This window comes from Sapajus apella, unplaced genomic scaffold, assembly GCF_009761245.1.
Source record: "Sapajus apella isolate SASKATOON/1434 unplaced genomic scaffold, GSC_monkey_1.0 scaffold191, whole genome shotgun sequence".
NCBI lineage: Eukaryota > Metazoa > Chordata > Mammalia > Primates > Cebidae > Sapajus > Sapajus apella.
In genome coordinates, this window is record NW_022437131.1 from 746,175 (window position 1) to 890,353 (window position 144,179).

Below are 144,179 nucleotides of genomic sequence, written 5' to 3' on the forward strand. Positions count from 1 at the left end.
CCCAGTACTTTGGGAGGCTGAGGTGAGAGGATCACTTGAGGTCAGAAGTTCGAGACCAGCCTGGCCAACATGGTGAAACTCCATCTCTACTAAAAATACAAAAATTCACCAGGCTTGGGGGCACATGCCTGTAATCCCAACTACTCGGGAGGCTGAGACAGGAGAATTGCTTGAACCTGGGAGGTGGAGGTTGTAGTGGGCCAAGATTGTGCCACTGCACTCTGGCCTGAGTAACAGAACGAGACTCTGTCTCAAAAAAACAAAGAAAAAAAAACTATAAATTTAATATTAGATTGCTGAAATAAAGGTTAAGATTAAAGCAGTTACAATTTTGAGTACCATTTGCTTACATTAGTTTTGTTAACATTAATTTTCCGTCCTTCACATCACCTATCCCAGAGAAAATACCTGTTGCTCTGACTGAACCCCTCCCTATCTGTTGCCACCTTAAAAACCAGTCAGTTCACATAGTCCTCAAACCAAGGTCTGCTGGTCCTAGGGTGATGATTTCACTTCCCCCACCATTATCATGATCAACAACAGGATTATTAGATTAGCATCTATGCGGGTGTATAAAATGACTTGTCCCCAAGTCTTGGTGGTTAATCATCTATAGGAGAGGTCACTGGGTATGTAAAACATTTCTCAATCTTCTTGCAATACCACCTCCCTTAGAAGGATTTTTAGACATATTTTCCTTATCAACTACTTTCTGCCCAGATCATGAAATTTTAATACCATAGATGAAATATTAACTCCTTATACACTATGGACTTTTGTAGTACCAAAAATCATTATGAAGTCTATCATCCCTTTACCCTCAAAAGTCTATTTTCAGCCCCTTACTGGTAATATCACTCCTCTTGGGAATGCATAAAATACTGTTATGAAAGCAAAAGCTGGAACCCCATTGCTGCCCTTTATTTGATGCGTGACACTGGAATGCTTTTTCAGCATCTGTCAGCCTGCCCTTGCTTATTGGTAAAAGGGAACTCATGATGCCTTCCTTAGTAAACTGTTCTGTGGGAATAAATGAGAAATCCCACACAGAGTAGATGGCATCTAGTACGATTTCAATAGATGGTCATCCAGGTCCACTTTTCTCCTTTCTCCCAGAGAAGTGATGACTGTTATTTAAACCAAGCAGCATAACTGCCACAGAGACCACCTGGAAGTGGAGCAGGAAGATGGAGCATATGCTCACACTTACATCATACATGAACCTTTGGGGCCATTTCTGTGTTGCCGGATGGTTTGCTGATGTATTGGGGTGAGGTGAGAAGATTTGTCACTTCTGTCCCCTTCTTTGATCTTCTGGATTGATATTGGAAAAGCAGTTTCCTATTGAGTCTCAAATGAAGAGAGAGTGCAGATGAAGAGGTGGCAGGAGTCATAAGCCCTTGACCCTCATACCAGACCCATTACCACTTACATGACCTTGTGTTGGGATTTCATCTGCACTATCAGCTTCTTCAAAGAGAGAGAGGTTGTTGAATGAGTACCCATAAGGGCACAATCCTAGCAACATAAAAAACTACAAGTGTTTAAGTCCTAGATGGTCATCATCTATAAAAGCAGACCATGTGTTGTCCTTTGAGGAGACTAAGAGTTGCATCCCCACTCCTGATCATTACTAGATGCCTCTGCAAAATTGATTTGCCATCAGTGAATCTGAACTGGTCATCTGTAAACTGGAAATAATGATGCCTTCCTCACAGACTTGTTGTGAGAGATTTATGCAAAATATGTAATTGCACATTTTTGGCTGTATTTGTGCTATCTTAGAGTAAGTGCCCTTTTGCATCTTTTTGCTCCTGAAAATAGTGTTTCTGAGATTTCTCTAATAAGGTAACTTTGGGGATGTTTAGATATTATGAACCCTGACCATTTTTGTACCATTGCCCAAGCTGCTCGATTCTATCCCTGGCTCCATCAGTTTGTGTGGTGAGCAAATTCTTTGCCATCCAGCTCTGTGCTTAGCAGCAGGTACGTTGTAGTCATATACATCCATGAAGAGAGCATAATCATACCTCGCTAGTAGGGTTGTCATGAGGATTAAATTCAACCACTAAAGTGAAGAACATGGAGCTGGACCCTCTAAACAATGTACTTCATCAATATTAGTTCCCCTTCCTCTCTGGATCAGGAAACTAATATGGTTTGTAAGCTGACCCCTCAGGTAGGACCCCTTCACTTGCATGCATATCAGAATTAGCTTGGAGAGCCTTTTAAAAACTTTTAGCAGAAACTCACTTGTTGTTGGAAATAAGACTTCTATATCAAAGTCTATTCAAGTGATTAAGCCATAGTAAGGCGGACCTCAGAAAGTGCATATTGCATTTGACACCTGAAGTGTTATATGAAAGCCTATTTCCCCTTCATTTTACCAGTACCAGGTATGACCAGCTTTTGCCTTTACTGCCACTTTGCTCGTTCATTTCCTTAGACCTGCCTATTGGAAGCACTCTCTCAGATGATTGTTAACTTAGATTCACAGCTCTTGTTCCTCCATGGTGTCTCCTGTTACAAGAGCTCAACATGAAAATATGGCATGCTTCTATGATGTTAAGCCTGAAGGTAAAATGAGGGGACACAAAATAGCTTATTATCTGGAAATAGGATTTTGATTTTTATCCCTGACCCCAAACGTCATGAATGAGATGATGAGATGGCAAGTGACTGATGATGCTCTATTCTTCACAATGTGCCATCAGCTAGAGATGGAAGCCCCAGTGCGGGCTCCTGGGGCTGCCTCTACTTCTCTCACTCCCTGAATTATTCCCTGTGGACTAAGATTTGTGCTCCATTTGTGGCTCTGATGGTGTTGGTGTGTGTCTTCTGTGCAGGAATGGGGTGCAGGGAAGGGGAATGCTAGGGAGGTGTCGGCTGTTAGGGAAACCCTGAGAGGAGGGGATCCTGATGTAAGAAAGGAGTGAAAGCCATGGCCCTAAGTCAGGTTAGTCTGGCATGCACATGATGTCTGTTTTTAAATTTTTTTTAAAGAAATCATTTTTTCAAAAAAGAGACAAGGGCTCACTATGTTGCCCAGGCTGTTCTTTAATTCTTGGGCTCAAGTGCTCATCTTGTCCCTGCCTCCCAAAGTGCTGGGATTACAGGCGTAAGCCACCACACCCAGCCACATGTGATGTCTAATAATAGTATTACATTTCTCCTCCTCAGAGGCATCTGAATTTCCTGTCAGGGTATGACTCTGCCATGTTTGTGTGCCTTGTAAACCGGTTTCTGACTCTGTGAATAAGGACACCATTAGTGTTGTTCTCAGAAGGCGGGGTGGTGGCATGAGAATGGGAGTTGTGGAAGAGGATTGAATTTTTTGGAGGACACAGGTGATCAGAGCAACTTTCCAGACCCCACAAATGGGAAAAAGAATAGCCTTTTCCAGCTAAGAGGAGGGCAGGAGAGACAGCTAGGAGGGCAGCAGGGGCCTCTTAAAGCAGGAACCATACGGTGGTACATGAGGACCTGGACCACCAACTCTAAGTGAGATGCTGGCCTGAGATGTTAGAGCACTTTACATGCTTTCATGAGCTGAAGCTAGAACACGGGCCTGCTGATTCCCAACTCTCTACTCTCCTCATGAATTACTGCAAGCTGCCATTTCAAAGGAAAGGCAGACTTGTTTTTCGCCATACTGAAGACAGAATTCCTTCATCTCAAAAAAGAGGATTGACACCACTCTCTTAAAGAGTGGTCCTGAAGGTAAACTGACATCTTGTGTGTGCAGTAAATAAGCTCAGTGCAAATATAATCCCATTCACGTTAATGAGACCCTGGGGTGATTGGAAAATGGAGGGATCAGCCAACAGTGCAGTTAGGTCAGAGCACAGAGTGCTTGGCACACAGGACTAGAAATGTAGGCTGGGTCCATGGGGAAGGAGTTGTCCTTGGCAGGGAGAGAAGGTGGGCTGCTTTTGAGGATGTTTTGAAGGCATGATTATCTTTTTCCACTTTCCTAATAGCACCAACATTATTTGGAACCATTTTTTTCTTTCAAGGGCTATATTTGGCTCTGAGCCTCTGTTGCTATGCAACAGGCTCCTCTGAGCTCACAGCATGATTCAGAGATACTGATCTGGACAGCTGCATCCACAGAGTCCTGGAGAGGGCATGACAGAGAGTGGGTGGGAGAAGGTCTGGGAAGCCTATACAGGAATGAGGTCCAGGCTGTCTGGAACAGCCTGCTCTCTGGGAGGGGCCATCTCTACAGTGTAGGCAAGTCAGCCAACACTGATGAGGGACAGAGCAAGTAAACAAGATGGATTAAATGAACCAAATATATGGAGTTAACATAAAATGAAATTTATGTTTAGTCTTTTAATATACATAGGAATTTTCCAAACATAATTGGCAAAAGACTCTCCAAACTGTTTCGTGAATTGCTCTAAAGAATAACATGTTTTGTCATTTCTACAAGTAGAGACTTTAAAGCAATCGTAAGCAAACAGAACAAATCTGGAGGCATCACATTATTAGACTTCAAATTATGCTTCAAGGCTATAGTTACCAAAACAGCATGGTACAAAGTAGGCACAAAGACCAATGGAATAGAATAGAGAACCCAGAAATAAAGCTGAATACTTAACAGCCAACTGATCTTCAACAAAGCATACAAAAACGTAAATTGTTCTACTTAAATAGTGTGCAGTAGGATAAATTAAAAAAAAAACATAAATTGGAAAATGGACACCCTATTTAACAAATGGTTCTGGAAAAACTGGCAAGCCATGTGTAGAAGAATGAAACTGGATCTCTATCTCTCACTTTGTAGAAAAATTTACTCAGGATGGATAAAAGACTTAAATATAAAACTATGAAAATTCTAGAAGAAAACATTGAAAAAACTCTTATAGACATAGGCCTAGGCAAAGGATCTATGACTAAGACTCCAAAAGCAAATTTAAAAAAATAAACCAAAATAAGTAAATGGAGCCTAATTAAACTAAAAAGCTTCTGCACAGCAAAAGAAACAATCAGCATAGAAAACAACCCATAGAATGGAATAAAATATTTGTGAACTACACATCTGACAATGGACTAATATACAGAATCTACAAGGAATTCAAACAAATCATTGAGAACAAAAACGAAAGAATCTCATCAAAAAGTGAGCAAATGACATGAGTAGACATTTCTCAAAAGAAGTTATACAAATGGCTAATAGTCATATGAAAAATTCTCAACATCACTAATTATCAGGGAAATGCAAATGAAAACCACAGAGTACCACTTTACTTCTACAAGAATGGCCATAATTAAAAAGTCAAAAAACAATAGATGTTGGCATTGATATGTGGAAAAGGGAACGCTTATACACTGCCAGTGGGAATGTAAATTAATACAACCTCTGTGGAAAACAGTATGGAGAATCCTTAAAGAGTGAAAAGTAAATCTGCAATTAAACCCAGCAATCCTGCTACTGGGTACCTACTCAAAGGAAAAGAAGTCGTTATATTAAAAAGCCATTGCCTACATATGTTTATAGCAGCACTGTTCACAATTTCAAAGATGTGAAACCAACCTAAGTGACCATCAGTTAATGAGTGGATAATCTATCTGCACTTTGGTATAGGCATCTATAGTTGACGCTGTCCCTCACAGATTTTTGACCAATGTGGAGACCAGATACTGTGAAAACAAGGAATGAAAAGGCTTATGGAACCCTGCATTACCATCTCAAGGTGGCCAGCCAATTTAGGACCATCCCACTATCCGTGTTCTCTAGCCGAAAGATCACCAGGAGCACACCTGGTGCCAGTCCAAGTTGGGGTTTTACTTGTAAACCAAAAAGTGTCTGAGATAGGTCTCAATCATTTTAGAAGTATATTTTGTCAAGGTTAAGGACATGCCTGTGACACAACCTCAGGAGGTCCTAAGAACATGTGCCGAAGGTGGTCAGGCTACAGCTTGGTTTTATATATTTTAAGTAGACATAAGACTCCAATCAATACATGTAAGATGTACATTGGTTCAGTCCAGAAAAGTAGGACAACCTGAAGTTGAGGGTGTGGGGAGGTGGATGGGGATGTGGTTGGGGGAGTGGGGCTTCCAGGTCATTGGTGGATTCAAAGATTTTCTGATTGACAATTGGTTAAAAGAGTTTATCTGAAGACTTGGAATCAATAGATGGGAGTGTCTGGGATAGATGAGGAAGGGGTTGTGGAGACCAAGGTTCTTATTGTGCAGATGAAACCTCCAGGTAGCAGGCTTCAAAGATAATAGACTAAATGTTTCTTATCAGACTTAAAAATGGGCACTTGGGAGGCAGAGGCTGGTGGACCACCAGACCATCTGGCCAACATGGTGAAAATCCTGTCTCTACTAAAAACACAAAAATTAGCTGGGCATAATGGCGTGCACCTGTAGTCCCAGCTACTCAGGAGGCTGAGGCAGGAAAATCACTTGAACCTGGGAGGCAGAGGTTGCAGTGTGCCGAGATTACACCACTGCACTCCAGCCTGGTGACAGAGCAAGACTCCATTGCAAAAAAAAAAAAAAAAAAAAAAAGTTCCAGACTCTTAGTAAATTCTCTCTTGGATCAGGAAAAAGATCTGGAAAGAGAAGGAGATTCTCTACAGAATGTAGATATTCCCCAGAAGAGACAGTTGTGCAGGGCCATTTCAAAATGGCCATATGTAAAAGGAATATGTTTTGTAGTAAAATACTTTGATTTCTTTCAGGGCCTGCTATCTCTCATGCTGGTTTAGTAACTATAAGGGTTATTGCCGAGTTTAAAATGAGGAAACTGAGGCCAGTATAAGAAAATTAAATGCCAGTTTATTCAGCTCCTGGGTGAGGTTCTATGGTCCAGGGAAAGGGGGCCAGAGAAGTCACGCTGCTGAATTCCTGGGGCGGGGAGTTGCGGGGGGGAGTGAGTTTTATGGCTAGGAGGAACGAGCAACAGCTGGGTGCTCTGATTGGGTCTGGGGGAGCGGGATTGGGACGGGGCGGGCCACTATTGGTTGGCAAGATGTTGGGTGGGTTTTTCTAGCACAAGGGCCGGCCAGGGTTGCATCAGCCGGAGCCTTCCAGGGGAGCCATGGGGCAGAGCTAGGTGCAGAGTGCAGAGCCAGGTGCCAGCACAGAGTCAGGTGCTGAGTGCAGAGGTGGGTGTGTCCGGCCCCCGGCGAGGCAACCGGCCTTACAGTAACAACCCAACAGATTCACCTTGCCTATCGCCCAGATAGAGCCAAGTAAGGAGACAAGGAAATTGCAATGTGGAAAGAGAAATTTAGGCAGATCTGGCTGTGTGGGAGACTAGAGTTTTATTATTACTCAAACCAGTCTCCTTGAGTGTGAAAGATAGAAAAGCTCTTCAAAGTTTATATCTCAGACTACATTTTAAGGAGTTACGATCTCTTGCTCTATAGCAATTGTCCACTATTAGCATAAACATACACCCATGTATATATATTCTCTAAATCAGCTACATCTTAAATCAGCTACCTTGACTTGCTCCAGCATGTCTGAACAGAACTGGGCAAGCTCCAAACCCTGGTGCATGCCATTTCTTATTTGGAAACCCTCCTGACCTTCTCCTGTCTAGCTTCCTCTTCTTTCTCATCTTCTTTCTGCCTATCTGTTCAGCAAATTTCCAAGTTTTTAGCCAATCAGGTCAAGCATAGAATGTGAGGTCCCATTCCGGCCAATAGAAACTGGACACAGCAGTAGGGTTATTGTGTTAGGTTATGAAAGTTGTAAATGTCCCTGTCTCCCTTGTTCAGATGTGCTCTTATGGCAAGACCGCCGGCGGGTTGCACCATTCTCGCAGGAAGTAAACTAGCCTTGCTGAGTTATCCACTGTCTCGGTGTGGATTTTTCCCAATGTTATAAACCCGTTTCCAACACTGAGCATTTGGGGATCAGAGTTTTTAAGGATAATTTGGTTGGCAGTAGGCAGGGCAGTGAGTCATGAATGCTGATTGGTTGGATGGGAGATGAAATCATAGGGAGTCAAAGTTGTCCTTTTGTGCTAAGTCAGGAAATCCTGCATGGGGGCCACAAGATCAGAGAAGCCAATTTCTGAATCTGGGTGGTGCCAGCTGATCCATTGAGTGCAGGGTCTTCAAAATATCTCAAACATTAATCTTAGGTTTTACAACAGTTATTTTATACCTAGGAACAACTTGGGGATGAGAGTTCTTAAGGAGAACTTGGTGGGTAGGAGGAAACCAGAGAGCCGGGAGTTTCCTCCGGGTTGGGGGAAACCAGTGAGCGGATTGGTCAGGTCAGAGATGAAATCATAGGGAGTTGAAGCTGTCTTCTTGCACCGAGTCAGTTCTTGGGTTGGGGCCACAAGATCAGATGAACCAGTTTATCCATCTGGGTAATGCCAGCTGATCATCAAGTGCAGGGTCTACAAAATATCTCAAGCACTGGCCTTAGGTTTTACGATAGTGATTTTATCCCCAGAAGCATTTGTTTAATAAGAATATAAACAATGATGATATCTAACCAGTGGTTAATGGTATATTTGCTTGCTTCTTCAATTTGTCCTCTTTTTCAAATATATTTACATATTTTAAAAATACACTTAAAAGAATATTTCACTAAGTAAATTGTTTCAAACCTTCAAACCTGCAATTCTACCTCTAGAAGGTTCCTATGGACTTTATCATGCAAAACTATGTCTGCTAAAAAGAAGATATTGTCATTTTATTCCTCTCATGAGATCTTTTAGAGAAGGAAACATCTATCTCGTCTTCTTCAGTTTCAGTTTCAACGGCTTCTCATAAATACATGCTCACTTGTACTCTATGGAACAACTCTGTGTTTCCATTGCTTATCTGACTTATGTCCCAGGCATCTCCCTCAAAAACGGAAGAGGCAAATTCTAGGGCCAATCTTTAGATAAGACATTTAAAAGCTGTAGAGCCTTCAGTCCATTGTGGGAAGTAATAACCATGAGAAATTATGAACTCACACTCATTGGACCCGTTTCAAATGAAAAATTGTATCTGTGTTACTGGTCGAAGAGATCTGAGTTACCCTGAGTCACCAGCGGCATATCAATATGGGCCTGCAGCAACTTCAATTCTTGCCTCCTCAGAAAAAAGAATTCAACCGAGGGGCATAAGGCAGAAAAAGAGACTAAGGGAAGTTTTAGAGCAGGAGTAGAAGTTTATTTTAAGAGGCATTAGAACAAGAAAGAAAGCAAAGTTCACTTGGAAGTGATCCAAGAGGGTGTTAAAGTACAAAAAGAACATTTAACCTTGATCCTAGGACTTTATAGGTGCTCCTCTTTCCTTTGATTCTTCCCTTACGGTGGGCTTCCCTAAGGGAAACATGTGCAGTGCCTTTCTCACACTTGGGAACTAAGCACTCTCAGTGTGTTTAGGAAGTTGTATGCAAGCCCATTTGAGATTTTCTTCCCTTTTCCAACTGAGTGTCCCTGAGAGGTCATATGTCACCATTTGTTTCTTAATGTGCATGCCCAGGAATTTTCTTCTCCCTGGTATCTGGTTTCAATTAACACGTTAATGCTAATAGCTGTGTATCATCAAGAAATTGTCCGTCCCTGGTGCCCTGGCACCAGCTGCTGAATTATCATTTTTAGAGAGGCAGTGTGATACTTGTTGAACCATCACCTGACATTCCTAGTGAGTGGGGGGAGAGCCCTCTCCTGCCCTGCTCATGCCTATCTACCTGTAACATCTAGAAATGGTGACGCTGGTGGAGTTAGGTGGCTAATGATAATTAAAGCATTAGAGTACATTTGAGGAGACTTCTTACAGGAAGTGATGTTTAAGCAAAGACCTGAGGCTAGGGAATGCCAAATAAAAATTATAGGAGTTCATTGTTTTGGACAAACCTTTTGCACTAGGCCCCAACAGCATAGACTAAAAATCAAAATGGAGTCACCCGTGTTAAAATTCCTTTTTTTATTTTTCTTTTTTTTGAGATGGAGTCTGGCTCCGTCACCCAGGCTGGAGTGCAGTGGCACAATCTCAACTCACTGCAACCTCCACCTCCTTGAACCTCCTAGGTTCAAGTGATTCTCCTGCCTCAGCCTCCTGAGTAGCTGGGATTATAGGCGCCAGCCACCACACCCAGCTAGTTTTTGTATTATTAGTAGAGACGGGGTTCTGTCATGTTATCCAGGCTGGTCTCGAACTCCTGATCTCAGGTGGTCCACCCTTCTTTGCCTCCCAAAGTTCTGGGATTATAGGTGTGCGCCATCGTGCCAGATCTACCCATGCTAAAGTTCTATGTAACCAAACCCAAACTAAGTTGCTCTGTGACCTTCCAGAGAAAGAGATAACAGTCTATTTTACTACACACTAGTCCATTTTAAATCTTCAGTTGACATTATAATGAAGTTCCCTCTGCTTTAATTCTCACACAAAAAGGTAGCCTGAAGTTACCTGAGGTTAACTCATCAGTTGTTTTTCTACTGTTCTGCCTCTCTGTTCCTTCCTTATGAGAAAAGTATCTTTGAAATGCCTAACATGATCTTTGTTCTTTCTTTCTGCTTTCTTCAGCCTGTCTCTGTATATAAAGTTAACCTCTTCTGTTCAGCTCATGAGAGCACTTTCTGTATTTTACGGTATAACGTGTGACCAGATTCTAGAATGGCAAATAAAGCCAATTGAGATCTTTAAGCTAAATTTGTTGTAATTTTATCTTTTGACTGATCTGGCAATCATGAAGTGAACTGTCTTCCCCATGAAACCCTGAAAGTCTTGAGTAAGTCCCTCTCAGGTCTGAGCTCAGCTCTCTCTGGCACTTGAGATCCCTGATATTTTTATACCAAGGTTAGTTTGTGCTATGAGAAAGCATTTGACTTTGGAGTACATAGGGTTAGTTTGTTCTGTTGCAGAGCAGGGTTTGCAGTAGCTGACAAATTACTGGCGAGGACTGCAGTTTTTTGCTCTGTTTGGAGATGTTTCATGTGTTTTCTCAAGATTATGGTCATACAGAAATGTGGGTTGCACCACATTTGCAGCTAGAAAGGACTGCAGTTTTAAGGTAACTGACAGTAGTGGAAGTGAGTGGTTATTACTGCAGGGGAGTGATCTCCGGCTTTCGAAATTCACAGGTATGTGGGTTTTTTCTTCTGCATTTAGGTAAGGGAAGCCTCAGGTCTTAGGTAAGGGAAAGCCTTAGGTAAGGGAAGCCTTAGTAAGGGAACTGGGTCAGACAGAAACTATAAAATCATTGGCTAAGTTGGGCAAGAAGATCCTGTAGCCAAAGTCATCTTGGCTCTGAGAAACCCAAGATTCAACATAAAAATGGGATCCCTAATTTCTAAAGATCTGAGTAATTCACATTTCAGTAGACCTGCCTTAGTTATACATAAGATTTCTTATTTCAGGCAGGACTTGGTGGCTTATACTCATAATCTCAGCACTTTGTGAGGCTGAAGAGGGAGGATTGCTTGGGGTCAGGAGTTTGAGATGAGCTGTCTCTAAGACAAATAATAATAATAATAATAAATAAGCTGAACCTGGCAGCACATGCCTGTAGTCCTAGCTACTCGGGAGGCTGAAGCTGAAGGATTCCTTGAGCACAGGAGTTCAAGGCTGCAGTAAGCTATGATTGAACTACTGCCTTTAAGTCTAGGCAACAGAGTGACCCTCTATCTTAAAAAAAAGAAAAAAGAAAAAAAAATTCTGGCCCCAGAAGCAACAAATTTTTACAAAAGTGACAAAATTTTACTAAAGATAATGTAGTATTATGGTGGCCATTATGTGAAACATCATCTAAGAAAGTGTACTTGAATTCTTAGCCTCTTGAAGGCAGAGAAAATGGGATTCCTATTGGCATTTAGAAGCCTGGAGAAGAAAACAGGACTCTAAAATATTTTCTGAAAGATTCATTGTGAAAAGCTAGGAAAAAGCTAAAAACACAAGACATCCCCCATAAAAAGGATTGCAAAATTTACCTAATTCTTTGTGTTCTCCTTTAACTTATGTTGCCTGGAATATTCCCAGTGTACTAACTGTCTGAATTGCATTTCCTCTCTGAAAAAAAGGAAAGTTAAACAATTTCCTTATAAGGTAGAACCACCTCAGAATTCTGGAGATAGTCCCCTATTTGCTTATACTTTCTGGATAAAAAATGGAGGCCAGGGCCATAGTTTAAAATTTTCCTAAACCCAAAAGATCTTCAAAAGTTTTCTGAAGAATTCAGGCCAGAGTCTGAGAAAAAGTCTTGCTCAGCCACTCAGCATGCTAATGCTGAAGTACGATGGCCTGATTGTAGTTCACTGCAGCGTCAAACTCTTGGGCTCAATCAATCCTCCTGAGGTCACTGGATTACAGGCATGGGTCACTGTGCCTGACAAAACAAAATTCAAGGTCTTAATTGTAACTTTTTTTTTTTTTGAGATGAAATTTCGCTCTTGTTGCCCAGGCTGGAGTGCAGTGGTACTATCTTGGCTCACTCGCAACCTCCACCTCCTGGGTTCAAAAATTCTCCCTCAGCCTCCTGAGTAGCTGGAATTACAGGCATGAGCCACCATGCCCAGCTAATTTTTTATTTTTAGTAGAGATGGCGTTTCTCCATGTTGGCCAGGATGGTCTTGAACTCCCGACCTCAGGTGATCCACCAGCCTTGGCCTCCCAAAGTGCTGAGATTACATGTGTAAGTCACCACACCCAGCCAACAACTTTTTTTGTTTTTTAAACAGAGTCTCACTCCGTGACCAGGCTGAAGTGCAGTGGCACAATCTCAGCACACTGCAGCCTCTGTCTTCCAGGTTCTTCAAGGGATCCTTGTGCCTAAGCCTCCAGAGTAGCTGGGATTATAGGTGTGTGCCACCACACTCAGCTAATGTTTATATTTTTAGTAGAGAAGGGATTTCATGCCGGGCGTGGTGGCTCACGCCTGTAATCCCAGCACTTTGGGAGGCTGAGGTGGGTGGATCACCTGAGGTCAGGAGTTCGAGACCAGCCTGACCAATATGATGAAATCCCATCTTTAAAAAAAAAAAAAAAAAAAGACAGAGAGAGAGAAGAGGTTTCACCATGTTGGGCAGGCTGGTCTCAAACTCCTGACCTCAAGTGATCCACCTGCCTTGGCCTGCCATAGTGCGAGCATTACAGGCATGAGCCATCGTGGCCCTTAATTGTAACTTATGATCCTTTATAATAGTTGACCTCTACCACCTAATACAATTGGTGGGGTCTGGGGAGACCCAAAATGGATAAAAGAGGCAGAATTGTCTTCTCTTGAGAATGATATCTGTAAGACTTAAAGAAAGAGGAAAGAAACATGAAAAGTTTATTTTAGAGAAAACAAATCTGAGAAGGGTGTCTGGCCAATTTAGGTCAGAGGCACACTTTCTTACAGACTAAGAGTTTTTAAAGATTCAGGGTGGGAGAGTTTATCAGAGCCTTGGACTGCTTCTGCGTCTCTTTGTTGTGCTTATCTGAGAGGGAGACTTGTGTGTCTGTTCCCATACATCTTTCTGCAGCTGCAGGCATTACTGTCCCCCACCCCACTCTGCTTATAGTTTCCCTATCTTAGTGTACCCGAAGGGAAAGGAATGTGCTTATTAAGGCCCACTGGTTTACTGGGGCCCATCGTATGAGGGTGAAGTTTGGCAGTTACCCAAGGGACTTTTCTCCCACCTCCCTCTGTGCCTGAGCTGTTGTATCTGTGTTTTACTATCTGCTCTTTCTGGCTGCTTGTAGTTAGAAAAGAAGTGATTTTCTTGGAATGCTTGAGGCTGAGAAAGGGAGTTGGAACTTAAAGTGGCAGTGTTTGTCAGCGATGATGGTGCTCCTGCTCTGTCAATATCAAGAACCTGACAAACCCCATCTGGTCTACTTATGGTCCAGGCAAAGCGAGAAAGACTCAAATGACCTTTTGAAAGCCATTCCCAACCAATAAACTTGAATGACTTCTAGGCTTGTCCCAGAGCACTTCTCCAATAAGGGACCCCTAAAACAGTAGTTTCCAAAGTATTGTTGCCATTTGTGCAAACAACTAGGACATTGAAAAAGGGAATGCCCCCAAAGAGCTCCAAGAAAGCCCCCCAAAACAGGCTGCCCACCCCCTCTGATAGTAATCTTCATGTTAACACCAGGATTTATAGGCCCCCAAGGAATGCTCAGGTTGAGTTTTTCTTTGTCCTATTCATTAAAGGGCTCTTCCTCGAAGTCAGTAATCAAATTAACAAAACATCTAAATTGAAAAGACTAACTATGAAATGAAATCTTTACAACTAGTTGGGCTCAGTGGCTCATACCCATAATCCCAGTGCTTTGGGAGGCTGAGTTGGCAGGATTGCTTGAGGCCATGAGATCAAGGCCAGCCTGTGCAACATAGGGAGACTCCCTCCCTACAAAAAAAAAATTAGCCACACTTGGTAGCCTGCACCTGTAGTCCCAGTTGCTTGGGAGGCTGAGGTAGGAGGATTGCTTGAGCCCATGAGTTTGAGGCTGCAGTGAGCTTTGATGGTGATAGTATACTCCAGCCTGGGTGACAGAGAGAGAACCTGTTTCTAAAAATATATATAAAATAAAATACAACTTTATGACATTTAGTTGGCTATTTTGAAACTCTGTAAAATAAATTTACATCTGTAAAGGAAATCCCCGTTAGTAAGGTTGTCTCCCTTTCTGCACCTAAACCACTAGAAACTTTAACAATGGGAAAGATAGTGGCTTAGTTTACATAACAGCCTTACCGATGTTTAAGATGCTTTTTTCTAGCCATCTTGTCTTAACTGGAGCTTTACCTATGCCTTTTTTTTTTTGTGACAAATAATAGGATTTCTATTAATCCAAGATTCTATATTGTTCTAAGTATTGTAAATTGTCTTGTTTTATGTGAAAGTCATCATTTTTTTGGAAGCGCAAATTGTAGAGTTGCCTGATTAACAATTGCTTAGGGCATCGGAATGAGTGTTTGAAAGATTGATGTCTAAAGGGGGGAAAGTATTTCAAAATTGGCAGATGAAGAAGCTATAAAATCTGCTTCTGTTTTTTTCTACATGTCTATGTATGTTAATGCTTATATAATATTTCTCAACCAAAATGTGTAAGAGTCTGTAACTGATTGACTTAAAGTGCTTAAGTCAAATATTTTGTCAAAAAATTGAACTTAAATGCCTTTTAGCTTACGTGACTTGAGTACATTTTTGGTAAATAAGACTATTTGAGAAACAGTCGTGTCTTCTGATCAGCAAAAACACCCATGTATTTAACTTTTGGGGGTTTTTGTTTGTTTTTTGGAGACAAAGCCTTGCTCTGTCACCAGGCTAAAGTCCAGTGGCTCCATCTCTGCTCACTGCAACCTCTGACTCCCTGGTTCAAGTGATTCTCCTGCCTTAGCCTCCCATGTAGCTGGGATTACAGGCATGTGCCACCACGCCTGGATAATTTTTGTATTTTTAGTAGAGACAGGGTTTCACCATGTTGGCCAGGATGGTCTCTGTCTCCTGACCTGTGATCTGCACGCCTCGGCATCTCAAAGTGCTGGGATTACAGGCATGAGCCACTGCCACTCAGCTAGATTTTTTGTTAAATGGCTAATGCCTAACATTTTTATGCTGTAAAATTTATTAACAGGATAATTGGAGATAGTGGTTAGTTTTATTCAATGTCTCACAGAATTTTCATGATCTTGTGTCAGGTCAAATCAGCCTGGTTGTGCAAATTCCTATGTAGGTGGTGGGGGGAATGTTTCAAAATGACTCAGTGACCAATTAAATTCTTACAAATCCATACTTTACTCCAAGGCTTTCACACACCACCAATCATGCAAATACATTCAACAGACGCAGACTGTTAGAGACAGAGGGAAAGAACACAGCAAGTAGTTCAAGAGACCAGCATACTGACTGGGATTGGGTGGGGATGCTTCTCTTCTCTCAGCAGTGCTTCCAGTAACTGCAATAGATGGAAAAGAGGCCTCAGAGTTCTCACGGCCAGAGTTTCTGCAGGTGTCTCTGTCATGGTCAATTTCTTTGTGGTTTTTATGGTCCTCTGTAGGAGTGTCCAGTATCCATACCCATCATCTTTAGCTACCTTTTGGCTTCACTTTTTTGTCAGGTCTTGTGACAGTAAGTAGCTTGCCACTCATGAGCAGGGCAGGAGAGGGCTCCCCATCCCTGCACCACAAATGTCAGGCTGAAGTAGGTGCAGTTGCAGACAAACCTCTCGAACACGGAACTGGGAAGGAAGTGGTGTTTTATTTGGCCAGGAGCTGCAGTGGCATAGATGCCTAACAACCAAGCTCCCCAACAAAGAAAATCCTTGCCCTTTTAAAGGCTTACAACTCTAGAACTTACATGTGAAAGGGTCTTGAGCTTACAACTCCAGAAATTACATGTGAAAGGGTCTTGATCCATGAGGTAGGTGTGGGGGACGTGACTTAGGTGGGGGTCTGATCGTGTTTAGGTAAAAACAATGCCTTCTGGAAAGATTCCTCCATACCATATCCCTGATCTATAGATGGGATTGTGGTTAGCAGAAGGGGTCTTATCCTTGACCTGGCTTGCAGCACCAACTGGTCCCTCCTCTGTGTAACTTCTAACTTCTCCTTTTGAGATGCAATGTAGAAGCCTGAAGGGGAAATGGCCTTAGAAGCTGAAGAGAATTAAAGGTCTGCTTCGACCATCAGGTGATGGTTCAGCAGTTGTCACACTGCCTCTCTAAAAATGATAATTGGTCACAGGCACCAGGGAGAGGCAATTTCCAGATGATCCAGCAGTTGTCACATTAAAATGTAATTGGTTGCAGGTGCCAGAGAGAGGCCATTTCCCACTAGATTAAAACACTTGAAATTGGTAATCAGCAGCTTCCAATAAAATCTCAGATATTGGGCAAGTGAGCCTGGGCATGCACATTAAGTGACAAAAACGCAGAGTATGACCTTCTGGGGGCATTCCACTGGAAAAGGGAAGAAAGCCTCAGGTGAGCTTGTGTACAGCTCCAGCAAAGGCATTGTGCATGCTCACCTCCCAAGTGCAAGGAGGGCACTGTGCATGCGGGTAACCCAATCTAAAGGAAGAATAACGGGAAAGGGGTGCAAGACACCCAAAGTAGGCCAGCATATAAAACCCTAAGTCAAAAGGTCAAATGCTGCACTTGTTCTTCAAGTTGCCCATTGGGACCCCTTCCAGGTGTACTTTCTTTCATCCCTGCTCTAGAGATTTTTAATAAACTTTTACTCCCGCTCTAAAGCTTGTCTCGGTCTCTTCTTCTGCCTTATGCCCCGCAGTCAAATTCTTTCTTCTTAGTAGACAAGAACTGCAGTTGCTGCAGTCCTATATGGATTAGCTGTCAGTAACTTAAATATTCGCCAACCCAACAGTGTCTGGCCACAGCAAGTGTCATCACTTTATTCCACCATACATATGCTTATCAGTCTGAGAGCTCAGTAGTTTCACTATAAGCTGAGTCACTTGTCAAAAGTGGCTCCATTTTGAGAGATTTAGGATCACAAACATTATAGATCACAAGAAAGTTTACTAAATATGTAAGTTAGGCATAAATGTTTATAAATGAACCCTTCATAGTTTCAGAAATCTTTTTGGTAACTTAAATCCTTAAGTAATAAATACTCATTAAATGTTCAGGTTATTTCTAAATAAGTTGGAATACTAAAACATTAATTACTAATCATATACTTTGGTATCTTGTTTTTATATGGTATAAAGAAGCAAAATATATTTGGGTCTGCTAATAAACATTTAAAAATTTGTTCTGTGAGAAAGCATATGCTTCTAGAAATTATGAAATAAACTGTAGGGGCCAAAGGAAGACTTCTCCTCCACTCTGTGAAGGTTTGCCCAAAAATCAACTCATGAAAGGCAGATTAATAGCAGAAATGGCACACACATTCATTGACTTGCATGGAGAGAATCACAGAGTGATTTTCCCAAAGCCTCCCCAACCCATGGAGTACAGAAGCTTATATACTCTTTTGAGGTTACAGAAAAAATGGGGATTTGGAGCATGACCAAAAACTGGTTATGGTGATAAATCAGGTTATAGCTGCAAGACAGGTTATGGAAAGGAGAGAAGTAGAGGCCTGGCTGGCAAAGATTGTTTTACGTAGATGAAACATCACAGGTAGCAGCCATAAGAAACAATAGATGGTAAATACTTCTTATAGACTTTTAAGGTGTCAGACTCTCAGTTAATCTCACCTAGATGTAGACAAAGAAGGGCTTCAGAGAAACTTTGGCTGCATCAATGCAGATTCTTTATAGATGCAAATCTCCTACAAAAAAAATAGATTTGTGAGGTTTCTTCTGCTCATTGTGTTAATGGTGAAGGGTTTCCAGGTTCTGTGGGTCATGAACAAGAAATTAGAAGAAAACGCACTAACAAAGCAAGGAAGGAATGAAGGGTTTTATTGAGAATGAAAGTACACTCCACAGTGTGGGAGCAGGTCTGAGCATAGGGGCTCAAAGTCCCCTTTAACAGAATTTTTGGGACTTTGAATATCCTCTGGAGGATTCCATTGGTTACTTGTGGTATGCCCTATGTAAATGAAGAGGATGAAGTTAAGTTACAACGTCATTTACTTGGCCTACACCCTATGGAGAGGATATTTCCTGTCATAGCTGAAGCGTGAATCAGCCTCATGTTCCCTGACTGCAGATCCTATTTTCCTGCCTCAGTTGGCTGTCTGGACTGCCATCTCAAAATATGTCAAGTAAGTATATTTTGGGGTGAAATATTTTTATTCTCTTCAGTATATTCATTAAATATTGGCATGTGACACAGTTCAAACTGTCTACTTCCCACATTTTCACAAGAAAATAAGGTTACTAAGAATTTAAAATTTTAATTAATATATATAATTAAAACTACTAGAAATAAGAAAAGCAATTTATTTATGCAAAGTGTACAAGGAAAGTAAGGTGTGTTTTGGCAAGAGAAATTGTAAAAAGACATGATAATATATTTTTGTTAAAAGAGCAAATTTCATCTAATTTGGAGATTTTTTAAAGAATATTTCAAAGTATAGCTTTAGGAAGCATCGACAAAGAGTCAAACTCTGTAAAATATTTAAAGAGATTTATTCTGAGCCAAATATGAGCAACCATGGCCCTTAACACAGCCCTCAGGAGGTCCTGAGAACATGTGCTCAAGGAGATCAGGGTGCAGCTTGGTTTTATACACTTTAGCAGGACATGAGATATCAATCAAATACATTTAAGAAATAAATTGGTTTGGTCCAGAAAGGCGGGACAATTCCAAGGGGGTCTTCCAGGCTATTGGTAAATTTAAGGTAAATTTAAACATTTTCTGATTGACAATTGGTTGAGTTTGTCTAAAGACCTGTGATCAATAGAAAGGAATGTCTGCGTTGTGATAAGAGATTGTTGAGGCCAAAGTTTTGCTATGCAGATAAAGCTTTTAGCTAGCAGGCTTCAGAGAGAATAGGTTGTAAAATATTTCTTGTCAGACTTAAAGTCTATGTTGATGTTAATGCTGGAGAGGTATAATGAAGTCATTCAACCCCTACTTCCCATCATGACCTAAAACAGTCTCTCAGGTTAAATTTTAAGAGCTCTCGCTGAGGAAAAAGTCCATTCAAATGGTTGAGGGGCCTCAGAATTTTATTGTTGGTTTACAGAAGGGAATTAAAACAAGGCAGGAAAGAACCAGTAAGTAAAAGAGATGCCAAAAAAAAAAAAAAGGTTTTAAGTATGAAGATGCAGTTTTGGTAATGAAAGATGAAAAAACTAATTGTTTCTTTTGCTTAAGAGAACTTTGTGTAGTCAAAATGATATAGGGAGAAGGAAAGTAAATTTTACAAATTATAGAAAGTTCATGGAATGTAAATCTCATGACAGAAATTTTATGTGTCATCAAGTTGCCTAAAATTAGAAGCTAATTATAAATAATATAAAGTTTTGCAAAAAAATTAAGCATTAATACAAAAATGCATTATGAAGGCAAGGTTTTGGGCCCCTGTGTTGGAATAATTGGGTTTTCTCAGAACATTGAGCTGTTTTTAAAAGAAAATTGTGAGAGATTTTTCTTACCTTTTAGGTAACTGGCGTAGGGAACAGAGATTCTGTGTTTAATCAAAATAATTTCTTGTGCTTTGTGTCTATGAAATTTTTTGTCACTTTCATTTTATTTCATAATGACTGTGTTCCTATTTTAATCAATATTCTAGACCTTTGATAGTTGACAAACTTCTCAAATATCAAAATTAAGTCTTTTTGACCTTGAAGTAACTTTGGAATATTGTGACAAGTCCTAGAACTTCTGAGGTCATTCAACCCCTACTGTAACCCCTAACTGTAAAAGAGATAGTACGCCAAGTCAGCTTATCTGTTATGTTAATTTATATGAGAAGCACTGTCTAAATAAGGAATGATGGTTAATCTTCTTTGAGTTATATTTACATGGATATATTATTGATATGTGTTCCGAAATTGTATGACATTCCTGGAAATCTGATGTCTTGGTATAAATGCTATTAGTCACAATTTTGGTTCAGAAATAACCAAATTCTTTTTGTCAATTGCATCATTATTATAATAGACTCTAATCAGGTTTTTAACAATGGCTATTTTCAGACTTGATGTCCACGGTTAATAGCTTTATATTGATGGCTTTTTGAAAGTGTCTCACAAGCAATTATAATCCTAAAGTGTCTCAGCTTCAAGGAGATTCAGAGGAAGAAGAAAAAGAATTCTGACAAGTACAGGTTTTTAATAACTTTGAGTTCAGATGATTAGACTATATTTCCATAATTATAATGAAAAAATTAAGTTTGTGAAACTAATGACCAAGATTAGAGCAAGAATTACATGAGACACAATGAACTATGTAAGGTCTTTTAGGCTGACTGATGGCACCACAGTTGCCATGGTAACCTCTATAACCTGCACGGACTCTCCAGATGAGTTCCTGGAACTAGAAAGTCTGAAGTAACTGGAAAACCACAAAAAAGGGAAGAATGATTAACCCCTGCAGTGCCTAATTAACTTGAGACATTCTTCTATTGTTCTGTATTCCCGCCTCAACTGATAAGGCAAGTGGACTTTGTGACTGACCTTGGTCAACCTCATGCCTCCAGACCCTACAACCCCCACCCAGCTTGAAAAAACTGCCCTAAACTGTAACTTCTGTAACTTTCCACTGCATACCTCAAACCTATAAAACCAACTCCTATCCCACTTCCCTCCACTGACTCTCTTTTTGGACTCAGCCCACCCACACCCAGGTGAATGACAGCCATGTTGCTCACACAAAGCCTGTTTGGGGTCGTCTCCTAATTCAGAGTGCACGTTTAACAAACTGATGAAAAAGAGTTATGGGTTTTTAAGGCTTCTTTATTTGATACTTTGCTAGTTCTTATAATGTTTTTTGCAGATTTAAGGAAACTTTTTTTTTTTTTTAAGATGGGGTTTCACCATGATGGCCAGGCTGGTCTTGAACTCCTGACCTCAGGTGATCCACTCACCTCAGCATCCCAAAATGCTAGAATTACAGGCGTGAGCCACCACGCCCAGCCAAGGAAACCTTTTTTTCTTGTTTTAAGCTATCTATAGCTTACAGCAATTTGGTAAAATATACTTCTGTAAACCAAAATGGAAGCATTTGCACACATTGACCACATAATAGCTTTTTGTTTGTTTTTTAATTGAGATGGGGTCTAACTGAGACGGAGGTCTCACTATGTTGCCCAGGTTGTCTCACACTCCTGGACTTAAGTAATCCTCTTGCCTCAGCCTCCTGACTTGCTGGAATTACAGATATGCACCACATGACCACACAAAATTTTAAATGTTTCCTTACAGCTATCTGTCAAACATGAAATTGGTGTCTCTTTAGCTGAAACAACTCAAATAAATGCATAGTAATAATACAGAATGGCTGGGCTTCCATCTAAAACCAACCCTCAAACCTGGAACCTCGACCCTAAATAAAAACAGCTGACCCCATTTTTCTGCCCATATGGTTGTCTTTTTGGCCCGCCCTGTCCCCTGTTCTGTGCCCATAAAACCAGATCAGCTGGCAGAATAAAAGAAAAAAAAAAGAGCAGCAAAAGCGGCTGATGTAAGTGGTTGGGGATACAAGCTGCTGAACATTGGAGATGCATGTGGCTGAATGTCAAAGACTACAGATAGACATGGCTAACTTTAGATGGTGCAGCTTCGGAGGGGAGCTTGGCTGGAGATGGCTGGGCTTCAGGGAAAGATCACCTTCTTCATGCACCACCCCATTTCCAACTCCCCATTCCTCTGAGAGCCACATCCATTGTCCATTAAAATCTTCTGCATACACTACCCTTCAGTCCGTTCATGAAGGGGATTTTTCCTGGATGCTGAACAAGAACTCAGGTGTCAAAAAGGGCAGGTGCAGGACACTGCCCCACTGACCCTTCACTGAGCTGTAACACTTAGCCATCCACGGACTGCAGGTGGAGTGAAACGAGAGACTCCAGTTCCTGCCTACAAAGGGCGTCAAGGTCAAGAAAAAATCCTGTCTTAGTAGTGAGGAGGACACTCACTGTAACCTATAAATGGCATGTTGAGACCAGAAACCGAAAATGATAGCAACTGAGAGTAATACTAATGCCATGAATTTTTATCACATTCTCACTTACCAAAAGAGGGGGAATTGTCAAATAAAAATTATAAAAAGCCATTGTTTGGACAGGAGGCATTAGCGAGGGCTAAGAGGAGAGGTCAGAGCTGATCTGAGACTAGCCAGATACATCAGGAAGGAAATACTTTATGATCTGGTTCATTCTTTGGAAATCCAGTGTGGAAATCTGTTACCTAGCAGTTGTGTATGTTGGAAAAGATGTGTAGAAAAAAATAAAGAATATATACTATATGTAAATAAATCTTTTAAATATATATACAAATTAAGTGATACATATCTGAAAAACGAGTACCAGTCTATTTGCATTGTATAATTACACTGGATATCTTGGATAACTATAGGTCACTGTGAAGGGATTTTATAAATGAAAAGTACAGAATGATTTTATTTTCTAAGTATACATTTTTAGTGTTTAATATTTTGTAATTAGGGAGATTCACTGAGAAATACTTGAAAGTATTGAATAATAAATTGATGAACAATTTCACATATATTTACTATCTTTGTTTGTGCAGCTATAATAGAATTCCATAGAATGAGTAATTTATAAAGAGTAGAAATTTATTTCTGAGCATTCTGGAGGCTGGAAAGTGCAAGATTAAGGCATGAGCAGATTTGGTGTCAGGTGATGGCTTGCTCTTTGCTTCATTAATGGCACCTTTGCTAGGTCCACACATAGCAGAAAGGGCAAAAAAGGATGAATTTGCGCTCTCAAGCCCTTTTGTAAGGGTGCTCATCCCATCTATCAAGGTGGAGCTCTCATGACCTAATTACTTCCTGAAGACCCTACCTCTTAATACTGTTGCACTGGGGATTAAATTTCAACATGAATTTCGGAGAAACACAAACATTCGAACCATAGCATTTACCATTTTATAAAAATGTTCACATAATATTGTTTTATAAAAATATAAAGATTTAGACTGGGTGTGATGGCTAACTCCTGCAATCCCAGCACTTCGGGAGGCCAAGGCAGGTGGATCACTTGAGGTCAGGAGTTTGAGACCAGCCTGGCCAACATGGTGAAACCCCCTCTCTACTAAAAAATACAAAAATTAGCTGGGCATCGTGATGCATACCTGTAATTCCAACTACTTGGGAGGCTTGGGAATTGCTTGAACCCGGGAGGAGAAGGTTGCAGTGAGCCGAGATTGCACCACTACACTCCAATCTGGGCGACAGAGAGAAACTCTGTCTCAAAAACAAAAATAAAACCAAGAATAATACAGATTTAAACTCATGACTTCACAGTTTGTGTAGGTGTATGTTTTTTCTGTCTTACGCTCTTTTCACCCCAAATGTTCACACACTGTCATATGCAGATATCTCTTCAGCTTACTTGGGGGCTAGACTTTCTCTCTCAGGGCATTGAGCTCCAAGAAGGGACTTCAGACAATGTGTTACTGGCCCAAGGTATCTGAGTCACATGGCACCAAAATATGTAACCAGTGGTAAATGTTCAAATATGTATGGGTCTGCAGCAACCTCAGTTATTGCCTCCTCAGAAGAAAGAATTCAACTGAGGTATATAAGGCAGAAAAGGGGACCAAGGAAAGTTTCAGAGCAGTAGTGGAAACTTATTTAAAAGCTTTAGAACAGGAAAGAAAAAGAAAGAAAGGAATGCTTGAGCCCACTCGTTCAGTTCCTGAGATCTTATTGGAAGCTGCCAATTACCAATTTCAGGTGTTTTCATCTATTGGGAAACTGCCTCTTCCTGGTGCTGACTGAGATTAGTTATTATTTCAGAGAGGCAGTGTGACAACTGCTAGACCATTACTTGATGGTCACCTGAAATTCCTGGCGGGTGAGGAGAGCTCTCTCTTGCCCCACTTATGCCTGACTAGCTACCTACTGTAACAAAGTGGTGAAAAATTCCAGAAAGTTCTAGCTGATGCCCTAGCCCACAGGGAGGCTCCTAGTTTATTCCCAATCTCTGGCCTGAGACTTTAGGAGCTACATTTCTAGCTCTAATATTTAGGAGTATCCATCTACACTGACTACATTTTATTTTTTCTTCGAGAAAAGATTTGATTTTTTTCTGCTTTCATTACAGTGACCCACTAAACTTTTGCTATTGACTTATATTTTCCTTGTCTGTTTTTTGTATTCTGTCTCTAGGATGGGCTACAGTTAATTCCAGCCACACAAGTGTTTTCAGAATATTCTCTTACTTTGCCCTAACTTAAGCAAAACCCAAATAATATAAGAGTTTAGAAAAACTGTGCATAGAGGGGTCACCCACCATTCCATGGTTCTCATTTCCACTTTGTTTCTCCAGGTAACATCTGAATCATTCCAGACAAGCTCCTATACCTCATTAAACCTCAGCAACTTCAGGAAGTTGGTGATTCTGAGTTCAGAGTCCCCTTGTGAGGAATACATGGAGAAAAAAGTAATATAGCAAGTACAGAGTTTGGGCTACAATAGGCACTCAGAGTTCTCTGAGTCTGCAGAGTAAAGTAAATGAATACAATGTAATGCACTGGAGGTGACCAGCAAACTGAGTTCTCTGTGTTTGTTTCAATAAGTATCTGGGTTCTAGACCTCATGATTGAGATTATTGTCAACCACCTTTGTAGGAGGGGCTACATTAGAAACAGCTTGCAGAGTGTCCAGCTGGTAGCAAACTTAGAGGGCAATAAGAACAGGAAGTTAACTCTCCTCAGACTCTTAGGACACTCCTCTCTATGCTTGGGGATGGAACTTCCTGTAAGGACTCCATTTTGTCCCAAGGCCTGAAGAAGTGACTTGGGACTTGCTCTTGCCTTCCTCAGCAGCCCTCCTCAATCTTCTCCAAACTCTCATCTCCAGGCCACACAGATTCTCAAGAGAGCCCTGTGAGGACACTGGTAAAACGTCACTGCCTTCAGGACACACCATGGGTGAGTTGGCCAGCATGAGGCTGGAGTCTGAGGTCTCCACAGGGCAAAAGAGACTGAGCCTCCTTCCTCACCTTACCCCAACCCATAGGACACCCAGCCAGTCTCCCTTTAGATGGTGGTGGGCAGTGACAAGGACCCAGGCCTGAGTCTTGTGGTCTTCTCAGTTTGAGGTATGAGGAGGGTCACCTGGGGCAGAGATTGGTAAAAATTAACATTCCTTGGATGTACACTAGAGGTGGTAGCAGGCCAGGGAAGACATCTTTAATCTTAATATCAACCATTCGAGGTAGATTGTATTACCCCCCATCCCCACCCCTACCCCAGAAGTTTCTCAAGGCTTGCTTTATGGCCCAGAATATGACTTATTCTGGAATGTTCCATCGTAGTTTTTCTTTTCCTTTCTTTCTTTCTTTTTTTTTTTTTTTTTTTTTTTAAAAATATATATCTTCTTCTTTTCAAAATCCTGTGTGAATTAGTTTTTTTTTTTTTTTTTTTTTTTTTTTTGAGATGGAGTCTCACTCTTGTCACCCAGTCTGGAGTGCAATGGCATGATCTTAGCTCACTGCAACCTCCATCTCCTGGGTTCCAGCAATTCTCCTGCCTCAGCCTCCCAAGTAGCTGGGATTACAGAAGCGCACCACCACGCCTGGCTAATTATTGTATTTTTAGTAGAGATGGGGTTTCACCATGTTGGCCAGGCTGGTCTCAAACTCCTGACCTTAGGTGACTCGTCCCTGAAATGTTTTTCCTTAAAGTATATATTGTTTCCTATTATTTTTTGAGATGGAGTCTTGCTCTGTCATCCAGGCTGGAATGCAGTGGCTTGATCATGGCCCAAAGCAGCCTTGTCCTCCTTGTCTCAACTGATCCTCCCACCTTGGCCTCCTAAATAGCTGAGACTACAGGCACATGCCACCATACCTGGCTAATTTATTTATTTATTTTTTTATAGAGACAGGGTGTCACTGTATTCCCCAGGCTGGTCTCAAACTCTTGGGCTCACACAACCCTCCCACCTCAGTCTCCCAAAGTGTTGGGATTATAGGCATGAACCTCCATGGCCAGTCTATTAATATTTTTATACTGACTTAATGTTTTGTTGCTTTTGGAAACTTTTTAACCAGGAATTCTTCAAACACTTCTCTACTGTTCCCTCTCCTTATTTCTGGGTCTCAGACTTGTGTTAGATATGCTTATCACATTTTTTTTTGAGACAGAGTATTGCTCTTGTTGACCAGGCTGCAGTGCAGTGGCATGATCTTGGCTCACTGCAACCTCCACCTCCTGAGTTCAAGCAATTCTCCTGCCTCAGCCTCCCAAGTAGCTGAGATTATGGGCATGCACCCTAGTTTGATATTTTTAGTAGAGACGGAGTTTCTCCCTGTTGGTCAGACTGCTCTCGAACTCTTGATCTCAAGTGATCTGCCTGCCTCTGCCTCCCACAGTGCTGAGACTACAGGTGTGAGCCACCATGCCCGGCCTATCACATCTTTTTAAATTCTCTCTTTCACTCTTTTGGTAATTAATTTCCATAATTATGTCTCTCCAAGATTCATTCTGGATATTTTCTTCAGCAATGTTTTCATTTATCTGAATCTTCTTTGAGGCAGGGAGCCCTTGACCCTTGAACCATAATAGCAAATTTTTAGGGTAGATTTTTTAATTCTCCAAGTAGAGGTGGGAATTGAGAGTTAGAGATGATAAGCAACCTGTCCCAGGTTCCCCAGCCTGAAAAGGGCGGAGCAAGGACTATCATCATAGATTAGTATCACCTAAACCCAAACCCTTTCTGCTGTGCTCGTTTTTTCCTTGGCTGTGAACCCCAACTCTCATCTCCCAGGAAGTGAAACCACAGTAAAGTCTTTCAACTTTTTTGGCACTGTGATATGTTTCTTTCTAGATTATAAAAATCACTAGCCTGGGCAACACAGGGAGACCCCATTTCTAAAAAAAAAAAATGGCCAGATTTGGTGGCATGTGCCTGTAGTCCCAGCTACTTGAGAGGCTGAGGTGGGAGGATCTCTTGAGCCACGGAGGACAAGGCTGCAGTGAGCGGTGATTATACCCCTGCACTACAGCCTAAGCAATAGAGCCAGACCCTGACTGTAAACAAATAAATGAATATCAGTGTATTTTTTCATTATCCATTATATTTTCCCAAGGTTTTTTCTGGTATTCTAAGTGTTGATGTGCCGTTCTCAATTTAAGGTCACAGTGATCAAGCTGTTCGAAGAAGAGCAAGATGTTGGGATATGTACCAAAGGAGATTTAGCAGTGTGTCTCAACCAGTCAATCTTGGCATGCATTCTTCATCCCATCAGCAGCAAGATGGAGATGCAGCAATGCAGGGTGCCCACATGGAATCTCCAGTAAGATAGTAAGTGACCAGTCAGCATGGCTGGAATGTACCAGCCAGTGAAATACATAACCCTGTAGCTGAATATGTCATTCTTTCCAACCTGACAGAAAGAAGGAATGACAGAACTCAATTGATGGCTGAGCAAACTTCATTGTAGCCCTGGCATCAATGGAGCAAATGTGTATAAAAGACTTTCTGAGCATATGTGAACTATCTTTTCTCCACTTGCTCACAGCACTCCCTATGCCATTTCACCCTCTCATCGGAGAGGCAGTTTTCTTAAACAAGACCAAACCCATGTCAACATGGAGAGAGAGCAAAAACCTCCAGAGAGAAGAGTGGAGGTGAACAGGCCTCATGAGACATTAGGGAGCTGGTTCAAGATCACAGTGAGTGTCCTGGCAAAATGGATCTAATGTTCAGAAGGAGAACAGGGGAGTTGTGTTGGATTTGTGTAGATACTAGATACTTTTGTAAGGGCAGGAAAGTTTGTAATTTGTCCTTTATTACTAGGAGTTAACATCCTAGATAATCTAAGAGTAAATTCAGAGAAGTAATGTAAAGAGAATGGACTGATTGCAGACAGAATGGAAGAGGTCGTTTACAATCAAAGGAGGAAACAAATGCTAAGGACATAGAGTATCTCCACACCAGATGCTTCAGTTTGGCTCAAACTAAGTGTATGAGGGGATTGAATCAGTGGAGTCTTTGTCAAAGGGGCAGGCCTGGTCTGCTTTAGGTAGACTCTTGTGGGACTTTATTAAAGAAAACTTATTTTAAACATCTTAAATTATTTTAAGAAAACTGAATAATAAGGAAGGGTATTTAGGCAATCCATGTGTGGTTAGAAATAACAGATCTTAGAAATAATGAATGAAATGATAATGAAATACATAAGTTAGTAATAATGAATGTTGTCCTATCTTAAATTATTTTAAAGTCTGAAAGGAATATATTTGGGTGCAATTTTAGTGTTTAATTCTATTATGTCAGTCTTCTTTCCTCACTCAGTCTTTCTTTCACTCACAGATTCCATTCGGCATAAAATACAGTGAGAAATGGCTGCTGAATTTGATTCAGAACAAATGCAGTGTATTTTTCATCCCAGTTGAGGTAAGAAAGGACCGTGAGGGAGACAAGAAAGAACAGGATAGGTAGGGGACTGGATGAGCAGAGACTCTGGCCTCATATTTTATTTCTCTCGCCACTCTCCCTGTAGTTTCACTATGAAAAAATGAATGCCACCTTCTTTGTGGAGAATGCCAGCATCGCCTCTGCACTGAAGAATGTCAGTGGCAAGATTTGGGATGAGGATAATGAAAAGGTGTGTGTCAAATGAATGACCAGGGCTAGCATTGAGCAAGAGGGCAGGGCAAGGGTGAGGTCTTGCTTGATCTTGGGGCTCAGAGTTCCTAGTGTTTACCCGGCCCCTCTTGGATTCTCTGCAGATATCAATCTTTGTCTGCCCTGATGGTATACCCAACTCTGTGCAGAGGGAGCCAAAGTCGGAAAAGGTGGAGCAGGCAAAGGTAATACAGACTCAGGGCAAGTTGTTTACACAAAGCCAGACCCACAGCTTCTTCCCCATCTATTGCCCCCTTCACCACCTCAACCTCAGAGCCTCTGAATCCCATCTCTAACTCTGCAGCTGGCTGTGAACCAACAACAAGCTCTTGATATCCAGAAACTCCCCGTTTACTCAGGTATGGCTGAGAACAGTGATTCTGTGGCAGATGAGGGCAGAGGTGTCTGTGTGAGATGGAGACTTAGGGATGGCAACTTGGAGAGGGGTTAGTACTGGTGCTGTACCAGCCGGGTCCCTCTCAGCCTTCTGGTTTTCTCCTCTCTGCTTCCTGGAGACTTTATGGCCTGTGATACTAAAATGGCACAGAATCCTAGAAAGGGCATGGCTGCCTCCCTGCACGTCCATGAAGAGAACATACCTAAGGTGAGGCTCATGCTGGGATTAAGGGTGAAAGTGGAAGAGATTAGCTGGGAGGCTAACGGGTCTAAGATATCCCCTGTTGGGGCCCTTCACTCTTAATTCTTAACTCATTGCTCACCATAGCTTTTGCCCTTGAGCTCAAGCAACAACAAACCCTGCTAGATGCTTGACATTATGCCAAAGGCCCCCAACATCAACACGCTGAATTTCTTGAAAAATGAAATGAGATGTAATACTCAGATAGTTCTTTGAAGAAAAAGTGGGAGGAGGGTTCATTAGGGTAGTGACAAGAGGCAAGGAAGTAGATTTGTTGGCAAGGGGGGAGACTGAGGGTGTAGGGCCCTCCAGCTGCTCTTTCCTGGGTCTATGTGGTTCTTCTGCATAATTACAGGTGATGTCTTCAGGGGAGATGGACAAGTGGAAAGGGATAGAGCCAGGAGAGAAGTGCGTGGACAGAAGCCCAGTGTGCACCACCTTCCTGGATAACTCCAGCAACATAAAGTCAGTTGTACCCTCTGTCACCACCTAGGACCCTCCCTGTGCTTGATACTGCCCTTCTGCAGAAGGAGGCAGTCCTGGTCCTCTAGGAGGACCACAGACTCTCTTCTTGCCTGTCACCCCACACCTCTCTCTGTATCACTCACTCATCTGTGCTTAGAGGTCTCCTTTCCTTTCTCTGACATGCTCCCCTTTTCACCTGCTCTGGGGTGCATCTCCTGCCTGTCTCCACCCAGCTTATTCCAGTATGCCCTCTGTGAGAGTGTTCTAGGAAGCAGGGCTCCCCCACCTCCCCAGGACCAGCAATATTCTGATGCTGGTGCCTTGGACCAAGAAGAGTCTCCCAGCCCAGATCTTCATGCTGAGGCAGGTCTTCCTGCCTCCATGCTGAGACGGGGTTTCCCTCCCATGTCCCAAGGGGATTCTCCTTCTCTTGCTCCAAAACGGTTCCCGCACCTGTCCTGCACTGGCATGAGGGCTTCCCTGCTTCATGCTGAGGGCCAAGGCTCTGGGTGGCTGTTCTCATGCCATCTCTTCCTCTGGCCCAATGCCAGGAGCTGGGCCCTCCTTGGGGAGAAACCTGGGTTTTCTGAGTCAGGGGATCAGAAGTGGGCCACCTTTCTGAGGCAGTGGGCAGAGGAGTTTGAGGAGACAGAAGGATAGGCCTCTCAGGACACTGCCCCTCCTTCCCTCCACACCTCACATTGACCTGCCTGGGCCCTCAGAGGAGCCTGAGACAGGTAGCCTTTCTTGGTCAAGGCACCAGCACATTGGGGCACAGGCGCTAGGGACCATCATAAGAGAATGCAGTGGCCGAGAGACAGGGTCCCCAGACTCTGAACCCCATGCTGAGCTGGGGCCTGACCCTTCACTCCTCCTGGGAGAAGGTCTCCTGTCCCCGTGGCTGCTCTGTTTCCCATGCCCAGCTCAGACTGAGCTCACACAGGTGAGAAAGGCTCCAGCTGCATCCAGCGGGCCCAGGCCCAACAGGTACATGTTTTCCTTTCCTGCCTCGGTCCCCAGGGCCAGCCAGCAGACGGTGAGGGAAAGGGCTGCAGCAGGGGAGCCCTTTTCTCCTCTCTTCCTCCCTGAAATCCACCCCCACAGTAGAGCATCTTTCCCTTCCCTTTGCTTTGCGTCCTGCTTCTCCTTTGTCTCTCATCTCCTATGTTTCCCCCGTCTCTCCCACCCCTACCTTCACCCCATTTCTACTGTCATCCCCCCCCCCGCCTTCCTGCCTCCTGAGCCCGGCCTCACTCACCTCCCTGTCCCAGCACCCTGGGCCATCCCTAAGGGCTTACCTGCTCTTGGCCAGGGCCAGGCCAGGCAGGTTGATGGGCAGCCAGTGAGGTAGCAGAGCCCTGGGTTCCCACCCCGTTTCCTGCTACCTGCAGAGCCTCCCATGGGGACTTGGACAAGGGTGAGGGAGGGAAGGGAAGAGGTAAGGAGGGAGGGAGAGGAAAAAAGTCGTGAAAAATAGGCTCCCAGTGCTGCCCAGGGCTGCAGGGGCAGGGACTCCAGAGTGTAGGTGGACACACGGCGCTGTGTCTCTGATGTAAGTATGATTGCTCCCATGAGGAGGACAGCTCCACAGTTTCACTTACTGTTGTCTATTTTGTTTTGGTTTTCGGTAGCTCCATCCTGGAATTGTTCCCCAAATTATTATGCTTGGTAAGTGTATTCCTTGATCATTGACTTTTCTAATTGGCACTGATGCTGCCCCCAACTGCCCGAAACCCCTTTAGGTACTGTCCAAGTTACGTTATTGGATCTAACCCTTAAACCTCAAGGGAGGTGGGGAAGGTGATATAGACCCATGTAGAAACTTGACAGAGTCTTCTTCACACAAATTCACAACAGGCTTCAGGTGGCGGCAATCCCGACTGTAGTCTTGCCCATGTAAATTCCAGAATGCTTTCACACCTGATCTCTGATCTCATCCTCTCCTGGGTCTATCCTTTTCCCTAATTATGCAGTGCCATCTCCCCGCTTTGCACTATTGACTTCCTCTTGCCTTCCCCAGGATGGCCAGCAGTCACCTGGACCAACTCTATGTGGTCTTGAAGCCCACAAGAGGTTACCAACCTGTAAGGTGAGAAGAGTGGATCCAGCAGGGTGGTGCATGAGGAAGTGTGGGGTACCATCTGTGGTCCTGGGGACTCTTTGTTCCAGGGAAGCTTCTTTGGATCTGAGATGCTGAAGAATCTGGTCCTGCAATTCCTGCAGCAGTAAGTATCCCTGGGATTCTGAGGAAACAGAGGGCTACATCAGATAAGGTTACCCAAGTGCAAGTCTGCCCACAGTGGGACTTTCAAGTCTCATTTAGCACCTAGGCCACAGAGATAGCATAGCCTCATTGGTCCCCAACAGGTATTACTTGATCTATGACTCTGGAGATCGACAGGGTCTCCTCGGTGCTTACCATGATGAGGCCTGCTTCTCCCTGAGCATTTCCTTCAACCCTGGGGACTCAGCCCTGTGAGTATCACAGCTCAGACCCCTGTCCAGGTCTGTGTGACTCCCCTGTAGAAAGATACCAGCTCCTGGAAACACCCTCACTGGCCAGACTACCCACTCCTGCTCCTCTTTTTCTCCTAGGAGCATCTTGTTTAAGTACTTCAAGGATAACAGGAATATAAAAATGCTCCAGGATCCCTGTAAGTGTGTGATGGAGAAGACTGGGCAGGGTAAGGGGGTGTGATGGGAACATTCAAAGGGGCCAAGGGTCAGGGTGTGGTAGCTCCCCCTATCCGTGCTTCTCCTCTCCTCTATAGACCTTCGGGGGCAGCTGCTGAAGCACACAAAATGTGACATTGTGGACTTCCTCAGTTCATTGCCCAAGACGCAGCATGACCTCAGCTCCTTCCTGGTGGACATGTGGTACCAGACGGTGAGCACCTGCTTCCTCCCTAGGGTAGTCCCAGAGAGCCAGAGGTGGGTAAGGAGGTTAAGGAGGATCCTGAGCACTTAGAGCTCTTCCCTTTCAGAAATGGATGCTCTGCTTTTCTGTCAACGGGGTGTTCAAGGAAGGTGAGTGTCTGTAGAGTCCTCTCCCCAGATCCCCACTGCTTCCCCCCTCTGGCTGGGCTCCCTCTCAGAACTCTCCCAGCTTCCCTGATTTTGTCCCTTTCCCTCCTCGTCTTCCCTCCATGTTTTCCCACCCCCACTGTGCCCGCAAACCACCCTGGTCTGAACTAGGTCCATGCCTGTCTGCCCTGCACAGCTCAGGCGTGCTTTAAGGACACAGACTGTGGAGTCTGACAGCTCTCATCCCAGGTTCTTACCCTGTGAACTTGTGCTGGTTACTTAACCCTTCAGTTTCCTCATTTGCAAAATGGGGCCAACAATGTCCCATCTCTTGGGCTACTGTGAAATAGGAATCAAGTGAACTTGTGGTTTTCACAGGGCCCCACACATGATCGGGGCCCTATCACTGGGAGCAGATTGTTCCCGTTGTTGCCCTCCCCATTCCTGCCACATCCTCCTGACTCCATGTGAACAGTTGTCCTGGTCTACCCCGCTTCTGTGTGAGTGTCAAGCGAGGCTCTGACTGGGGATCACCGTGTGAGCATGTAAAGCCTGTGTAACTCTAAGGTGGTGGTGTTTGTTGTCTTTGAAGTGGAAGGACAGTCTCAGGGTTCTGTTCTCGCCTTCACCCGGACCTTCATTGCTACCCCTGGTAGCAATTCCAGGTTAGTTCTGTGTTGTGGGTGGGAGCACCCATCCCAGCCTGGGGCCGGTGGTATGGGAATGTGGTGATTCAGTCCTCGGGTTGTTCTCAATGTTGTAAAAAACCGACAGACTAGTTTAGTAATTAAGAGTGTGGGCAGGTGCAGTGGCTCATACCTGTAATCCCAGTAGTCTAGGAAGCTGAAGGTGGGAGGACTGCTTAAGGCTGGGAGCTTGAGACCAGCCTAGGCATCACAGTGAGACACTGTCTCTACAAAAAATTTAAAAATTAGCTGGGTTTGGTGGTATGCATCTATGATCCTGCCATTCAGGAGGTTGAGGCGGAAGGATCTCTTGAGCCCAGGAGGTTGAGGCTGCAGTGAGCTGAGATCATACCACTGCACTCCAGCCTGGGTGACAGAATGAGACCCTGTCTTGAAAAAGAAAAAAATATGAGCTCTGGAGTCAGAGCATGAGTTCTCTCCTGATGCAATACTCACTATGTGACTTTGGTCAAGTCATATGACCTCTTTGTTATTCAGAATCTTCCTTTGAAAATGGTGATTACACTGTCCACTCCCTTGGGCTATTGTAAAGGGCAAATGTGAGTGCAAAACCATCCTTGGATTGTAGGTAAACCTACAAAACTGGTGAAGCATGTAGGCAATCTTTCCAAAGGTGGGCTCTGTGGGAGGGTTAGAGGGTACCAGCCAAAAAGCTAGGAGGCAGGCACAGTAGAGGTATCAAAGAAATTGGGTTGCTGAACAGGAGGAAAAAGATGTTTTGGGGGGTAGGGAGATGGATGTCTCTCTCTCCAGCTGCCTGATGGCCCATTTTTTCTCAAGTTTATGCATCGTGAATGATGAGCTCTTTTTGCGGGGTGCCAGCCACCAAAGGACCCAGAGTGCCTTGTTCACCCTAGTGCCCACACCCTTCTCCAGCTTCATGCCTGCCTTCTCCCAGGAGCAGCAGCAAATGGCGCAGGGTTTCTCTGCCCAGTCCGGGATGAACTTCCAGTGGTCTCAGAAGTGAGTGCTGAGTGTGTATGGTGATTAATGATTGGTATGAGCTGGGAGGAGCAGGGGAGTGAATAATAGGAACTTGCAGGTATTTATTTCACTCAGTATCACACTGTACATTTCCCTCTTGGTACATATTCAGCTACCTAGTTATTTTGAACAGATGTACAGTACTTCTCTGAATTCTGTCAATCTAGAAAAATGACAAGAAAAGTCTCAATCATTTTAGGAGGTTTATTTGCCAAAGTTAAGGACATGTGCCTGGGAGATAGGTCTATGCCTTTTAAAGATGATTTTAAGGGCTCTAAATTTAAAGGGGAAAGGGTAGGATATTGAGAAATACACAATATTTATGTAAGGAGGGGTAGGGAAAAATAGTTATTCATGCCTTTGTCTGGTTCAGTGAATCTGCATTTTTTTATGTAGGATGACATAGACAAATGGGGTGGAGGAACAGTCAGATATGCATTTGTGTCTGGTGGACAGGAGGGTGACTGCACCTATAAAGATAAGCTATCAATTTACGTTGTCATGGTGAAATTTTAACAGAAACACCTGACAGTAAATATCTTGCAGCTCACAAGGAATTTCCTTGTGGACAAAATATGGGTGAGGCGAATAGCTTTTCATCTTGTAGCCGTCTTATTTAGGAACCAAAAGTGGAGGCAGGTTTGCATGACCCAGTTCACAGCTTGACTTTTCCCTTTAGCTTAGTGATTTTGGGACCCCAAGATTTATTTCCCTTTCACAGTTCAGTGGATCCTGACAATTGGCTTTTCTGTTTTTTTTCCCCCATGACACACTATGTCACAGGGTTCCTTCTGCTGCAATAAATTCCAGTAAATGCCGACATGTTTCTGTTGCATAGATTAAGAAATGGCATTGTGTTGTCAGAGTGTCTCCACTTGGATCCTAATGGATGTTACCTGTCCTTCCTCCACCACAGGTGCCTTCATAACAACCAGCAGGACTACAGCAGAGCTGTTCCGGTTCTTGCACCGCCCAAGGTGAGGTCTAGGAATTCAGGCCAAGTGAGGAGAGGCTGGGTGTCCTGGGGATGGAACTTTGGGCTTCCAACTCTGCTGATCTCCCAACTTCCTCCTGCGCTTCCTCTTGGCTAAGAGCAAGATCCCAGAGAAGGCCCTCACATAGACTGATCTAGGATCCTGAAAACAAAGCCCTAAGAAGAAATCCTTAAGTGTCATAATCTTCAGCCTCATCATCTTCCCTGTATTTTTGTTCCAATAGGTGTACTTCCCTGTGACTGAATCGGGAGATCTGGCTGGGGCTAAGAAGCCAAAGCCTAACTCACAGGGCTGACTGTCATCCTTCCAAAGGGGCCAGTGGTTTTGTAAACTTGTCCACCCCTGTCACCCCCAGGATCTCTGTTTCTTTTTACAGTAGAGAATGATGTTGCCTGTTATGTCAAATCCCCGCAAAATCCATTTGATTCAGACATTATTATCTCTGTGTTGAATAGAGGTAGCATGAGTGACATTCTTTTCTTATTCCAGTCTTTGCGGAAAAACTTTTAGTCTTTCACCATTGTGTATGATTTTACTCATGGGTTTTTCATATATGGCCTTTATTATATTAATATGATTTCCTTCTATTCCTAGTTTATTGAGTGTATTCAATTGTAAAAGGGTATGTTTTGCGAAATGCTTTTTCTAAATCGAGATAATTATGCACACTTTCCCCTTCATTCTGTTAATGTAGTTCATTACATTACTTGATTTTTATATGCTGAACCATACTTGTATTCCAGGAATAAATCCCACTTGGTCACCATGTATAACCTTTTAATATCCTGTTGAATTTAGCTTGCAAGTATTTTGTTGAGGATATTTGCATCAGTATCCATAAAGGGTACTGTTCTATAGTTTTCTTGTAATACCTTTGAAATTATTTTAAAAAGTTATATTTACACTGCACTGTAGTCTATTAAGTGTGCAATAGCATTATGTTAAAAAAAGTAACTATCCTAATTTTAAAATACTTTATTGCTAAAAAATGCTAATGATGATCCAAGCCTTCAGTGAGTCATAATCTTTTTGCTGACATAATAAATGATCTTACCTTAATGTTAATGGCTGCTTATTGATAAGGGTGATGGCTGCTGAAGATTGGGTTGGCTCTGGCAATCTCTTAAGGCAACAGTAGCTGGGTGCAGTGACACATGCCTGTAGTCCCAGATGCCTGGGAGGCTGAGGAGAGAGTACTCCTTGAGTGCAGGAATTTGAGTCCAGCCTGATCAACTTAGTGAGATCCTGACAAATTTTAAAAAGACAACAATGAAGTTGTTGCTGCATTGATTGACTCTTCCTTGTGTGAAAGATTTCTCTGTAGCATGTAATGCTGTTTGATAGCATTTACCCACAGTAGAACTTCTTTCAAAATTGGAATCAGTCTTCTCAAATGCTGTCATTGCTGTATCAACTAAGTTTATGGCATATTTTAAATCCTTGGTTGTCATTTCCACATTGTTCACATCATCTTCACCAGAAGTAGATTTCATCTTGAGAAACCATTTCTTTCCTCATCCATAAGAAACAACTTCTCATCCATTTAAGTTTTATCATAACATTGCAGCAATTTATTCACATCTTCAGGCTCTACTTCTAATTCTAGGTCTGTTGCTATTTCCACCACACATGCAGTGCCTTCCTCCACTGAAGTCATGAAACCCTCAAAGTCATCCATGAGAATTGGAATCAACTTCTTCCAAACTCCTCTTAATGTTCATATTTTGACCTCCTCCCATGATTCAGAAATGTTCTTAATAGCATTTAGAATGGTGAATCCCTTCCAGAAGATTTTCAGTTTATTTTGTCTTAATCCATCAGAGGAATCACTGTCTATGGCAGCTGTAGCCTTATGAAATGTATTTCTTAAATAATAAACCTTGAAAGTCAAAAGTACTTCTTGATCCGTGGGCTGCAAAATGGATGCTGTATTAGCAGGCATGAAAACGATGTTAATTTCTTTGCATATCTTCATCAGAGCTCTTCAGTAACTAGATACATTGTCAATAAACAGTAATATTTTGAAAGGAATCTTTTTTACTGAGCAATAGGTCTCAACAGTTTATTTAAAATATTCAATAAACCAGGCTGTAAAAAGATATGCTATCATCCAGGCTTGGCTGTTCCATTTCTAGAGCACAAGCAGAGTAGATTTAGCATAAATCTTTAGGATCCTAGGATTTTTAGAATGGTCAATGAACATTGGCTTCAACTTAAGGTCACCAGCTGCATAAGCCCCTAACAAAAGAAAGTGAGTTTGTTCTTTGAAGCTTTGAAGCCAGTCATTGACTTCTCACTAGCTATAAAAGTATTAGATAGCATCGTCTTCCAATGGAAGGTTGTTTCATCTATATTGAACATTTGTCATTTAGTGTAGCCACCTTCATCAATTATCTTAGCTAAATCTTCTGGATAACCTGCTGCATTTGCAGCTTCCATATCAGCACTTGCTGTTTTACCTTGTGCTGTTATATTATTGAGATAACTTTTTTTCTCAAACTCCATGAACCAGCCTCTGCTAGATTCGAACTTTTCTTCTGCAGCTTCTTCACCTCTCTCAGCCTTCATACAACTGAAGAGAGTTAATGCCTTGCTCTGTATTAGGCTTCAGCTTAAGGGAGTGTTGTGGCTGGTTTGATCTATTATTCAGATCACTAAAACTTTCTCCATATTAGCAATAAGGCTGTTTTGCCTTTTTTAAATCACTCGTGTGTTCACTAGAATAGTGCATTTAATTTCCTTTAAAAATGTTCCTTTTGCATTCACTACTTGGCTAACGGTTCAGTACAAGTGGCCTAGCTTTTGGCCTATTTTGTCTTTTGACCTGCCTTCCTCGATACACTTAATAATTTCTAGCTTTTTTTTTTTTTTTTTCTGAGATGGAGTCTTGTTCTGTTACCCAGGCTGGGGTGCAGTGGTGTGAACTCAGCTCACTGCAACTTCCGCCTCCCAGGTTCAAGTGATTCTCCTGCCTCAGCCTCCTGAGTGGCTAGAACTATAAGCACGTGCCACTACTCCTGGCTAATTTTTCTGTTTTTTCAGTAGAGATGGAGTTTTGCCATGTTGGCTAGGCTGGTCTCGAACTCCTGAACTCAAGTCATCCACACCCTCTTGGCCTCCCAAAGTGCTGGGATTACAGGCGTGAGCCACTGCGCCTGGCCAATGGAATCGTTTTGACAGTCCCAAAGTAAAACTATGTGACTAATCTCAACTGAATTTTGACAAGAGTGCCAAGACAATCCGGTGGAGAAATAATTGTCTTTTCAACAAAAGGCGCTGGGGCAATTGGATAGCCACATGTAAAAGAATGGTTACACTCTTAGCTCCCACTTTATAAAAAATTAATTCTAACTGGGTCAAAGACCTAAATGGAAGAGCTAGAACTATAAAATTCTTAGAGGAAAATATGGGGATAAATATTTGTGACTTTGGATTACAAAGGATTCTTAGATTCAAATGACTCTTGAATTCAAAAGATTCTTAGATATGATACCAATACCAGGAGCAGCAAAGAAAAAGAGATAATCTAGACTTCATCAAAATTAAAAACTATTCTGTGTGTGTGTGTGTGTGTGTGTGTGTGTGTGTGTGTGTGTGTTTCCTTTTGAGACAGAGTCTTGTTCTACGGCTTAGGCTGGAGTGCAGTGGCATGATCTCGGCGCACTGCAACTTCTGCCTTCCAAGTTCAAGCGATTTTCCTGCCTCGCCTCCTGAGTAGCTGGGACTACAGGCATGCACTGCCACATCCAGCTAATTTTTTGTATCTTTAGCAGAGATGGGGTTTCACCATGTTGGCCAGGCTGGTCTTGAACTTCTGACCTCAAGTGATTCACCTGCCTCGGCCTCCCAAAGTCCTGGGATTACACGCATGTTTCAAAAGGCATTATTATGAAAGCGGTTAAAAAATCCACAGAATGAGTTAAAATATCTGCAAATCATATATGTAGTGAGGGATTTCTGTCTAGAATATATAAAAACTCTTGCAACTCAATAATAAAAAGAAAAATAACTCAAATAAAAAGTGCACAAAGATCTGAATAGACATTGATCCAAGGAGGATATACAAATGACCAGTAAGCACATGAAAAGGTGCATCATATCATCAGTCATCAGGAAAATGCAAATCAAAACCACCACAATAAATGGCTGGAATCAAAATTTCAGATAATAACAAATGTCGACAAAAATGTGGATAAATCAAAACCATCATACACTACCGGTAGCAATGTAAAATACTCAGCCACTTTGGAAAATCGTTTGGCAATTCCTCAAGTGAGTAATCATAGTGGCATCACAAAGCTTGAAAACATCATGCTAAATAAAAAAAACAATTTCTAAAGAATACATATTATACAATTTCATTCATATGAAATATCAAAATAGGGAAATCTATAGACAGAAAACATATTAGTAATTGCTTTGGTATGAAGAGGATGGGGGAACAGGGGAGTGATAGCAAAAGAACAGGGGGTCGCTTTTTGAGGTGATGAAAATATCCGTGGTGATGGTTGCACGTATATATGAACATACTAAAAAACATTTTTTACACTTTAAATGGGCAAATGTTATGGTTTGTAAATTATATCTCTATAAAGTTGTTTTTAAAAAATATAAATTGAGGCCGGGCATGCTGGCTCATGTCTGTAATCCCAGCACTCAGGAGGCTGAGGTGGGCGGATCACTTAAGGTCAGGAGTTTGAGACCAGTAGGGCTAACATGGTTGAAATCCTATCTCTACTAAAAATATATTTTTTAAATTAACTGGTCATGATGGCATGCACCTGGAGTCCCAGCTACTCCAGAGGCTGAGGCAGGAGAATCCCTTGAACCCGAGAGGCAGAGGTTGCAGTGAACCAAGATCGTGTCACTTCACTCCTGCCTGGTTGACAGAGTGAGACTCCATCTCAAAAAAAAAAAAAAAAAAAAAAAGATAGAAATTGAAACTTAACCAGCCTTGGTTACTTGGTTATTATTTGAATATGAGAGACAATGTAGAGCAATTCAAGGATAATGGCCACGTTTCTGGATTGGTCAATGGGTGAGTACTAAGGTAGAAAACAAAGGAAAATAAACAGGTCTAATGAGAGAGAGAGAGGGAGAGAAAATAATAATAATAATAATAAGTAAGGGGTTCCACAGGCTTCTGAGCTGAGGAAGCCAAGGGTAGTAAGAATGGTCAGTCGAGAGTGTTCCTCAGGCCCTAGCATAAATGAAGAGGTATCAGAGTGGGTATGGACTGGCAGATAGTGTCCCTGCAGCAAGACTAGGCGCTTTCTGGGTGACCTGCAGGTGAGACAGTTAGGGCGAGGGTCTCAGTACCCTGCACTACCAAAGCCAGGTGAGAGATAGCAAAAATGTTCCAAAGAGGCTTTTCCCTGGGGTGGGTGAAAAAGAGAAGAGAGCAGGCAGGTTTGAGAACTGCTCCCCACTCCTGCCACCTCAATTACTTCTAGGCTTTTCTTGGAATCTCTCACCACAGAGCTGTAGAAAAGCCCTATTCTGGTTTCCAGAATGGGAAGAGACATCCCAGCTATGCTGAGAAGTGAGTCAGTAGGTGGGAATTTGGGGAAGAAATGGAGGAAGGAGCCAAAGTCATATATTAAAGTCATCACCTTGGTAACGTGTCAATTTATATTTTTGCAGTAAGCAACAGAATTAGGAGTCTGGACGTAGGAAATGAGAAACTCTGGAATACAGCAGTGGAAGACCAGCACCTTCCCAACCTCTTGTCAGGGCAGGGATGATCTATCTCTGCATTACTCAACCTGCCTTGGCCTCACAGCTCTTCCTTTTGCTTAGGTCTTCAAACCATCAATATTAGTAGCCATTAATTTTAGCAGGTGGCATTAGTTGTCAGCAAATGCTTTTTCATATTTAATGAATATTTATTATAATACAATAAAATAGAAATGTTTATTAACAAAACTTGAAATTTGTCCCAGAAGGATAAAAAGGTAGATTATTTACATAAAACGGCCAATATCTGACAACAGAACTGCTTCCTGAATATTTACTTCGCAGATAATTTTCAAAACACCAACTCTTTTCAGGAAAATTTTCTCTCCCTTTTTTTCCAAAAAATTTTCAAACAAGTGCGAATGTTCTAAAACATTCTAAAATTTCTCTGGTGTGGAGCCCAGAGAAAATGTTTTCTGTGTGGTATAGATGAACATAAACTATATATATATATATATGGGTATATATATATGTATATATATATACACACACACACATACATATATATATGTGTATGTATATATATATACACATATATATGTGCATATATATACACATGTATATGTGTATGTGTATATACATATATATATATGTATGTGTATATACATACACATATATATGTATGTGTATGTATATACACATATATATGTGTATATAATATGTATGTGTATATATATATGCACATATATATACATATATATGTATATACACACACACACACACACACACACATATATACTTTCCCAGGTTGAAGTGTTTCTTTCTAAAATAAAATTTGATTATTTTCAATTTTGTGAAGCACGCTGATTTTTAAAAAGGAAATAAAGAGAAATTATTAGGAAGCCTATACACAGCCAGGGAGGAGAGAAAGCAGAAAAGGCCAAGGCCATAGGACGGCGGTTTGGGGTGGGGGAAAGGAAGGGTACAGAGCCTCCCCGGTAACTGAAGATGGGTAAACTCCAACCGTAAGGCGATGATGCCACTTGCGGGCCCTCAGATTGGAGAGGACGGAGATGAGTGACTGGGCTGTGCGCACTGGGGCACCGCGCACAGATGGGAGGAGGGGGCTGTCTGTGTGTTCTAAGAAGGGTTTCAGTTGACTGGCTGCTGGCCCGTGGGGGTTGGTGGGTAGGAGGTTGAGCTTGGCAGTGACGCGCGGCCCTCACGTGACCGGGAGCTGCAGAGCTACGCAGCCTTCGGTGCAGTAGTCACTCGCGTCTGGCTACCAGCTCCCCGCTGCCCTGCGCTCGGCGGGCTGGCATCCGGTCCCGGGAAAAGCGGAGCAGGTAAGGGCCCCGGGCCCGCGGGCCCTGGCCTGGCCGGTGGCGGCTGACGGACCCAGGCCACGGGCGCAGAACACTGCAGGGGGTTCCCGCCAGCTTATTTTACACCCCAACATTCTTGGGAACATGGGGATCCTCTGAGGTGGGCAAGCAGGGGCGGCTGGGGGTCCAGGGGCAGCAGAGCAACCAAGAGCGATGGAAAACCACCCCGGAGTCCTTGCAGAAAAACGGGGAACACCTCGGGAGGGCGGGGCGGCCGAGGGTCGGGGCGGGGAGCGGGAGTCGCGGGGCGCTGGCAGTGAGGAGGGCCCGGGCCAGTGAAGGAGGTGGGTGGCGGAGGGTCCTCGCTAGCGTTCCGCTGCAGCAGCCCCCACTCCCCGCACCCCGGCCCGTCTTCAGGTCTGTGAGGCTAAGTGTCCCGGCGGCGCACCTCGCGGCGAGAATCCGGAGGAGGAGGAGACCGCAAGGATAGGCCCAGGTCAGTGCGAGGGACGGTGGTCAGGGCGGGTGCAGAGTCCAGTTAGTGGTCCCCTCCCAATTCCCCCATCTCCCGTCCTCCATTTTGGTGCCTGCCGAGATCTAGGGATGGATCTGTAGGGAAAATGGTGGGTTTGAGTGGAGGGAGGGGAAAACACGAGAAGTGGGGGGGCTCGAATGAGGGCCCCCTAGTGGGCGCACGAAGCCTCTCAGGTGGGATACATGAAATTAAACAAAACAAAACATGTTGATATCCATGGCGCTGAATCCTGAAAATGAGTAGTCGTGCCTCTGTCCTCGGTACTGAAGCGTTCACCAGTTATTCAGCCCCTTCTCTCTCCTTTTGTCTCCTAGGAGTAATGGAGTCCAAAGAGAAACGAGCGTTAAACAATCTCAGCATGGAAAATGCCGACCAAGAAAATGAAGAAAAGGAAGAAAAGAAGCAAGCTGCTAATAAAGGGGAGTCCTTGGCCCTCCCTTTGGATGCTGGTGAATACTATGTGCCTAGAGGAAATCGTAGGCGGTTCCGCGTTAGGCAGCCCATCCTGCAGTATAGATGGGACATGATGCATAGGCTTGGAGAACCACAGGCAAGGATGAGAGAGGAGAATATGGAAAGGCTTGGGGAGGAGGTGAGACAGCTGATGGAAAAGCTGAGGGAAAAGCAGTTGAGTCATAGTCTGCGGGCTGTCAGCACTGACCCCCCTCACCATGACCATCACGATGAGTTTTGCCTTATGCCCTGAATCCTTATTAGGGATACAGACCCCTGCTTTCGATATTTACATGTTCATGATGTGCCCTTGTTGTAAACCTTTACCTGTCACTTGTTTACGTGGGTCTCCTGTTACCAGCTTCTAATTCAATATTGTGTTTCTGACCCAGTCTGTAAGATTTTTGTTAGCAGAAGAATTTTACCTATTGCATGGAAAGATGTTCATTATATATTGTGAAGTTAATAAAGCACCTTTAAAAAGTAATCTCTGTATTCTTTTTTATTTAAAAATTTATATTAATCAACTTAATACATGAATTGTACTGAAATTAAACATACCAAAGGATTAATATAGGGACTTGTTCTGTGAGATGGGTTAATGTATTTTTTATATTTTCTGTAATTTGAGAAGAATTGAAAACATTTTTAAATAACCTTTGAAAGCAGTAGAGTTGCTTAATAAATACTTGCTGATCAGCACTATTCAATATAGCAAAGACATGGAATCAACATAAATGTCCATCAATGAGAGACTGAATAAAGAAAACGTACATATACATCATGGAATACTATGCAGACATAAACACAAAGAAATCATGTCTTTTATGGGAATATGGATAGAGCTGGAAGCTATGATCTTTAGCAAACTAATGCAGAACAGAAAACCAAATACTGCATGTTCTTGCTTATAAGTGGGAGCTAAATGAAAACTCATGAACACAAAAAAGGGAAAAACACACACTGGGATCTGTAGGGGTGGAGAGTGGGAGGAGAGAGAGGAACATAAAAGATAACTATTGGGTGCTGGGCTTAATACCTGGGTAATGAAATAATCTGTACAACAGCCCCCCCACCTGCCCATGACACAAATTTACCTATGTAACAAACCTTTACATGTGCCCTGGAACCTAAATTAAAGTTTTTTTAAACAAAGAAAAAAATACTTGCTGATCAAATTTGGATCTCTTAGGTGAATAAACCAAGGAATTTGTATAAATTGGGGGTGGCATTTCCTTCACGACTGGAATGAGGTCATTTGTGTAAGATTTGTGTTTACCTGTTTTTTCTCCCAACCACACTTAATATGCAATGCTCCCATCCTCAGATATTCCCTTCAGATATTTAGCAAGAGTGCTCAAAGGTAGGTCTCACTAGTCCAGCATACCTCCTATTCTCAGAATTGAACTGTCTGTTGGCCATGCTAATTTCTTCCTGATGAGGCAGGCACTTAACAAAAGTAAAATTAATAATGACAGAATTAGGAGCTATGAGTTTTTGTCTGGGTTCAGTTACTAAACAAGTAAATAACTTTGGATGTATAACTTTGATTACTTGCCATTACTAAAGAAACACTGGGTTCATTTAGTAATGTCATAATGTTTCTAAAACTATGCTAATCTGCCACCTGTGTGAGAATCACCAGGGGACTTTCTTGAAAATGTGGTTTGTACAAAGTTCTAGGTTCCCAACCTAGATCCCCTAAATGGGGCTTCAGAACTTTTGTTTTTAGCAACCTTTCCTGGTGATTCTGATGCGCATTAATGTCTAAATTGTTTCTGGTATGTATATATTATTTACTATGATATCAATTCTTTTTTTTTTTTTTTTTTTTTTGAGACTGAGTCTTGCTCTTGTTACCCAGGTTGGAGTGCAATGGTGCAATCTTGGCTCACCGTAACCTCCATCTCCTGGGTTCAGGCAATTCTCCTGCCTCAGCCCCCTGAGTAGCTGGGATTACAGGCACGTGCCACCATGCCCAGCTAATTTTTTGTATTTTTAGTAGAGACGGGGTTTCACCATGTTGACCAGGATGGTCTCGATCTCTTGACCTTGTGATCCACCCGCCTCGGCCTCCCAAAGTGCTGGGATTACAGGCTTGAGCCACCGCGCCCGGACTTGATATCAATTCTTAAAAGCCATAATAATTAGAAGAATATAAAGGTGAATATCTGAATTCAGTTGAGGGAAGCATTAAAATGTAAAGGATGAGATCATGAAAAAAATACTAGACTTATTACATAACAATTTGAATTTTGTTATCTTTTGTAGGATAATAGGTGGTTTTTTGGTACTCAACTGCATTTTTCTTTCTTTCCTTTTTTTTTTTTTTTTTTTTTTTGAGACAGAGTTTCCCTCTTGTTGCCCAGGCTGGAGTGCAACGGTGCAATCTGGGCTCACCACAACCTCCACCTCCTGGGTTCAAGCGATTCTCCTGCCTCAGCTTCCCAAGTAGCCGGGATTACAGGCATGTGTCACAGTGCCTAGATAATTTTGTATTTTTAATAGAGATGGGGTCTCCCCATTTTGGTCTGGCTGGTCTCAAACTCCTGACCTCAGGTGATCCGCCCGCCTGGCCTCCCAAAGTACTGGAATTACAGGCATGAGTCACCGGGCCCGGCCTCAACTGTGTTTTTCTTAAAGAACATGGATTGTGTTAAAAAGAAATACAAGCTAATGACAGAGCTTACAAATGCAACTGAAGCACATAAAAATTCTCAAGGACAGAACTGAGATATGTAAATTTCATATTAGCCTTGGATAGAGCATTCATGCCTTAATATAATCATCCCTCCTACGGAGTGTCTTAATCACTGTCTTAATCAATACAATACAGCAAAAGTGACGGGATGTCACTTCTGTGGTTATGTTACAGAAGACTGTGATTGCCATTTTGCTAGCAGATTCATTCTCTCTCTTCCTCCTTCTTCTCAATCACTTTTGCTGGCTTTGATGAAACAAGCTGCCATGTTAGAGAGGCACATATAGAAAGGAACTGAGAGTGTTCGCCAGCCAACAGCCAGTGAGGAACTGAGATCCTCAGTCTAATAGCCCTCAAGGAATTGAGTCCTGCCAAAACCACAAAGGTGAGTTTGGAAGCAGATTCTTTTGCATGTTTTATTTTTTTATTATTTTGAGACACAGCTTCGCTTTTGTTGCCTAGGCTGCAGTGCAATGACGTGGTCTTGGCTCACCACAACCTCTGCCTCCCAGGTTCAAGCAATTCTCCTGCCTCAGCTTCCCAAGTAGCTGGGATTACAGGTGTCCACCACCATGTCTGGCTAATTTTTGTATTGTTAGTAGAGATGGGGTTTCGCCATGCTGGTCAGGCTGGTCTCAAACTCCTGACCTCAGGTGATCTGCCCACTTCGGCCTCCCAAAGTGTTGGGATTACAGGTGTGAGCCATTGTGCTCTTCCAGGTCTCATAAATTTTAACCTCAAACTATGTAAGCTAACACAAAATAAAATGTATGCTTAAGCAACACTATTGGCCTCATCAAGTTAAAAATAACAGGAAACACCTAATGTAAAGCCTTCTACTGGGAAGCTGACAAAAGAATGTGTGTTTGAAAAAAGCCTCAGATCCAACATAGGTCCGGGGTCAGAGATTCTGAAAGTCTAGCAAATAATACCAGAAAAGCTGGTCTGTTTATGCAACGAAAATTTAAGTTAGCCTGAGGATAACGAAGGGGCATCACACACAACTGAGTAACCCCAAACAGTCATTTGATACTCTGATATCTGCATTTTTCAGAAGTCTTGTCAAATAGTTACATGTTCTCAGCTTTGTGAAAGTAACTTAACTCTAGAAGAAAAAAATATCTGTGTGGTGGTTCACGCCTGTAATCCCAGCACTTTGTGAGGCCGAGGCAGGTAGATCACCTGAGGTTAGGAGTTCCAGACAAGCCTGGACAGTATGACGAAACTCCGTCTCTACTAAAATATAAAAATTAGCCTGATGTGGTGGTGGACGCCTGTAGTCCCAGCTACTCAGGCGGCTGAGGCAGGAGAATTGCTTGAACCCAGGAGGCGGAGGTTACAGTGAGCTGAGATCGTGCCATTGCACTCCAGCCTGGGAAACAGAGCGAGATTCTGTCTCAAAAAGAAAAAAAAGTGGCTGCAGGCAGATAAAGTTGGAAAGATGCAGGTGTAAATTACAAGATTACCAATCACTGTTATCATTGAGTAAATACCTTCAATGACAACCTGTATTACAGTGCTATTAGAAGAAACATGGGACTGAGACAACAGGGTAAATCAACAAGCATAAGAAACCATGTCATCATCCAGTTTGATTGAATAAGGGATGGAATAGTCACCAAGAAGTCATTTTTTTCCTCAAGAAGCACAAAATTTAGGGGACTAATATAAATGCAGTAGGCCCTCCATATTTGTGGGTTCTGCATCCATGGATTCACCCAATCAGGGATCAAAAATACTTGGAAAAACAAATTCCATCAAGTTTCAAAAAGCAAAACTTGAATTTGCAATATGCCAAGCACTACATTGAGTCTGCATTTAACAAAGTCATATGGAGTCATTGTATAAGGTATTAAAAGTAATCTAGATGTGGTGTAAAGTTTACAGGAGCATGTGTATAAGTTATGGGCAAATTCTGTGTCATTTTATTTAAAAGAACTGAGCATCTGCAGATTTTTATATTCCTGGGGGTCCTGAAACCAGTCTCCCATGGACATTGAGGGACAACTGACTGTACATGGAGGATATAACTTGTGAGTCTTCGGGGCCTCACATTTTGGAAATGAGGATGTCCTGAAAGAATTATAAATGAGTAAATCTGATAGACAACAGATATGATTTTCCATCTCTATGGCTAAAGCAGGGAAATATTTGTGAATATGATACTGAAAAGATTGGATACATCTAGCCAACGTCATCTGGAAGTAGTCCCATGGAGGTGGGGCAATGGAAGTGCTTCAGGAAGAAAAATGATAATAACAGGTGCCGGGTGCAGTGGCTCATGCCTGTAATCCCAGCACTTTGGGAGGCTGAGGTGGGCAGATCACAAGGTCAGGAGTTCAAGACCAGCCTGACCAACATGGTGAAATTCCGTCTCTACTAAAAGTACAAAAATTAGCCAGGCGTGGTGGCATGCATCTGTCATCCCAGCTACTCAGGAGGCTGAGGCAGGAGAATCGCTTGAACTCAGGAGGCGGAGGTTGCAGTGAGCTGAGATGGCGCCACTGCACTTCAGACTGGGCAACAGAGTGAGACTCTGTCTCAAAAAAAAAAAAAAACAAAAAAACCCAAAAAATGATTGATCACAGTAGTATGCTCCCACGAGCAGAGGCTTGGAGATTCTTTAAGCAGCTTAGGTTTGAAACAAAACTTGAAGACCAAGGACAAATTTTAGAAGGTTTTAAGGAAAGAAACTGTGAAATAGATGGCATAAGTGTAGGGTAAGAGGCAGCTTAAGAGAGAAGGAAAGACGCAAAAACAAGGCACAAGATAAGGCAGAATGAGCTGAAGGGGACTCTGCCAGTAATATTTGACTAGCCCAGTGAATAAAATGCAGAATAGATGAGAACAGCTATTAATTAATGGATACTTGAGCTACTAAAATTGATTTTTTTTAAAGAATAAAAAGTAGTTTCATCCCATGGGGAATTTATAATAAACCATCCCAACAGAACTAGAATATAAAATTCTTATGAATGTCAAAGGAATAAAATTTACCACACAAGCTATGAATCAATATAATCAGCTGAAGGAGGTAGTGAGAGTTTGAGTTCCAAAAGATAATATTTACGAACCAAAGGAAAAGGTAGATGGGCAGATATAAAGATAAACTTTCTATCAGATGCCTTAACAAGGACAAAGGCAGTTGTGTATTGATAGATGTTTAACAACTGAGTTTTCATTAAACTATTTGTAGTGTTAGTCTATTTCCACTATGTAAATGCTCCTACTACAGTTGATTTCTAGCTACCAACATGATGTCACTTAATGCAGAGATGTGCACAATTTGCTGTCAAGAACATGCCACTTGCTTAAAGGCCTCCTTCACCAATGTGATTAAAAGGGGAACATTCCCATGCAAAGAAAATGAAAGTTGAAAGTGAGAAAAGGAAATATCTGTCGTAAAGGAGATGTAGGATGAGCATAAAGGAGGTGGAGATGAAAGAAAAAGAGATCAAGGCAGACAGAATTCAGCCGTATGCAGTACTCTTATGAACAAAAGGGCCAAGAAAATGTGTGTGTGTGTGCACACTTGCGTGTGTGTGTTTGTGAAGCGGGGGAGATGCAACAGTGGAAAGGGATAGATTGGTTGATTACCTAGACATGGATACTCATATGCAGTTTAAAGGAGTGTTTGTAGAAGCGTGGACTCTGGAGTCAGCAGACCTTACTTCAAATATTGGGACCACCACTTACAAGCACCGTGTGCAACCTTTAACAAAGTTAGTCAACCTCCCTTAGCTTTATTTCTCTTACCTGTGAAATGCAGAAAGTGTTTGGCAAGATGCCTGCCATATACTAAGCTCTCAGTAAATGCTAGCTGTTAATGTTATAAAGTATGTAAAATGAAAAAAAGGTTTTGATTCACTAAAAATAGGTTGTCTAATCTTTCAAAGTTAATAACATTAGTGGGTTTTAAAAAGTATTTATTGATCCCAGATGTCAAAATTTGGCCTGAAGAGGATCAAATCTGACAAGCACATAGTTTGTATCACACAGTGCTGTATGATTTTTGAATCACTGCTGGTATTTAATAATTGACAAATTCCACAGGAAAATCCAGATTTTAGATTTTCATGAAAAACCAGGAGTTTTGTAAACCCTGGGGTTGCATTCCCACATTGCATCAGTTGACTGGAGGGAGCCTAGTGGTGGTTTCAATCCTTTAGAAAAGCAGGTGTTTCCGTTTTACTTTCCTTACTCGGCTTTAGGGAAAGTAAAGCTTGTTCACATTACCTAGTTACCTTCCTGGTCCCTAGAGTCATTTCAATTTGTATTATTTAATTCATATAAACTGCATTTCAAAAGTGATATGAAGGAATGGTTCAGCAAATGATTGAGATTCAGATCAACTTAAAATTCAATACTTTTTATGTTCCAAATCTGCTGTTTACAATAAGGTAACCATGTGGCTATTGAGAACTTAAAAAGTAACTAATGCAATTGAAGATGTGCTAAAAGTATAAAGTACACACAGGATATTAAAGACAGTACAAAAAAGTGAAATATCTTTTTTTTTTTTTTGAGATGGAGTTTCACTCTTGTCATCTAGGCTGGAGTGCAATGGCACAATCTCAGCTCACTGCAACCACCGCCTCCTGGGTTCAAGCAATTCTTCTGCCTCAGCCTCCAGAGTAGCTGGGATTACAGGCATATGCCACCATGCCCCACTAATTTTTATATTATTAGTAGAGACAGGCTTTCACCATGTCAGCCTGGCTGGTCTCGAACTCCTGATCTCAGATGATCCACCCGCCTCTGCCTCCCAAATTGCTGGGCTCCACACCCAGACCAAAAAATGAAATATCTTATCAGTAATTTTATATTGATTATGTGTTGAAATGATAGCAATTTGGATATACTGTGTTAAAGATATTATTAAAGTTAGTTTTGTCTGTTTCTTTTAAATTATGTTTACTATAAAACTTAAAATTAGATTTATAGCTTATAATGTATTTCTATTAAATAGCACCATTCCAAGTAATTTTAAAGATATACCATGTTTTTAAAATTAAAAAATCATACTTTAAAATGTCTGATAAAAATGATAAACATTCATTTTGGAAAACACAAAGAAACATAAAGAAAAATATTAAAAATCTTAATTCTACTAAATATTGTTAAATATTTCAGTTTCTTTTTGTTTAGATTTTTCTACATGAAATGTTTATACATAGAATCTTATTCTATTAAAACTGGATCATATATATATGCTATTTTTCACTTAACATTTTAACATAATCTTTTTGCAATATCTTTAAGAATTCTTTGAAACAAAGTTGCTAAATGGATTAAGAAATTGACCACAATAATAAAGTGGGAGAAAATATAGATAATTATTTAAGTATGTTAAAGGCATTTCTCAGTAGATGACTGGAAATTAAACAAAATAATTGATTTTATTACATAAAAATAAACTTTTGTATAGTATAAGTACAATGTAAAAACAGGCAGATGAAATAATGAAAAATATAACATATAGGAAAGACAAAGGATTAATAATACAACTCTACAATAAATTGATTGAAATCAATCAAAGAAAGGGGAACACATAAATATGAAAATGGATGGATAAAAAGTTAAAAATTTTTATGATTAATAGGCACGTGGAAAAAATGATCAGTTTCATTCACATCTTAATTCAAGCTGCTATAACAAAATACCATATACTAGGTGACTTAAACAACAGAATTTTACTTCTCACTGTCTGGAGGTTGGAGTCAGAGCACCAGCATTGTTGAGTTCACTGAGAGTTTTCTTCCCAAATTGTATTATAGATGGCTTCCTTTTTGCTGTATCTTCACAGGCAGAGAAAGAGATCCTGTGTCTCTTCTTCTTTTTATAAGGCCACTAATCTTCTCCAGAGAGCCTCACTCTCATGATCTAATCTAACCCTGAGTATCTTCTAAGGGTCCTACATCCAAATACTGTTACATTGGGGATTAGGGCTTGAACATATTTATTTTGGGGGAACACAAATATTCAGCCCATATTAGCTAGTAATCAAGGAAATGCAAATGAGAGCAAGTAACATTTTGAAGTAACAATTTGGCAAATAATTTTGATAATAGCATCAGCCAACATTTATTGACCACTTATGATCTAAGTGCTTTACATGCCTTATCTCATTCAATTTCCCTAACCACATAAATTGCTTTCGGATACTACTATAAGGAGATTGGACCACACATTCAAAGAAACGTTACTATATACTTGTGAGGGTGGGATTTGAACATAGACAGTCTGACTTCTGAATCTATGACATTATTAATTATTTATACCTAGAGATGAGGGTTTAGAAAAATGCGCACTTTTATACAGTATTGGTGAGAATGAGAACTGGTACAACATTTCTGGAAGGTAGGTTGGAAATAAGCATTAAAATACTTCTGTAACCTAGAAATTTTATGCCTAGTACTGTACTATATCAATTGTATTATTTGTAGTCATACAAATAATCTGTATTTGGGCTTTGAAAATATCTAAGTGTGCAAGTATGTAAATATATGCAATAATAGGATGTTTACTTTAGCATTTTTGAAAAACCAAAAATCTCAATAAGACTAACGCTTATAAATAACGGGAAAGATGAGTACATTAAGATGTAATAATACTTGGAAAAGCTATACAGCCATTATAAATAATGGAGTAGTTCTGAGCAGAATGAAATGGAAAACTCTTTAGGAAATATTATCATATCAGTTATATTGCATATGGAGTTTTAGCTGTATATAAAAAATAATCCCCTCAAACTAGCTTAACTATTAAATAAGTTTGTGATTTCACATAGCAGGAAGAGCTGAGGTAGGTAGAACAGGCATCGGGGGCCACTGATTCAGTAACTAAATGAAGTCATTAAGGATCCAGGTTCCTTCCATCTCTGGTCAGCTTCTGCTATGCCTGGTGTCAGCTTCATCCTAAGGCTGGAATTACCCCTAATATAATAAGATGGCCATTTGCGGTGATAGAGTCTACATTCTTCTTTGTTTCTGTCCTTCAGGAGAGAGGGAAAACCTTTCCTAACTATGGAATAAAAGGCCATCCCTTCAATCCGATCAGGCCATTTTAAGAGGGTTGGCCATCCTCAACCAGTAATGGCACTTAGGTAAATTCCAGGTTTGACAGGTTCAGAATAATTAGAACTTGTCCCCTGAAGTTTGTGGTGAAGTGAGATGGTGTTGACATCCAGATATCTGGAGTTCTGTTAGGGAGGAAGAGAGAAATTCATGTTAGGTAGATATAGATGACACTGGGAGCCTCAAACATAAGAATGGCTCTGGACTCTATGGACTCCAAGAGGACCTGGTGGGAGGTGAAATACAGCAAGAAAACATGCTGAATAATATTTGCAAGGAAAGGAGGCAGGACATAAATAACTGATGCAATCCAGAAAGTGCCAACACCTGGGGGAGAAGAGAAAAAAATATATAGAGAGAGATAGAGAGAGAAAGAGAGAGAGAGAGGGAGAGAGACTACATAATATGACTCAATAAAAGCTCCCCAACTGACAAAAATCTGAGGGATCCCTGGAGCCCTGGGGTTAAAACCGGAGCAAGGAGCATTTTTCAGGGTACCAGCTCTGACAAGGCCACTCACTAGAGCTAAGTGGAAGTCATGTGGGTCTGTGACTATAGGATGCCCACAAAACCAGTCAGTGAGGAGCAGAATCAAGAGAAGAGAACTGCAAATAGATAAATTATTCGGAGTTGTCACTTTTATCACATGCACAGAACCTCCCTTCCCATAGTCTTGCCCTGCTCTGTGGGTTGGGCATCTCTCTCCCTCCAGGAGTAGGTAGAAAGTCAGCATTGAATGTTGTTGCACAACATCCCTGAAAAGCAAACACTTCGTCTCAGCTTTGAATCTTGCTGAGGTTTGCAAGGACTTCCACTGGGCACTGTTTGTTCACTTGTTAGGCTCATGACATCCACCCCAGCCAGGCTACTCTCTTTACTTCACTAGCCCTTTCCAAAGCACCTCAAACAACAACAACGACAAAACAAAACAAAACAAAAACCTCCAATCCAATCCACCTTTCTAGATTGGACCCAGATTCGTCTTCCTCACAACAGCTTCTCTGGCTCTATGGATAATCCCCTTCTCTGACTTTTATTGAGCTGAAAGGACGCCATAGCCTTTCATTTTCCCCCCCAGCAGTTGTTCATATGCAACAGTGGACCTGCACAGGCATCCTATGTTATGCTCCCACCCCCCACCCCATGGTGCCTTGCTTTATGTTTCTTAATTGTTTTGTATCTATCACAAACCTTAGGCCACTGAATAATCAGTGAACTGATCTTTCGGCTTCTCCTCTTGCCCTTCTCCACTCCAGTCTCTATATGGCAATCCAAGGAACATTTTAAAAGAAAATTAGAGTATACACCTCCCCTCAATTATATTCAATAAATGCCTCTGTTGCATTCAGGTAGTTAGAAAAATAAAACCCTTTAGGTTCTGTAAGATCTGGCTCTAGGCCGCCATGCTGACTCAGGTACTCTTCCCCTTCATTGCTACGCTCCAGTCACACTGCTTTCGTTTAGTTCTAAATGGGCAGAGGACTTTCCTGCCTTAGAGCCTGTGCATTTGCTCTTTCTCCTGGGAGGGTAACCACACTCCCATCCTGGCTAACAATTATTTACTCTTTAGGACTCATCTTAAATATCATGCCCACTGAGAGTCCCTCTTTCATTTTCTGGTTTCAACCATCACATTCTTATCCTTCTTAGAACCTGGTTCTATTTCTTCATCAAAATTTGGGATTGCATGTTTGCTTAATGTTTCTCTTCCCTACTAGACTGTACATCTTTAGAAAACTAACGCAGGAATAAAAAGCTAAATAACACATGTTCTCACTTATGATAGGGAGCTAAATGATAGGAACTTATGAACACAAAGAAGGAAACAGCAGACACTTGAGTCTACTTGATGGGGGAGGGTGGGAGAAGGGAGAAAACCAGGAAAGATAAATATTAGATACCAAGCTTAATACGTGGGTGATATAATAATATGTACAACAAACCCCCATGACACGTTTTTATCTATGTAACAAACCTTGACATGTACCCCTAAACCTAAAACAAAATTTTTTAAAAAGAAATAAGAGCAGAAAACTTTTCAAATTGGAGACACATATAAGCATCCACGTACAAGAAGGTCAAAGTCTCAAATCAGATTCAGTACAAACAAGACTACATGAAAACATGTTATAATCAAACTGTCAAAAATAAAGAGAAAAGAAGACCCTGAAATTAGCAAGAGAAAAATGCGAATAACATATAAAGGAGTTCCAATAAGGTGGCAGATTTCTCAGCTGAAAGTCTTATAGGCCGGGAAAGAATAGGAAAATATATTCAAAGTGCTGAAAGAATTTTAAAAAAAAGAACAAAAAATCCTGAAACCAGAGATACTGTACCTGATAAAGGCATCCTTCAGAAGTGAAGAAGAGATAAAGACTATTCTAGAAAAATAAAAGCTAAGGAAGTTCATCACCACCAGAACTGCCTTATAAGAAATGTTAAAGGAAATTTTTCTAGCTGAAAGAAAAAGATGCTAATCAGTAAAAGTTAGTGAAAAGTTTAATTCAGAATACTCACACGCTATAATGGTGGTGTATAAAACACTTATATTAGGTTGTTGCAAAAGTGATTGCAGTTTAATGACAAAACCCACAATTACTTTTGTATCAACCTAATGTCTTGAGTATAAAGATTAAAAGGCACAACCATTAAAATAATAATAGGTAATAGTTTGTTAAGGGATATACAATATAAAAAATGAAAACTATGACATAAAAGTTTAAAATGTGGGGGAGGTGGAGTAAAAGTAAAGAGCTTTTTTTGTGTAATCAAAGTTGTTATTAGTTTAAAATAGTTCATTATAACTCTAAGATATTTTTGTAAGCCTCATAGTACCTACAAACCAAAAACCTACTGTAGATTCCCAAAATATAAAAAGTAAGCAAAATATAAAAAGTAAGAATTCAAATCATTTTACTAGAGAATATTACTTAATCACAAAGGAAGATACCAAGAGAGAAAGAAAGAAACAAAGAATTGGCAAAACAACCAGAAAATAATTAACAAAATGGCAGTAACACATATATAACCCACAGGCAACATCATACTGAATGGAGAAAAGTTGAAAGCATTTTTTCCAATATCTGGAATAAGACAAGGATAACTTGGTCAGTCTGGGTTCTAAGGGGAAAAAAAAAAAAGAAAAAAAAAAAAAAAAAAAAAAAAAAGACAAGGATATCCTCTTTCACCACTCTTATTCAACATAGTACTGGAAATCCTAGACAGAGCAACCAAGCAAGAGAAAGAAATAAAAAGCATCCAAATTGGAAAAGAGGAAGTCAAACTATCCTTGTTCACTGACGATAAGATCTTATATCTAGAAAAACCTAAAGACTATACCAGAAACATTTATATTTGACGAATGAATTCAGTAAAGTTTCAAGATAGAAAATTAAAAATATATAAAAATCAGTAATGTTTCTATATACCAGTAATAATCTAGCTAAGAACCAAATCAAGAAGGCAATCCCACTTAAAATAGCTACAAAAAGCTACACAGAACTATATTTAACCAAGGAGATGAAAAATCTCTACAAGGAAAACTACAAAACTCTGATTAAAGAAGTAAATAACACATTCAAATGAAAAAAAAAATCCCATGCTCATGGATTAGAAAAATATTGCTAAAATGACAATACTGCCCAAAGCAATCTACAGATTCAATGTTATCCCTATTAAAATATCAACAATCTTGCATGTTCTTCATATGTACCCCAAAACCTAAAATGCAATAAAATAAATGGAAAAAAAATCAACTTAATTTTTTATCAAGTTAGAAAAAAGCAATTCTAATATTCTTATGGAACCAAAAAAATCCTAAATTGCCAAAGCAATCCTATGCAAAAATAATAAAACTGGAGGCATCACATTATCTGATTTCAAATTATATTACAAGTCTATGGTAACCAAAACAGCATGATATTGGCACAAAAGTAGACACATAGATCAATGGAACAGAATAGAGAACCCAGAAGTAATGGCGCATATTTACAGCCAACTGATGTTTGACAAAATCAACAAGAATATACACTGGGAAAGGATACTCTTTTCAATAGATGGTACTGGAAAAATTGGATTGCCATTTACAGAAGAATAACACTGGACCACTATTTCTCACTATATACAACAATCCACTGAAGATGGATTAAAGACTTAAATGTAAGACCTGAAAGTACAAAAATGCTAGAAGAAAACCTAGGGAAAATTCTTCTGGATATTTGTCCAGGCAAAGAATTAACGACAAAGACCCCAAAAGAACAGGTAGCTAAAACAAAAGTAGACAAATGAGACTTAATTAAATTTAAGAGCTCTGTGTAGAAAATAACTAATCAACAGAGCAAACAGCCAACATGCAGAATGGGAGAAAATATTTGCAAACTAAGGACCCAACAGGGAGCTTCTATCTGGAATTTTCAAGGAACTCAAACAATTCAACAACAATAACAACAAAAGTATCCCATTAAAAAGTGAGCAAAGAACAGGAATAGATACTTCTCAGAAGAAGACATACAAACGGCCAACAGGCATATGAAAAATGCTGAACATCACTAATCACCAGAGAAACGTAATTAAAATCACAATAAGATATCATCTTAAACTAGTTAGAATGGCTATTTTTTTTTTGAATGGCTATTACTAAAAAGACAAAATATAACAGACATTCATGAGGATGCGGAGTAAAGGGAACTCTTATACACTGTTGGTAGAAATGTAAATTAGTAAAACCTCTACGGAAAATATTATGGACACATATGTTGAGAGGGGAGACCCCCTCGAATCCTTCAATTTCACCTCCTCCCTCCCCCTCCTTCCAGATGGGAAGGAGGGTGAAAAAGAAAAAAAATGAAGCAAAATACCAAAGACCTAGGAAAATGACTCCCTTTTTAGTTCCCAGCACCTCTGCTGTTAACCTTGAAAGAGCTGCAAATGAATGTTATCTCTGCCGCAGAGCCTGGCACTGGTTTAGGACCCCATGTCTCCACTGACCAGATTCCCTCCTAGAAACACCTCTGCCAACAAAGAGCTTGCTGCTTTTGTCTTGTCTCTGTAAGCCCCCTCCCCTACTGGTCCCCACTCATGCTGCATATGAATTAGCAAATCAATGAAGCCAAAACATTGTAAGGTCAGATATCCAGCAAATGGACAATGACATAGTTCCACCTCAGCTTCCCCTTTGGCGTTGTAAGCCTATAAACGGAAAGAGAAGCTGCAGCTTGGGAAGCTTGGTGAATGAGGCTGTAGCCCCCTCAAAGCTCCTGGTGGAATAAAAAGCCGCTTCCTTCCTCAGTTCGGTGTTAGAGAGGTTTGTTCCCTGCTGCTCCTGCTTCATTCTAATAACTAAAAGTAGAACCACCAGTCAATCCATTAATCCCACTGCTAGGTATCTATGCAAAGGAAAAGAAAGCATTACATCAAAAAGATAGCTGCACCTGTATATTTACTGCAACTATTTACAATAGCAAAGATATGGAATCAACCTAACTATCCATCAATGAATGACTGGATGAAGAAAATGTGATATGTATACATAATGGAATACTATTCAGCCATAAAAAGAATAAAGTCATGTATTTTGCAGCAGCATGGACAATGAACTGGAGTCCATTGTCTGAAGTGATACAACTCAGACACAGAAGGACAAATACCACATGTTCTCACTTATAAGTGGGAGCTAAATAATCCGTATACATGGATGTAGAGTGTGAAATTATAGACAATGGAGATTCAGAAAGATGAGTAGGTTGAAGGGGTATGGAAGATGATAAATTAATTAATGGGCACAATGTATATTATTCAGATCATTGACACCCAGAAAATCCTGACTTCACCACTACGTAATCTATGCATGTAACAAAATTACATTTGTAACCCATAAATTTAGATAAATAAAATTAAAATAAACAAAATGGCAGCAGTAAGTCTTTACTTCTCAACAATAACTTCGAATGTAGATGGATTAAATTTTTCAATCAAAAGACAGAGAATGGATGAATGGAAAAAAATGAATACCCAACTATATGTTACCTACAGGAGACTCACTTTAATTTAAGGACACACAGACTGAAAGTGAAAAGATGAGAAAAGATATTCCATGCAAATGGAAACAAAAATAGAGCAGGAGCTATACTTATGTTAAATAGACTTTAAGTACAAAACTGTAAAATTAGACAAAGAAGGATAGTATGTAATGATAATGGTGTCAATTCATCAAGAAGACATAACAATTGTCAGTATATTTGCACTTAACATAGGAGCACCTAAATGCATAAAGGAAATATTAATGAATCTGAAGGGCTAGATGGACTATAATACAATAATAGCAGGGACATTAAGTCTGACTTTTAACAAGGAACATATCCAGAGAGAAAATCAACAAGGAAAATTTGGACTTAAACTGTACTTTAGCCTAAGGGTAACTATCAGGCATATAGAAAGGATTCTGTCCAACAGCAGCAGAATACATATTTTGTTTAAAGCTCACATAGAGCATTATCCAGGATAGATCATATGCTAGACCTCAAAACAATCTAAAACACATTTCAAAAGACTGAAATTATATAAAGTATCTGCCACTATGGCATAAAACTAAAAATCAATAACCAAAATATTTTTGGAAACTTCACAAATGTGAGAATTAAACAACATAATCCTAAACATCAATGGATCAATGAAGAAATTAAAAGGAAATTTTTAAATATCTTGAGATAGAAATGGAAACACAGTATAACAAAACTGACAGGATGCAGCAAAAGTAGCTCTAAGGGGAAAGTATAGAGCAATAAATACCTATAACAAAAAAGAAGAAAGATCTCACATGAACAACCTAATATTACAACTCAAGGAACTGGAAAAACAACAAATTAAGCCCAAAGTCAGCAGAAGGAAGGAAATAATAAAGATTTGATCACAAATAAATTAAATAGAGACTAGAAATATAATAGAAAATACCAAGAAAATGAAGAGTTAGTTTTTTGAAACTATAAACAAAAGTGACAAAACTTTAGCTAGACTGAAAAAACACAAATAAATAAAAGCAAGAATGAAAGAGAAGATATTATGATTGATACCACAGAAATGGAAAGGATCATAAAAGACCATTATAAAAAATTATACACCAACATATTAAATAATGAAAAGAAAATTCGTAGACCCATACAACCTAGCAACACTAAATCATGAAGAAATAAAAGGACTGAGCAGAACAATAATAAGTAAGGAGAATGAATTAGTAATAAAAAGTCTCCCTTAAAAAAAGGCTCAAAATGAGTTATAATCCTTTGGGTATATACCCAGTGGGATTGCTGGGTCAAATGGTGTTTCTGGTTCTAGATCCTTGAGACATCGCCACACTGTTTTCCACAATGGTTGAACTAATTTACACTCCCATCAACAGTGTAAAAGCATTCCTATTTCTCTACAGTCTCGCCAGCATCTATTGCTTCCTGACGTTTTAATAATCACCATTCTGAATGGTGTGAGATGGTATCTCATTGTGGTTTTGTTGTTGTTGTTGTTGTTTTGAGACAGAGTCTCACTCTGTCTCCAGGCTGGAGTACAGTGGCATGATCTCGGCTCACTGCATCCTCTGCCTCCCGGGTTCAAGCAATTATTCTGCTTCAGCCTTCCGAGTAGCTGGGACTACAGGTGCGCACCACCGCATCCAGCTAATTTTTGTATTTTTAGTAGAGATGGGATTTCACCATGTTGGCCAGTATGGTCTCGATTTCTTGACCTCGTGATCCACACCCCTTGGCCTTGTAAAGTGCTGGGATTACAGGCATGAGCCACCGCACTTAGCCTCATTGCAGTTATGATTTGCATTTCTCTAATGACCAGTGATGATGAGCATCCTATGTAAAAAAGACATATGACACGTATGTTTATTGCAGCACTATTTACAATAGCAAAGACTTGAAACCAACCCAAATGCCCATCAATGATAGACTGGATAAAGAAAATGTGGCACATATACACCATGGAATATTATGCAGTCATAAAAAGAATGAGATATGTCCTTTGCAGGGACATGGATGAAGCTGGAAGTCATCATTCTCAGCATACTAACACAGGGGCAGAAAACCAAGCACCACATGTTCTCACTCATAAGTGGGAGTTGAACAATGAGAACATATGGACACAGGGAGGGGAACAACACACACTGGGGCCTATTAGGGGGTGAGGGGCAAGGTGAGGGAATGCACAGGGGCATAAAACCTAGATAACAGGTTGATAGGTGCAGCAAATCACCATGGCACATGTATACCTATCTAACAAACCTGCACATTCTGCACATGTATCCCAGAACTTAAAAAAAAAAAAAAAAAAGGCTAAGGACCTGATGCCTTCACTGCTGAATTCTACCAAACGTTTTGAAATAAACTAATATTAATCCTTCTCAAAATCCTTCAAAAAATTAAAGAACAGGGAATACTTCCAAACTCATAAACTCATTTTAGGAGGCCAGCATTATAGTGATATCAAAGTGAGCCACAGGCACTATAAGAAAGGAAAATTGTAGGCCAATATTCCTGATAAACATAGATGCAAAATTCTCTGCCTTTCGGGTTCAAGTGTTCTCCTGCCTCAGCCTCCCCACTAGCTGGGATTACAGGCATGAACCACCATGCCCAGCTAATTTTGTATTTTTAGTAGAGACAGGGTTTCTCCATATTGGTCCAGCTGGTCTCAAACTCCTGACCTCAGATGATCCACTGGCCTTGGCCTCCCAAAGTGCTGAGATTACAGGTGTGAGCCACCACACCCATCTGAAATTCTTGCCACCGCAATTAGGCAAGAGAAATAAATAAAAGGCATTCAAATTGTAAAGGAAGCAGTTAAATAGTCTCTGTTTGCAGGTGACATGATCTTATATATATGTGTGTGTGTATATATATATGTATTATATATCTAATTAATATATGTATGTTATTTATATTATCATATAAATATAACATTTATATAATAAAATGTATACATATATACATGTATATATGTATATTATATTTATATAACATAAATATAATTAACAATATATTAAATATAAACACATGTATATCCATATATACATGTATATATGTATATATAATATATATTATTGTATTTATATAAGTAATATTTATATGTATAATATTATATTTTAGGGTATTACATATATATAAAACCCTAAAATCTACCAAAAACTTTTTTAAAATTTATCATTATTTTTTAGGCAAAGTGTGACTCTGTGGTGCAGGCTGGAGTGCAGTGACACAATCTCGGCTCACTGCACCTCTGCCTCCTGGGTCCAAGCAATTCTTGTGTCTCAGACTCCCGAGTAGCTGGGCTGCAGGCGTGAGCCAGCATGCCCAGCTAATTTTTGTATTTTTAGTAGAGATAGGGTTTCACCATTTTGGCCAGGGTTATCTCGAACTCCTGGCCTCATGTGGTTCACCTGTCTTGGCCTCCCAAAGTGCTTGGATTACAGGCCTGAGCCACTGCACCTAGCCCCTAAAAGTTTGTAAACCAGACAGACAAATTCAGTGAGGTTTTAGGACACACAATTAATGTTAAAAAGTCAGTAGCATTTCTATACACTTACAACAAATTATCCGAAACATAAATCAAGGAAACAATCCCATTTACAATAGCTACAAAAAAAAAATTTAAGAATAAATTAATGTGAGCTTGACTACTCCCTAAGATTGGAAAAAAAAAAAAAAAAGAATAAGCTTTGCCACGGATGTGAAAAAAACTGTACACTGAAATCTATAAAATGTGAATAAAAGAAATAGAAGAAGATATAAATAAGTGAAAAGATATTCCCTTTTCATGGATTGAAAGAAGTAACATTGACAAAACGTCCATACTACCCAAAGTGATCTAAGGATAAAAAGCAGTTCCTATTGAAATTTCAATGGCAATTTTTTCATAGAAATAGAAAAAACAATCTTAAAACTTACAAAAACACACAAAACACCCCAAAGAGCCAAAGCAATCCTGAACAAAAGGAACAAATCTGAAGTGATCACACTACATGACTTCAAAATATACCACAATGCTGTAGTAAACAAAACAGCATGGTGCTAGCAGCTAGCATAAAAACAGATACATAGGCAAATGGAACAGAATATAGGGCCCAGAAATAAATCCATGCATCTATGGTCAATTAATTTTCAACAAAGGTGCCAAGAATACACAATGAAGAAAGGATAGGTTGTTTAATAAAGGATGTTAGAACAACTGTATATTTGTATATCTATATGCAGAAGAATTAAACTGAACCCTTATCTCACACATAAAAAAAAACCTCAAAATGGATTAAAGAGCTAAACGTAAGACCTGAAAGTGTAAAACTATTAGAAGAAAACATATGGGTAAAACTGCATTGCACTGGTCCGGAAAATAATTTTTGGAATATAGACCCAAAAGCATGGACAAAAAAAGAAAAGAAAAGAAAAACCAGACTACATCAAACTAAAAAGCTTCTGTACAGCCAAGGGAACAATTAACAGAGTGAAGTGACCATCTACAGAATGGGAGAAAATATTTGCAAACCATACATCTGATAAAGGGTTAATACCCAAAGTATGCAGGAAACTCAACTTTATAGAAAAAACAAATAATCCAATTAAAATATGGGCAAGGGACCTGAATAGACATTTCTCAAAAGAAGGCATACAAATGGCCAACAGTTATATCATAAAAATGCTCAAAATCACTAATTATCAGAGAAATACAAATTAAAATCACAATGAGATATCACCTCACATCTGTTAGAATGGCTATTATCAAAAAAACAAGAAATAATTACTGGAGAGGATGCAGATAAAGGGAACACTTGCACACTATTGGTGGGAATGTAAATTAGTACAGCCATTCTGGAAAACATTATGGAGGTTCCTCAAAAAATTAAAAATAAAACTACCATAAAATCCAGCAATCTCACTACCAGGTATGTATCCAAAAAAAATGAAATCAATATGTCGAAAAGATATCGGCAGTCATATGTTCATTACAACATTATTCACAATAGCCCGGATGTAGAGTCAACCTAAGTATAAGTATCTATCAATGCATGAATGGATAAAGGAAATGTGATATAGATAGACAGATAGATAGATACACGCGCACACAGTGGAATATTATTCAACCATGAAAAGAATGAAATCCTGTCATTTGCAGTAACATGGATGGAACTGGGAGATTTTATGTTATATGAAATAAGCCAGGCACAGAAAGACAAATATTGCATGTTCTCACTTATATGTGGAAGCATAAAAAGTGGATCTCACAGAGTGGAATGATGGTTACCAAAGGCTGGGGAAACGTAGAGTGGAGAGAGGGATGAAAACAGGTTGGTTAATGGGTACAAAAATATAGTAAAATAGAAGGAATAAATTTTAGTGTCCAATAGAACACTACTGTATGTACAATATTATACTATTGTGTATTTCAAAATATCTAGAAGCAAGATTTGGAATATTTCCAACATAACGAAATGATAAATATATGGGGTGATGAACATCTCAATAATCTAGATTTAGTCATTACATATTGTGTGCATGTATCAAAATATCACAGGTACACCACAAATATGCACAAGTACTATGGATTAATAAAATGATTTAAATTCATAGATGCAGAAAGTAGAATGGTGGTTACCAGCTGGGGTAGGGTTTGGGGTTGGAAGATGTTGGTCAAAGAATAGAAAATTGCAGTCATGAGCAATAAATTCAAAATATTAATTATACAACAAGGTGACTATACTTAGTAACAATGTATTTTATTCTTGAAAATTAAGATTTTAAGTGTTTTTACCACAAAATTGCAAGTAGTGACATGATACATATGCTAATTATCTTGATTTAGCCATTCCACAATGTGAATATATTTGAAAACATGTTGTATATAATAAATATGTGAATTTTTATTTGTCAATTAAAAAATTAATAAAAAATAAAAATTATCCACCTTGATAAGAACCAAAAAAAGCCAAATAATTCACTAAGTGGTACATTTATATGTTAATTTTATGTGTATACAATATATTCCATTGATAAGTTTTAAAATATTAAGCACATTATGTAAGTATATCTAGTATATACTTACTGTGTTCAAAGAACTAACGTTTAGTCTATTATTTATTCTATATTTTTTCTATCTTCTTATTTACTTGTATCTTTATTCTATTTTCTTTAAGTATATTTCCCATATTTTCTTGTAATAGATGCTTAATTCATTTGTTTTCATTCATTTCTATTTTTCATGTAAATATTTAGTGGCATAAAGTTTTATTTTCTCTGACTTAAATAACTTAGGTTCTGATATATAGTAGCTTTATTATATTATTTTAAAAATTTTAATTTAATTTTAAGTGCTGGGATACATGTGCAGGACATGTAGGTTTGTTACATAGTTAAACGTGTGCCATGGTGGTTTGCTGCATCTACTAACCCATCACCTAGTTATTAAGCCTCGCATGCATTAGCTATTTATCCTGATGCTCTCCTTCCCACTGCACCCCTGACAGGCACCAGTGTGTGTTGTTCCCCTGACAGGCACCAGTGTGTGTTGTTCCCCTTCCTGTGTCCATGTGTTCTCATTGTTCAGCCCCCACTTATAAGTGAAAATGTGTTTGGTTTCTTGTATCTCTGTTAGTTTGCTGAGGATAATGGTTTCCATCTCCATCCATGTCCCTGCAAAGGACATGATCTTGTTCCCTTTTATGGCTGCATAGTATTCCATGGTGTATATGTACCACATTTTCTTTATCCAGTCTATCATTGATGGCCATTTGGGTTGATTCCACATTTTCACTATTGTGAATAGTGTTGCATTGAACATATGTGTCCATGTATCTTTATAATAGAATGATTTGTGTTCCTTTGGGTACATACGCAGTAATGGGACTGTTGGATCAAATGGTATTTCTGGTTCTAGATCTTTGAGGAATCGCCATTCTGTCTTCAACAATGGTTGAACTAATTTGCATTCCCATCATGAGTGTGAAAGTGTTCCTATTTCTCCACAGCCTCACCAGCATCTGTTGTTTCCTGGCTTTTTAATAATTGCAGTTCTGATTGACATGAGATGGTATCTCATTGTGATTTTCATTTGCATTCCTCTAATAATCAGCAATGTTGAGCTGTGTTTTTTTTTTCATATGTTTGTTGGCCGTATAAATGTCCTCTTTTGAGAAGTGTCTGGTCATGTCCTTTGCCCACTTTTTAATGGGTAGTTTGTTTTTTCTCGTAAATGTGTTTATGTTCCTTGTAGAATCTGGATGTCAGATGGATAGATTACAAGCATTTTCTACCATTCTTAGGTTGTTTTTTTTTATTCTGATGATAGTGTCTTTTGCTATGCAGAAGCTCTTTAGTTTAATTAGATCCGATTTGTCAGTTTTTGCTTTTGTTGCAATTGCTTTTGGTGTCTTCGTCACGAAATCTTTGCCCATAACTATGTCTGGAATGGTATTGCCTAGATTTTCTCCTAGGGTTTTTATAGATTTGGGTCTTAAATTTAAGTGTTCAATCCACCTTGAGTTAATTTTTGTATAAGGTGTAAGAAAGGGGTCCATTTTCAATTTTCTGCATATGGCTAGCGTGTTCTCCCAGCACCATTTATTAAATAGGGAATCTTTCTACAGAATCAAATAAGAGCCAGACAGAAATTAACATTAAGTTTGGAATTGTCTATATAAACTGGCATCTAGGAAATCTCAGGTGTCTTGAATAACAACATGGTCAGTGGAGGGCAGTGGATCACATCACCTGGCACCGATAGTGAATCAGGCAGGGTGATAGGCATGGGTAGGGCTTTAGTGTGGGGGCAGGAGAGTGGTCTCACCCAGCTTTTACAGCCCTGCTGCAGAGAGATGACTTACAGGTTTATCAACTGCCACCACTCCACTACCACACCTCTCTCCCCAGACCTCTAGCCCCTCATTCTGCTTCAGTGCTTTCCTTTCCTTCACTTCACTCTACCAGTAATAGCTCCTGTGTGTCCAGGATCAAGACGCGCACACACATTCTTTCTTTGCCAGGCATATAAAAGTTTGGCCACATTTGGAAAGTCTTCCCCTCTACCTCCACTCAACCACCCCGTTCCCCCTTAGGCCCTCTGCTATTTGGAGACCACTCTGCCAACTCTTGAAGTCCAATTCTCTGAGTAAACTTCTAGTACCACCTAGTGTTCCTCCTACATGAGTACTGTTCACAATGTCAGGTTATAAATGTTGGTAGAAAGACTGATATCTGAGCGAGAGTCTGATCAAACTTTGGCCTGAGCCGGGGCATGGATCACAGTTCTAAAGGTCATCTATATCTATATGTCTGAATCATCAGAAGGTCAAATTCAGAAGGCTATCTCTACACCTAAAGAGCAGGTTTTTGTACCTGACCATAGGGGAGGTCACATAACCATGAGAACAACCTGACCAATATGGTTCAGGGGCATTCAATCTTTACATGACTGAGACGACTCAACTTCATGTGACCATGAGTTGGTACATGAAAATAGGATCCACGTGACCAGCACCAATAGGTCACCTATGTGACTTCCAGGACCACATGATAGGGAAGGCCATAAAAGAGCAGGATCCATAGGACCCACAGCATTAGGATCCCACAATCTTTACATAACTCAGAGGGCTCAGCCTGCCACTTGAGAGTGGTAGGGGAACATGACCATAAGAAGGTACATAACCATGGTATTCATATGACCAACAGTGGTGTGGCACCAATGTGATTTCAAAGGGAAATTGGGGGCCTTTCACTTGAAGGTTGGTGGCTGTATTTGCCCATTTTGCATTGCTATAAAGGAATATCTGAGGTGGGATAATGTACAAAGAAAAGAGGTTTATTTGACTCACAGTTCTGCAAACTGTACAAGAAGTATGATGCCAGAATTTGCTTCTGGCAGGACCTCAAGAAGCTTTCACTTGTGACAGAAGGCAAAGGGGAAGTAAGCATATCACAAGGCAAGAGAGAAAGCAAGAGAGAGGGAGGGGTGCCAGGCTCTTTTTAGACCATCAGCCCTCACATGAACTAATAGAGTGAGGACTTCCTCATTACCATGAGGACAGCACCAAGACACTCATGAAGGATCTGTCCCCATGACCCAAGCACCTATCCCTAAGCTCCACCTCCAACATTGGGGGTCATATTTTAACATGAGGTTTGGAGGTAACATACATCTAAGCCATATCAGTGGCCTCATGATTCTCATGGTTTAGGAGCCCACTGTGCTCAAGTGATGTATAGGGCTAAGCCTTTCACATGACAATGGAGTGGGGTCCACAGGGCTGCAATATTCACCTGACTCACAGCATTAGCAACCAACAATGTTCATGTGCCTGAAAGGGTCCTTGTGATCTGCATGTCTCATGGACCATTCTGTTCATGAGACCTGGAGATTTGAGATTGCCCACATTATTGGGCTCCCTATTGATGCTGGTGGTTCCAGGTGACCTTCCATAGCACACAAGCTTGGACTTTAGGTGCCTCTACTCCTCTTTAATGTGCTAATTTTATGCTTTTTAAAAAATAACACATGAAATTTAATACATAGCAAGTTAATACCTAGGAATAAAATAGGATTTTTAAAAAATAGACATATGCTAAGCAGTACTGCAAGAGTCTAAAAAATACCTATGTGTAAGTGTTGTTGATTTAATTTCAAGCAGGCCTTAAGTAAATTAAACTTCAAAACTCAGCTTTAATTAATTAATTTTGGAAAAAAATATGTATAGTGATTACTATGTGCCAGGCACTTTAAATTTAATTGTGGTAACTCTACGAAGTAGCTTCTAACGTTATTCCAATTTTGCATATGGGGAAGTTGAAGCACAATGTTGAGTTATTTGCTTAAGAAATTAAGAAGTCACAGACTTGTAAGTGGTGAAGCTAGGAGTTATCCCCAAGCAGACTCGCTCCAGACTCTTTAATCTGATCACCCACAGGTTCCCCCTGCCAAAAAATTAGTATTAATTCAGCCTCACTAATATAAACTTACTGGAAACCTATTCCCATTTACTGAAAATTTGAGATCATGGATTATCTTTTTGGAGTTCTATTTAATAATTTCAAGTTCTATCAGTAGTTAGAACCAATTATATACAATTAAATCAAAGGCCACAGGAAATGTATAGATAGAAACGTATCATTAGTATTATTATTTATATATGAAATAGAGCATGAAATCCTAGATGTTAGTTGAAAACTTCTTTTTTGAAAATAAACACTAAAAAAGGAAATATTGCAAAGCTTAAATACCATACTTGACTCTTTTTTTTTTTTTTTTTTTTTTTTTTTTTTTTTTTTTTTTTTTTTTTTAACAAAGGAGCCTTCAGAATGATCATATCTAATTCTGGCCTGAATTAAAAGTGTATTTAAAAGTGTAAAATCTGAATTACTTAGACTTCATTGTATTTGTATTCTGTCTGTACCTACCCAGAAAGGAGAGAGAAAGGAAAAAGGAAAGTATATACATTATAGATTTAAAAAAATTTTTTCTAGCCACCTCTTTTGCTCATTTGTGTGGGAAATTGCAGCTTCATCTGTATGTCCAGAATAAGTTTGACCTGGTCTTTCAAGTTTACTAGCTTAGGCAAACTCAATGTTGTACAAGCATTGAGGTTATTTTGGCAGGTCCCTGCAATGTGACATGGCTACATAAATTAGCTGCAGAAAACTCAATAGACCAAATTTTAAACATTGGCTAAAATGGAATATACTAGTAAGATAAGAGACTATATTTGTGATTTTAAGCCAAATGAAGGAAGTTGTGATTTGTTTGGAGTGAGGAATAGGAAGAAATAACAGTATTTGTGCAGACACATTGGTCTTAGATACTTTAAGAAAATTATTGGATACTGTGCATGCAAGGTATGAAAGTGGGGCCACATATTTACAATAGATCCTATTATAAGTTGGATTTAAGAAGTATCTATATACAGTCAAAGGATAGAATCTGATATCAAAATATGATTTCTGCCCCAATTCTAGTTTCTATAATTACATGCATATAGACAGATCAGCAGTGTAAGACAGAGCAGTGTAACATCTATCCCACCTATGCTGAGGTGAAACTTACATACATTGATGGTGATTGGGATTGACTTCTTTTACCAAAAGACAAACTCTGGAGTTCTAATAATAACTTAAAAGATTATGCTCCTGCCTGACTCTTATCATTAATTCTTTCTCTGAGATGATTATCAGGAATCTGTTAGGATTTTAAAAACATATTTAGTTACACCAGTGGGGAGAGTCTGTCAGCACTCTCCAATATACATTTGAAGGGAGAGTACATCTTTGGATAAACATCTGTATGAACATGGTTTATACTTGCTAGGCAGTTTAGATGCTGCATTTATTTAGGTGAGTCAGATCGCATTTTGCATAACATGTTTTGGCAAGATTCTACCAAGGATGTTGAATGTCCAAATGTAGACAAATCTTTCTCTCTCCAAGACACAATTCATTTCCTTGTCTGTAGACAAGGATTATATTGCAATGCTATCAGTTACCTGAAAGCTAGGGCTATAAAATGCCTTCCATAGAGTCAGAGTCAGATAATGTGAAGGCTGTGCTATAGACAATGTGCTTTGAAATGACGCACACATTTTCCCCTGCATCTTAAACCTTGGCTTCACTGAAAGTGATTTTGCTAAGAGGTTTAATAAATGGTGGTAATAATTTTTTATGGTGACTTCAGTATCATCTACCTTTTTTCTTTTTCAAAGGATTCCCATGTATGAAATGAAATCATGTGAAATTACAATGTTTCATAATTTATCATGTCCACTCCTAGGTACATACCCAAGAGAAATGAAAATATGTGTCTACATAAAACTTGTACATGAATGTATGTAAAATCATTATTCGTAATAGCCAAAAAGTAAAAATAACCAAAATGACTATGAATACATGAATGGATAAACAAAATTTGGCATATCCACACAATAGAATGTGTTTTAGCCATGAAAAGGAATGAAATTCTGATAAATGCTACAACATGGATAAATATTGAACACACTGTGCTAAGCAAAGATGCCAGATGCAAAAAATCAAACATTGTATGACTGCAAGTATATAAAATGTGCAGAATAAGCAAATGAATAGACACGGAAAACATTTCTGATTGGCTAGGTCTGGGGGCTGGGCACAGGGATGAACTATATTCAACAGGATGAGACTTTTAGGAGTGATGGCAATGTCTAAAATTTGATTATGAAGATAGTTGTACAACTTGATACATTTACTAAAATTCATCAGATTGTATACTTAAAATGTGTGAATTTTGTTGTCTATAAATTATTTTGCCAGAAAGCTATTAAAAATATGGTATTGACCTGGTCTTCTGCTGTACCACAGTAACGACCAACATTTTCATTCAAAGGCCTTGATGCACATGTTTCATATAAACATGAAGGTATATAAAACTGTAGCTGTATCCCAGCCCTGCTGACTCAATGTTCTGTGTTCCTCCAAGCAGTGACCTTATTTCTATCCATGTAATCTCAGGTTTCTCTTGTGTGAAAACATTGACTTACATTTCATCACTTCCACACCCATGGGTGCATGACAGTGGGACCATGACAGCATCTCAGGATTGTCCTATGTGACAGGATGTCACCATTATTACTTTCTTTACATTTCTGTGAGTTTTCTTACATGACTCCAATTGGAGAGTCTAAATGGCACTACTTTTATGAGTAGTTGTCAGTATGGCAATATCTATTAAAGAGCTACATACATGCACACCATTGGCACCAACAATTTCTCCTTTATTTTCAGAACATAGTGAAGGATGTGGATAAGGATCTGGTCATTAGGACTGCCATCCTCATAATTCCCTTCTTTCACTTCTGGACCTGAATTTAGGAAGGGAGGCCAAATTGGACGCAAAGCCATTAAGGGGTAGAAGGAAGCAGAGAGAAATAAAGTTGTCAGTGTGCACGTGCATGTGTACACACATACACACAGATGCACACTCATATATCTAACGGGTTCTGTCATCACAATATCATTCTCCCAAGTCAATTGGCGGGGCTCAGAGAGGACGCATTCTGTTCACTAGTGCAAATAGCCACACTACCCGTGCCTGGACCCCTTTAGCAGAGTACAGACTCTGAAAAGATGCTGTTCACACAGTTTTAATAATAGTGAATATCAGAACATTCTAAATAACACAGGCTTATGAAAATGGATTATATCACATTCATAAGATGGAATTCTAGGCAGGCAGCGAAAATGAGTTATAATGAGAGCGATGACGAGTAGTGGTTTGTCGCCTATCAGATTGGCAATGATTCTCATTATTCCCCATGTGTGGAGGAACAGGTACTTCTACATAGTGATGTTAGGAATATAAATTGGCACTAGTAGTTTGAGTGCATTTTGTTAATATAACTCTTTATAGTTTCCTTGAAAGGACGATTTCAAGCGTACGTACTTATAAAGATGTTTACATATATGAGCAGAAGATTAAGTATATTATTGTTTTCGATAGAAACTATAGTAAGTGAGCTACATTTTCACCTGTAGAATACTGGTGAAATAAAGTTCAAGAAATCATATGATGAAATATTCATATAAAAATGTTAAAATTATGTTGTAATGTAACTTTAAATGTTATAGAACATGGTCATATTAAGGGTAAAGGTAGGTTACTAAAATCTTAAATGGTGTAATTCCATTTTTGCTTGTATAAACCCCTAGCCAGTATTTACCCAGAGGTCTGAAAGCATACAAACTAAAAGTTATTATGTTGTTTCTGTCACATATTGCTTTCACTTCAGCATAGTAAGATACTATGTTTTCTGTCTGAATGCCTCAGTATCCCTGTACACAGGAAATGCCCTCTTTTTTACCCAGATTTTCAGAAAGCTCTGTCTAGTGTGCTTGGGCCACAGCTCCTGTCTCCCACCTTACTGCTCCACAGTGTTCAAGCTGCAGTTCAGGCTTCTGTCACCAGGTGACACCAACACACCACCATTATCAAACTCATCGCTAAAGAAGGGTCTGAAAAGAGCAAAAATACAATACCTCCTTTACAACCTAGTTTATGAATCTGTGTAGAGAATAATTTTAATACTCTCTGAAAAACCTGATAAGTATAAAGTAAGAGTGTAAAATCATATACTCCCAGGCATCCATATGATGAAACACCAGGTAACAGCAGTGCAACTTGGTAGTGGCAGGTGGATGGGCATAGGGCAGCAGAAGCAGGCCAGAGGTGTCTGAGAGAGTATCGACATGACTGAGGGGCCTGGGAAGCTGTGTTCATTGCATCCTGGAGACTAAGAAAGAATTGGAGAAGTCGAGGAAGCCTTTACAGGGGTGAGGTAATGGAGGCTGAAAGCCCTGCTCTCTGGGAGGGACCCATCTACAGTATGGACACCTCAGCCTACACTGAGGAGGGAAGAGGTAAATCAATGAATGAGATGTAGATTTGGAGTCAACAGCAAATGGAACTTCTTTAATATACCTATGAATAGTCCAAGTAGAACTCTTACAATAATGTCCAACCGTCAAACCTTTAAACAAACCTCTTCAACCTTCTCAACCATTATACACACAAACTTCTGCACCTTTCTATTCAGTTCACATAGGGGATGTCTTTCTAGTTTCACAGCTTGCTGATCCCAGGGTGTACATGAATATACCAGGAAAACCACCAATGTGTAGAAAGATTTGGCCTGTGAGATAGAGTCTATGTACCTCCCTCACTTTGCCAAATGCCTGTTTCCATTGACAAGCCCTGTGTTTGACTTTGATTCCTGCAAATCTGACCTTGATCACCAGGTGGCAATCAAAAGACACATACTGTTGAGGAGGTCCATGTTTGTTCTCCTTATGTTTACCCTCCCAGCAGAAGGGATCCAGGCTTAGTGCCCCTTCTCCTTGCATCAGGCGAGGTTTACTGCAGGGCCTAAAGCAGAAGCTCTGAAGCCATTGTTTATTTCACCTTTTATGAAAATTTAAAGAAAAGATTGAGTTGCTTGGGCCTGATAGTGAGGGAAGGGCCTCATAGGGAAGGAAGGGCCTCTGAGGACACAGAGAGGGGAGAGAAAGGGAGAGAGTTCTTCCAGACAGGGGTGATGAAGTCAGAGGTCAACCAGTACCTCCAGAAGTAAGGACATGAGAATTGGTCCAGATGAACACTTGGGATGGATCCAAGGGTGGTCCATCAGGGCTGTTCATCCAGCCATGAGACAGATTATCGTGTTTGGATGGCAGGGTGGATGAAGCAGGGTCAGGAATCCTGAAGACATTGATTCCTGAAACTAGGGAAACAGCTCAGTCCTGAGGAGTGTGGACACATGAGTGACGGTGGCAGAAGCCTCCTTGGGCTGAATCTGGAGGGTAAGTTCCCATAAGTGGGGATGCTTTGTCAATGAGCATGACCATTTAACACTTTTAATAACTACCATCTAGTTGAAATTTAAAATGTCTTTACTAAGGTACATCCCAACCAAATACAGGATAAGAGCACCTGTTTTTCCAGATCTGTGTAATAATGGGTTCCACAACATTCTTACTATTTGCTAATGCAATATTCTCAATATCCTAATATTGAAATGTTAGATTACTTTTCATTTTTTCCATGTATTTCCAAATAAATGGCATATTTCACATGTACATTTCTAAGTGCAAACATAACGTTCCCACTTTATGCTTCAGAATATGTCCTTGAATAATTCTAGAGTTTGACAAGAAAATCTGATCAGTTATTTTGTACTCAAGTTGGGTCCCATTTAAATTGAAATTGTGGGGTCAGAACTTTACACAAGGCTGGGGGAGGGCAAATTGGTAAATTGGTACAAGGTCTTTGTAGGGACCGGGCAACATCCACAGGAGAAGCAAGCAAGGCCCTGTCAGCTGCTGCCCTCTCAGGCCTGCACTGGAGGGTCTCGAGCATGTGAGCAAGCCTGGTCATGGCAGCATGACTAAACTATCAAAACAGCTTCAAAGTCACCTGATTAAAGAAACCTTATAAAAACCATTATTAGTGTAATATTTTCCATAAGTAGTAAATAAATATATTACTTATGTAGTGAGAGCTTAAAATATCAAGCAAATATGTGTTTTGTATGTGTTTTGTTTAGGGATGTATCCATAGTATCAAAATGTGAAATAAATTGTGATAATGATACAACAAATTTTGGACAATGACTCCCTCTGGGGGTGATGTAATTAGATAAGTTATACAGAAGTGTACACTATCTTTAACATTTTACTTCATAAACCTGGTTATGTACATGTTTGCCTGTTATGGTATTTACTGTATCTTCTAAAACATCTGAAATCTAACACAGATAAAAACTGTTATTCTCTTCTATTATAATCCATACACACAAGTGCACACACATATTGTGAGTGCATTGAATACATAAATAAACCTCTAATAGGCTTTATATCTGATTGACAAGCAACCCATTGTCCATTTAGAAAATGTGGAAAATGCATTCAAATACCAACACAAATGTGTTCATAACCTTCAACCCCACCATTCACTAGTAAAAAATGCTATTCTCTTCTATTATAATCTATATATGCATGTGCACACACATACTATTAATGCATTGAATATGAATTTGACTTAACTGGAATGTAATTATTTGTATGTAACCACAGACATAGTGTCTGAGAGCTACATCCAACTAATAGCTCACAGGTCTGTAGGTCAGAAGTCTGGTCCAGCATAACCTTATTCTCTGCTAAGGGCCTCACAAAGCTATAATCAAAATGCTGATGTAGGCTCTACTAGGTCTCATCTGGAAGATCTGGGTAAAAATCTGCTTCCAAGATAATTCTTGCCACTGGCAAAAGTCATTTCCTTGTGGCCATTGGACTACAGTGGCCACATATTCAATAATTGGGGGGATTATTAAAGTGGAGGAGTATTTCCTTGATGACTGTCAGTTGGGGATATTCTTAATTCCTGGGGTTTAGTTCATTTCCATGCCCGGTGGTCTCCTTCTTCTTTCATCCAGCAATGGCACATTAAAGGCTTCCTGTGCTTTGAATCTCTGAGTTGCCCTCCTCCAAACAGCAGGAGAAAATTCTCTGATTTAACAGGTTTGACTAATTAGGTCAGGCCTATGCTGATAATCTCCCTTTTGCCACACAACAGAACATAATCATGGATCATAATGTGTCTGGTCTTATGACTCTAGTCTTCTGTCCAGTATTCTTGTCATATTGCCCTGTGTCGTCCCTTCTACCTTAAAGTCAATAGGAAACTGCTCCTCCAATGTCAAATTGGATGATAAATTCAGGAGATAGAAAGGCAGATGCAGTTACAGAAAACAGTGTGGTGATTTTTCCTTTTCCCCAGCTCTCACATGTAACTCATTCCACAACTCAGAACCAGCTCAAAGCTCATAGGCTATGGGGATATATTTCAGCTCTTGCTGCTACCTTTCCACAGACTTTCTATGGCAGTAATGCCCTTTGGTTTAGATTAATGTCATCTACTCTCTGGGAAGAAGGTGGCAAATAGCCAGGCCTGTTATGTGTTGAAATCCTACTATCTCCCATAGGCATTTGACAGGTTTTCTCATCTATCCCTCGGGACAGTACTCTGAATAAGATAATGTGGTGCATCTTATTTCACAGATGACCTAGCTCCTTCTCACAGGGACTAAGACCCTCTCCAGAGGAGTGGCAGAATTGGAATGTGATTCCATCTCTTGCCCTCCCCGCAATATAACCAACAGCTTCCTTCTTCCCATTTGGAAGGTGATAGCTTTACACTTCCCCAGTATTATGCCCTATGGATCTCACTCAATAGCCCTTCATGATGGTGGAGAAGAAATCTTGCCCTTTAAGCTATGAAACATGTTAGGTCACATGGATTGGCTGGTGCTTGTGGCCCCTCCTAGGCCCACTGACCCCACTCCACTGACATCAGGCTTGCACATGTGACCAGATGTGACCAATGAGCTATGAGGGGAAATGGAGCATGCCCCTCCCAAGTAGAAGTGATAAGAGCCATCTAGGAATCCCACAAGTACACTTTCTCCCTCTGCCTCAGCAATGTCCCAGATATCCTATGAGGTAGTTTAATTCATTGAATCCTCCATTTTAATAATCCCCACAATTATTGAATATGACAATTTAAATGATGGCAGGAATGCTTGGTAAAAGGCAAGCTAAATGATTTATACCCAAATTTGGCCTGCTAGAAGATCCCCTCAACTCACATGCCCTGACACTGAGTACACACATTTTACCCACATCACATAGAGAGCAGTTTGCCAGGCTCTGGAAGCAACAGCTGCCTTTCACTCCACTACTGTCTCCAGAAGCTCTGTCTTCATGCTTTGCTTTTCCCTGGGGATTTGTCTTTATGGAGCCACAGGAACAACCCAGATACTCAGTCTAAGGCCACTCCTAATGCTCAGTCTCCAAGGGGTCCCAAAAAGGTCAAGAAAGCTACACTGATTCTACACAAATGGGGTTACAACATTTCCCCATCCCGCCTACAGTGCACGATGCCACAACACAGAAGAGGCACCAAGTATTATACATGATGTGGGTCCATGTGAGTTTATTTTTCTTTCTGTTGTCATGTTTACAGAAGCTCTTTAGGATACAATTATGCTGCTTAGCACTATGTAGTTTAGATTAAAGTCATCTCTGAAGCAGAAGCTAGAAAGGGCCATGGAAAGGAAACTAACACTTCAAGGGCCTATGATGAGACGCTGTGTTAGGCACTTCAAATACTGTTTCTCTAAGTCCTTAAAACTGTTCTGTAAGTTAGGTATCAGTATTCCCTGCTCAAACTTATTCCTCTCCAGAGGCAGGCTCTCCTAAGGCTCATGGAGGTTAAATATATTTTAGGAGGATACACACCCAGTAAGAGGCAGCATGGTTATTCTAATCCAGGGTGGTCAGACCCCAACCTTGGGTTCTACCATGAATCTTTGCAGGTAGGTGTGGGTAGTAACATTTGCCCTATTCTAGAGCAGGTTTTCTCAACCTCGGTACTATTGACATTTTGGGCTGGAGAGTTCTTTGCTGTGGGGACTGTCTTTGGCATTGGTGGATGTTCAGCAGCCTCTCTGGTGACTAATCATAAGAATCCAGCAGCACCCCCACGTGTGACTACCAAAAATGTCTTTGGACATTTCCATGTCCCTGGAACTGGGGTATAAAATTGCCCCAGTTCAACAACCATTGCCTTAGAAATAAATTTCCATAAGTATTTGAATACATGGGTCTGAACCCCAGAAGAAAGCTCCGTGATAAAGACACAGTTTGAGGGCTTCTGAAGCCTGACATATAATAAATGCTCCATAAATATTTGTTAAATAAATGCATATGGTATATAGAATAGAGGGTCTTCAATCTTTTTCTGTCCTTACCTGAGTTCTTCAAATTGAAGTAGGGTCATTCTTATAAATTGTATCAAAATCTTCAGTTTCAACCCAACATTTAGAGCTTAGCTTTTGTTTCCCATTATAAAAATCATGTTTTAAATTGTAAAACATGTAGAAATTGATTACATGAGCAGCAGGTAAAGCCAGACCCAAAAAAAGTTTCAACATCAAGACAGCTGAACAAAAAGCATGAAGGTCCATTCTAGCTTACATTTCTATGCTGAACACCAGGCTCAGCACATTTTTAATGACATTAACATATTTGAGCTTCACAACAGCTCTTTAGGCATTTTCCTCATTTATGGATCAGGAACTCAAGGTACAAAAACGTTAAGAAACTTGTCCAGGGTCACATGGCTAATAGGCAGCAGAGGCAGTACCCTAGCCAAGACTGTATGGTGTCAAGGCACATTGGTATTAACCACAATGACATCCCAACACACAGCAACGTATACCTCTAGAGACTCAGCCAAGGCCCAACACTCTGGGAATTTTTGCTTAACTAACTGCACTGAACACAGTGATTAAGAATTCTGCACTTTGGGAGGCCGAGGCGGGTGGATCACGAGGTCAAGAGATCGAGACCATCCTGGTCAACATGGTGAAACCCCGTCTCTACTAAAAATACAAAAAATTAGCTGGGCATGGTGGCACGTGCCTGTAATCCCAGCTACTCAGGGGGCTGAGGCAGGAGAATTGCCTGAACCCAGGAGGCGGAGGTTGCGGTGAGCCGAGATCGCGCCATTGCACTCCAGCCTGGGTAACAAGAGCGAAACTCCGTCTCAAAAAAAAAAAAGAAAAAAAAAAGAAAGAAAGAAAAAAAAGAATTCTGGTGAGCTTGCAGCATGACTGTTAAAATAATTATATGTACTTACCTGGAAAAGCATTTTCCTTCCAGAAATTCCAAATGTTTTGCTAGATATAAATGGCATTATTCTCTGGCACAGGATTAGCTGGCTGAGAAAAGGCTGGTGGGATCAACTTTGACAGGTAAGGTAACAGGAGATGAGGTGACTTACCCACGGTCGTCCCAGAGTTATGAGGTGAGGTCTTCACCAGGACCCAGGGAAATCTCCTGGTTGGTACTGCTGTCCTAAGTGACACAGAAATCATCTTTGATTCTATGTTGTACCTTATCTTTCAAAGCCCCAAAGGAAATGTCCTTCTTTGAGGTTATCTGTGGAGATAAGGGAACACAACTTATGTGAACCAAGAGGAGACAGGGCAATAATTTTTATTCCTTTTCCCTAACTCCTCCAGGGGAAGAGAGCAGAAAACAGCAAGAGCTTACCGGCCACTTCTACCTTCGCCTCCTTCGCCACCACTTTGCCCCCACTGTTTGTGACAGTATGGGATGTAGACAGGGATCCACAGTACCCTGAGAAAGGAAAGAAAGATGGGAAGTGCCTGACCATGAGAAGCATGGATCAGGCAGCACAAATCCTGGAGCCCGTGCCCTGGGTGTTGACTCACCCACCAAGGGCTCTCTTTTCACCTTTTTCTGTTATGCCTCATCATCACGCTACCACACTGCAATGAAGTTCCCACATAAGAGAAATATATACCCTCCAAGGAAGGCTAGCAGGGGAAGTGACTTACCCCTGAGTCAAGAACTGGTTTGGGAGTTATGGTTTGAGTCTGATACCAGGATGCAGAGACATCTCTGATCTCTCTTGCTCCAGTGTCCTGCCCAGCAGACATAATATGAGGCTTTCATCAGGCCCCTCAGGAGTGCAAAGGAAACACACTTCTCTCATATACAACAGGGTGGGGGGAAATAAGGGATATAAAAAAACAGGAAACAGAAAGAAATGGGGTGAGTGATGACTTCATTCCCTTACCCTTAACTCTATTTATGAAGTCTATGACTCAGTTGGATGGAGATGGTGGAACCTCCTTTTCTTTTCCCCCAGCCCAATTCGGACACTCATTCTAGCACATAGACATGGCACTGATTCATAGTGAAATTAAAAGCCTATGAGTGTTTTCTTTCTTCTTTCCACATGCTCTCCAGGCATGTGGAAAATAGTTGCTGTACACTGGAGGAACTTAACAAACCCCAACTTCATTAAATGATGAAGTTTAACATCACCAGTTACATCATGTAGGTATTATGACTCCCGGATATAATGTGACAAGAAGTTCACTTCAATTTAATGATATTAATTCTCAAAACCTATAATCAAGGTCTAATTATGAGGAAAACAGCAGACTAAGCCTGTACTCTTCAAGACTGTCAGGATTATGAAAATAGGCAGTTCCTCAAAAGGATAAACAGAGAGTTACCATATGACCCAGAAATTCTACTCCTAGGCACACACCAAAGATAAATGAAAACATACATTAACATAAAAACTTGCACAAAAATGTCTGTAGAATTATCACTTATATTAGCCAAAAATTGGAAACAGCTCAGGTGTCCATCAACAGAAGAATAAACAAAACATATCTATGGTTCCTGGGGCTGGAGATGGGTGGGGATTTAGCTGCATTCAAGCACGATAGGATTTCTCAGGGTGATCGAATCATCTAAAACTTGACTACAGTGATGGTTGTAATACTATACATTTACTAAAAATCATCAAGTTAAACCTTTAAAATTTAGAAATAATATTGTCTATAAATTACATTGGAAGAAAGTTGCTTAAAAACATGATATTGGCTTGGTTTTCTGCTGTCCACAGTAATGACAACATTTTTTTTCATACAAAGGCATTGACACACATGCTTTATAAAACCACAAATGTATATAAAACTGTAGCTGTATCCCAGGCCTGCTAACTCTATGTCCTGTTTATCCAGGCAATGCCCTAACATCTTACTCATGGTGCCTCAGGTTGCCCTTGTGTGCAAAATATTATTCACATCTGATCATTTCCACATCTTCCAACTGTGGCAATGGCTTGAGAGTGGGTCCATGATGGAGTCCAGGGCCTTCTCCCTGTGATAGAATGTCGTCATTGTTCGTTTCTACACTCCTCTGTGGCCTTTCTTGCATGACTGTACTTGAAGAATCAAAATTGTACACTGCCTTTATGAGTGTAAGTATGGACATACTTATCAAAGAGCCACACAGGTGCACCCCCTTTGCACCAACAATTCCCTTTTAGAAGTTTATCTTCAGGATGTAGTGAAGGATGTGAATAAGAATCTGGTGAGAAGGACTTCCACCTTGATAATTTTCTTCCTTCACTTCTGGGCCTGAATTTGGGACGGGAGACCAAATGCAATGTAAAAACATGAAGGGGTAGAAGGAAGTGGAGGGAAATGTGGTTGTCAGCACACACATACACTCGCACACACATACAAACCCACATGCATACAGACTCCCACACACTCCTACATCAACCAGGCTCTGTTATCACTGTTATTACAATAGGAGAATTCTCCCAAGATAGTTACTGGGCTCCAAGGGAATCCATTCAGCTTACCAGTGCAAATAGCCACGTGAACTCTGCCCTTAACTGCAGCCTTTAGCAATGTACAAACTCTGAAAAGATGCCACCAACACAGTGTAGAATATCAGGACACTCTGAATAACATGGGGTTGTAATAATTGAATATGTTACACCCATAGGATGAAATTTTAGAAGGCAGCAATAACAAGTTATCATGAAGACAAAGATGAGAAGTGGTTTGTTGTCTGGTTAGCAATGATTCACATTATTGCAAACACGGGGAGAAAGAGACTTTCCTACTGAATTTTTAGGAATATATCTTAGTAATAGTGTTCTCAATGTATTGTGTTACAGTAATACAAAATTGCATAGATTTCATGATTTTCAAAAATATTTTCAATCCTTATCAAACTTGGGAAGACAGCCAATTGGAAGCAGCTGCAGTCAGCAGTTCACAAGGAGAGGGATGAAAGGAGCAAATGAATTCAACATATTCAACTGAGATATCTGAGTTCTTACATTGGGATTGATTAGCCAAACTGCTTAACCCATGGAGAGCGAAGAGAAGTAGAGTGATGCGACAGCCCACCTGGAAGCAGCATGGAACCCAGATACCCTCCACCCCTAGCCAAGGGAAGTAGTGAGTGAGTGTGTGACTTTCCCAGGGTAACCATGCTTCTCCCACAGATCTTTGCAACTGTGGATCAGGAGGTCCCCCTTGTGAGCCCATGCTACCAGGACCTTGGGTCCAATACACAGAGTCTCGGCAGAGCAGCCACTCAGGCACACGCAGAGGCCCAGGAGTTTTGCATACTTGGGCCTTGGGATCTGTGGCAAGATGGGAGAGGTGTCTGGGTATGTCCCTAGGAAGAGGGCCTAGTCCAGGGAGCAAGCAGCGTTGTTCTGCGGGCCCCACTTCCACAGTGCCTCATGGGTTGAGACCCACTGGCTTGGAATTCCAGCTGGCTGGTGGCATCAGGCTGGAGCTTGCCTGAGTTGGGACTGAGTTCCCCTGGGGGAGGGATGGCCGCCATCTCTGTGGTTCAGTAGACTCAGTCATTTCAGCCTGCAGCTTTGAAGAGTAAAGGCAGTCCAGATGAGGAGGGGTCCCCCACAGCATAGCACAGCTGCCTTGCTGGATTGTAGCCAGACTGCTTCTTTTAGTGAAACCCCATCCATTCTTCCTCACTGGGCAAGACCTCCCTGCAGGGGCTTCAGCCACTCCAGCAAGGTTCTACAGACAGAGCTCTGATCTCTCCCTGGGACTAAGCTCCCACAGGAAGGGGCAGCTGACAAAAACAAGCAATGGGAAAAAGATTCCCTATTTAATAAACGGCGCTGAAAGAACTGGCTGGCCATATGTAGAAGATAGAAACTGGACCATTTTCTTACTCTATATACAAAAATCAACTCACGATGGATTAAAGACTTAAATGTAAAATCCACATCTATAAAAACCCTAGAAGAAAATCTAGGCAATACCGTTTGGTACATAGGCACAGGCAAAAATTTCATGATGAAAATGCAAAAACCAATTGCAACAAAAGCAAAAATTGACAAATAGGATCTAATTAAGCTAAAAAACTTCTGTACAGCAAAAGAAATGATCATCAGAATGAAAGACAACCTATAAAATGGGAGAAAAATTGTGCAAACTATGCATCAAAGGTCTAACATCCATCACCTATAAGAAACTTAAATTTACAAGAGAAAACCAAATAACTCCATTAAAAATTCTATCAGACATACAAAGAGGAGCTGGTACCATTCCTTCTGAAACTATTCCAAACAATACAAAAAGAAGGAATCCTCCCCAACTCATTTTATGAGACCAGCAGGGGGTCGGGGGGGAGGATGAGCCCTAAGGTAGAGTACCCAGGTATTGGGAATAGCCTAACCATTACTCATCAACCCTCACAATGACTTACTGTGGCAGGGCCCCCTAACACAAGGCTCCACTCTGCCTCAAGACCTTTAGTTTAGCAGGGGCAAAACTGGCTGCTGTGAAGAGGGGAGAGAACAGCACTAACTGAATGTTGAGAAGGGAGAAGATGAGTAAGTGGCCTCAGATCAATAAGCAGAGAGGTGGGAGGCAGCAGGAATATAGACTGTAAGTGGGAAATGTATGTTCTCACTGCAGAAATAAGGAATGTTAGTGTCTCCCCACTTGCAAGATGTGATAGAACCTATGTACAGAATGATTTTAATTCTGTCAAAAACAACCGAGTAAGACAGAAAAAACAAACTCTGAGGCACCCACATGATGAAACACCAGGTGCTTAGGCAGTCCCCAGCAAGAAAAGGGCAGTGTAGGACAGGCAAGAGTTGTCTGAGAGAGGATCAGGTGCCACTGACAGATCTGAGCAGCTGTGTCCACAGTGTCCTGAAGTCTGAGAGGGAGTGGGAGGAGATCTGGGAAGCCTGTACAGGGGTTGGGTAATGAAGTGCGAACACTCTGCTGTCTGGAAGGGACCCCTCTAAAGTGCGGACACCTCAACCTACACTGAGGAGAGAAAAGTTAAATCAGTGAGATGTAGATTTAAGGTCAACAGCAAATTGAGCTGTTTTAATACACATGTGAATTTTCCAAACAGAATTGACATCATAGCATGTGAACTATTACAAGATATTTTTTACTTTTTGCAAAATATACTCATTTTTATTAAAGCAGAAAAAGCAAATGAGAGTTGGATGTCACCTGGTGGCCAGAGATAGGATGGAAGCTTTGAGAGTTTCAGAACAGTGGGCTCAGCAAGGGGGCGAAAGGAATGGAGCCTGGAGGTTAACTCCAAGGTATCAGACAAAGTTTTCTTCAATTATTCACCTGGTTATAGCAATCTCTCTGGATCCACTATTTTCCAGGATATCTAAAACTGAGATTAGAGTCCAGCCCACCTCTGAATTCAAGGTGAAACCGCACTTGTGAGTGTGTATTTGGAGTGATAGAACCAGAGGACGCACACACATACACACTCACCTAGTTATCTCAAAGTTTAATCAACTTTCTTTCGCCATAAAATTTAACACAGTGAATGCTTTTTCAAATTAGTGAATATATGTGCACATGACATTTGTCAATCTGTTCACAAGTAATTTTCTTAAATTTGAATATTTTTATAAGACAAAATTTCAAACAATATACAAAAGTATATTCCCAAATTTAAATTAATCTGCATCTTTCACTTGCCCTTCCCCTAACCCTTAACCCAAAAAGCTTTGCTGTCAACAAAATAAATCTTTCATCCCAGACATGTTTCACATCATGCCTCTGAGGAGACCCAAATTCTGTTCTCTAGGCTGGGAAGAATGCTATTGACCTCAGCTGGTGAGCTCAGTGATAGGTCACATGAAGGAAGCAAGGAGTGGTGTCTGCCTAATGGCTGCTCCTGGACTGCTCGGTATACTAATATATTTATAGAAGACCAGCAGTAACCAGTGCAGGGTCCTCAGATCATGCATTATTTAGCCACATCACACCAGGATTTAAGCCACCTGCTGCCTTCCCGGAGAGGCAAAGATTTAGCATTTATTTGACTCACAAGTGTCCATTGTCCATTCTCTCGCTAATAACTAAATACGTATTGAGCTCAAAACTCATACTAGTCGATTGGAGGCCTCTCATGAGCTCTAAAGTGAAAATACGAGAGTAAGACAGGAAATGTGCTGGTTTCAGTGACTCACACCTGTAATCCTACTTTGGGAGGTCGAGGTTGGAGGATGACTTGGGCCCAGGAGTCCAAGACCAGGCTGGACAACATAAAGAGACACCTGTCTTTACAAAAATAAACAAACAAAAAATTAATTGGATGTGTTGGTATGCACCTGCAGTCTCAGGTACTTGGGAAGCTGAGCTGGGAGGATCACAGGAGTCCCAGGATGTTGAAGCTGCAGTGAGCCATGATTGTGCCACTGTACTCCAGCCAAAGAGATGAGAGAGAGAGAGAGAGAGAGAGAGAGAGAGAGAGAGAGAGGAATACATGAGCAATAAATAGCTTCATCATATTAACTTTTTAAAATAACTTTTTGTCTATATTTAAGATATGCAACATGATGTTCTAAGATACAGACAAAAAGTAAAGTATTAGTTACTGTATAGTGAAGAAAATAAACATATTCATAATATCACAGTTACCCATTTTTTGTGCATGGCAAGAAAAGCTAAAATCTACTAATTTAGCAAAAATCCTAAGTATATTCATTTTAAAACTTTCTCAAATTTCAAGGAATTGAAGTTTATTTTTAAAAATTTCCCCATTCATCCAGAATCTCCATCTCTTTCCCTTCAAAGTTAAAGTACCAAAAAGAGTTTTCTACATTTTCTCTTAAAATTCTTCACTTCCCACTGCACTGTGGCTTCTGTCCCCAGGATTGCAATGAACATGATCTTACCAAGGTTGCAATCCACCTATTTGTCACTAGGTCCAGTTTTTCATGTAAATGTATTAACCTATGAAGTATTACTTTTAATGAGCTGCTAAAATATGCATGCTTGTGTAGTTGCTTCTTTCAGTTAACAACAGAGCCTCAACAGTTTTCCAGGCTCTGGAGCATGATGTACTGAACATAAATCCAAGCTGTCTCACTCCCTAACTATGCAGTCTCGGGTAAAGTTCTTATTCTATCTGCGTCTTAGTTTTTCATCTACAAAATGGAGATTAGCCACAGTTTCTACCTTGCAAGGTTGCTGTGAGGATTGAATGACTCAATACCTAAAAAGCACTTGGCATATAATATATCATAGCCATGTTTGTTTCTATTTCTCTATCCTTATTGGCCATTAGTATCTACTATCTCTGTGGTAAAGACTCATGTTTACTCAGAATCAAAGACGTTTGAGGTATGGTTTTAGTGAGACAAGCAGGTAATAAAACTAAATGTAGAATGAGATCTTGTATTTTATAGATAAGTATATAAATGTACTCATTTCTGCATAAGTTTACAAGTACCTGCATGAGAAAATTTGTGAAAGAATATTATACAGATATAAGCATTAGCAGTTATTTTCTTTGAAGTACTCTCAAGATATTTTGAGAGCAGGTATTCTCTTTTGTTTTAGAGTAATGCTGTTTATTTTTTCTTATATATTTATAACTGCAATAAATATAAAATGTTCCTTCAATTATACAAAAAAATTAAGTGTTAGGAACACGCAAGCAGCCTCTACCCCACCCACAGGAAAGACACACACATTTAAAATGGAGAATATCCCTGAAGTGTAAGAACAAAAGCTACTGAGGGAGCCACTTCCAAGTATACCAGGATACATTTCCCCCTAATTCCAAACCAAAGCAATAAGTATTAATATTTTATACACCATGACATTCTAGGATTTAAAACTTAGTAGTTTTACATGTTTGTAGTATTGTGCCCTTGTAGATACACATTCAACAACCCCTCCCACCTTGAAACACCCAATGGTGCAAATGAAATCCTGGTTCAGAGTCCTGTAGGTGGTAATGGGTCTGGTATGAGGGTCAAGGGCATGTGACTTCTCTCTCCTCTTCATCTGCATTCTGTCTTCATTTGAGACTCCATAGAAAACTGTTTTTCCAACATCACTATAGAAGCTCAAATAGGAGGGCAAAAAATGACAGAAAATTAAAGAAATGGTTGGATGATCTTTTCCCTCTTCTCGTATTCCTTGACAAAGCCATCCTGCATCACAGAAATAGCCCCAAAGCTGCATTTATAAACTAAATGTAAGTACATACTACTTCTTTCTGCTCCATGATCAGCTGGCCTCTGTGGCAGTTATGCTGTTTGGTTTAGATGACAGTCATCACTTCTCTGGGAAGGAGAAGAAAAATGGGCCAGGATGAACATTTGTTGAAGTCCTACTAGGTGCCATCTTCTCTATATAGGATTTCTCATTTGCCCCCAAAAAACAGCTCTGTAAGTAAGACATCATGAGCCCGCAGTGGTTCACTTTTCCAGATGACCATGGGCAGGCTGACAGAGGCTAAGAAAGTTTTCCAGTGTCACATATCAAGTAAAAGGCAGGAATGAGGTTCCATCTTTTGTCCTAATTAAAATGTTCCATGCATATTCAACAGAGGATATGTCACCCCCAATGGGCTGAAAATTGTTTTTTAAGGCTAGGGAGATAGTAGACATTAAAATGGTTTCTGTGGAGTCAATGAAGATCACTTCAGAGCTTTAAATAAATAAATAAATAAATAAAATGGTTTGTGGCACTACATAGGACCAAAATAAATAAACAGTTAACACTACATCTGTGGTATTAAAGTTTCATATTTCAGGCAAGAAGGGATTAATAAGGAGGAAAAACATGTTTAATAAGGCTCCTTTGGATAATGAAAGAAGGTTGGGAAACATTTAATGTGCCCATTGATCTCTTCTGTAGATAATGGGCAACCAAGGCTTAGGGACTGGACATTTCATACCACCCCATGGATGCCTACTCAATAACCCCTTTAGATGATGATGATGAAGATAATGATGAAAATGAAATTCACTCTCTTGGGCCAAGAGACTTTCATATAGGGATTATGTTAATTGGCTTTTAAGGTGGAAAACAGATGGGGCCAGTCAGAACAGGCATTTCTTCTGGAAAGGTATCATATTAATGTTTTTAAAACAAATGTAATCTAATGGTATTCTAAGTAGTATTTTCATTAATCTTAAACTTTACTCAAGTACCATAATTAAATGCCCATTTTATATCAGGTTATAGAAAGTTAGGAGAGGTTAAGTTAATCAGGAAAGCTTTGTTCTTAATGTCTGAAATTTCACTAAAGGTCTGCTGCAGATCTTCACAACCTTGTGCTCAGATCTCCCTGACTCCCTAAGGAGAGCTTTCAGACTGACATCATGAGCTACATGGGGTCTAGGCAGAGCCACTGCTCAGGCACACATGGAGTTCCAGGACCATTGGACTGCCGGGCACTCCAGCACCAGCAGCTGCAGCTCTGGCAACAAGAGAGGCCAGGCTACCTGGAATGCCCCCAGTACAGGGGCTAAATCCATGGTGCTGAGGAGCAGGTGGACTGCAGGCCTCACCTCCACTGCACCTTGCTGGATAATGCCCACTGGCCTGGGTCCCTAGCATTTGGCCACTCCAGCCCTGCTTGAGCTCTAGGGCCAATAGCAGCCCTGTACTTCCCTGGGATGGAGCTCTCAGTGGTAGTAGACGGGTCCACCAGTCTTGGCAGGGTGATTAAGGACTAATGCAGGCCCCCAGCACAGCACAGCACAGCACAGCACAGCTGTCTTACAGACAAGTGGCCAGACTTTTTTCCACATAGATCCCTGTCCCTACTACTTCTCACTGGGTAGGGCCTCCAGACTTGGGACTCCAGCCACCTCATCCGTGTCTGGGCTCTTGGGCAAACAGCAGCTCTGTACTTCCCTGAGACAGAGCTTTCAATAGTAGCAGGCAGGTCTGCCATTTTTATTGCTCTGTACCTTCTACCTCTGTTGCCCTCAGGCTCAGGAGGGAGCAAAAAGACTTAGGACTAATGCAGTCCTCCAGCACAGTGCAAATGCTTTTTGGAAAATAAGCCAGATCCTTTTCCACACGGGCCCTGGCCCTGTTACTCCTCAGTGGGCAGAGTCTCTCAACCTGGGCCTCCAGAGCAACCACCCTGTCCCCACACAAACATTTCAGTCACTGGCGGCTCTGTCATTCTCCAGGGAGGAAATCCCAGAGAAACCCACAGCCCCTCTCTCATTGCAGCTGCAGTAGTACTGCCCTTACTGCCTTTGGGCTGGGGAAGGAACAAAGGGCCAGGTCACATCGCTGGCACCTCCAGCACACCACAACCCCATATGGGGAGGAGCCTAGTCTATCTTCCCTGTGAGGCCTCACTCTCTTTAACAGACAAGGCCCCTGGCTTGGAACTAAAGGGCAGCTACCCCACTCCCAACTGAGCATTCCCACTGGTAGTGGCTCTGTGTTTTCCTGGGGTGGAGTTCCCAGTGGCAACAGACAGTCCCTCTACAACTGCCACTGCAGTAGTTTTGAACTTGTTGTCTTTGGACTGGGAAAAGAACAAAGAGCCAGAGGGCCTTACTCATGTCTCTAGCATGCCACAGTCACCATATGGAGAAGAACTTAGTCTCTCTTTCCTGTGAGTCCCTGACCCCTTTCTTTTTCTTTTTTTTTTTTTTTTTTTGAGACAGAGTTTCGCTCTTGTTGCCCAGACTGGAGTGCAATGGCACGATCTCGGCTCACCGCAACCTCCACCTCCTGGGTTCAAGCAATTCTCCTGCCTCAGCCTCCCTAGTAGCTGGGACTATAGGCACGCACCATCATGCCCAGCTAATTTTTGAATTTTTAGTAGAGACGAGGTTTCACCTTGTTGACCAGGATGGTCTCGATCTCTTGACCTCGTGATCCACCCGCCTCGGCCTCCCAAAGTGTTGGGATTACAGGCGTGAGCCACCGCTCCCGGCCGCTTTCTTTTCACTAAGAAGGGTCCCCAGCTCAGGCCCATAGTACAGCTACCCCACCCTCTGGCTGAACATTTGCATTAGCAGACGCTCTGCATTTCTCTGAGGTGGAGCTCCCAGAGACAACTGAAAGCCCCTCTGCCACTGCCACTGCAAAGGCACTGTCCTTGATGTCCTTGGACTGGGGAAGAAACAAAGACCCCTGAGTGCCTCACTCGCACCTCCAGCATGCTGCAGTCACTGTAAGAAGAGGCCAGTCTGTCTTTTCCATAGCTCCCCAGGATTGATTCCACAATGCAACCACCCCACACCAGGCCAATCACTCTGACTGAGAGTGGTTCTGCATGTCTCTGGGATAGAGCCCCAAGAGACAAGTTAAAGGTCTTCTGTCATTGCCACTGTCAAGGTCCCTGCTTGCCCCCATGCTGTGGAGGGAACATAAAGGCTGAGCTTACCCCGGGACTGCAGTATGAAGTCCAGGAGTGCCAAACCCAGTTCTGCAGCCAGCACTTGAGTCGGAAAGGAGCCCACACTCTCAGAGCACTGAGAGAGAGAGAGAGAGCACAGCTGCAAATGTGGGCAAATACAGAGTAGTCATGTGACTGAACAAGAGGTTACCTACCAGCCAGCACACTTAAGCACTATCTACTGGATCACAGCCCAAACATCAACACAATAAATTCTTTGTTAATATATCCCCTGTGAAACAAGGACAATAATTCAGCTACAAATAAAGACCCTGCATAAAGCTTTGGCCCTCTGAAAACATTGAGAAATGAAGCTGACTACACTCAAAGTACACCACAGTTAAGGGAACACAAGCCCGCACACATGAGAAAGAATCAGTGCAAGAACTCTGGCAACTCAAAAGCCAGAGGGTCTACTTACCTCCAAATCACTGCACTAGTTCCCCAGCAATGTTTCCTAACCAGGCTGAAAAGGCTGAAATGACAAAAATGAAATTCAGAATATGGATAGGAATGAACATCAGCATTCAGGAGAAAGTCAAAACCCAATCCAAGGAATAAAAGGAATACAATAAAACTATACAGGAGATAAAAAGTGAAGCGCTGTTGTAAGAAAGAACCAGGCTGGGCATAGTGTCTCATACCTGTAATCTCACCACTTTGGGAGGCCAAGGTGGGCAGATCACTTGAGGTCAGGAGTTCGAGATCAGCCTGGCCAACACGGTGAAACCCTGTCTCTACTAAAAATACAAAAATTAGCCAGGAGTGGTGGTGTGTGCCTGTAATCCCAGCTACTCAGGAGGCTGAGGCAGGAGAATCGCTTGAATCTGGGAGGCGAAGCTTCCTGTAAGCTGAGATTTCATCGCTGCACTCCAGCCAAGATTCCGTCTAAAAACAAACAAACAAACAAACAAAAAACCCCCAAAAAAACTGAACTGATAGAGCTGAAAAACTCACTTCAAGAATTTCATAATAAAATCACAAGTATTAAAAGCAGAACCTACCAAGCTGAGGGAAGAATCTCAGAGCTCAGACAAAATAACTCAGACAAAAACAAAAGACAAAAAAGAAGAATGAATAAAACCTCTGAGAAATATAAGATTATATAAATAGACACAACTCATAACTCATTGGCATCCCTGAAAGAGCGGGAGAGAAGGAAAGCAACTTGGAAAACATATTTGAGAATATCAGCCACAAAAATTTCCCCAAGCTCACTAGAGAGGCCAACATTCAAATTCAGGAAATGGAAAGAACCCTGCAACATACTATACAAGACAATTATCCCCAAGGCACATAGTCAGATTCTTCAAGGTCAAAATGAAAGAAAAAATATTAAAGGCAGCTATAGAAAAGGGACAGGTCACCTACAAAGGGGAACCCATCAGGCTAACAGTGAACTTTCAGCAGAAACTATATAAACCAGAAGAGATTAGGGGCCTATACACAACATTCTTAAGAAATTCCAACCAATAATTTCATATTCCATTAAACTAAGCTTCATAAGCAGAGAAATAAATCCTTTTCAGATAAGCAAATGCTAAAGGAATTCATTACCACCAGACCTGCCTTACAAAACGTCCTTAAAGAAATGCTAAATACGGAAAGGAAAGATCGTTACCAGCCACCACAAAAACAGATTTAACTACATAGAGCATTGACACTATAAAGCTATCACAAAATCAAGTCTGCAGTAATAACCAGCTAACAACACAATGACAGGATCAAACTTGCACATATTAATATTACACTTAAATGTAACCATGCTAAATACCCCAATCAAAAGGCACAGAATCCCAAATTGGATAAAGAAGCTAGACCCAACTGTAGGCTGTCTTCAAGAACCCCATTTCACATGCAATGACAACTTAAGGCTCAAAATAAAGAGATGGAGGAAAATCTTCCAAGCAAATGGAAAACAGAAAAAAGCAGGGGTTCTTATTCTAATTTCAGACAAAACAACTTTAAAGCAACAATGATCAAAAAAGACAAAGAAGGGCATTACACAATAGTAAAGTGTTCAATTCAGCAAGAAGACCTAACTAGCCTAAATATATATGCACCAACAGAGGAGTACCCAGATTAATAAAGCAAGTTCTTAGAGACCTATGAAGAGATATAGATAACCACACAATAAAAGTGGGAGACTTCAAGGTCTCATTGATAGTATTAGACAGATCATCGAGGCAGAAAACTAACGAAGATGTTCAGCACCTGAACTCAACAGCTGGCCAGATGGACCTAACAGACATCTACAGAACTCTCCACCCAAAAACAATAATATACATTCTTCTCATATGCACGTGTCACATACTCCAAAATCAACAACATTAATTGGCCATAAAAGTATAAAAGTTTCCTTATTGGCCGGTCGTGGTGGCTCATGACTGTAATCCCAGCACTTCAGGAGGCCAAGGCGAGTGGATCAACTGAGATAAGGAGTTCAAGACCAGCCTGGCCAACATGGTGAAATGCTGTCTCTACTTAAAATACAAAAATTAACTGGGAGTGATGGTGGACACCTGTAATCCCAACTACTCAGCACGCTGAGGCAGGAGAATCACTTGAGCCTGGGAGGCGGAGGTTGCAGTGAGCCAAGATCGTGCCATTACACTCCAGCCTGGGTGACAGAGTGAGACTCTGTCTCAAAAAAAAAAAAAAAAAAAAAAATCCTTATCAAATTAAAAAAAATCATACCAAGCACACTCTCAGACCACATTATAGTAGGACAAAAATAGAAATCAATATTCAGAAAATTGCTCAAAATTGTAAAATTACATGGAAATTAGGTGTTCTTTAATAACTCTTGGGTAAACAATGAAATTAAGGCAGAAATCAAGAAATCATTTGAAACTAATGAGAACAAAGATACAACATATCAGAATCTTTGGGACAAAGCTAAACCAGTGTTAAGGGGGGAAGTGCTAAATGTCCACATCAAAAAGTTAGAATGACCTCAAATTAACAACGAAACATTACACCTAGAGTAACTAGAGAAACAAAAGCAAACCAACTCCAGAGCTAGCAGAAGACATAAAATAACCAAATCAGAGCTGAATTGAATAAAGTTGATTTGCACAAAAACATATAAAAGGTCAATTACTCCAAGGTGGTTCTTCGAAACAATAAATAAAATGGATAGACTGCTATGTACCTTAATAAAGAAGAGATAAGATCAAAATAAACACAACCAGAAATGACAAAAGGGACATTACTGCTGATTCCACAGAAATACAAGAAAAAAAAACCAACAACCCCTCACAGACTACTTTGGACAGCTGTATGCATACAAACTAGAAAACCTAGAAGAAATGAATAAATTACTAGAGACATACAACCTCTCAAGATTGAAACAGGAAGAAATTGGGTCCCTGAACAGACAAATAATGAGCTCCGAAATTGAATGAGCAATAAAAAGCCTACAAACAAGAAGAAGCCCAAGACTGGATTGATGCACTGTTGAATTTTACCAGATGTATAAAGAAAAACTGAGACAATTCCTATAGAAACGATTCCCAAATATAGAGGAGGGGATACTTCTCCCAACTCGTTCTATGAGTCCAGCGTCATCCTGATCTAAAACCTAGCAGAGACCACAACAAAAACCTAAGGTCAATTTCTTTGATGAACGTAGATGCAAAAATCCTCAACAAAATACTAGCAAACTGAATCCAGCAGAACATCAAAAAGCTAATCCATCATGATCAAGTAGGCTTTACCTCTAGGATGCAAGGTTGGTCTAACATATATAAATAAATAAATGTGATCCATCACATAAACAGAGCTAAAAACAAGACATAATCATATTGATGGATGCAGAAAGGCTTTCAATAAAATTCAACATCCCTTCATGATAAAACCCTCAATGAACTAGTTGTTGAAGGAACATACCACAAAATAAGAGCCATATAAGACAGCCTCACAGTGAATAGCATATTGAACAGCCAAAAGCTGGAAGCATTCCCCTTGAGGACTGGATGCCCGCTTGTGCCACTCCTATTCAACATAATTCTGAAAGTCCTAGCGAGAGCAATCAGGCAGGAGAAATAAATAAAAGGTATCTTAACAGGAAGAGTGGAAGTCAAATTATCTCTGTTTGCAGATGATGCTATTCTATACCTAGAAAACCCCACAGTCTCTGCCCCAAAGCTCCCCGAACTTCAACTTAAACAAAGTTTCAGGATACAAAATCAATGTACAAAATCAGTAGCATTTCTATACACCAACAATGTCCAAGCTGAGAGCAAAGTCAAGTATGCAATCCCACTTACAATTACCACACACACAAAAGTACCTAGGAATAAAGTTAACCAGGGAGGTGAAAGATTTTTACTAAGAGAGTAACAAAGCACTGCTCAAAGAAATCAGAGATGACCCAAACAAATGGAAAAACCATGCTCATAGATAGGAAGAATCGCCATTGTTAAAATGGCCATGCTACCCAAAGCAATTTACAGATTCAATGCTATTTCAATCAAATTACCAATGACATTCTTCACAGTATTAGAAAAAAACTATTTTAAAATTCATATGGAACCAAAATAGAGTCCAAATAGCCAAGGCAATCCTGAGGAAAAGTAACAAAGCCAGAGGCATCATGTTACCTGACTTCAAACTATGGTACATAGTATACCTGACTCCTGACTTCGAGTGGCTACAATAACCAAAATAGCATTGTACTGGTCCAAAATAAGACACAGAGACCAATATGACAGAATAAAGAGCCCAGAAATAAAACCACACATCTATCACCATCTGGTCTTTAACAAAGTTATCAGAAACAAGCAATGGGGGAAATAACCCCCTATTCAATAAATGGTGCTGATATAACTGACTAGCCATATGCAGAAAATTGAAACTGGACCCCTTCCTTACACCACAAACTAAACTCAAGATGGATTAAAGACTTAAATGTAAAACCTAAAACTATAAAAAGTCTTGAAAAAAGCCTGGGAAATAGTATTCTAGACATTGGCCCTGGCAAATATTTTATGATGAAGAAACCAAAAGCAGTTGCAACAAAACAAAAAATTAACTTATGGAACCTAACTAAATTAAGAGCTTCTGCACAGCAAAATAAACTATCAACAGAGTAAACATACAACCTACAGAATGGGAGAAAACATTTGCAAATTATTTATCCAACAAAGATCTAATATCCGGAATCTATAAGGAACTTCAACAAATGTACAACCAAAAAACAACCCTATTAACAAGTGGGCAAAGAACATGAACAGACACTTTTCAAAAGAAAACATACATGTGACCAACAAGCGTATGAAAAAATACTCAACATCACTAATCATTAGAGAAATGCAAATCAAAACTACAATGATATACCATCTCACACCAGTCAGCAGGGTTAATATTAAAATGTCAAAATTTACAGATGCTAGCAAGGTTGTGGAGGAAAGGAAATACACACTTCTGGTGGGAATATAAATTAGTTCAGTCATCAATGGAAAGCTGTGTGATTTCTCAAAGAACTTAAAAGGGAATTTCCATTCAACCCAGCCATTCCGTCATTGGGTGTATACTCAAAGGAATAGAAACTTTTCTACTATGAAGTGACATGCACACATTTCACAGCACTATTCACAATATCTAAGACATGGAATCATCCTAAATGCTCATCAATGGTAGACTGGATAAAGAAAACGTAGTACATACACACCACGGAATAAACCATAAAAAGAATGAGAGCATGTTCTTTGCAGCAATATAGATGGAGCTGGAGGCCATTATCCTAAGTGAACTAATATAGGAACAGAAAACCAAATACCACACGTTCTCACTTATAGGGGGGAGCTAAACTTTGAGCACACAGGGACACGTGTACTTGAGAGTAGAGGGTGGGAGGAGGGAGAAGAATGAAAAACTACATATCATGTACTATGCTTATTACCTGGATGATGAAATAATCTATACACCCAACCCTTGTGACATGCAATTTACCTGTATAACAAACCAGCAAACGTACCCCTGAACCCAAAGTAAAAGTTAAAAAAATATTAAGTGAATAAAGTACTGAATTATAATTGAATATAAAAATAAATAGGAACTTACATACTGGGGTATTAGTGTATCTGAGAAGTATTATTCTGATTTCATTATGTTAATATAACATTTTAGAGTATCTGAGGTTTTAAAAGGATGCTTTCAAAAACTTAGTAAGAAATTCTTGCCAAGGCATTTGTGTATATGAGCAAGTGTTACACATACCATCATCTATTATAGAAACTATGGTAAGGGAGCTTAATTTTACCACTAGGGAACTGCGGAAATAAAGTACCCTATTGATGATACTGGGCAAACGAAGTACCGTAATGATGGTCTTGAGCCCATCAATATCCCTGGGAATACTTGGAATGCCCACTTTTCCACGCAGAGTTCCAGAAAGCTCTATAAGGTGGGCTTGGGCCACAGCCTCTCCCTCCCACCTTTCTGCCGGCAATGTTGTAGCTGTAGTTCAGGCTTCTGTCACCAGAGGGCGCCATGGTACAACTGTTATCGAACTCCTCTATCAAGAAGCGTCTGCAAGGAACACGTTGTCTCTCTTCTTTGCATAAACTTTCCCAAAGGCAGCACCCTGATATGAATAATGGTCATAGTGATGGGTACCTGGGATGGCAGTTAAAATTAAAGGAGATGAGATGTTGTAGGGAACCAGCTACCACACCTCACCCGTGGGTGACCCGAATTCGGTGGCGACAAAGGAATGAGAAAAAGACAGATTAAGAATGAAAGTGGGAGGCCAGGCGCGGTGGCTCACGCCTGTAATCCCAGCACTCTGGGAGGCCGAGGCGGGTGGATCATGAGGTCAAGAGATCAAGACCATCCTGGTCAACATGGTGAAACCCCGTCTCTACTAAAAATACAAAAAATTAGCTGGGCATGGTGGTGCGTGCCTGTAATCCCAGCTACTCAGGAGGCTGAGGCAGGAGAATTGCCTGGACCCAGGAGGCAGAGGTTGCGGTGAGCCGAGATCGCGCCATTGCACTCCAGCCTGCGGAACAAGAGAGAAACTCCGTCTCAAAAAAAAAAAAAAAAAAAAGAATGAAAGTGGGACCAGGGGACCATCACTTGTACTGGAGGCAAGGAAGGCCCCGGGCTTAGGTTTTCCACAACATTTATTGAACACGATCACTTTTATCTATAGTGCAGGTGGTAGGGTGAATCCTTGAAGGGAGGCTGTGCATCAAACATAAAATTGATAGCCGTGGCAGTGGCGGTTTGTGTGAGTTTCTCAAGAACTAAAAGCATATGCTTATCAATATACAATGCAGCTGGTGGGAGCTGGCTTAGCAAGGAGCTACATGCCTGGTTACATTGGTTACATTCCAGTGCTTCAAGGGAGTGTTATGTCCTTGGACACTATGTTTAGAATATCAGAGTTTAGGACACTCTGTTCCTGGGAACATGCTGGCAATAGAGAGGCCTTCCTCCCCAGAGGCCTCCCCGGCCTTCTGCAGTTTATTGTTCCTGATTTCTTTTACACATTACTTATAACCAGTTTATGTAGGCATCCTGTAAACCCTTCCTCCATTGCTGCTTCCCCCAACAAGATATAAAGTGCATTTGCTTACACTTAGTAAGCATTCAGCTCAGTGCATGTTACAGTGGTGTTTCACAAAATGAAACACCAGTTTATATAAAAATATTGAATGTATATTGTAACATAATTTCTAATGTTATTATAGAAATTTATTTCCATGAAAATATGGTAATAAAGATGTAAAGAGGGCTACAAAGACTTGAACAAGTAGTCTGGATCTATTTTTCTTTCATACAGGCCTCTGATTTTTCAGGGGTCAAAAAATAAAAATTAAAATGACTTTTTTCTTCTGATATAGAGCTCTCTTTTCAGCTAAGAGAAGACGATTTCTGTCTTGAGCCCATCAATATCCTTAAGAATACTGGGAATGCCTGCTTTTCCACCCAGAGTTCCGAAAGTTCTGTAAGGTGGGCTTGGGCCTCTCAGCCTCTCCCTCCCACCTTCCTGCTCGCGATGTTCTAGCTGTAGTTCAGGCTTCTGTCATGAGAGGGCGCAACGGTACCACCATTCTCGAACTTCTCTGTCAAGAAGGGTCTGCAAGGAGCAAAAAATAACAGTACCTCCCTTAAAACGCAGCTTATGAATCTGATTACAGAATAATTCTAATTCGTTCAGAAAAAACGTGATGATACGTGTAAAATAAGTCTGTATCTATGTATGGCATCAACAATTAAACACCAGACAGCTCTAGCGCATGTTGGCAATCATTAGCATTAATAGATCAGTGCAAGGCAGGCAGAAGATGACTGACAGAGAATGGGGTGCCTAAGTGGGTATTGGGTAGCTGCCTCCATAGTGTCCTGGAGAGGGAATGAGTGAGAGGGAGTGAGAGGTCTGAGAAACCTGTACAAGGGTAGGGTAACTGAGGGTGAACACCCAGGTCTCTGGAAGGGACCCCTCTACAGTGTGGACACCTCAATGTACACTGAAGAGGGAAGAGATAAATTAATGAATTCGATGTAGATTTGGGGTGAACACTAAATAGGACTGTTTTTAATATACATGTAAATTTTCCAAACAATTGTTATTATAATAAATATTTTCATAACATTTATTACTCTGCAAAATATAGTACTGTTAATTACAAAAGAACGACAAAGGTGAAGATAGCTGTGATGCCTCCTGGTGGCCAGATAAATTATTGCACCTCTGGGAGTAGAGTCGGGGCAGCAGAGGGGAGGGAGGAATGGAGGGTGGGATCTAATTAATGGGATCAGACACAGTATTCTGAAATTTTTCACATACCTGTCACAATTTGTGTGTATCCATCATTTATCTGGGTTTTTTTAAAGTATGTTTTCTGGTATATATAAACCTTTTTCTTTCATTTAGAATTTTTCAACATCAATAATACTGTTACTTAAAAACTATATGGGTTATAATTAAAAAAAAAATGTTTAACACTCTGGGATCATGTAATGGCAGACCCCAAGGAGATGAGATCATTCACAGCCCCAAAAGCATGAAGACAAGATGTGAAGAACTTTAAAATAATTTAAAATTAACTGTTGATAGGGAGATAACAAGAGTATTTTTCCAGTTTACTTAGTCAACCCTAAAGTAAGTAACCTTATATGAATAATGGTGATAATACTGGGTAATTTAAATGATACTTAGGATTATAGAAGATTAAATACATTTGAAAACATCTTGAGGAGTGCGTACTATCCCTTGAGGAAGATTAGAGCATTCAGAGGCCTGGAGGCATCAACTCAAAATAGAAAAATACCTTAAGTATTCCAAAGTTAGCTGCTGATATGGAGAGAACAAGTTGTCTCTCTTGTTTGCATAAACTTTCCTAAAGGCAGCAAACTGATGTGAATAATGGCCATAGTGATGGGTACCTTGGATGGCAGTTAAGATTAAAGAGGATGAAATTGAAAGTGCGTTGGCTTACAGTAGTTCAGTGCATGTTACTTTCCTTCTCTCCAGCTCATCTGTCTCAAGACCAACACCTGAGCTTCTGCCTGATCCCATTCCTTACCACTTCAAGGATCAGCCAACCCGTGTGGCTCTACACCCAGGTCTCTTGGTACAAAGCAGAAGATTTCACCTCCTCTGTCTTTCTCATCACTCAGAGGGGTTGTGGAATGGGGACCTGTAGGGCACAATAGCAGGGAGTGGAATCTGATCATTTCTCAAGGTCTGGACTCCCATCTTCTAAAAGGGAGGTTGCTCAGAGCCATCTAGGGAGGGTGAGGGATGAAATCTCATTCCAATCCTGGCACTTACCTGGGCAGGTGACTTAGGCTCTGTGAGCCTGAGCTTGGTCATCTGTGAACTGGGACTAAACCATACCCATCATTACAGACCTGTCCTGAGGGTTAAACAAGAAAACCTCTTGAGAATATATGGCATGAAGTTGGACTTCAATGATCTTTAAATGTTGGGACACAGCAGTAGGGGCTGGCTTGGCCTGAGGGCTAAGGCAGGCTTTGTGAAAAATCATTTCTCATTATTTCTCCTTATAAGAAAACAGATATAGTTGAAGAAAGCAAATGTTTCTGTGATATGCCTTGAGTTCAAAGTTTTGTAGACAGTAGTTTCTCTACTTCTTGGGTGTTATCAGAAGCTTATAAGAGCTGTTCAACATCATTGCCCTGAGCTGGCCCAAATATAATTTCCCTTGCCTAGAATATAGGCATGTCTTTGAACTCACCTGGTGATCTCAGTGACAGACAGCAAAGTAAGCAAAGTGTGATGTCTGCTTAATGACTGCTTCTGGAGTGCTTAGTATTTTAATGTATGTATAGGAAAATTCTGGACCCATTCTGCAGTCATCAGTACAGGAGTCCTCAGGTCATGTATCATCCAACCACAACAAACCAGGATTTCAGCCACCTGCTGCCTTCTGGAGAGGCACAAATCCAATAGTTAGCAGCATTTTTTGACACATAATTGTTTATTCTTTTGTTAGCTAATAACTAAATGTTTATTGAGCTCAGATTTCATGCTATCCCAGTGGAGGCATCTCATTAGATCTAAAGTGGAAATGAGAGGGTAAGAAAGGATGTGGATATATGGGCAGCTTCAAATATTAAATTTGAGATCAGATGGCTCCTTTCCATAATTTTTTCTTTTGAATTTTTCAAGCAGAATGTTAATGTTTAAACTTGATCAAGCTTCAAGTAATTTAAGATTTTCAAATGTCATTCGTTGGACTTACCAGCATCCATTGCAGCCACATGATGGAGATATCTCTTCTATCTGTCTCTATTGCTCCCTTTCTTCCTGTCTCTGTCTCCTCCTCTTTCTTGATTTATTTCTTTTTCTTTACATTCCAAGTTTCATAAAGAATTTTCTATATTCCCTGTTAATTTAGTATTCTCCACTTTCCACTGACTACACTGCACTATGGCCTCTGTCCACAAGTAACATACGTGAATTCAAACACCTCTCAAGTGCCTTTCTTGTACAACTAAAAAAATAATAAATGGAATGGAAAACTATACTCATGTCAAACTACTGTCACACAAAATTAGATCAGGTTCTAAATGAGAACCATCCCTAAAACAATCAAGGGATTTGAATAGTGGTTTGGACATATGAAAACTAACTGCATGGAATCACTGTCTTTTTTAATCAGCTTGGCCCAGATTAGATTCCAGCTGTACAGGGTAATCCCACATGAGTTACAGTTTGAATTAAATAAAGTAGTCTGGACAAGCAGAAGGTGTTTCATGAAAGAATACACTAGGTCATTGTTTTAGGCTAGTTCACTCCAGGGAAACTCTAGGTGTTTGAATACATCAGGAAAAAAAGGGGGCTTGAAAATTATATCTGCAGATTTTATTGATGTTCCCCACAGCATATAAACTGAGGAAATGAGCCTGTCTGTTTTAGCAATTTGGAAAGAGAGTATACATGACATGTAGGTATATATGGCAAATCCCACTGTTGAAATCTGAACATGTATTTGTTCTCTTTATGTTTCTCCTTTCCTCTTGTTCCATGAGGTAGTCATGCATTTAGAGATAAAATCATAAATTAAAATTAAAATCCTAAGCCCTGCAACTGACTGAACAAACCTCTTCATGGCCAGGAGGACCCAGAAAAACCTTTAAACGGAGTTCCTGGGCATAACAGGAAGTGAGGTCAGACACAACTTGATATACTCCCTCTCTTTTGTGGTTTAGATACCATTGACCAGCATTAATATTAAAATAGAAATCAGAAGACTGACAGAACAGACTCTTTGTGACAATAAGATATCAAATTATAAATAAGACCTAAGGCCATGCCAGGCAAGGGTTAAGTCACAGACTCTACGGTTAAAGAATCAACCGTGTTCTGACACAAGATTTCCTTTTCATTTTTCTTCAGCAGTTAAACAACTACTGGCCTCAAGATAAGCAATATTAAAACAATTTGCAGCTTATCTACCACTAGATGCTGATTCCCAGACCCTGTTCCACCAACAATAACTACAGTTTAGATTAGACAAGAGATTGATTTCAATAAATTTCTCCTGATTAGAAGAAAATCACCAACCATGGACTGGTTCTGGCCAGTTTACAGAGGCCAGAACTTGAATGCCTTTGTGTTCTGAAAAGTTCTTTTGACGTGTAGGGCCTAATTTTAATACATTTAAATGTGAAGTCTCCATTCCAAGGTGAACCTGGTCCATATGTATAATAACATACATGTTTGTTCAGTATCCATATATCAGGACCCTCTTCATGAACATTCATAGCTCTTCCTATAACATGTTGAGCATGATCTTTGTCCAACCCCTTCAGCTTAAATTCCTGTCTTACCTCTCACTCCCTCAAAGTGCCTGCCTCTGGGCTTCTTCCAGCGGCTACACTTCACAGTCTGTCAGAATGGTCACCCTGCAGGCTGTAAACTTTTACAAGAAATAAAGCTATCCTTTTTAAAATTTATAAATTGTTGATATTTCAGTTAACAAAGCCATGCCGTTAAAAATACCATATTTTGTGTATAGATCTATACAAATGTAATAAAAATATAGAGAAATGTCATAAAAATGTAAAACCTAAATTCTGCATAGTGGTTACCTGTGAGGAAGAAGGAAACTAATGTAATTAGAGAATACTTCAAAGTGAGTTTTAATTGCAAATGATGTTTTATGTTAACATAGAAGGTTCTTATATTCCATAATTTTGAGTATTTCTGAAATATTTAATAAAAACTACTGTTTCTATGGATATTTGATTCCAAATTGAAAAGAGATCCATACTAATTTGAAATTTTAGGAAACATAATGAAGTCCAGAGATAAATTAATCAACAACCCCATGGCTGATGAATTTTTGTAAATGTATCATTTTTGTGAATTACATCCCATTTGATTCTCTATGCAGACATATTTAGTGTATATGCATTACACATAGTTTTCATTTATCTGCAGACTTGACATTTGCTAAAGATCATTAAACTAGCTATTAATTTTGCCCAAATATTCTACTCATTCTGACTCCAAAGCCACACCTCCCCACTATTGTGAAATAGAATATTTTCCTGTGAAAAGGTTGACGCCAGCACAGAAGTGACTCCCCATGGTACTGTACATAAGGACAGATCTGGTATTTGGGGCCCAGGTCTCCTGATATCATCTGTTTCCCAGCAGACCCATCTTCACGATCTGTCATTCTGTGTTGCCTCCTTTCTGGGCTGAATGAGAGGCTGCAATTCCAATGTCCAAATAGAAGGTAAGTGAAGATGGTAAAAAAGGACATCAAATAAAAAGTAGTCAGGAAATTATTTTCTTTCTCCTCCACTCCATGCATCAGGTAACTTCTACAAAGACAAGACAGAAAAGATTTTCTATAATAGAAATATGTAAACATTTTATTTCCTGCTGCTTCAACTGTAATTGACCTCTAGGAGATGTTCATGTAATCTATGTCTTTTGTGGAAGACAAAACACAGGGAAAGCCAATACATGTATTTGTTGCAGCATTACATGTTAGACACTTCACATAGGTTTAAGCATTGTACATTTCTTCCCACAACAGCTCAACGAGGTATGTATTAATATGCCAATGTTACAGATGCCCCAGATTAGGTGATTCACTATTACACTATTATCAGGTCATATATCTAAACAGAAGCAGGAATAAGATCTACCAAATATATATATGTATACATATATAAGTATATATATAGATAAATACACTCATTTATATATAATATATAATGTATATATTATATAACACACAAAACAGGCCCACTTACATGTATTATTTAGCAAATCGAGATGAATATTTTCATCCAGTATAATAGGCTAGGATATAAATCTGCGTTACTTTAGTTCTTCAGTTGTTATAATTTCAGATGTCTTTTTTTTTTTTCTGAGTCAGAGTCCTGCTCTGTTGCCCAGGCTAGAGTGTAGTATCACGATCTCAGCTCACTGCAACCTCTGCCTCCTGGGTTCAAGTGATTCTGCCTCAGTCTCCCAACTAGCTGGGATTACAGGCATCTGCCACTCTGCCTGGCTAATTTTGTATTGTTAGTACAGATGGGGTTTCACCATTGTGGACAGGCTGGTCTCAAACTTCTGACCTCATGATCCACCCGCCTCGGCCTCCCAGAATGCTGGGATTACAGGCGTGAGCCACGGCACCCAGCCAATTTCCAATGTCTTTAAAAGTTTAAAATTCCTTTTATCAATCTATAAGGAATAAAGAACAACAGAAAAAGCACTATTGCAGTTAAACAGAATAGATTTCCATATTCCTTTTGAGACAGCCAAATTCTGTTTGATGGTTGAAGTAGGAAGTACAACAAGATCTGATTGGTTCTTAGTATATGTAGAATAAAACTTGAAGACTATACTATAAATGGCAGATATTAAAAGGACTTTATTGACCATGCCATTGACAGAGCTGGGCACTCAGGCACTCACCACTGTTCAGGGAACATATCACCCATGAATGTATGAATTAATAAATTAGTGAGATATCCTAGCATGGGGTACATATTGTCCTTATATTCTAAATAGACAGGATCTGAACATCACCTCATGGGGCAGTAGGTTACTTTGATCTCAAATGACATTTTTTCTTCTCTTAAAAAATATCTCCCTTTGAATGCAGTGTTTTCAAGATGTTACAAACTGTGCTAACACCACCAATCGAATTTTGTCAGATCCACTTCCTGATTATTAAATGCGTCCGTCCCCAGGTCAAAGGACTCAGAGCAGCCCAGAAATCATCTCTTGCATCTTCTTTACTTTACCTTGAGAAAGTTGACAGAGAGATGAATTTAGAGAGAAATGAAAAGGGCATTGTGGGTCCACCTAGTAAACCACTGAAGGCATCCAACAAGGATGCAGAGTGACAGGGCCAATTTTGCATGTGGGAACATGTGCAGATACCATGGCTAAAATCCAGAAATAAACCATCACATCCCAAGAGGAAATCCTGTGCAGAGATTCTACAGAACACAGTTGAAAAGGTCATGTAATGTGGACAACAGGAAAGCTGCCCATTTGAGTAAATTATGGTGAACCATGAGTCTACAACAGCACAGAGTTGCCTAAGCAGAAGGAGGCATTTGGTCAACCCATGCAGCTCTGTTGGGGTAGGATCATAAATTTAACTCTACATAAATAACTGCAAAGATGCAACATGTAAATGATAGTGAAGGTGAGTGTTCAATTCTGCCTAAACTTGTCAGAGTAGTGTTGAGTTGTAATACAACTCACTGAGCTGATGAAAGTTACTGAGGCAACAGAGGAGAAAAGCCTCATGAAAAATCTCAGGGAGGATATAAGGAGAAAACAAGTGAAAGTATGGAAAGTGTGACCTCTGGAGAGAGTATTCTGGCTAAGAATGTGCCTCCAGGAGGAAGGCACAAACATGCTGGCAGATGGGAGACCGTCGGACCTGCAGTCAAAGAGAAACTAAAGTGGGTTTATGATTTCCAGACAGCCTGAGGACCCAACTAGTGGTAAATCCTTCCCCTTGACATCTGCTTCTCATTTTAATGAAGGCTTAAGGCACTGACATGGACCACTTCATTATTTTCAGTGCTCCTGTCTCCTTCCTGCCCCCATGGACCTGTGAGAGGTCTTCAAGACACTTCTGTTCCTGAATTACAACAAATTTGTGTAATTTCAGGGTGTAAAGGTGACATGCAGCATCTCATTGAAGCAAATGTATCTTTCCCCAATCAGTCTCAAATCTGAATGGCTTCAGATATGGAGTTCCCAGTCAGTTATCTCAGAGCCCTGTCTGCTCCCCTGGAAGGCACCCACTCTTCACTCCAGTCAAGCTGGACTCCCTGTTCCCTCTCTGTTTTATGAGGCACAGGTGTTTTCTCCAGGAACCAGCAATGTCTATTCTAGCAATCTATCCCAAACATACATTTCAAAAAGACAAAAAGGCAGAAGAACAAGGTCATTCCTGGAAAAACAATTTGTAACAGGACAAGACTATAAGTAAGACAAATGTCCACTAATAGGGGATTGATTGAATAATCTAAGGTACATCTACATCCTAGAGTACAATGCACATATACCAAGCAAGGAGGACTCTCTCTACTACCATGTAATGATTTTCAGGATATACTATTAAGTGAAAGAAGCAGGGCACAGAAAAATGTATGGATCTGTTGCTGTTCAAGATGGCAGGCACTGACCACATGTGGTTATTTAAACAAGGTATTTTAAATATAATATATTTTATTTTAGATAAAACTAAAAATTTAGTTCCTCAGTTGCATTCAGCGCATTTCAGATATTCAATACCACAGGTAGCTAGTAGCTACTGTGTTTGACAGTGTAGATACAGAATATGTTCATCTCTACAGAAATTCTATTGGACTTCACTGATGTAGAATATGCCACCTATGAAATAGGAGATGTCTAATATAAACATTATATTTGGTTATATTTTATAAATTTGAATGTTAAAACAAAAATTGATCAATAGCCTGGGCAATATAGCAAGGCCTCCTCTCTACTAAAAATAAAATTTAAAAAAAAAGCTGGGTTTGGTGACACATGCCTGTGATCCCAGCTACTGCAAAGGCTGAAGTGGAAGAATTACTTGAGCCCAGGGAATGGAGAAACTGCAGTGAGCTGTGATCGTGCCACTGGATTCTGGCCTGAGTGACAGAATTGAGACCCTGTCTCAAAAAAAAAAAAAAAAAAAAAATTGAACAAAATGGTGGCATGTAAGGGATGGAGGAACAGCCCAGGACGGAAAACAATCATGTGTATTCCTTTAAAAATCATACAAATCTTTTGGACCCACGCACAGAAAAGGACAAGAAACAGTGACCAATCAAATAGTATTGAGCAACTGTAGTCTCCAGACTGAATTTATTAAAATCGTTTTCCATTAAAAGGAATCAGGTTATTTGGAGAAATGATTTATTCCAGGTCTGAGTAGGAATTGAAGCTGATGACACTGGAGCCAACTAACATACCAGAAAACATGTCAAAAAAACGAGAAGCCAAACTAAAGGGTCTCCCACTTCATGAAGATAAAACTATTTGAAGGTCAATAAAATAATGCAATAAAGTCAATCAAGACAAACATAGATATCTAGATCTAATGAAAATACTCTAAAAGAAAAACAAATTCTGTTTGTCGCTCACATTTGTAGGATCCTAGGGAAACATCTCCTTGTTTTGAACAGTGGAAATATTGCTAAAGAATTGAGCACTCATTCTACTCTTCCTATATATAAAACATGCTAACCTATAAATCATGGGAAGTTTCTGTTATAGAAAAAATTCAGCTAGTGGATGCAAAAAGTTATAGAATTAGAACATAAAAAATGAAACATAGCTTGTATCAATTTTTACTTATACAGGTTTCTTGACATTTTTCCAGAGGTCTCAAAGCAATAAAAATTAAAATAATATTTTGTTCTTCTCACATATACTTTCATTTCAACACAGGAGCACGGACCATCTGTCTGGAGGATGCCAGTATCCCTAGACACTGAGAATGTCTCCTTTCCCACCCAGACTTCCAGAAGGCTCTGTGGAGTGGGCTTGGGCCACAGCCCCTCCCTCCTAACTTCCTGTTCAGCAATGTTCAAGATGCACTTCAGGCTGCTATCATGAGGGGGCGCCAAAGTACCACCATTATCAAACTTCTCAACGAAGAACAGTCCACAAGGGGCAAAAAATACATCTCCCTTGCAGCCCAGCTTGTGGACCTACATACAGAATGATTTTGTCAGAGAAAAACAAAAACAAAAACAAAAACCCAACAAACTGATAGACGTAAAAGAAGACGGAAAAATACATAAACTACAGAACATCCATTGGATGAAATAGTTTACCTTGCTTGTCTTTCGTGGGCAGCCATAGGGCAGTGCAGGGCAGCGGGAGGTGACAGGATGTGGGCACTGAAATGGCATCTGGGCGGCTGTGCCATAGTGCCCTGGAGTGGGGATGACAGAGAGGGGATGGGAGAAGGTCTGGAAAGTCTGTACTGGGGTTGGGTAATCCTGTTGTCTAGAATGAACCCCTCTGCAGTGTGGACACCTCAACCCCACACTGACAAGGAAAGAGATAAATCAGTGAATAAGATGTACATTCAGGAGCAACAGAAAATGGAATTGCTTTCATATACACGAGAATTTTCGAAACAGAGCTAGTATCATAGTAAGCAAACTGTTTGAAAGCATTTGTTACTCTTTGCAAAATGTACTTCTGTTCATTAAAAAAGAAACAAAAATAGAGGTAGCTGTGATGACTCCTGGTGGCCACAGCTAGGATTACAGCTCTGAGAGTAGACCTCAGGTCTCAAAGGAGCAGGGAGGGATGGAGAGGTTGGGAGCTGATTAATAGGATCAGGCAAAGTTTTCTGGTATTTTCACAAATCTGCGGCAATTCCTCTGCATCCATCATTTTTCTGGGCTATTAAAAAAGCACACTTTTCGAGGATGTCTGAGAGTGGAAGCCCTAGAATGAACTGACTACAAGTCTGTGACTGTCAGTAGTAGAGACAAACCACACACACACACACACACACACACACACACACACACACACACACACAAACGCATGCACACGTCAATGCATATTTAAAAACCTACTTTATTTCTCCAGGAAATTGAATAAAATGAATGCTTTTCTATAGTACAAAGCATATGTGGACCTTACTTTTATAGATCTATTCAAAATATTTCGTCTTAAATATTTTATCCAGTTTTTCCTAAATATAAAAATTCAATAAATATACAAAAGCACATTCATGAATTATAATTAATCTGCATCTCCAACTGACCTGACCCTACTCCTACTCCCTGACTTCAAGTGGTCTGCTGTTCCTAGGGTAGTAGATACTCTCCAGATGTGTCCCAGTAAGTGAGGTGCACACAAACATGTTCACCTTCACATACACAGTCTTTTCCAAAAGTGCAATCACAGTCTTTAGAATTTGTTTTTCCACTTAATATCTTCTGAGAATTTACACTGACTTCTTGTGAATTTGGCATATTTAACATGTTTATTATCATTGTGTTTCATATATACATATATATATTTGAAGTCTCCGTTACAGTTACTTGCCAATCTCTTTGCTTGTTAGTTTCACTAAGCATGGATACTAGCCCAATATCTCAGGTGTAGTTTGCAAGAATTTTTTCCAAAGTTCACCAACTATTCTTAGTGGGTTTTTTAAATCTAAAATTTTTCAATTTTAATATACTGTGACCTAAAGCTATACAGATTATAATTTAAGAAAAAAAGGAACAGTATTGGAACATGTAATGGCTGCTTCCAAAGAGATTAGATCATTCAAAGCCCATAAAACATGAAGACGAAATGGAAATTAGAGTAATTCAGAATTGCCTGCTATGAGAAGACAACAAAGATGTCCCCTTGATTTCCCTAAATTTTCCCAAAGTACGCTGATGTGAATAATGCTCAGAGTGATGGGTTACTTGAATGGTTGTTAAGATTAAAGGAGATGAGGTGTAAATTGCATTGGTTTACAGTAGTTCAGTGCATGTAACTTTCCTTCTCTTCAGCTCACCTGTCCCAAGGCCAACACTTGAGCTCCAGCCTGAACGCATTCATCACTTCATGGATCATCCAACTTGTGTGGCCCTACACCCAGGTCTCTTGGCACAAAAAATGGGATCTCGCCTCTGTCATCTTCAACACCCAGAAGAGTTGTTGAGTAAAGACTCATGGGTTCACAATAGCAGAGGAGTGAAATCTGACCATTTCTTAAGTTCCGGATGCCCATCTTCTAAATAAGGAGGCTGCTCAGAGTCCTCTAGAGGGGACCTCATTCCAATTCTACCACTTACTTGGAGAGGTGACTTGGGCTCTGTGAGCTTGAGCTTGGTCATCTGTGAAATGGGACTGACCATGCCATCCTTACAGAACTGTCTTGAGTGGTTAATGAGAAAACCTGTCCAGAGTATATGGCATGGAGTAGGACTTTGGTGGTCTTTAAATATTGGGACACAGCAGTAGGGGCTGGCTGAGCCTCAGAGTTAAGGAAGCATGAAAAACCATTTCTCATTGCTTCTTCTCATGGGAACACAAACATCTAGTTAAAAGAAGCAAATATCTATGTAATATGCATTAAGCTCAAAGTTTTAGAGACAAAGTATTCTGCATTTTGAAGTATTTCATTATCTCATACAAGCTACCCAACGTCACGCTTCTGAGCACACCCAAATCCAGCTTCCCAGGTTGGGGGTGGGGGCAGTGTGCAAGATAGGTGTGCCTGGGAACTCACCTGGTAGGATCAGAGATAGATAGCACCAGGGATGCAAGGTTTGGTGTTTGCCCAGAGGCTGCTCCTGGGCTACTTGATATGTTAATATATTTATAGAAAAATTCTGGACCTATTCTGCTGTCACCATTGCACAGGTCCTTAGGTCATGCATTAGCCAGCCACAGCAACCAGCATTTCAGCCACCTGCTGCCTTCCTGAGGGACAAAAATCTTAGCATTACTGGCATACCTTTGACACACAATTATCCATTCTTTCATTTGCCAATTGCTAAATGTGTATATGATATATATATCTAAAATCTTTAAAATCAAATTATGGAAAAGGCTTTTCTACATTTCTCACTTCCCTTTGATCGCTTATCCCACTACACTATGTCTTCTGTCCATATGATTGTAATGAATGTCCTCTCACCAAGTTTATAATCATCCACCTTTTCTCATTATGTCCAGCTTTTCAAACAAATATATTAATATACAAAGTATTCATTTTAGTAACCTTCTAAAGTATGCATGCTTGTGCAGACTGCTTTTTTCACCTAACAACAGAGCTTTGACAGTCTCCCAGGCTCTGGAGCATGATGTACCGGACACAAATCTAAGCTCTCCTGCTCCCTAACTGTATGGTCTCAGGCAGAGTCCTTATTCACTCTGTACTTCAGATTTTCATCTATGAAATGGGAATTAGCAACAGTGTTTACCTTGTAAGGGTGCTCTGAAAATTGAACGACTCAATGCCTAAAAAGGACTTGGCAAAGAATGTTTTAGCCATTTAAATTTCGTTTCTTCTGTCTTTACTGGCTATTAGTACTTCTACTATCCCTATGGTATAGACTCAAGTATAATCATAATCAATAAACTTTGAGGTATGTTCTCAGTGAGAGAAGCATGTCATGATATTAAATGTAGGATTAACCTTATCTTTTGCAGATAATTATATAAATGCATACATTTCTGCATAAATTTATAAGTACCTGCATAAGAAAACTTCCCAGAGAATATTATACAGATGAAAACATTAGGATGTATATTTCAACGTTCTTGATCTATAAATGTGAAAGAGAGGTGGCTGTAGACCTTGGCAGGGTTCATTTCGGCGGTGAGGTGGGGGAGAAAGGCGCCAGTAGATAAGCAATGAGGACTGAGGTGGAGGAATGTGAGTTGAGCGTTGAGAATTCTTCAGAAAACTTTGGTCGTGGCTCACGTCTGTAATCCCAGCACTTCAGGAGGCTGAGGCAGGTGGATCACGAGCTCAAGAGATTGAGACCATCCTGGCCAACATGGTGAAACCCGGTCTCTACTAAAAATATAAAAATTAGCTGGGCTTGGTGATGCACGCCTGTAGTCCCAGCTACTCAGGAGGCTGAGGAAGGAGAATCGCTTGAACCGGGAGATGTAGGTTGCAGTGAGCCGAGATTATACCACTGCACTCCAGCACTCCAGCCTGGCAACAAAGCAAGACTCCATCTCAACAACAACAACAACAACAACAACAACAAAGAACTTTGGTCACAATGGGGAGAATATATGTAAAGAGAACCATAACTGGGGATGTAGAGAGGGGTCCAGGGTATTATGTTTTAAAATTATCAATGATAAGTGACTCTGTCAGGTTGAAATATTAAGAGGAAGGGACCATCTCTTTTTAGATCTACAAACTGAATTAACCATGCCCCTAGTTCCACACTTCACATTCTGGGGAAGCCTAAAACTTCACAAAAGGGATGGTATAGAGTTTGGCCTTAATGTCTATTAACTGTAGGGATGAATGGATGGACAGATGGATAGATGGATGCAAGATGTGTCAAAGAGCTGCTGGTAATTTATGGTATTTTCTCAGGACAGAATTCTCACACAGATGACTGAACCCATGGCATTGGTGACTGAAAGCATGCAGTTTCTCAGGTCTCTGCAACTGATGGCAGCAAGATGGGAGCACCCAGCTTGAGGGTTCAGAGGCAGATTTAGGCTGACTTACACACCTTACATCCTGGAGGGATCCACCCTGACCTTAGCAGTTGAGGTCACAGACAGGCTTGCCTTCGGCAATGGGGAAAGGATTACAGCCTGCTCAGAAGCGTGTTGTGGTCCAGTTCTTGTGTCATTCAAAAGGACTCCACAAAGTGCAGATCCAGATGCTTTCCAAACTTGAACTCAACCAATGTCATGGAGAGACATTCTTAATTCCCTTCTTTGTAAACACAGTGCCATTAGGAACACCCAGAGGCCACCACACATCCTGGAACCGTAATGCCAGCAGTAGCTCCAGGAGAACCTGCAGGCTCATGTGTCTCTTGCTCATTGTTTTTATGCTACATATGAAAATGGACCATTTTGCAATAAAAATATAATGCAGTGATGACTATCAGACCATTTTGTGTACTAGAGAAGTTTGTAAGTTATCTGAACATCAAATTAAATATAATGACAAGGAAAGAATTTCCACCTGTCATATCATCAAAATATAAAAAGAAACCATTCAGGATTCCAGTGAGATGGGCATGCAGGGAAGTCTACCCTGTTTTATATTGGTGGTGGGGATGTCATTTAGTACAACCTCTTTCCAGGTGATTTGGTAATTTCTATTAAAGACTCTATGCATCCCTGATCTGCATGTGTTTGGGGCCTGCTCCTTCAAGTACTCATCCTCAGCATGACCCTTGTCCCTCTGAGAGTGCATATTCTTCCTGATACAAGAATTGTCTGGGGACTCCAGTTTCTAAAGCACTGGCCTAGATGCTCCCTTGTCTACAGAGGAGGAGATTTAGGTCTGACAAGATTCTCTGTCTTTCAGAAGAGAGACAAAACTGTCAGCCTGGCTTCAGAGCTGAAGATACACATTTCAGTAGTGACCAGGGTCATCAGGAAATCAAGATTTACTTGGTTATGGTGTGATGTCACCAACATCACCATCTGCGAGGGGGCATATAGGGTGCTGATCTTTGCCTTTCCACTTAGTGGCAGGACACTCCCCAGCCAGGTGTCCTTAACCTGCAAACATCACTGTTTCTTCAGCTACAGGATGGTGTAGAGAATGTATCCTCTACCTCCCAGGAATGTTGTGGGAAATTCACGAGATAGAAAAGTACCAGCATTCAGGAAGGGTGAGTCCCCATGGTTCCGTGAGGCCAGAGATCCTGCCCTTCTGTGGGACGTTATGTTACAACCACCCTATGACAACGCAAAAATAAATGGTCACTCAATTACAAAGGAGTGCAAGGACTTATATTTACTCAGTTCATCCAATATTGATTATTATAATAATCCACAGTGTAAATTGAAAAGTAATTACATGGAAATCACTTTCCCTTCCTTCCCATCTAAGGTCTCAGACGTGCTTTCCCGGATGGGATCTCATTAACCTCTACATTGATCTGTGAGGTGTTAACCAAAACTGGCCAGCACATTTAGAAATGACTTACCTAAAGCCTTATAATGGGCCTCCCTGCCCGTGTTCTATCACATTGTTTTTCTGCAAAGCCTCATCTTGCAGGGTTACATTATACATATTTTTCTTTTTCTTTTTGTTTTACCAAAAAAGAAAAATATATGCCTTTTTACTGTTAAGAAACATTTTCTTAAATAACATTTCATTAACATTTCTTAACATTTCATTCCTTACTGAAATGGCTTTTTTCTTACTGATCCATTAAAACCACGTTGGCTATGTTCAACGTAACTAGAGATATCTTTGGTGTTTTCTTCCCTTAGCTTCATATCTTGTGGAATATCTTGTACAAAAAAGTAGATTTACAGAAAAACATACATATAAATCACTTATTAATCCCCAAATGTAGTAAAATAACATAGCAAAAACTTTATCAAATCCATTTCATGCACAAGCTGGACAGATCTGTTATGTATAATCTCTATGTGCATCTGCAGTGTTTTATAAATTGGTGCTTTGACATTTAAAAGGTTTACAAAAAGGCCCCTCTTGTAATATTGATGACTCTGAATTATCTCACTATCATTACTTCTCAAATTCCCTTGAATTTATACTCATCGTTGCCATATCAACATTCTTACAAAAGCGGTTATTTTTCGGAAAAAGTTGCAGTGTGATTATGATATAAATAACATTAAAAATTTCATGTTAACAAGAGTTGAGCAGAGTACTAATTTTCCCTTTAGAAACACATGCACATCCACGTAGAAATTCAAAGTCCAACTGCATAACGTGCTGTTATTAATGGAAGGCATCACACACATTGCCAAGCAGCATCGTTCCCATGAGAAACTGAAAACCTATTTCTTGAATCTTGAATGCATCTTTCCTCTTCCAGGTGTAACCATTCAGAGCTTTTCCTGGAGCGATTCCAACTTGCTTCCTTTTGGTGCCTTTCTTAAGAAATTTTGCAGCTGTTTCTGGTGCAGTTTTTGGGTGGACTCCGGGGTGGGCAGACGATCTTCATTTTGCAGAGGCTGCTCCTATTGTGAGTGGAGCTCGCCGTGAGGGAGTAGGAGAGGCCACGCATCATCCTGGCATTCAGGCCCTTGGCCATGGAGAAGGACTTGAGGTGGCTTCTTAAGGCAATGGGGAGCGGGAGCTTGTCCACCAGGTGCACGGGCGTGCAGGACACGATGGCGCGGCAGCAGAGGTCTTGCAAGCTCAGTACCTTGCTCGGCCTCCCGAGCCAGTTCAACCTGTGCCGCAGCAGCACGATCCTGGCCAGCTCCGTGAAAGACTCTATGATGTTGAAATTGCACAGGGGGCTGACCTCAAAGAAGGTCACGCCCAGGCGCTCGGCGTAGGCCTGGGCCTGCTCCCTGGGCACCTGCCTCTTGAATGCCAGATGTAGGCGATTCCCCACCAGGATTTTAGGGACACCAGGGGCATGCTCATCAATCTTCTTAATCCATCGATCCATACCCTCGAAGGACCAGCGGTTTGCAATGTCGTACACCAGGATCACTCCTTGGGCACCACGAGAATACGAGCGGAATATGGTACAAAATCTTCCCTGCCCCGATGTATCCCAGAGCTTCAGCTTCACCCGCTGGCCGTCCAGCAGGATGGTGGTCGTCTTGTAGTCGATCCCCCCTAGGTAGCTGTACGGGGACTCGGCTGCACCGTCCTGCAGGCTCTCCAGGATCTCGCCCTTGCCCACGTCGCTGTCACCCACCAGCAGGAACTTGAGCAGGAAGTCATAGGCCTGGTCGGGGCTGCCTGGGGCGCTCATCGTGCTGGCCCCGGCCCCCTCCTGAGCCAGGCCCACGGGGTTGCGTGCAGAGGTGGTGCTGGGCCTATTTTTCTTGAGAAATTAACATAGAACATAAAAAAATGGGATGGGGAAGTCTATGAAATGAAGTGAAATGAGGTGATGGCTTTCATGATTTTCTTTTACAAACCCTAGGAAACTGGTTCAGCGATTGTTTTACTTTTTCTTACCCAGCACAGAGTACATTTCCCTTAACATTTCCATGTGATCGTTATCATGGAACTATGCTTTTTGGATTATGTCAAAGGAATTTCCTTTAAAGGAAAGACCAGTATGGAACAGTAAGGGGACTAAGATGTGTTGAGTACCGTTATGTACCCTACACTGTGTACGACACTTAAAATATTTTGTTCTTTTGCTTTTCAGAACAATTGACTTTGGTAGCTATGATTGTTTCCATTTTACAAATGAGAAAAGGCAAACTCAGAAGTGTTACGTGATTTTTAAAAATCTTGCTGTTAGTATAGAGATCACAGAAATCACAGTCCTGAGCCGGCGCTCTCCTCATATAATGCAGCACACATCCTTTTTACTCTGCGGCCATGCAGGGTTTAGGAATAAGCCTAACTGTCTGTGCATGTGATCCTTGACAAGCCACACATGTTTGGGTGGGCACTGATACTTTTCTTGCTGCAGGTGGACATTTCCCATAAATATAAGAGCTGAGATCTCAGAAGAGACTAGGACATGGATTTTCCTAGAGTATCTTATAAATAATATTCACCCCACAAAGATGTGTTGAAATAACACATGCATTGATCAGTGAAGGGTTTTAGGTTTAACACATGCACAGCTCCTATAGCAAAACTGACAAAATATGTATATTGTTCACAGATGAAGAAACGCAAATGGCCAATAATTACAAGAAAATACATTGTAGCTCACTAACACATTAAGGAATGCAAATATAACCATCTAAATATCCTCTTATCACCTACCATTTGACAAAATTTAAATGCAGAAAAAACTGAATAAGATTTTTTTTAATTTGCAAAGGAAAAAGGTGAAAACTGGCTTTATGTGTGTCTGTATTTTAGCGTGGGAGGAGGGACCAAATACATGAAAGAAATGGAAACACACTTATCAGTTACAAGTACATTTAAATATTGTAACTACAACAGGTTTATAGATGATTAAAGAAATGAGAATGCTCAAGACACATGAAAGGGAGTTTATATTACTGAAATCAAGCCCCAAGGGATAAATGTTTAAGCATGTAATTGATGAAACATTTTTCACATGTACAAAATAGCCAGGTAAGAGGTTATTTGCTATAGCATTGCTGAAATCTTTTTAAAAAGGAAAAAATGAGAAGCATTCTAAATACTCATCAATACAGAACAAACAATAACAAACTTGTCTCCCTGATTTACACAAACTCCTCTAAAGACATTGCCATGATCTGAATGGTGGAATCTGACCATTTCTCAAGCCCCGGAAGCCCATTTTCTAAAAGGGAGGTGCTCAGGTTCCTCTAGGGAGGGTGAGGGACAGAACCTCATTCCAATCCTGCCACTTACCTGAAGAGGTGACTTAGGTTCTGTGAGCCTGAGCTTGGTCATCTGTGAAATGGGATGACCATACCATCTTTATGGAGTTCTTCCCAGGCACAAATGGGAAAACCTATCCAGAGTATATGGCATGGATTGGGAGACTTCAACGGCCCTTTAAATGTTGAGACACAGCAGTAGGGCTTGCCTGAGCCTCAAGGCCAAGGCAGGCATCGTGGAAATCATTTCTCATTGTTTCTCCTAATGAAAATACAGACATCCATATAAAGAAGGCAAATCTCCCTGATACACCTTGAGTTCAGAGTTTTAGAGATGGAGTTCTCTACATTCTTGTGTGTTTCATAATCTCACAAAAACTGTTCAGCATCATGCCTCTGAGAAGACACAAATCCAGTTCCCCATGCTGGTAAGAAAAAAAACTGATCAGTGTAAATGTAAAAACATATGCTCCAGGGCATCCATACAATGAAACACCAGGTAGCAGTGACAGGGCTGTAGAAAGGTGACTGAGAAAGGTCAGAGGCAGTGGGGCAGCATCTGGGGACCTGTGTCTATAGTGTTCCGGAGAGGGGAAGACTGAAAGAGTGTGAGAAAGTCTGAGAAGCCTGAACAGGGATGGAATTATGAAGAGTTGAATGCCCTGCTTTCTAGGAGGATTCCCCATCCCCCATAACACACACACACACACACACACACACAGGGTGGACACCTCAACACACACTGAGAAGAGATGATAAGTCAGTGACTGCATTGTAGACTTGGGGGTCAACAGCAAATGGACCTGCTTTAACATACATGTGAATTTTCCAAACAGAACTGGAATCAAAGTAAACAAGTCATTTTAAAACATTTGTTACTCCGCAAAATGTACAAAAACAGAGATAGCTGTGATGCCTCTTAGTGCCCAGAGACAGAAATGCAGCTTTGATCATCCCAAACCAGGGACTCAGGAAGGAAGAGGGATGGATGGAGGTTTGAGGTTAGCGCCAAGGTATCAGCCACAGTTTTCTGGAATTATTCACCTAATAGTGACAATTTCCATTTATCCATCGTGTTCCACAATATATGAAACTGAGACTGGTTCCAACCCCTGTTGGAACTAAAGATAAATTGCATCCATGATTGCATATTTGGGGTGGTAGAGCTAGAGGAGACACACACACACACACACACACACACACACATACACACACACAACCTCTGTAAATTAGACTTGTTATTTAATTTACTTCACAATAAAATAAAATATAATGAATGCTCTTTCGAATTAATGAACATACTTGCACCTTAACTCTGATAATTTGTTCCAAAGTATTTTATGTGTTCAAATTTTAATCAAAATACTTTTATTCCCAAATACCAATTTTCAAACAGTATACAGAAGAGTATACTCATAAATCAAAATTAACCTGAGCTCTCACTGGTCCACCTCCCACTCCTTAACCCCAAGGGATCTGCTGTTCCTAGGTTGGTACATACATTCCAGACACATCCCTGTAGGTGAGGTGCACATGAACACATTCACCTACACACACATATTGTCTTCTCCAAAAGTGTAATCACAGTACTTATATTTTGCATCTTGTCATTATAAATTCTCAAGATGTTAAAATGTTTGCATCTTAGTTCTTGTGGTGTTGGCATATTTTAATATGCTTATTGTGCATGTATGTTTCACTTAAATTCTCTATGGAAATAGTTGCCAATCATTTTGTTGCTATGTTTCACAAATCATGGATACTAATCCAATTAAACTCCAAAATTTGACTTTAAAATTCTACAGCTCTTAATTTCAAAAGAGAAAAAAAACATTGAGAAACACCTGGGGAGCTGGTACTGTCAGCCTGGAGGGAGATTAGAGCATTCAGGTTCCTGGAGTAATCAAGAGAAAATGATAAAAATTTAGAGTACTACATACAGAGTTTGTGCTGATCAGGAAACAACAAAGTTGTCTCCCTGATTTACATAAACTTCTCTAAAGGCAGCAGCCTAATTTGAATAATGGTTATAATGACCTTGCATAGCAGTTAAAATTAAGGAAATGAGGTGTAAAGTGCATTTGCTTACAGTAATTCAGTGCATGTTGCTTTCTTTTTCTCCAGCTCACCTGTCCCAAGGCCAACACCTGAGCTTCTACCTGAGCCCACTCACTACTTGAGGGATCAGCCATCTCGTGTTGCCCTACACCCCAGTCTCATGGCACAAAGCACAGGATTTCACCTCCTCTGTCATCTTCAGCACCCAGAGGAGTTGTTGAGTGGGAACCCATTGGACCACAATAGCAGGGGAGTGGAATTTGACCATTTCTTAAGCCCTGGAAGCCCATCTTCCAAAAGGGGGTGCTCAGGGTCCTCTAGGGAAGGTAAGGGATGGAACCTCATTCCAATCCTGCCACTTACTTGGAAAAGTGATTTAGGCTCTGTGAGTCTGAGCTTGATTAACTGTGAAATGGGATTGACCATACCATCCTTACAGAGCAGTTCTGAGGGGTAAATGAGAAAATCTGTTGAGAATATACAGCAGGGAGTGGCCTTTAGAGGGGGCTGGCTGAGCCTCAAGGCTAAGGCAGTCATCATGAAAAATCACTTCTCATTGTTTCTCCTAATGACAACACAAACATCATGAAGAAAGAGGCAAATCTCTCTCCAAAATGCTTAAGTTCAAAGTTTTAGAGACCAAAGGTCTCTGCATTCTTAGGTGCTTGAAAGTTCATAAGGGCCATTCAACATCATGACTCTGAGTAGATCCAAATCTACTTCCCATGGTGGTAAGACAAGCGTGTTTATGAATCCACCTGGTGGGCTCCATGACAGATCACATCAGGGACACAGGAGTGGTGATTGTCTAATGAGTGCTCCAGCACTGCTCACTATGTTAATATATTTATAGGAATATTCTAGACCCACTCTGCAGTAAACAGTGCAAAGTTCTCAGATCACACATTATCCAGCTACATCACAACAAGATTTCAGTTACCCACTGCCTCCTTGAGAGGCAAACACCTAGGAATTACTAGCATTTCTACCACACACAATTTTCTATTCTTTAGGTAATAACTAAATGTGTATTGAGCTTTAAAAGCATACTAGTCTATTGGAGGTGTCTCATTAACTAAAGTAGAAATAAGAGGGCAAGATTTCAAATGAATATATGGGTAACTTTGTGGTTCAAATCTGAGAGATGATTTCTTCAAATTAACTTTATACTTTCTCAAATTCCAAAGAATTGAAGTGTTTTAAAAATCCCTTTTTGTTCCTCATCACCTGAAACAGTTTGAATATATGTCTCTGCCAAATCTCATGTTGAATTGTAATCCCCAATGTTGGAGGTTGGGCCTGGTGGGAGGTGTTTGGGTCATGGGGGCTGATTCCTCATGGCTTGGTACTGTCCTTGTGACAGTGAGTTCTCCTGAGATTTGGTTAAGTGTGTGGCACCCCCTCCCCCACTTTCTCTCTTTCCCCTGCTTTCACCATGTGATATACATACTTCAGCTTCACCTTCCATCATGAGTAAAAGCTCCCTGAGGCCTTCTCAGAAGCTAAACAGATGCTGGTGCCATGTTTGTAAGCCTGTAGAACCATGAGTCAATTAAACCTCTATTCTTTATAAATTACCCAGTCTCAGGCATTTCTTTATAGCAACGAAAGAATGGCCTAATACATCACTCATACATAATATCTTTCTTCTCTTCTCTCCTCTCCCCTCTTCTCTCTCCCTTCCTTTTCCTTTCCTTTCCGCTTCCCCTCCTCTCCCTCTCTTTGACACTGTCTTTTCCTTCCCCTTCAAAAAGTTATCTACATCCTCTATTTACATTACTACATTTTCTACATTCTCCTATTAACATTACTTCCTATTGACTCTTTATCCCACTGCACTATGGCATCTGTCACCACGATTGCAATGAACATGATCTCACCAAGGTTACAATCCACCTTTTGGTCACTAGGTCCAGTTTTCTGTTTACATATATTACCATACTGAGTACTACTTTTAATGAACTCATAAAATATGCATGCTTGTGCAGTAGTTTCTTTAAACTTAACACAAATGTGTGACAGGCTCTGCAGCATGAAATACTGGACAGAAATCCAAGCTGTCCCACTCCCTAACTATGCAGTATCAAGCAAAGTCTTTATTCTCTCTGTCACTCAGTTTATCATCTATAAAATAAGGATTAGTCACAGTATCTACCTTTTAAGAGAGCTTTGAGCATTGACTGACTCAATACATTAAAAGCATATGATTCATAAGAAATTAATAGTCATTTTAAGTTCTTTTTACATATCTTACTGGCATTAGTATCACTGTAGACATAAAAAATAGGATATCAACCAATGTTTATTCATAATCAATGACATTTGAGGTACGATGCTTGTAAGCGTAATAGTTTCCTAGGTCCGCCATAACAAATTATCACAAACTTGGCACGTTTAAACAACAGAAATTCATTATCTCATGGTTCAGAAGTATAAAACCAAAGCCTGAAGTACAAAATCAAGGTGTCGGTAGTACCACACTGCCTCCAAAAGTTTTAGGGCAGAATCCTTTCTTAGCTCTTCCAGCTCCTCCTTTATTCGGCTTGAGGCAACATAACTCCAATCTCTACCTCCATCTCCACATGGCCTTCTTCCTTGCCTGGGTCAAATCTCCGTCTGCTTTCTTTTATATAGACACCAGTCATTGGCACTAGGCATCAACCTACATTCAGGATATTCACTTCTGGAGATCTTTCACTTAATTGTACCTACATACATCCTATTTTCAAATAAAGTTTGGGTGGGTTAGGATTGGGACATGTTTTGAGGGGGACACAATTCTACCCACTACAGTTAAACATGTAAGTTACATTACAAATGTTAGATAATATATCTTTTTCCCCCAAAATGGAGTCTTGCTCTGTTGCCCAGAGCTAGAGTACAATGGCATGATCTCAGCTCACTGCAACCTCCGCCTTCCAGGTTCAAGCAATTTTCCTGCCTCAGCCTCCTGAGTATCTGGGATTACAGGCATGCACCACCATGCCCAGCTAATTTTTGTATTTTTAGTAGAGATGGGGTTTCACCATGTTGGTCAGACTGGTCTCGATCTCCTGACCTCCTGATCCGCCTGTTTCAGCATCCCAAAGTAGATAAGGTATCTTTTATATGTTAATATATAAATGCATGTATGCATGTTTAATCTAGGTATTATATCCACTGTGTATGAAATACTCTTAACAGAGATAGGTCAATGATATCAAGAGACAATGCAATACAAACCAATATTAATTTATCCAAAAACTTGTAGGCAGACACACACACACATAAAACGAAAAAGAATCAGATTTAGTCAATCAGGAAAGTCATAAATTATAATGCAGTATATGGTTCCATTGTGAATAATACACACACACGCAAACACACACACACACACACACACACACACACACACGGGTTTATAGTTATGTGTGTGTGGTTAAAAATAAGTTAGTGTACCACATGGAGAGAAAAAGATCTGGAGAACAGATAACAGTAAATTAATACAGACCATCTTTGTATTATGGAGATGGAGAAGATTTGGATGGAATATTTTTAATTTCTAATATATATTTCAATTATGTTTCATATGCTTTAAACAATAAAAAAATTAATAATGTGACAAAGTCATTAAGATAATGTTTTGTAAATCAGGAAAATCTGTGACCCTAGTCACAAAATGATAGTGTAGAAATACATATATTGACTAAGAATCATGTTTATATGCTGTGGTATAAAAATAGTATACTAAAAAGATTTATTTAATAAATCTTTTTAATATACTATTAAATGTGCATTGGAGGAAGATAGAGGATTTTTTAAAATTTGCAATTCCCTAGTATTTTAAATGTGGAAATTTCATTGTTCAAAATGTGAACAACAACAAAAAAAACACTATAATTGTGAACTGATTATACATATGATGCCCACATATTCATTGCTTTGCAAACATGTTCACAGTGTATTGGTTTATGCATTAAAAAGTAGGTCAAAACAATTTATTTGACAGTGTGTCTGCATGTGTGGTGGGGGTGTACCTGTGTTTCTATGTCTGAACGTTCTTCACAATTATTGATACACCAATTCATGCATCTTTCTATTCAGTTTACATAAAGACTAGACACCTAGTCCTGGGCATGACAATTCCACATTGGGCATGAATACAGCAGAATTACCACCAGTGTATAGGAAATTCCAGAAAGCTTTGTTCTCTACAGTTTCATACAATGGAATACATGCACCTTCCTTACTCCCCTCAAATCTCCTACCCCTTGCCAAGCCCTTGTTTGACTTTCATTTCTGCAATTCTGACTTTGAGAACCAGTTGACAGCATTCTCTATTTCTTCGAAATGAAAGACGTAATTTGTATAAACAGAAACAAAATTTTTCCTCAAAGTAGATAATGAAACAATAAGTACAGCATGACTTGTATTCTTTTTGAAAAATTCATATGTTTATAAAAAGATGGACAGGTCATATACATAGTTTTGTTTCCTTGTATACTCTTATGTCTACATCTAATTAGTTTATTAAATAGGTTTTGGGTGTCTACTTCAGAGGTTCAAGTATCTTAGGATGAAATGCTATCAAACATTTTACAATGGATGGACCAGGGTGACAACACTAAATACAGTGATCAATTTCAAGGTTACAGGAAGAAAGACAGCCAGACTACCACCCATTCAGCCACAGGATTGGATATCTTTCCTCCCCAACTTTTTTTTTTCTCTCTATTTTTTTTCTCAACCAAAGTTAAAGCCCTATAAAGGGTTTTCTGCACTTTCTACCAAACTACCATGAGACACCTTTAATTATAAATTATTGGTATTGAGCTTAATATATATTTATTAATGAATGAATGAATGGACAATTGTATGTATAGAAATGCTAGTAACTCTTGGATTTTTTTATTTCAAGAGGTAAAATATGGTTAAAATACTGCTGTGATGTGGCTGAATAATGCATAATCTAAGGATCACTGCCCTGGTGACTGTGAAACAGTCCAGAGTTTTCATATATATATATATATAAATAATATATATATATATTATATATAAAGAGAGAGAGAGAGAGACAGAGACAGAGACAGAGACAATGTCTTACTCTGTTGCCCAGGCTAGAGTGCAGTGGCCCAATCTCAGCTCACTGCAACCTCCACCTTCAAGGTTCAAGCGATTCTCCTGCCTCAGCATCCCAAGTAGCTGGGATTACAGGCATGCGTGATCACACCTGATACTTTTTGTATTTTTAGTAGAGACAGGGTTTTGCCATGTAGGCCAGGCTGTTTTAGAACTCCTGACCTCAAGTGATCTGCCCGCCTTGGCCTCCCAAAGTGCTGGGATTACAGGTGTGAGCCACAGTGCCTGGCTTTCCTATATTAACATACCAAACTGTCCAAGAGCAGCCATTACGCAAACTCCACACTTTGCTTACCTGGTGTTATCTATCACTGAGATGACCAGGTGAGTTCAAAGACATGCCTATCTTCCCAGCATCAGGAACTGAATTTGGGTCAGCTGAGGGGCTTGATGCTGAACAGCTCTTATGAGCTTCTGATAACACCCAAGAACTAGAGACACAGCTGTATATAAATCTTTCAACTCAAGGCATATCACAGGGACACTTGCTTTCTTCAACTAGATGTGTATTTTTCTCAAAAGCAGAAACAGTGAGAAATGATTTTTCACAATGCTCCCTTATCCCTGAGGCTCTGCCAGCCCCTACTTCTGTGTCCCAACATTTAAAGACTACTAAAGTCCCAATCTATGCCATATACTCTGGGCAGGTTTTCTCATTTACCCCTTAGGACAGCTCTGGTATGGTCAGTCCCATTTCACAGATGACTATCTTCAGGCTCACAGATCCCAAGCCACTTCCTCAGATAAGTGGCAGGATTGGAATGAGGCTGATCCCATTAATCAAGCTCCCAACTCCATCCCTCCCTTCCCTATGCTGAACCCCTTCTCCTCTCTCAACCTGGTCTACTCTCAGAGCTGACACCTTGGCTTTGGCCACCAGGAGGCACATCATAGCTACCTCAGTTATTGTTTTTAAATTAAAAGCAGCTTATTTTGCATAGAGTAACAAATATTACGAGTTTTTTTGTTGTTGTTGTTTGGAAAATTCACATGTATATGAAAGCAGTTCCATTATCTGTTGACCCCAAATCTACATTGCATTCATTAATTTATCACTTCTCTCCTCGGTGCAGGTTGCAGCGTCCACATTGTAGTGGGGGTGGGGGGTCCTTTTCAGACAGCAGGGGGTTCACCCTCCTTCATTAACCCACCCCTATACAGGCTTCCCACTCTGTCATTCCCTTTCCAGAACACTATGGACACAGCTGCCCAGATCCTGCTCCTGTGCCCTCATCCCCTCTGTCACTGCCCATTGCCCTGCATTGCCCTATGGCTGCCCACCTAGGACAGCCAAGGATGTCCTGCCATTTGTTTGTTTTTTCTATCTTCTTTTAAGTCTATCAGTGTTTTTCTGACAGAATCATTCTGTATCTGGGTTCATAAGTGGGCTGTAAAGGGGGTATTATATTTTTTGCCCCTTGCGGGCACTTCTTTGCCAAAAAGTTTGAAAATGGTGGTACTGTGGTGCCCTCTCCTGACACATTGCAGCTAGAACATTGCTTGAATAGGAAGGTGGGAAAGAGACACACTGCATTGCATTGCAGCAAGAACATTGCTGAATAGGAAGGTGGGAAGGAGAGATTGTGGCCCAAGCCCATCCTATGATAAAATAGCTTTCTGGAAGTCTTGGGGAGAAGTGGGAATTCCCAGCGTATAGGGGTAATGATGGGCTTCAGACAAAAATTGCTGCCTTTTACTGTGCCAAGAAGAGAGCTTTCTGCTAGAGGAAGAAAAATATTTTAATTTCTATTCTTTGACCACTGGACAGAGGCCTGTATGAGAAAAAAAATGATCCAGGCTACTTGTTATCTTTGTAACCCTCTTTACATCTTTATTACCATCTTTTCATGAAAATACATTTCTATGATAACATTTGAAATTCCAATATAATATCAATATTTTTTATGGACCCAGTGTTTCATCATACGATATCAGTATAATGCTGGATGTGTGTTTGTTGTAGATGGCTTTTATTACTCTAAGGTATGTTCCTTTTATACTGATTTTGCTGAGGGTTTTAATCATAAAGAGATGCTGGATTTTGTCAAATGCTTTTTCTGCATCTATTCAGATGATCACATGATTTTTGTTTAAAATCTGTTTATGTGCTGTATCACATTTATGACTTGTGTATGTTAAACCATCCCTGTATCCCTGGTATGAAACCCATTTAATCATGGTGGATTTTCTTTTTGATATGTTGTTGAATTTGGTTTGCTAGTATTTTCCTGAGGATTTTTGCATCTATGTTCATCAGGGATGGTCTATAGCTTTGTTTTTCGTTATCTCCTTCCCTAGTTTTGATATGAGGGCAAAACTGGCTTCATAGAATGATTTGGGGAGGATTCCCTCTTTCTCTATCTTTTGGAATACGTAGTGTCAACAGGATTGGTACCAATTCTTTGAATGTCTGATAGAATTCAGCTGTGAATCTATCAGGTTCTGGACTTTTTTGTGTGTGTTATTGGTAATTTTTGTATTACTATTTCAATTGCACTGCTTGTTACTGGTCTGTTCAGAGATTCAGTATCTCCCTGGTTTAATCTAGGAGGGTTGTTTAATTCCAGGAATTTATCTACCTCCTGTAGGTTTTCTAGTGTATGCACATAAAGGTGTTCATAGTAGTCTTGAATAATCTTTTGTATTTCTGTGGTATCAGTTGTAATATCTCCCATTTCATCTCTAATGAAGCTTATTTGGAACTCCTCTCTTCTTGGTTAATCTTGCTAACAGTTTATCAATTTTATTTATATCTTCAAAGAACCAGCTTTTTGTTTCATTTATCTTTTGTATTGTTTTTGTTTGTTTCAACTTCATTTAGTTCTGCTCTGATCTTCGTTATTTCTTTTCTTCTCCTGAGTTTGAGTTTGGATTGTTCTTGCGTCTCCAGTTCTATGAGGTGTGACCTTAGATTATCTATTTGTGATCTTTCAGACTTTTTGATGTAGGCATTCAATGCTATGAACTTTACTCTTATTGCTTTTGCTGTATCCCAGAGGTTATAATAGGTTGTGTCACTATTATCATTCAAAGAATTTTTAAATTTTCATCTTGATTTACTGACATAATTATCATTCAGGAGCAGTTTATTTAATTTCCATGTATTTGCATGATTTTTAAGGTTCCTTTTGGAGTTGATTTCCAATTTTATTCCACTGTGGTCTGAGAGAATACTCAATATAATTTCAATTTTCTTAAATTTATTAAGACTTGTTTTGTGGCCTATCACACAGTCTATCTGGGAGAATGTTCCACGTGCTGATGAATAGAATGTATATTCTGCAGTTGTTGGGTAGACTGTTCTGTAAATATCTGTTAAGTCCACTTGTTGTAGGGTATAGTTTACACCCATTGTTTCTTCATTGACTTTCTGTCTTGATGACCTGTCTAGTACTGTCAGTGGGGTACTAAAGTCATCCACTATTATTGTGTCACCATCTGTTTCATTTCTTAGGTCTAGTAGTAATTGTTTTATAAGTTGAAAGCTCCAGTGTTAGGTGCATATATATTTAGAATTGTGATATTTTCCCATTGGATTAGTCCTTTTATTATTATATAATGTCTCTCTTTTTTTAACTGCTGTTGCCTTAAAGTTTGTTTTGTCTCATGTAAGAATAGCTACTCTTGCTCACGTTTGGTGTCCCTTTGCATGGAATATATTTTTCTGCCACTTTACCTTAAGTATATGTGAGTCCTTATGTGTTAGGTGAATCTCCTGAAGACAGCAGAAACTAGGTTGGTGAATTCTTATCCATTCTACCATTCTTTAAGTGGAGCATTTAGGCTATTTACATTCAATGTTAGTATTGAAATGTGAGGTACTATTGTATTCATTGTACTATATGTTGCCTGTATACTTGTTTTTTTTTTTATTGTGTTATTGTTATATAGGTCCTGTGAGATTTATGCTTTAGGGAGGTTCTATTTTGGTGTATTTTGAGGATTTGTTTTAATATATAGAGGTCTTTTTAGCAGTTTTTGTGCCACTGGCTTGGTAGTAGTAAATTCGCTCTGCATTTGTTTGTCTGGGAAAGACTATATCTTTCATTCATTTATGAAGCTTAGTTTCTCTGGATACAAAATTCATGGGTGACAATTGTTTTGCTTAAGGAGGCTAAAAATAGGACCCCAATCCATTCTAGTTTGTAGGGTTTCTGCTTAGAATTCTGCTGTTAATCTGATAGGTTTTCCTTTATAGATTACCTGATGCTTTTGCCTCATAGCTCTTAAGATTCTTTCCTTTGTCTTGACTTTAGATAACCTGATGAATATGTGCCTAGGCAATGATCTTTTTGCAACGAATTTCCCAGGTGTTCTTTGAACTTCTTGTATTTGTCTAGATCTCTAGCAAGGCCAGGGAAGTTTTCCTTGATTATTCCCTCAAATATGTTTTCCAAACTTTTAGATTTCTCTTCTTGTTTGGGAACACCAATTATAGTTAGGTTTAGACACTTAATGAACTCCCTTGATGTTCATTTTTTTAAACTTCTTTTTTCTTTGTCTTTGATGGATCGGGTTAATTTGAAAGCATTGTCTTTCAGCTCTGAAATTTTCTTTTGCTTGTTTGACTCTATTGCTGAGACTTTCCAGTGCATTTTGCATTTCTCTATGTGTGTCCTTGATTTCCAGAAATTGTGATTGTTTTTATTTATTCTATCTATTTCACTGAAGAATTTTCCTTTCATATCCTGTATCATGTTTTTGATTTCTTTAACTTGGACTTCATCTTTCTCTGCTGCCTCTTTGATTAACTTAATAATCAACCTTCTGAATTCTTTCTCTGGCAATTCCAAGATTTCATCTTGGTTTGGATCCATTGCTGGTGAGCTGGTATAATCTTTTGGGGGTGTTAAGCTTATTTTGTCATATTACCAGAAATTTTTTTTTCTCATTCTTTCTCATTTGGGTAGACTATGTCAGAGGGAAGATCTGGAATTCAAGGGCTGCTGTTCAAATTCTTTTGTCCCATGGGGTGCTCCCTTGATGTGGGGTTCTCTCCCTTCCCCTACAAATGGGGCTTCTGGAGAGCTGAACTGTCAAGATTATTTTTGCTCTTCTGGGTCTAGCCACCTAGTGGAGCTACTGAGCTCTGGGCTGGCACTGGGGAGTATCTGCAAAGAATCCTGTGATGTGATCCATTTTCAGGTCTTGCAGCCAGTGGAAGTAGCAGAGAGTGAAGTGGACTCTGGGAGGGTATTGGTCATATTTTGGTTTAGTGCACTGGTTTTGTGTTGGTTGGCCTCCAGCCAGGAAGTGGTGCTTTCGAGAGTGTATCAGCTGTGGTCCTGCAGGGAGGATGCCAACTTGCCTTAGGGACAGCTGGTTAAATATTCAGATTTCTCAGGCGGTGGGTAGGGCCACAGAACTCCCAAGAGATTATGACCTTTGTCTTTGGCTACCAGGGTGGGTAGAGAAAGACCACCAGGTGGGGCAGGGATAGGTGTGGCTGAGCTCAGCCTCTCCTTGGGCATGGCTGGCTGTGGCTGCTGTGGGGGACGGGGGTGTGGTGTTCGGTCCAATGGAGTTATATTCCCCATGGGATTATAGCTGCTTCTGCTGAATCATAGAGGTTGCCAGCAAGTGGGAGAAAGTCAGCAGTCACAGGCCTCACCCTGCTCCCACACAGCCTGCAGTCCTAAAGGCCTGTGTCATTCCCACTGTACCCCGCAACAGCACCAAGTGTATTTCAAGGCAAAAAGTGACCAGGGCAGAGAACTTCTCCCAGATCACCAGCTTCCCTGCTGACAAAGCAAGCAGACTCACAATTTTTCAGCATCTCAGGGGCCTGCAGCAGTGATCCAGTTTCTTCAAAGGGTCTGTGGATTCTCTCAGCTTTCCTGGTATGTTCCTGCAGTAGTTCTTGGAGCAAAAGGTTATAGTTTGAGTCTCCACATGCTGCTCTGTCCATCTGAGCAGAAGCTGCAACTAGTCCTGCCTCCTACCTACCTTCTTGCCCCCATGCATTTATCTGAAATCAAAATACTTCTAATAAAAGTATTATACTCCTAATATTCCAGTATGAAAGTTCCTTTCTGCCCACATTAGAAATAATGTGAATCTTTACTAATCTGATAGGCAAAAAAAATAATCTCTCACCATCTTTTTAATATAACTCATTTTTGCTCTCTTCTGGAATTTCATCCTGTGGCTGTGACATAATAAATTTTCACAAACTGATATTATTCAGAGTGTTCCAATATTCCCTATTATCTACATGATGTGGATGGTATCTTTGCAACGTTTGTACACTAGTAGTGGGTGTAGTCCAGGGCAGAGTTCCCATGGCTATTTGTTCTGGTGAGCTGAATGGGTCCCCTTGGAGTCCAACAACTATGTTGAGAGAATTGTAGTATTGTGATAACAGAACCTGGTTGATGTAGGAGAGAGAGAGAGAGAGAGTGTGTGTGTGTATGTCTGTGTGAGTGTACGTGTGTGCTGACAACCACATTTCCCTTTACTTCCTTCTGGCTCCTTTGTGTCACTGCATTTTCATTTGGTCTCCTTTTCTAAATTCAAGCCCAAAAGTGAAAAAAGGGAAATAACACGATGGCAGTTCTCGTAACCAGATCTTTATCAACATTCTTCATTAAGTCCTGAAGATAAATACATAAAAGGAAATACTAGCACAAAGGGTGGGTGCCTATGTAGTAGCAATACTTTATAAGTATTGCTCTACAGACACTCATAATGTAGTATCATTTATGCTCTCCAAGTAGAGGCAGGTGAGAAAAGCTACAGAGGAATGAAGAAAGTACTGATGTTGACAAGGTATTGCAGAAGGAAGGCTCTAGACTCTGTGGTGGACACACATACTGGTCATTTGTCTATTTCTGGCTTTGTTGCCTCTGCTTTTAAGGTCTTAGCCATAAAATCTTTGCCTAGACCAATGTACTAAAGTGTTTCCCCCAGGTTTTTTTCTAGTAGTTTTATAATTTCAGATCTTACCTAGACCAATGTACTAAAGTGTTTTCCCCAGGTTTTTGTCTAGTACTTCTATAGTTTCAGATCTTACATTTAAGTCTTTAATTGATCTTGAGTTGATTTCTGTATATGATGAGAGACAGAGGTGCAGTTTCATTCTTCTGAATATGCATATCCAGTTTTCCCAATACCATTTATTGTGGAGGATGTCCTTTCCCCTATGTATGTTCTTGCTGCCTTTGTTGAAAATCAGTTTTGTCTGTAAACATGTGGATTTATTTCTGGGTTCTCTATTCTATTTCATTGGTCTTTGTGTCTGTTTTTATACCAATACCATGCTGTTTTGATTACTGTAGCCTTGTAATATATTTTGAAGTCAAGTAGTGTGATGCCTCTGGCTTTGTTCTTTTTGGTCTGTATTGGTTTGGTTATTTGGTTCCTTTGTGGTTGCATATCAATTTTAGGATTTTTTTTCTATTTTTGTGAAAAATGTCATTGGTACTTTGATAAGGATTGCACTGAATCTGCAAATTACTTTTGGCAGTATGATCATTTAAATTATATTAATTCTTCCAACCCATGAGCATAGGTTATCTTTCCATTTGCTTGTGTCTTCTTCAATTTCTTTCATCAGTGTTTTGTAGTTTTCCTTGTAGAGGTCTTTCACCTACTTGGTTACATTTATTCCTAGGTGGGTTTTTTTGTAGCTATTTCAAGTATGCATACCTTTTTAATTTCTTTCTCAGCTATTTCATCATTGGTGTATATAAACACCACTGATTTTTGTATATTGATGTTCTATCCTACAACTTTATTGAATTTATTTATCAAATATGAGAGGGTTTTGATGGAGTAATTAGGTTTTTCTAGATATAAGATTACATCATTTGCAAAGAAGAACACATGTAAAGATTCATTCCTCTTTTTCATCCAAGTCGGATGACTTGGATATCTGTTATTTCTCTTGCCTGATTGCTCTGACTAGGTCTTCCAGTACTATTTTGAATAGTAGTGGTGAAGGTGAAAAAATAAGACCCTTGCCTTGTCCCAGTTCGTAGATGAAATGGTTTCAGCTTTTCCCCATTCAGTATGATGTTAACTGTGAGTTTATCATATATGGTTTTTAATATTTTGAGGTATGTTTTTTTGATGCCTAATTTCTTGAGAGCTTTTATCATGAAAGGATGATGAATTTTATCAAATGCTTTTTATGGACTAATTGAGATTATCATATGGTTTTTGTCCTTCATTTTGTCGATGTAACATATTATGTTTGTTTATTTGCATATGTTGAACCATCTTTGCCTCCCTTGTATAAATCCCACTTGATCATGGTGCATTATCTTTTTGACGTGCTGTTAGATTCAGGTTGCTAGCATTTTGTTGAGAATTTTTGCATCTATTTTCATCAGGGTTATTGGCCTGTAGTTTTCTTTTTTGTTGAGTCTTTGTCTGGTTTTTGGTATCATGGTAATGCTGCCCTCATAAAATGAATTAGGGAGAATTCCCTTCACTTCCATTTTTTTCAATAGTTTGGAAATAACTTGTGATAGTTCTTCTTTGAAGGTTTGGTAGAATTCATCAGAGAAACCATCCAGGCCTGGGCTTTTCTCTGTTGGAAGATTTTTATTACTGATTCAAGCTCATTACTTATTATTGGTCTGTTCAGGTATTCTATTTCTTCCTGATTCAATCTAGGTAGGTTGTATATGTCCAGGAATCTATCTATTTCCTCTAGGCTTTCCAATTTGGTAGTATATAATTGTTTATAATAGTCTCTGATGATCTTTTGTATTTCCATGGTATCAGTTGTAGTGTCTCCTTTTTCATTTTTGATGTTTATTTGTGTCTTCTCTCTTTTTTTTCTTGGTTATTCTAGCTGGTGGTTTATGAATTTGTTACATTTTCAAAAATCCAAATTTTTGTTTCATTAAAACTCTGTGTTGTTTTAGTTTCCATTTTGTTTAGTTTGGCTCCAACCTTTACTGTTTTCCTTTCTTCTACTACCAATTTTGGATTTGGTTTGTTTTTGCTTTTTTAGTTCCTTGAGGTACACAGTTAGATTGATTATTTGGAATCTTTCTATATTTTTGATGTAGGCATCTATTGATATAGATTTTTCTCTTTGCACTGCTTTTGGTGTATCCCATAGGTTTTGGTATGTTGCGTTTCCATTTTCATTTGTTTCAAAAACTTTTTGATTAACTCAATTTTTTTTTCTTGACTCAGTGGTCATTCTGGAGCATGCTGTTTAATTTCCACATATTTGTACAGTTGCCCAGGTTCCTCTTGTTATTGATTTCTAGTTTTATTCCATTTTTGTCTGAGAACATATTTGATATAATTTTAATTTTTAAAATTTATTGAGGCTTGTTTTGTGTCCTACTTACCTAATTCTTTCACCATTAAATAGAAAACAACAGCTACAGCTATTTCAAATTAATGAATACATATTACTTTTGTTAATCTGTTCAAAAGTATGTCCTGTGTCTAAATATTCATCAAAATACTTTTATTCCTGAATACTAAATTTCAAACAATATACAAAAGCACACTTATGAACTGTAATTAATCTTCAACTCTCACTAGCTCAACTCCTACCTCCTGACCCAAACTGTCTGTTGTCCACAAAATGGTGTACTTTCCAGATATGTCCCTGTGGATGAGGGGCACATGACTATGTTCACCTACACATGCATATAATCTTTTTACCAAAAAGTGCAATCACATTAATCATCTCCTTTTGCAATTTGACTTTTCCACTTAATTCTTCTGAGGATTTATATTAGCATCTTATTAGTTCTTGTAGCTTTAGCATAATCAACAAGTTCATTGTTCATGTCTATATTTATTGGAAGTCTATGTCAAAACTAGTTGTCAATTGTTTTGTTACTGAGTTTGCCCTATAAATTATGGATACTAATCTAATATCTCAGATGTAGTTTGAAAATGTTTTCCCCATTGTTTTATAGGAATTCTTAGTGCTATTTTCATTTAGAATTTCTTTTCAACTTCAATAATATGAATAAAATATAAACAAATTGTAATTTAAAAAGAAATACTGGTGAAGAACACCTTAGGGGGTGTGTACTGTCAGCCTTGAGAAAAATTAGAGCATTGAGAGTCCTGGAGATACCAAGATAAAATGGAAAAATACTTTAAGCAATTCTAGGGTTACCTGCTGATCTGGAGAGAAAAAAGTTTTCTCCTGATTTACATAAACTTTCCTAAAGTACCCTGATCTGAATAATGGTCAAAGTGATAGGTACCTTGAATAGCAGTTAAGATTAAAGGAGATAAAATATAAAGTGCATTTGCTTACAGTAGTTTAGTGCATGTTACTTTCCTTCTCTCCAGCTCACCTGTCCCAGGGCCAATGCTTGAGCTTCTACCTGAGCCCACTCACCTCTCTGAGGATCAGCCAACTAACTCGTATGGCCCCACACCCAGGTCTCTTGGCACAAATGGTGGGATTTCATCTCCTTTATCTTCTTCATCACCCAGAGGGATTGTGGAGTGAGGGCACATTGGTCCACAATAGCAGGGCAGTAGAATCTGACTATTTCTCAAGCCCTGGAAGCCCATCTTCTAAAAGGGAGGCTACTCAGGGCTGTCTATGGAGGATGAGGGATGAAACCTCATTCCAATTCTACCATCTATTTGGAGAAGTGACTTACGCTCTGAAAGCCTGAGTTTGGTCATCTATGAAATGGGACTGACCATACCATCCTTACAGTGCTGTCCTGAGAGGTAAATGAGAAAACCTGTATAGAGTATATGGCATACAGTGGGACTTCAATGGCCTTTAAATGTTGGGACACAGCACTAGGGGATGGCTGAGCCTTAGGGCTAAGGAGGCATTGTGAAAAATCATTTCTCATTGTTTCTCGTTATAAGAAAACAGATACCTAGTTGAAGAAAGCAAATGACCCTGTGATATGAATTGAGTTCAAAGATTTGTAGACAGTTGTTTCTGTACTTCCTGGGTATTATCAAAGAGCTTTTCAACATCATGTCCCTGAGGTGACCCAAATCCAGTTCCCCATGCTGGAAAGACAGGCATGTCTTTGAACTCACATGTTAAACTCAGAAATAGCTAACATCAGGGGAGCAAAAAGTTGTGTTTGCCTAATGGCTGTTCCTGGACTAGTCAGTATGGTTTTGGGCTTTTTTTAAAATTTTGTTAAGGAAAAATTTGGACCCATACCACAGTCCTCAGTGAAGAGTCTTCAGATTATGCAGTATTCAGCCACATCACTCGAGGTTTTTTTTTTTTTTTTTTTTTTTTTTTTTTTTTTTTTTTTTTTTTCCGGTCATCTGCTGCCTCCTTTAGAGACAAAAATCCAATAGTTACTAGCAAGTCTTAGACACATTATATACTTTGGCTGTTTCCCCACCCAAATCTCACCTTAAATTGTAATAATCCCCACATGTCAAATGTGGGGCCAGGTGGAGATAACTGAATCATGAGGGCAGTTTCCCCCATACTGTTCTCATAGTAGTGAATAAGTCTAACGAGATCTGATGGTTTTATATATGGGAGTTCCCCTGCACAAGCTCTCTTGTCTGCCACAATGTAAGATGTGTTTTGCCTTCTGCCATGATTGTGAGGCCTCCCCAGCCATGTGGAACTGTGAGTCAATTAAACCTCTTTCCTTTATAAATTATCTAGTCTCAGTTATGTCTTCATTAGCAGCATGAGAGTAGACTAATACAACACACAATTGTCCAGTTTTAATTAGCTAACAACTAAATATTTATTGAGCCCAGAATTCATGCTATTCCATTGGAAGTACTTCATGAACTCTAGAGCCAAATTAACTGGGTAAGAAAGGAAATTAATACACGGGTGACTTCATTGCTTAAATATCAGATGAGATGGCTCTTTCTCATTAATTTTTAAACTTGATCAAGTTTCAAAAACTTGATGATTTTCAAAAATTCCTCCTTGGACCTCTCATCACCTATTCAACCACATGATAGAGATACCACTCCTCTCCCTCTCCTGATTTCTCTCTCTCTCTCTCTCTCTCTCTGTGTGTGTGTGTGTGTGTGTGTGTTTGTTTGTGTGTGTGTGTGTATGTGTGTGTGTGTATGTCCTCACCCATTGGATTCTCTCTTCTCCTTCAAATTCAAAGTTCCACAAAGAGTTGTATATATTCCTTGTTAACACTCTCCACTTTTCACTGATACTTTATCCCATTACACTATGGTGTCTGTCCCCAAGATCATCAATTAAAGCATATGAATTAAAACTCTTTTGGGTTTGACCCAAGATGGCAGAATAGGAACAGCTGCGGAGTGCAGTTCCCAGCAATAACAAAGCAGAGAGTGAGTGCTCACCACATTTCCAAACAAGTTTTCACTGCCCACAACCAGGAGATTCCCAGGCCGAAAAGTGCCACAAGTTTTCAGCAAAGCTGGTGCCACGGTTTGGTGCACAGAAACTTACACAAATCTGGGCAGCTGTTTCAACTGGTGCCTGGAGTGCCTGGGAGACAGAGCCGCCCATTCAGCTGAAAGGGAGCGGGTGAGACAGGGAGCCAGGCAATCTGGCTTGGCAGATACCACCCCCACAAAACAAGCAATCTAAAATGCTCTGGATTGAGAGTTTTGTAGCAAGCACACCTGGACCCACGATGGTCCAGCTTAGTGGGGAGAAGGGCGTCCACCACTACTGAGGCAGTCTGCCACTACCAAGGCAGTTCACACAGCAGCTGGGAAGAGCCTGTGGCAGCTCAGCAACACCTCTGCCGGCAAACTGTGACTAGACTACTCTGTGTGGGGCAGGGCATCTCTGAAAAAAGGCAGCAGCATGTCAGGAACTTATAAATAAAGTCAACATTCCTAGGTCAGAGCACCTGACAAAAGAAGCAGTATGAGTTCCGCTGCAGCAGACTTAAAGGTACCTGCCCAGCAGCTCTGCACAGAACAATGGAGCTCCCAGCACAGCACTTGAGCTCCTACAAGGGACAGACTGTCTCCTCAAGCAGCTCCCCAATCCCCATATACCCAAAGAGACACCTTATAAAGGTGTCGCCTCAGGCCGACATCTGGCGGTACCCTTCTGGGATGAAAATAACAGAAAAAGAAGCCAGCAGCAACCCTTACTGTTCTGCAGCCCCTGTGGGTGATCCCTACACAAGCAGGGTCTGGAGTGGACCTCCAGCAGTCCTGCAGCAGAGGGGCCTGATTGTTAGAAGGAAAACTAAGAAACAGAAAGAAATAGATTCAACATCAACAAAAAGGACGTCTACTCAGAGAACCCACCAGAAAGTGACCAACTACAAAGACCACGGGTAGATAAAGCCACTAAGATGGGAAGAAACCAGTGCAAAAAGGATGAAAACAACAAAAACCAGAATGCTTCTGATCCTCCAAGGGATCACAACTCCTCACCAGGTAAGGATCAAAGATGGATGGAGAATGAATCTGATGAATTGACAGAAAGATGGACGGAGAATGAATCTGATGAATTGACAGAAAGTGGGTAATAACAAACTTCTCAGAGCTAAAAAAAACATGTGCTAACCCAATGCAAAGAAACCGAGAACCTAGAAAAAGGTTAGATGAGATGCTAACTAGAATAAACAGCCTAGAGAAGAATATAAACAACTTGATGGAGCTGAAAAACACAGCACGAGAACTTGGCAAAGCATACACAAGTTTCAATAGCCAAATTGACCAAGCAGAAGAAAGGATATCAGAGATTGAAGATCAACTCAATGAAATAAAACGAGAAGGCAAAAATAGAGAAAAAAGAGTGAAAAGAAATGAACAAAGCCTCCAAGAAATACGGGATTATGTGAAAAGACCTAATCTATGTTTGATAGGTTTACCTGAATGTAATGGAGAGAATGAATCCAAGCTGGAAAATACTCTTCAGGATACCATCCAGGGGAACTTCACCAACCTAGCAAGGCAGGCCACCATTCAAGTCCAGGAAATACAGAGAACACCACAAAGATATTCCTCAAGAAGAGCAACCCCAAGGCACATAATTGTCAGATTCACCAAGGTTGAAATGAAGGAAAAAATGTTAAGGGCAGCAAGAGAGAAAGGTCTGGTTACCCACAAAGGGAAGCCCATCAGACTCACAGCGGATCTCTCTGCAGAAACCCTACAAGCCAGAAGAGAGTGGGGGCCAATATTCAACATCCTTAAAAGACAAGAACTTTCAACCTAGAATGTCATATCCAGCCAAACTAAGCTTCATAAGCGAAGGAGAAAGAAAGTCCTTTGCGTACAAGCAACTGCTGAGAGATTTCGTCACCACCAGGCCTGCCTTACAAGAGCTCCTGAAAGAAACACTAAACAAGCAAAGGAACAACCAGTACCAGCCACTCCAAAAATGTACCAAATGGCAAAGAACATCGACACAGTGAAAAAAAATATTTCAACTAATGGCAAAACATCCAGCTAGCATAAAAATGGCAGGATCAAATTCACATATAACAATATTAACCTTCAATGTAAATGGGCTAAATGCCCCAATCAGAAGACACAGACTGGCAAACTGGATAAAAAGTCAAGACCCATAGGTGTGCTATATTCAGGAAACCGATCTTATGTGCAAGGACACCTATAGGCTCAAAATAAAGGGCTGGAGGAAGATTTATCAAGCAAATGGAGAACAAAAAAAAAGCAGGAGTTGCAATCCTAGTCTCTGATAAAATGGACTTTAAACCAACAAAGATCAAAAGAGACAAAGAAGGGCACTACATAATGGTAAAAGGATCAATGCATCAAGAAGAGCTAACGATTCTAAATATATATGCACCCAATACAAGAGCACCCAGGTACATAAAGCAAGTTCTTAATGACCTATAACTACTTAGAGTCTCACACAATAATAGTGGGAGACTATAACACTCCACTGTCAATAGCTGACAGATCAACGAGACAGAAAATTAACAAGGATATCCAGGACTTGAACTCAGATCTGGACCAAGTGGACCTAATAGACATCTACAGAAATCTCCACCCTAAATCCACAGAACATACATTCTTCTCAGCACCACATTGCACCTACTCCAAAATTGACCACATAATCAGAAGTAAATCACTCCTCAGCAAATGCAAAAGAACGGAAATCATAACAAACAGTCTCTCAGACTACAGGGCAATCAAATTAGAACTCAGAATTAAGAAACTATCTCAGAACTGCACAACTTCATGGAAACTGGACAACCTGCTCCTGAATGTCGACTGGATAAACAATGAAATGAAGACAGAAATAAAGATGTTCTTTGAAACCAATGAGAACAAAGACACAACATACCAGAATTTCTGGGACACATTTAAAGCAGTGCCTGGAGGGAAATTTATAGCAATAAATGCCCACCAGAGAAGTGAGGAAAGATCTAAAATCGAAACCCTATCATAGAAATTGAAAGAGCTAGAGGAGCAAGATTAAAAAAAAAAAAAAAAAAAACTCAAAAGCTAGCAGAAGACAAGAAATAACTAAAATCAGAGCAAAACTGAAGAAGATAGAGACCATTCAAACCCCTTCAAAAAATCAGTAAATCCAGGAGCTGGTTTTTTGAAAAGATCAACAAAATAGACCGCTAGCCAGATTAATAAAAAAGAAAAGGGAAAAAAATCAAATAGATGAAATAAAAAACGTAAAAGGGGATAGCACCACCAATTCCACAGAAATACAAACTACCATCAGAGATTACTACAAACAACTCTATGCACATAAACCAGTAAACCTGGAAGAAATGGATAAATTCCCAGACACTTGCACCCTCCCAAGCCTAAACCGGGAAGAAGCTGAAACCTTGAACAGACAATAACAAGGGCTGAAGTTGAAGCAGCAGTTAATAGCCTACCAACCAAAAATGTCCAGGTCCAGAGGGGTTCACAGCTGAATTCTACCAGATGTACAAGGAGGAGGTCTTACCATTCCTTCTGAAACTATTCTAAACAATACAAAAAGAGGGAATCTTTCCCAAATCATTTTATGAGACCAACATCATCCTGATACTAAAACCCAACAGAGACTCAACAAAAAAAGAAAACTTCAGGCCATTATCCATGATGAACATTGATGCAAAAATCTTCAATAAAATACTGGCAAACCAATTGCAACAGCACACCAAAAAGTTTATCCATCATGATCAAGTAGACTTCATCCCGGGGATGCAAGGCTGGTTCAACATAACAGTCTATAAATGTAATTCACCACATAAACAGAACCAAAGACAAAAAACCACATGATTATCTCAATAGATGCAGAGAAGGCCTTTGACAAAATTCAACAGCCATTTATGCTAAAAACTCTCAGTAAACTAGGTATCAAAGGAACATATCTCAAAATAATAAAAGCTATTTACAACAAACTACAGCCAATATCATACTGAGTGGAAAAAAACTGGAAGCATTCCTTCTAAAATCCCGCACTAGACAAAGATGTCCTCTCTCACCACTACTATTCAATATAGTATTGGAAGCTCTAGCCAGAGCAATTAGGCAAGAAATAAAAATAAAGTGTATTCAATTAGGAAAGGAGGAAGTCAAATTGTCTCTATTTGCAGACAACATTATTGTATATTTAGAATACCCTAACATCTCAGCCCAAAATCCCCTTGAACTGATAAGTAATTTCAGCAAAGTCTCAGGATACAAAATCAACGTGCAGAAATCACAAGCATTTCTATACACCAATAACAGACTAACAGAGAGCCAAATCATGAGTGAACTCCCATTCACAATTGCTACAAATGGAATAAAATACCTAGGAATACAACTAATAAAGGATGTAAAGGACCTCTTCAAGGAGAACTACAAACCACTGCTCAAGGAAATAAGAGAGGACACAAACAGATGGAGAAACATTCCATGCTCATTGTTAGGAAGAATCAATATTGTGAAAATGGCCATACTGTCCAAAGTAATGTACAGATTCAACACTATCCCCATCAAGCTACCAATGACCTTCTTCAAAGAACTGGAAAAAACCACCTTAGACTTCATATGGAATCAAAAGAGAGCCCACAAAGCCAAGAGAACCCTAAGCAAAAAGAACAAAACCAGAGGCATCATGCTACCTGATTTCAAACTATACTACAAGGCTACAGTAATCAAAACAGCATGGTACTGGTACCAAAACAGAGACATAGACGAATGGAACAGAACAGAGGCCTTGGAGGCAACGCCACATATCTACAATCATCTGATCTTTGACAAACCTGACAAAAACAAACAATGGGGAAAGGCCTCCATATTTAATAAGTGGTGTTGGGAAAACTGGTTAGCAATGTGCAAAAAGCAGAAACTGGACGCCTTCCTGTCACTTTACACTAAAATTAACTCCAGATGGATTAAAGATTTAAACATAAAACCTAACACCATAAAAACTCTAGAAGAAAACCTAGGCAAAACCATCCAGGATATACGGATAGGCAAGGACTTCATGATTAAAACACCAAAAGCAATGAAAACAAAAGCCAAGATAGACAAATGGGATCTAACTAAACTTTAGAGCTTCTGTATAGCAAAAGAAAGAATCATTAGAGTGAACCGGCAACCAACAGAATGGGAAAAAATGTTTGCAATCTACCCATCTGACAAAGGGCTGATATCCAGAATCTACAAAGAACTAAAACAGATATACAAGAAAAAAAAAAAAAACAAACAAACCCATTCAAAAGTGGGTGAAGGATATGCACAGATACTTCTCAAAAGAAGACATATATGAGGCCAACAAACATTAAAAAATGCTCATCATCACTGGTCATTAGAGAAGTGCAAATCAAAACCACATTGAGGTATCTCACGCCAGTTAGAATGGCGATCATTAAAAAATCTGGAGACAACAGATGCTGGAGAAGATGTGGAGAAACAGGAACACTCTTATACTGTTGGTGGGAGTGTAAATTAGTTCAACCATTGTGGAAGATAGTGTGGTGATTCCTCAAGGATCTAGAAATAGAAATTCCATTTGACCCAGCAATCCCATTACTGGGTATATACCCAAAGGACTATAAATCGTTCTATTATAAAGACACATGCACACGTATGTTCACTGTGTACAATGGCAAAAACCTGGAGCCAACCCAAATGCCCATCAATGATAGACTGAAGAAGGAAAATGTGGCACACATACACCATGGAATACTATGCAGCCATAAAAAACGATGAGTTCATGTCCTTTGTAGTGACTTGGATGAATCTGGAGACCATGATTCTCAGCAAACTGACACAAGAACAGAAAACCAAACTCTACATGTTCTCACTCATAGGCAGGTGTTGAACAATGAGAACATGTGGACTCAGGGAGCAGAGCATCACACACTGGGGTCAGTTGGGAGGGGCTAGGTGAGGGACAATGGGGGGTGGGGAGAGATAACCTGGGGAGAAATGCCAGATATAGATGAAGGGGGAATGGAGGCAGCAAATCACCTGGTTATGTATGCACCTATGCAACAACCCTGCATTATCTGCACATGTACCCCAGAACCTAAAGCACAATAAAAAAAAAAAGGAATGTGACTTCAGGAGGAAGGCATAAATCTACTGCCAGATGGGAGCCTGTGGGACCTGGGGTTAAAGAAAAACTAAAGTAGGTATAAGATTAACCTGGATTAATTTTATGGCTACGTTTTTCTTGGATATATTTCTTAAGTAACATATTTTAGGAGCTATACTTTTATCATAAATGTATTCCATGCTTGTCCTTGTGAATGTTTAATAGAGTCAAGTGTAGAAATTAAAAAATATTAATACACAGTATTAAAGCAAACTAAATATGACCTGAGAAGGACTGCTTCTA

The 144,179-nt window shown here is 40.2% G+C and overlaps 3 protein-coding genes and 2 long non-coding RNA genes across 13 annotated transcripts; 2 read left to right on the forward strand and 3 right to left on the reverse strand.

Moving 5' to 3' along the window:
* Positions 1-10,971: 10,971 nt before the first annotated feature.
* NXF3 (nuclear RNA export factor 3) lies at positions 10,972-36,894 on the forward strand. Of its 2 annotated transcripts, XM_032269265.1 has the most exons (21): positions 10,972-11,056; positions 25,365-25,435; positions 27,644-27,812; positions 28,030-28,183; positions 28,824-28,907; positions 29,014-29,118; positions 29,243-29,323; positions 29,443-29,497; positions 29,654-29,742; positions 30,131-30,240; positions 31,872-31,908; positions 32,261-32,329; positions 32,410-32,465; positions 32,608-32,715; positions 32,836-32,894; positions 33,012-33,127; positions 33,225-33,267; positions 33,857-33,929; positions 34,752-34,934; positions 35,872-35,932; positions 36,174-36,894. In XM_032269265.1, exons 2-21 carry the CDS (start codon positions 25,432-25,434, stop codon positions 36,243-36,245), a joined length of 1,728 nt encoding a protein of 575 aa, XP_032125156.1. In that variant the 5' UTR covers positions 10,972-11,056; positions 25,365-25,431; the 3' UTR covers positions 36,246-36,894. The 2 variants fall into 2 exon arrangements, with proteins under 2 accessions (XP_032125156.1, XP_032125157.1); XM_032269266.1 differs by lacking the exon at positions 10,972-11,056 and having other exon boundaries at positions 25,331-25,435; positions 34,848-34,934.
* LOC116543617 lies at positions 32,327-81,998 on the reverse strand. 2 transcript variants are annotated; one of them, XR_004265639.1, is made up of 4 exons: positions 80,688-81,998; positions 80,380-80,466; positions 80,108-80,265; positions 32,327-32,483 (listed from the first exon to the last, which is right to left on the reverse strand). It is a non-coding gene; the product is annotated as an uncharacterized LOC116543617 (long non-coding RNA). The 2 variants fall into 2 exon arrangements; XR_004265638.1 differs by lacking the exon at positions 32,327-32,483 and adding an exon at positions 52,319-53,841.
* Positions 42,833-44,426, forward strand: LOC116543608 (protein BEX1-like). Of its 2 annotated transcripts, none has more exons than XM_032269284.1 (3): positions 42,833-42,972; positions 43,369-43,458; positions 43,801-44,426. In XM_032269284.1, exon 3 carries the CDS (start codon positions 43,806-43,808, stop codon positions 44,190-44,192), a length of 387 nt encoding a protein of 128 aa, XP_032125175.1. In that variant the 5' UTR covers positions 42,833-42,972; positions 43,369-43,458; positions 43,801-43,805; the 3' UTR covers positions 44,193-44,426. The 2 variants fall into 2 exon arrangements, with proteins under 2 accessions (XP_032125175.1, XP_032125174.1); XM_032269283.1 differs by having other exon boundaries at positions 43,369-43,447.
* A 4,360-nt stretch (positions 81,999-86,358) lies between the features above and the next one.
* Positions 86,359-136,676, reverse strand: LOC116543618. 6 transcript variants are annotated; one of them, XR_004265641.1, is made up of 6 exons: positions 136,611-136,676; positions 101,153-101,764; positions 97,688-97,899; positions 91,787-91,840; positions 87,898-88,053; positions 86,359-86,395 (listed from the first exon to the last, which is right to left on the reverse strand). It is a non-coding gene; the product is annotated as an uncharacterized LOC116543618 (long non-coding RNA). The 6 variants fall into 6 exon arrangements; XR_004265642.1 differs by lacking the exon at positions 86,359-86,395 and having other exon boundaries at positions 87,656-88,053; positions 101,153-101,237; positions 101,580-101,764; XR_004265643.1 differs by lacking the exon at positions 86,359-86,395 and adding an exon at positions 91,354-91,441 and having other exon boundaries at positions 87,656-88,053.
* RAB40AL (RAB40A like) lies at positions 114,799-121,791 on the reverse strand. Its single transcript, XM_032269273.1, has 2 exons — positions 120,728-121,791; positions 114,799-116,850 (listed from the first exon to the last, which is right to left on the reverse strand). The coding sequence occupies exons 1-2, from the start codon at positions 120,902-120,904 to the stop codon at positions 115,942-115,944; spliced, it is 1,086 nt and encodes a 361-aa protein (XP_032125164.1). The 5' UTR covers positions 120,905-121,791; the 3' UTR covers positions 114,799-115,941.
* Positions 136,677-144,179: the final 7,503 nt, after the last annotated feature.

Coding starts and splice junctions, on each gene's coding strand:
- NXF3 (XM_032269265.1), top strand. Junction 28,908..29,013: donor TATTTTTCATCCCAGTTGAG/GTAAGAAAGGAC, acceptor CTCTCCCTGTAG/TTTCACTATGAAAAAATGAA. Junction 29,324..29,442: donor AAAAGGTGGAGCAGGCAAAG/GTAATACAGACT, acceptor CTAACTCTGCAG/CTGGCTGTGAACCAACAACA.
- LOC116543608 (XM_032269284.1), top strand. CDS start 43,806: ATGGAGTCCAAAGAGAAACGAGCGTTAAACAATCTCAGCATGGAAAAT.
- RAB40AL (XM_032269273.1), bottom strand. CDS start 120,904: ATGATGACTGCCTTAGCCTTGAGGCTCAGCCAGCCCCCTCTAAAGGCC. Junction 116,851..120,727: donor AGCCTAAATCACTTTTCCAA/GTAAGTGGCAGG, acceptor TAATTTCTCAAG/AAAAATAGGCCCAGCACCAC.